Source organism: Bubalus bubalis, chromosome 23 (genome assembly GCF_019923935.1).
Source record: "Bubalus bubalis isolate 160015118507 breed Murrah chromosome 23, NDDB_SH_1, whole genome shotgun sequence".
Taxonomy (NCBI): Eukaryota; Metazoa; Chordata; class Mammalia; order Artiodactyla; family Bovidae; genus Bubalus; species Bubalus bubalis.
This window is the reverse complement of record NC_059179.1, coordinates 28289697-28433875: the sequence shown is the minus strand read 5'-3', so window position 1 is coordinate 28433875 and position 144179 is coordinate 28289697.

Below are 144179 nucleotides of genomic sequence, written 5' to 3'. Positions count from 1 at the left end.
TGAAGTGGCAAACATTTAATAGTCAATCAAATAAATCATGCAGTATCAAATTCTTTTTAAGAAAGAACTATAAGAACTATGGCACTATAAGTACTATGGTACTATAAGTACTATAGCACTATAAGTACTATGGTACTATAAGAACTCTCTCTCTCTCTCTCTATATATATATATATATATCTCATATAACTATGATACTATAAGTACTATGGTACTATAAGTACTATGGCACTATAAGTACTATGGTACTATAAGAACTATAAAGGAAAAAAACAAGAAGACTTAATTTATATTGGACTCTCAAGACACCCTGTCTGAAGATGTGAATTTACTTCTGAATATGGGAATAAATGAAGTGAGGTGGAAAGAAATGAATTCAAAATATTAGTTTAAACCCAGGAAAGACATGATATTGGTGCATTTAAAAACAGAATGCAGATGTATCATCCAGAGGAAGATAAATGTGATCAGATTTAAGAAGGTAGGCAGGGTTGTTATGGAAGAGATGAAGCTTCAGTCTTGATGGACTGCTACAGAAAGTGTTCTTCCTGTGATGGGGTAAAAAAGTGTGACCCTCTCTATTGAGCAATGGTCGTGGTCCCAACAAATTTCATCAGTTATCATCATCCATACAGAAGTTATTTCCAAAGCCCCTTGGAAAAGCAAAATATGAAGTACGGTAAATCAAAATTTGTCTTGAAGGTCAGCTATTTGCTTAAATTGTTTCCTTGGCTTCCCACATGAAATAATATGGTTTCTGAGCATTCTTCAGTGCAGTTTTCCAGACATATTTTGGCACCTGGCTAGTTCCTGGATGCTCAGTGATAAAATCGGATTATGGGAAAAGCTTTTTCATAAAAATTCCTCCATGTCTTCCCCATACTGCAATTCTATTTCTCCCCCAATCCCTGTCCCATCCACATCAATATATGTATACCATTCCCTAGAGAGACTGCAGGAATTTGAATGGTTAAAGCTCAGAGATTGTACCACATGAACTGAATGAGTCATGGCTTTTGTCTCTTTGTTCTCTTTATTGCCCATAAAGACTGAAAATATAGACAATATATTTGATTTCCTAGCCTACTTTGAGATTAGCTGGTACCTAAAGTAGGTAAATTGGAGAAGGAAATGGCAACCCACTGCAGTATTCTTGCCTGGAGTATCCCATGGACAGAGGAGCCTGGCAGGCTACAGTCCATGGGGTTGCAAGAATTGGACATGACTTAGCAACTAAACCGCCACCACCAAAGTAGGTCAATGGGAGCTAGAATAGGTTAAAGAGTAAACACTAGGAGAGCTCAAATGTGGCAGAAGGTAAGATGGGAGAGGTAAACAATCAATTTATGGAAGAAATGCATGAGAATATATTTCCCTTGCTCCCACTGAGCATAGACTTATGGAAGCATGACTATATCAGTATCAGTTAACTCAGATCCTGGAGGGCACAGACCTGGGGGTTGAAGCCAACAAGCTGAAGATGGCTAAGGAGAAAGATGGGAGCACTTGGTCATTGATGGTGCCAGTGTGATGCTTAATAAACAAACCCTGGGAAGACCCTCTATTTATTGCTTAGTGACAAAATAGATTTACATATTCTAATTTGATTTTAATTGGACTATTCCATTAATTACAGCTGAAATCTTTCTGATTTGAGTCCATTATATACTTTGTGGGTTTCTTCACCCTACTGCCTCTTATACCATGTTTAATTTCCAACAATGCTAGAAGGAAGGTGATACATCCTTCTTAATTTCTAAGAGATGGAGGAAATTTTAGGGGTAATAAATGAAGCTGATCTGTGAAAAGTACAAGGAATGACTAAGTTTTGAAGCATGTATGAATTATATTTATTCTGAACTTACATAAAACACACAATTTTGCTTAAGGTAGATTTAATATCAAGGAAAATGTGAGCACTAGAAAGGATTGGACAGCAAACTGCATGCCCTCTGAGATGTAAGCATGCTGCTGTTGCTAAGTTGTTGCATCCGACTCTTTGTCTTCCTATGGACTGCAGCATGCCAGGCTTCCCTGTCCATCACTATCTCCCAGAGTTTTCTCTATTTTTATGTCCATTGAGTCAGTGGTACTATTTCATCCTCTGCCACTCTCTTCTCCTCCTACCCTCAGTCTGTCCCAGCATCAGGGTGTTTTCCAATGAATCAGCTCTTCTCATACCAGGTAGCCAAAGTATTGGAGCTTCAGCTTCAGTATCAGTCCTCCCAATGAATATTCAGGCTTGATTTCCTTTAGAATTGACTGTTTTGATCTCCCTGCTGTCCAAGGGGCTCTCAAGAGTCTTCTCTAGTACTACAATTCAAAAGCATCAATTTTTTTAGTGCTCAGCCTTCTTTCTGGTCCAACTATTATATCCATATATGACTACTGATAAAACCATAGCTCTGACTACAGATATTTGTTGGCAAAGTGATATCTCTACTGTTCAATATGCTGTCTAGGTTTGTCATAGCTTTTCTTTCAAGGAGCAAGCATCTTTTAATTTCATAGCTGCAGTTGCCATCCACAGTAATTTTGGAGGCCAAGAAAATAATTCTGTCACTGTTTCCAATTTTCCCCCTTTTATTTGCCATGAAGTGATGGGATCAGATGCCATGATCTTAGTTTTTTGAATGTTGAGTTTAAACCAATCTTTTCACTCACCTCTTTCATCCTCATCAAGAGGCTCTTTAGTTCCTCTTCATGTTATGCCTTTAGCGTGGTATCATTTGCATATCTCAGGATATAAGGATACCCTATTACAAAATAATAGTCTAGAACAAACTCAAGGCTCTTTCAATTCTGACATTTGAGAAAGGTAGGCTCTAACACCTGTAATTGGTCCTCAAGGTGGGCTGCAGTTAATATAAACATGGCTAAATCGGGAAGAGCTATTCATTGTCTCCCGACTCTTGTCAGCAACACTCAGTGGTCTAGGGAGCAACATTAAAACAATAATAACCACATGACTAAATTGTGACTTTTGTGTTGGTTTAGTTACCTATTTGCCTCCAACTCATCTCCAGTACTCTTGCCTGGAAAATCCCATGGACGGAGGAGCCTGGTAGGCTGTAGTCCATGGGTTCGCTAAGAGTCAGACACAACTGAGCGACTTCACTTTCACTTTTCACTTTCCTGCATTGGAGAAGAAAATGGCAACCCACTCCAGTGTTCTTGCCTGGAGAATCCCAGGGACGGGGGAGCCTGGTGGGCTGCAGTCTATGGGGTCGCACAGAGTCGGACACGACTGAAGGGACTTAGCAGCAGCAGCAGCATCTCTTGTAAATAGTATTGAGATTAGCTGAAAGAAGGTAATTGCTTCTCCCAATACCCTGTAATAAACAGGTATCTTCCTCAGGGTAAATTCATGCACAGCTCCAGTAATACTTAAGAATTTGGAGAACTTAAAAATGACACATATGTTATCACTTGTTGATTTTTGTTCACTAGAGAACGTTTTTAATTTGTTTAATTATTTTTCAAGTTGGCTTTTGCTTCACACTTACTGACCTCTGGGAATCTTACTGTAATCTATCTATTGGCTGTGGCCGACCATGCTGAATAGAATGATCTAGATTATTAGTTTGATATTTTAAGAAATAGAGACAGCTTCATTATTGAAAAAAAATTACATGTGTATTTTATTTCCGAGAACATGGGCTGGTTACATGGAAATTACGGGAGTATAGTCAGTAAATTGGTCCCCACAAGAGCACTGTGTCCCCTGGGCTGGACTGCTGTTCTTAGTAGCAGGACTGGTTGCTTAATTGCTTTCCTCAGCATGTCAGGCTGAGGTTGAAAAACAAACAACATGTTTCAAAATGTCTTCTCTTCTAATTAAGTATGACAGAGTAATTTGCTTCAATCTTACACCAAGTCAGAGTTTGACAGTATTTTTTTCTTCTTATAATGTTAAGACGAGCAAGTTAATAAAAGCATGGAATAAAAATATGTGTCCTTGAACAGTATTTTTTAAATGAGATGTTCAAATGATTTTTACAATTTTGCTGAACTCACTGTTATAAATATTAATTTTTTAAACTGACATCATCCTTATATTATCATTAATGAACTAAGGAAAATGAGGTCTAGATGCTGAAATCATTAGGCAATTATTCAGAGTTAGAGTGTCTTCTCCTAGGAAGAATTATGAAAGGTGAAGTGTCAGTGTTGGATGGAAACATATTTTATACATTCCTCAGTAATTGGGTAATCAGTGGAGTTATTTCTGATATTGGGAGTGCTGAGAATTCTTTACATAGACTATTAAGTAAAAGACTTCAAATCAACAACTATTATTATATCTTGACTGTGTTTTTGGGAATCGGCCCTCCTGCCTTACACACATCAAGCCAATTATAAAATTGAGATTACAGATATTTGCTACTCATGTATAAAAACACCTACCATTTACTGAGGAGAATTAGGTTCAATGCTTGAAATTTGTGATACTCCAAATAATCCTGTAGGAAGTTGAAATACTACTCATTTTACAACTGTAGAGAATGAGGACCTAGGAATTTACAAATCATGTTCTGGAAGGGATTCAAATAGAGGCTTATTTTGTTATTTCACAACTAAGATTTTAACCCTCTGTGCAACTCAATGTGCACACCTCTGAGCGTGTATGCCTGCACACACACACACACACACACACATATACATACACTCACACGTATATATGCAATTCAAGAAAGGTTGCTATAGGGCTGATGCCAACTACTGTGAATGAATGGAGAAATAATTTACTAATTAAGTAAATTAATAAGAGGCAAAGCCAATTGTTCCATTAAACTTCTCCTACCTTATTATAAAAGGATTTGGTGTCTGTCACAAAGAACAACTATAAGACACGACTGTAGGCTCCAACTTGAAAGCCTGAAAGCAAAATTATGAGGCACCTCCTATGCCCAAATAGAGATGCACTAAAAACTATCTGAAGAAATCCAGTGCAGACATGATCAGAGCATAATCCTATTAATATTTGCTTTAAAATACTTACTTTATAAATGTAGAAAATCATTTTAGATACAAACTTTGTAGTATGCACTTATATACTCATTTCCTAATGAATTTTTAAAATGAATACGGTTCACAGGAAATATCATGCTTAATAATTTTTAACGCAAATATCTAAAATAATATAATCATATTTCATTTTAATGATATTATTAAAAGATACTATAAAGTTGGTTTGGGTAAGGAGTAAATTAAAAAGGACAATTGTAAAAGTAAATATGACAGTAAAAGTAAACACTTAACACGTGGGAGGTGCTAATTAAATATTTGACAGATGACTGAATAGCAATAGCAACGTAAAATGATAAGCTATTGCCGTTTAGTGTGTGAACATTTACTATGGTGAAAATTTCACTGGGCATTAGCAAAATGTCAATGTCTTGAGATTTTATTTAAGAAATAATATATGAAAAGATGTTTCTTTATGGGGAAAATAGAAAAACATCTTGCATTTGAATCACATATAAAATTAATAGTTATTGTAAATAAGATTACAAAATATCCCCAGTGGCTTGTTTTATTTTAGATTAGGATTTTGAACAAATAATCACTATGAAATTCTTCAAAAATAAGGAGTACCACCTATTCCTCAAAGATGATATACCCAAGGACAGAGAAATGCTTCCTTTTTTTTCCAAATGAGTTTTAGATTTTTCATTTCATGAAATTATCTTAGGAAAAATTCCTTTATTTTACTTCTATGTTCCAAAAATGAAAGATACCTTTTTGAGTCTAAGACTCTCCTGGTTAAAAGTAATATTAAATTGAACTTTGAAAGGCAGTGGGGTTTTTTTTTACACTGATTTTTTTTTTTTTTTTCAAAATATAAAAACAAGGAGGGGTTGATTGAGACATATTCAAAATCAATATTATCTTAGTGGTGACTGCTCAATGACTTGTATAAAATAATTAGTCTTATTTAGAACAACAGGAAGCACACAACAGAAAATATAGTTAAGATTTAATTTTAAAGTAAGACAGCATGATTGCCTCTCTGGCAGAATAACAGAAGACAATATTCAGCTCATCCTAGTTAAATTATTAAACTAATTTCCTTTTTACAAAATCATCAAAGTTTGAAGCAGAAAATGGAAGTGGATGTCCAAGTGTAACTTCTCTAGCCAGCAACCTGGTCAAAGAATTAAATTACTTTGGTTTAAATGCATTATATATGCATTGGGCTTATTATAGTCCAAATAAAAGATTTATTTTTTTTTCTGTTAAGAATAAAGTTTAGTATGAAATACAGAACAGAAATTTACTTAACTTTTGCTTAATTTTGTACTATTCTCAAATCTGCAGGATTTTTTTTTTAGATGATTCATAATAAGCTAATGAATCTAATTCCTTCCATTTGCATCAATGTTAACAACAGATGTTTGATGGAGTACTGGTTATATGCAAGGCACTGTGTGTGCTAGGAATTGGTGCTAGCGGCTGCTGACCTACCGAAAAAGACTAATTTGAAAGATGCAGTTATTTTCCAACTCCAGCAAAAGCAAAACTCTCTGACTTCTGCGCCAGGAAACTGAGGCTCATTCACTCTGACAGGATTGGCACTCTTCTTAGATCCACTTAGAAGCTTTTTACCCAAATTAATGTATTAGGGAAATTATTGCTGCCCTTGCCCAAGTATTTACTTTTCAAATTATTCTTGCAAGGTCATTTTGGTTTCTGTGTAGTAGGAAAGGACTGTTTCTAAGTAGTAGGAGTTCAATATTTTTTCCTGGGCTTTTCCCTCAGGAGCAGGTAAGTCAGGTTTAATGCTCACCTCATATTAGTTCATGTCCATTAGTGTGTACCCCATGTCAGCACACACCTGCTAATAGTCCGTGTTATCATATATCAGCCCACCTCATGGTAAGGTGTGTTCCATTTTAGTGTATGTCCTATGAAAGTGAGAATCCTTATTAGCGGATATTAGTGTACTTGTCATGTTATCCCTTACTAATGCATACCTCAGATTTGCATAAGTATCATTTCAGTGTGTGTCCATGTTAATGCATGCCCCATGTTAGTTTACATATCAAGTTAGCACACAACCCATATAAACACATACATGCATGCTCAGTCACTCAGTTGTGTCCAACTCTTTGTGACCCCATGGACTGGAATCCACCAGACTGCTCTATTCATGAAGTTTTTCAGGCAATAATACTGGAGTGGGTTGCCGGAGCCTGGTAGGCTACGGTCCATAGGATTGCAAAGAGTCATACACGACTGAGCAACTTCACTGGTTCACTAGGTTGCCGGTTCCTCCTCGAGGGCATCTTCCTTACCCGAGGAATGAACCCACTTCTCTTGTGTCTCATGCATTGGCAGGTGGATTCTTTACCACTCTGCCATTGGCAGGGGGCGGTGGCGGGGGGCCTTCAAAATTACTTTGGATGATGACTGCAGCCATAAAATGAAAAGACGCTTGCTCCTTGGAAGAAAGCTATGACAAACCTAGACAGTGTATTAAAAAGGAGTGACATTACTTTGCCAACAAAGGTCCATCTAGTCAAAGCTATGGTTTTTCCAGTAGTCAGGTACAGATGTGAGACTTGGACCATAAATAAAGTCTGAGCACTCAAGAACTGATACTTTCGAAATGTGGTGCTGGAGAAGACTCTTGAGAGTCCTTTGGACTTCAAGGAGATCAAACCAGTCAATCCTAAAGGAAATCAACACTGAATATTCATCTGGAAGGACTGATGCTGAAGCTGAAGCTCCAATACTTTGGCTACCTGATGGGAAGACCTGACTCATTGGAAAAGAACCTTATACTGGGAAAGACTGAAGGAAAAAGGAGAAGGGGTTGGGAGAGGATAAGATGGTTAGATAGCTTCACTGCCTCAATAGACAGGAATTTGAGCAAACTCTGGGAGATAGTGGAGGACAGAGGAACCTGGCCTGCTGCAGTTCATCAGGTTGCAAAGAGTCAGACACAAATAGCAACTGAACAGGAACATAGAAACACACATCCTATTTACCATGTTAGTGCAAATCCACTTTAGCACACATAGTTCTCCACATTTAAGAATTGAGGTACAGAGGATCCAGAACTGGGGTTACTTCTAAGTGATGGCATTTGAGATATCGATTTCTTCTGTCTTTTCTCCTGCTTCTTTTTTTTTTTTTTTTTTTTGGTAATTTCTATGATCTAAGTCTCAGATGGGCATTCTGGCAGGAAGGGAGATGATTGGAAAGGGGTGGAATCAGTAACCTTCTTTGTGTCCTTTTGGCCAGCATTGTATTTTTGGCCTTTCTCTACTTACAAGACAGTCGAGGAATCTAGGGTTTTACCTTTTATAGACTCCTCAATAGGAAGAGGTAAGGGGAAAAGTGGGTGAAAAATAGAAATGGTGTGACCAGTGTAGTGTCTGGTAGTGATGAGAATGTGTCAGTACAGTTGACCCTTGAGCACCGGGCATAGTGGGATGGTTAGTGGTGCCAGCACTCTGCAGAGTAGAAAAATTATATTTTAAAAATGTGGTCTCTATATATTCTCCGTAGCACCCCATCCTCAGATCTTCATCTGACTCAACTAATCATGGATCCTGTAGTCTTACTATTTACTATTTTAAAAAATTCATGAATAAGTGGACCCATGAAGTTCTAACCCATGTTCAAGAATCATCTGGACTCCCATATTTTATACAAAGAAGAGTTATATTAAGAGTTTATGTTAAGAGTTATCACTAAAAGCTCTGTGCAAGTTATTTACAACTTCTGGATTTTGGGTTTTTCCAGTAGTCATGTATGGATGTGAGAGTTGGATTATAAAGAAAGCTGAGCACCAAAAAATTGATGCTTTTGAACTGTGGTGTTGGAAAAGGCTCTTGAGAGTCCCTTGGACTGCAAGGAGATCCAACCAGTCCATCCTAAAGGAAATCAGTCCTCAATATTCATTGGAAGGACTGATGCTGAAGCTGAAACTCCAATACGTTGGCCACCTGATGAAAAGAGCTGACTCATTTGAAAAGACTCTGATGCTGGGAAAGATTGAAAGTGGGGGGAGAAGGGGACGACAGAGGATGAGATGGTTAGATGGCATCACTGACTCAATGGACATGAGTTTGAGTAAACTCCGGGATTTGGTGATGGACAGAGAAGCCTGGCATGTTGCAGTCCATGAGGTAGCAAAGAATCGGACATGACTAAGCAACTGAACTGAATTGAACTGAACATCTAATGTATTTCTTTTCAACTATGTGGGAGAGGTTTTTTAATTAAGAAACTCAAATTATCTGAAAATTATGTTGAGTTAGTAAAGCACCAGTAAACAATCACTACTTATGACATCTACAAAGTAAAGGGATTTGAGGGACCTAGGTTATATCCTTTATTTATTTAAGATTGATTTATTTCATTTTTCTAGGCCTAAAGTTTGATTTAGTCAATTTGGTAAATGTGATTACATTACAGATAACTTTTTGAGATATCCTGGGTTTTCTACATTTCTCCAATGAACTTCCTGAAATCTGTTTCCCTCTCTAATATTTATTCTGGCATCCCTAAGTGTCCTGTGTGGTTATAAAAGCCTGCCCTGGGCAGACGAGTATGTATTGATGTGAGGCTGACTCTAAGAACTATATCACTCAAGGGAGGTGATTCTTCCATATTTATTAAATCAGCTTCCTGACATAGTTCTATGTTAGCATGGTAGATGTAGGATATTTGTAGTCACCACCTACTTTAACTTGGAGAAGGAGATGGCTACCCACTCCAGGATTCTTGCCTGGAGAATTCAATGGACAGAGGAGCCTGGTGGGCTACAGTCCATGGGAATGCAAAGAGTTGGACAGGATTGAGCGACTAACTCTCTACTTTAACTTTCACTTTTCCAAACACCTCACCTTGTGGAGTTTCAGGGACAAATTCAACCCTTAGCACTTCTCATTCTGATGTCTTACCCAGCTCCAGCTTTTGTTTTGTGTTATGTGCTCGTATATATGACCTTTGATTAAAAGTGGATTCTTAATGCTCTCTCCTGTCATCAGTGTGAATATCCACAGGGATCTGAAGGTGTTGAGAAAGTAGCAGTATTAGGGAGTCTTTCACTGGCTTGGCCTTCTGGTATTTTAGACCTCCTTCGTATTGAAGATACTAACACAAAGGAGAAGCTCTTTTTACTCTTTAAAAACAGCATTAATAACGTGGAGAAGATTAATGGAAGATCAAAGAATGCCCTTAATATGCATCTAAAGATGTTAAAGTGAAATTGAAATTGTTAATCGCTCAGTCATGTCCGACTCTTTTCAACCCTGTGGACTGTAGCCCGTTAGGCTCCTCTGTCCATGGAAACAGTGACAGACTTTAATTTTCTTGCCATTTCCTTCTCCAATGCGTGAAAGTGAAAAGTGAAAGTGAAATCGCTCAGTCGTGTCTGACTCTTCGCGACCCCATGGACTGCAGCCCACCAGGCTCCTCCATCCATGGGATTTTCCAGGCAAAAGTACTGGAGTGGGGTGCCTTTGACTTCTCCGATTGCACACTTTAAACATATACAAATTTATTTGTCAATTAGACCTCAGTAAAGCTCCATCATGGAGTATTTTCAAGCTTTAGGAGATCATTTGATTTATTTCAGGACAGAGGATCGTTCTTACTCTTTTGGAAATGTTCTCTAACTCTAGAATCTTTAATGTCTTCTATTTCCAAATTAAAAAAATGTCTTTGAATTTTAAAGTTAAAATTCAAACATAAAAAAGCTTAACATCAACATTTCTGTGACATTTCTATAACACTCTCTCTCCTTTCCAGTTTTGCTCCCCAGAGGAAAGTTCTTTTAAATGATTTAGAGATATTTATGTTGGTACTTCTAAATAATTTATGTACATTGATATGTTTTAATTTTCTTGGTTTGTTGAGCTTCTACATTATCTACTTATGTAGAATTATCACTGTGAAACACACCACTATATCTCGTCTTCTCCCTTCTCCTAGTAGAGTTGTATCAAATGTTTTGTGTGTGTACTCAGTTGCTCAGTTGTGTCCAACTCTTTGTGACCCCATTGACTGTAGCCCACAAGGCTCCTCTGTCCATGAGACTTTCCAGGCAAGAATGCTTGAGTGGGTAACTATTCCCTTATCCCAGAGATCTTCCCAAACCTGGGATTGAACCTACATCTCCTGTGTTTCCTGCATTAGCAGGCAAATTATTTTATCACTGAGCCACCTGGGAAGCTCCATCAGATGTTTTAGTTAAATGTGCAATCACCATTTAAACTGTTTTATAAATGGCTTATATTATGTATCTGTTGCTCAGATATATAGAGATATATTATATATTTGTTGCTCAGATATATATCTGTTGCTTAGATATATAGATGTATAGAATGCCAGGGATGGGGGAGCCTGGTGGGCTGCTGTCTATGGGGTCACACAGAGTTGGACACGCCTGAAGCAACTTAGCAGCAGCAGTCGAAGTTGCTCATCTGAATTTTTACATGTCTGTTTTGTTGCATATCATCTGCTCACTAAATAGATGAATAATACCAAATAATCATGGGCTTCTTTGAGGGAATATTTGGGGTTTCCTAGAGTTAATAGTGATTGTTTTTTGCACGCATAGTCTATAGTGTGCTTAACATCGTTTACTTTTGTCACTATTAATATGTGGAAATAAGTAGTTTTACTATTGTTAGTTTCATTTTTGCTCCCATTTAACATGGTTAAATCTTTCAGAGAATCTATAAGTTCTTTTTTTTTTTTAATAATTTCCCTAGAACCTTCCCTCCTGGAGCTTACATTCACCAGCCATTGTATGTGTCACTCTTTTCCTTACCCCCAGAGTTATTGTTTCCTGAAACTTGTTTTTTCCTTTTATTGGATTTATTCCCCACATTTTGTTGGGAAACAACCTCATTAACTTTTTCAGAAAAAATTCTGGGAGAAAAAAAAATGAGTCATTGCATATCTTAAAAGGTTTTTGTTCTATCTTCATACTTGCTTGACATTTTGTCTGAACATATAATTCTAGTATACACTGATTTTCCCTCATAATATTACTGAAGCTATGGATCTGATGCCTTTGACACCTCCAGCTGTTGTTGTGAACCCTGATGATATTCTGGTCTTTGTACTATTTCAGCCACTGTGGAATATTTTACAGTCTGCTCTTTATATCCCTGGTGTTCTGAAATTCCAAAATATACTCCTAGCTTTGAATTTATTTTTATTCATTGTATTGAAATAATAGGTAACTCTTTCAATCTGGAAATTAGTGTCATTTCATTTTCAGGAATTTGGAAAGTATGGTAAAAGTATTGATTCCCACTATATTCACTGAAAACAAACACATTTGTTCACCTTCTTCTTGCTTCTTTGAGGCTCTGGGAACATTGTCTGACATAAACATGATGATTTCTAAACTCATGCCTCACTCCCCTCCACCTCATACCATGCTCAGTCCAAACTTCATGCGTTTTTCAGGCCCTTTCTTTTTCTTCCTTCCACTCATTCAAATTTTATTAATCAACAGTGCTGAGCCCAAGTCCCAGGAGCTGTAGCAAGACCTCTGACAATTCTAACTTTCATGTGTCTATCATTTTGAATTTTGTTATCAACATCTCACATTTTAGCACCAAATTAAATGCATGGCCATAGACATGAGGGACAGTAAAGTTATTAGTTTTCTGTTGTTGTTGTTATTGTTCAGTCACTGAGTTGTATCCAACTTTTTGTGACCCCATGGACTTCATCATAACAGGCGTCCCTGTCCTTCACTATCTCCCAGAGTTTGCTCAAATTTATGTCCTTTGAATCAATGATACCATCCAACCATTTTATCCCCTTCTCCTCCTGCCCTCAATCTTTCCCAGCCCCACTATCTTTTCTAATGAATCAGCTCTTCTCATCTGGTGGCCAAGTATTGGAGCTTCAGCATCTGTCCTTCCCATGAATATTCAGGGTTGATTTCCTTTAGGATTGACTGGTTTGATCTCCTTGCAGTCCAAGGGACTCTCAAAAGTCTCCAGAACCACAATTCAAGAGCATCGTTCTTTAGTGCTCAGCCTTCTTTATGGTCTAACTTTCATATCCATACATGACTACTGGAACAACCATACAGTATTCTATACAGACCTTTGTCAGTAAAATGATGTCTTTGATTTTTGATACTAGATTTCCTTTCAAAGAGTTTTTTACCAATCTCTTTCATTTAGTATCTCTCTTATTTTTTCCCTTTACTTTGAGGTCAAAATACTTTAGGTAACTTAAATAGCTTAGTAACTAATTATGATAATGTTGATAGTAATTATAATAGATTAGAACTTAAGTTTTTAGAGAGAATCTAATATTGTTTCAAACATTTTCCCTTGATATCTTCTTCCACCACTTCATCTGCCAAATAAACTATACAAATTCTTTTCAATTTCCCCAATGTTACACCATTGTAAATTACTAGGATATTTTCTTAGAGAAGGCAAAAAAGTTTTCTGAATGCTTTAAAAAAATAAATTTAGAAAGTGAACCCCTTCCTTTCTCACGGTGTCTGAAATAAAAGCAGGCTCCAATGAAAAGGAACATGAACCAGTTTCAGTGTTCTCAATGCACACTTTGTTATTTTCCATCTAGTACAGTATATTAGATGCCATTAGCCATATCTAAGTAGGCAGGAAAAAACTACTTCCATTAGATATTTTCACTCAGATGAGACCTTTTAGGTTTCTCTGTTCTACCTAACATGTGCATTTTAATTTATATATATTCTTAATAAGAGCTTTTCTTAGAAAACTCATCTCACAAAATTACCAATGTGCATTAATTTATATGTAATGACATTTTTTAAAAATTCATCCAAATATTTCTTAGTCAAGGTCTTAAATAATCTACTTGTATTATTTTTAAATGTATTCAGTTGCATTTGTAATTATATAGAACATTTTTAGTAGTGGAATACATGATGTGATTGTAAACTTTCCAACTTCCATTTCCAAGCACATTATCAGAAGAATCCATGACATACCAAAGAGTTTGCCTAAAACAGATACCACCTGGCTTCAAGAAGCCACCTGATGAAAACCTAGGAGAGGCAAAGTTCTGAAGGTTAAGGAAATCAAAGGCAAATATAACTAGATACCAGAAAGTGAGGTTGTGAGATGGGAAATAAAAGAAATTCTAATTTACATACAGTACTTTGGAGGACATATGTTCTGAGATAAAATGCCAACTGCCTAATTTTCATATTCATGGAAAATCTTCACTTTCAATGGTTTCATTTCAAAGGAATCTGCCAGGGATGAGGAAGGAGGTTAATTTTGACATATGAGTGGTAAAAATGAAATGTCAGATTTCTGGACATACCCTACTAAAAGTAAACTGATTGTTTCCCCCAAGACAGTGCTCACACTGTTTCACTGAGATGCCTACTCTCCGTTGAATCTAAGTAAACAAATACCTTGTATATAATCAATAAAGTGCAGCAGAAAGGACACTGCGTGACTCTTAGGTCAAGTGCAGCTTCTACCTGATTTGTTGGAACACCTATCTTTGTTGCTTGGCTACCATGTAAAGAGTTTACTTACCCCAAAGCATCCATACTTTGAAGAAGCCAAGCCAAATAGAATTATCACATGTAAATTTTAAGGTTGGCAGTACTAATCTTTGAATCATTCCTGTCATGTGAATGCATGTGAATTATCCCTTTGATGATTCTATCCTCCAACTGTAGCATCACCTCCAATTTCTGAGACTACCCACCATAGGCCCTAGACATCATGAAGAAGAGTAAGGTACCCAAACTGAATAATAATCAATTTCCCAACTTGTAGACTCTACCATAATAATAAAATGACTATTTTAAGCAAATGAGTTGAAGGGCTGTTAATTGGTTACAAATAAATTTAAACCAGAAAGAAATTTGTGACTTGCAGTTTAGAGCATATAAAAATTATATATGCACCGCCATTGGACAAAGAATACAATAATTGGAGTGAAACAGGTGTGATTTCTTACTTGCTTTGTACATTTATAAGTGAGTTTGTTGGAGATAGAGAATGTAAATAATAAACCAAAGAATGTTTGTTTGAACCAATGTGTACTTTGAGCAGAATTTCACTTTATGTACTATTTCAAAGGCACTTCCCAGGTAACTCAGTGGTGATGAATCAGTGCATGAGACACAAGAAATGTGAGTCCGACTTGTGGGTCAGGAAAATCCCATGGGGTAGGACGTGGCAACCCATTCCAGTACTCTTGCCTGGAAAATTCCATGGACAGAGGAGCCTGGCAGAATGCAGTCCATGGGGTCACATAGGGATGGACATGACTGAGCATGCATGAATTGCACTATTTCAAAAAAGGATATGCAAATACCTTCCTTGATGCCATTTCTCTTTATATTCATCCTGTTAGCATATTTTGCCATTTTGAATCTTAATCTAAAAGTCCAGTTCCCAAGATTTTGTTCCACTTTCCACAGTGTCACAAAGAATGCTAGGTTACAGAAATATTGCTAGACTCAGCATCACATGCTTACTGACAATGAATGCCACCCTTTGGAAATGTCCTTAGGAAGAATTAAGATTCCAAATTGTGCTGTTTATGAATTTTATATTGCCTTTTGTCAGGAGACAGGAACTTTAATTAAACCTTGAGCTTTTACAGCAATGTGTTCTGCACCAGCCTGAATCTTGATCTCCACTGATGTGCTCTATTCTGTTTTACTCCACGTCAGTGGACAGTTTATAGCTCACTTTTTTACAAGCATGTTTCATTTGAATTTGGAATGAATGCTTCAAAGTACATGTGACATGGACTGGCATTTTTCCTATTTTTCTAAAGCACCTAACCTTGGAGATAGCGCTGCTTTTCCAAGGTTTCACAGCTAGTTAGTATCTCATTTAGGACTAGAACCCACAGTAAAGAACTTAAGAGGTAATTTTACAAACTTAATGGAGAACCCCTCCAGCACCAAATATTAGGTTAATAAACCAATAAGACATTTTCTTGTTCAAAAAGACTGAAAGCATGCTCCAGAAAAGAGACTTTGCAGTCAGCATGGTAAAAAAAACTGAGGTCTGAACCAAGCACAATGAAATTACAGAGCAGGAAGAAAATAATTTTGAGTTAAAAGGAAAAGCTGGAGTGTTTTTTAAATATTTATTTATTTTTAATTGATTTATGATTGCTTTACAATATTGGTTTGATTTCTGTCACACATCAACATGAATTAACCTTAGGTGTACATATGTCCCCTCCCTCTTGAATCACCCTCCCACCTCTCACCCATTTCCACCCCTCTAAGTTATTACAGAGCCCCAGTTTGAGTCATATAGCAAATTCCTATTGGCTATTTATTTGCCTGTGTTAGTATATATGCTTCCATGCTACCTTCTCCATTCTAAGTCATTGAGGAGGAAAATTATGGTGTTGGCTATGAGCCAGAGGGGAGCCGTGCTCATGCTCAGTCATGCCCAACCTTTGAGACCACATGTTCTGCAGTCTCCCAGGCTTCTCTGTCCATGAAATTTCCCAGGCAAGAATACTGGAGTGAGTGGCCAATTCCTCCTCCAGGGAATCATCCTAACCCAGGAATCAAACCCATGTCTCCTGCATCTTCTGCATTACAGGCACATTCTTTAACACTAAGCCACCAGGAAAGCCCAGAGGGGAACAGAGGAGCATTTAAATGTGTTCCAGTCTCAGGGAAGAGAATGAGCAAGGACTCAAAGTGCCTAGCCTATTGAGGGGGCCAAAGGGCATTGCACATAACTCGAGTGGGGTCCAAAAAATGCCGGTAGGGATACAAGCAGGCTAATATGTTGGTGTCCCTCTAGATCATTATAAATAAATAGATGTCAGTGTAAGTATATGCCCATACACCTGCAAATATTCATTTACTTTTTAAAGGGTGGTTTACTGTCAATTGAGATAAAGATAAGGAAAAAGATTTATTGTGAAACTGTTTGGTTTCTACTATAGTGAAAAGGTCACCTCTACCCTAATTTTGGACTTCCCTGGTGGCTCAGATGGTAAAGCATCTGCTTACAATGCAGGAGACCTGGGTTCAATCTCTGGGTCGGGAAGATCCCCTGGAGAAGGAAATGGCCCTCTCCAGTATTCTTGCCTGGAGAATCCCATGGACGGAGGAACTTGGTAGGGTACAGTCCATGAGGTCGCAAAGAGTTGGACATGACTGAGCGACTTCACTTCACCCTAATTTCACCTCTCGCTCATCTTTTGTTCCCTGGTTAGTGTCTCAGATTGAATCGTAATGACCAGATGATGAAATTTAGGGCTTGCATTTCAAATGTCTCAATGTGTAACCCAAATTGTCCAGCAAAATGTTACTTAATAGCCAGTATAAAGTTTCCCCAAATGAAATGTAGTCAGTGAAATATTTTCCTTATTGTAACAATTTGTGTACTGGTTTAGTGTGCTGTTTAGTATAGATTAGTGTTCTGAGCAACTAGTTTCCCAGCATGTCCCAGCATGTCCCTTTGGGCTGAAGCATGGATGTGGAGGGGGGAGAATAGAAAGTGACAGAGGGGAAGGCTGAGGGCAGATGGTCTTGCGTGTCTGGTTACAACATTTGAGTAAATTCTTCAGCCCATTGAAAGGCTCAGGGAGGAGGGAGTTCTGTGTGTGTGTGTGTGTGTGTGTGTGTATGTGTGTGTGTGTGCACCCTTGGGCACATGCTGGACCTCCTCTGGGTCTGGCTCTGATTCCTCCTGTGGAATTAGTTTTTAATGCCAAGAAAACAATCTCACTGCTCTTATTTAGTCTATAACTTATGAGATAGTTTAAGCCAGGAAATAACCTAACAGACTGTTTAAAATCTTGATGCCACAAATTAATTGGTTTCCATTTTCTTTCAGCTTCATTATTAATTTTAGTTACCTTACTTTAGAACCTTAGTTCCTCCTTCCTAACTCACCCTCGGTATCCTGGTCTCTCTATACTAAGCCCAGGACTCTTTTCATAATACATACAGATTCTAACTTTATTTTGTAATATGGAGACAAAGTTGTCTTTCCCTCATTGTCAATGTGCGTGCATGCATGCGTGTGTGTGTGTGTGTGTGTGTGAGCTCAGTTCAGTTCAGTTGCTCAGTCATGTCCGACTCTTCGAGACCCCATGAACCACAGCACGCCAGGCCTCCCGGTCCATCACCAACTCCCAGAGTTTACTCAAACTCATCTCCATTGAGACGATGATGAAATTTAACCATCTCATCCTCTGTTGTCCCCTGTCCTCCTGCCTTCAATCTTTCCCAGCATCAGGGTCTTTTCCAAGGTGTCAGCTTTTCACATCAGGTGGCCAAAGTATTGGAGTTTCAGCTTCAACATCAGTCCTTCCAATTAACACTCAGGACTCATCTCCTTTAGGATGGAATGGTTGGATCTCCTTGCAGTCCAAGGGACTCTCAAGAGTCTTCTCCAACACCACAGTTCAAAAACATCAATTCTTCTGCACTCAGCTGTATAATTCAACTCTCACATCTGTACATGACTACTGGAAAAACCATAGCCTCAAGACATAGCCAACATAGCCATACATACAACAACAACCATAGCCAACAAGACAGACCTTTGTTGGCAAGGTAATGTTTCTGCTTTTTAATATGCTGTCTAGGTTGGTCATAACTTTCCTTCCAAGGAGTAAGTGTAGTCATGCCCTACTCTCTGTGAACCCCACAGACTATAGCCTCCCAGGCTCCTCTGTCCATAGAATTTTCCAGGCAAAAATACTGGAGTGGGTTGTCATTTCCTTCCTAGGGATCGTCCCTACCCAGGGATTGAACTCACATTTCTTACATCTCCTCCACTGACAAGCAGATTCTTTACCACATTAAGTCATTAACTTGGCCAAAGTACTGTACTGTCTCAAAACACTTCTTGCGAAATGACCTGAGTGACCTAAAGTGACCATACTTCAAGTTCTTGTTGATCTCAGGAGATAAGGTACACAGAGAACTAGCACAGTGCACGTGCAACAGATGTTCCATAATAGGTGCTAATAATAAGTTTCATTGGATGAGGTCAGGCAAAGGTGTGTCTCCATGTAGCTCTGTTCCTATTGTGACAAGCTAAAGGGATTTAAGGCCTTCAACAGCGTGAGACTTCATTGAACACTGTACCCCTATTAGATTTAATAATTTGCTTTCTTTTGAACTGTTTTTTTTTTTTTTTCCTGTAGAATACATAGTGTCATTTCATTCTACCAAAAACTTTGAGCACGTGATTCAGTATTCAGCTGTAAATCTGAGGACAGAGAGTAACTCATGAATTCTGACCCCAGTTGTTTTCTGAGTCTAGAACCCAACATGGAAGCCATAGTGCATTTCATGTGGGCTGCATTTCAAATGGCACAGCACATTTCAGTGGTACAAAGTGCATATAAGTACACTGCAGGCCGTGATTATGTAGAACGTGTTCCATAATTTTAACAAAGCCAGTTATTACCTTGGTGTCTACTTTCATGTATATCCATTCTATTTAAGTCAGCTAAAAGAGCAATCAAGTTTCAGTGAATAAAGCTACTGCCTTGGAGAATTGGAAAGTATTTTCTTCTCTGACTGTGCATTACTATATAATTTTCTGAGATATTGTTCATTCTAGGAACAAGATTGCACATTATACAAGGCTGCTTTCAAATCCAAATAGGTTACGCCTAAGATTTTATGTTAATCACTTCTGTCATGTCCGACTTTTTGTGACCTCATTGACTGTAGCCCACCAGGCTCCTCTGTCCATGGGATTTCCCAGGGAAGAATACTGGAGTGGGTAGCCATTCACTTCTTCAGGGGATCTTCCATACCCAGGGATCAAACATAGGTCTCTTGCATTACAGGTGGATTCTTTACCATAGAGACATAAGAGATGCTGGTTTAATATCCTGGGTGGGGAAGATCCCCCTGAGGAGGGCATGACAACCCACTCTAGTATTCTTGCCTGAGAAATCCCATGGACATAGGAGCCTGGCAGGCTATAGTCTAAGGTGTCACACAGAGATGGACACAACTAAAGTGATTTAGCATGCACATACATAGCAGACTTCATACATTACACAAGGCTGCTTTCAAATCTAAATAGGTTACACCTAAGACTACAGAAAACCTGGGAGGTGCCTCTATAGTCTCTCTAAGCCTTGACTGGAAAGGAACTTTGAAATAACTTATTTTCATGATTTCCAACCTTATTTTAGCTGCTGATATTTTTTTTCCTCTCTAAATCAATCTTGGACAATTAATTCAACACAAATAGTACATAAAACCCAAGTCTCTGATTAGAGATCCAGATTTTCAGCTTAGCATCTTCCGTTCCTAAATATATGAATTTTTTTAAATGTGAAAAGTCACTTAACTTTTCTGAGCCTTATTTTTAATCTTTGAATGGGAAAAATAGTACCTGCCTTAGTTCACAGAGTGGTTGTAAAAATCAAACAGGTAACTTATGTACAAATATCTTTAAATTATCATATGTGTCTAAAATATTATCAAGGCATGAAAATGGAAGCACAATAGTTAGCACATTTTAAAATTAATAAATTGCGGTATAATCCAGGAGTATTCTAAAAATGTAGAGAATGAAATATTCTTGGTAGTTTATATAATGACTCTTTTCTGGATATTCTTTGCTGAGCCCAAGAATTAGGATTTAGCATACTGGGGGCCTGGGGATAAGTATATGCTTTTTGCTGCGAGTAGAACAGAGTGCTGTGCATTTACTCTTTCCTAGATCATCTTCTTTGCATGCTCCTCTTTTGTCTAAGTTCTTCATTCTTTTTCCTTAGTGTTAGAACCCATATTGTTTCTCAGGATACATTGGGTACATTGCTCACAAGCCCAGTAAGGCTGGGAATCACACAGTTAGGATTTCATTAGCACGGTTTGTGTCTCAGGAGTCAGAACCTTGCTGTTGTGAGTTCTGACCCCTCTGGCAGCTGTTTTGTTTCTTCATAGAGCACTCTCTACATTACGGCTTCCCTTGTGGCTCAGATGGTAAAGAATACATTATGGCACACTAAGTGATCACCTGAAGTGATAAAATCTTACTGGGATCCATATCTCTGGAGACTGACAATTTACTAATAGAACACTGTAAATCTCTCTTCTCTCTTTCTTGCACATTTTGAATGGAAACCAAGTGTTCTGTGTAGGGAGAGGGAGAGAATCCTGAATGTGTTTAGTAGATACAGGAACATAGAAAGGGCTTATCTGTGAACAGTAGCTGTAACTCCCTGGGCTAAGATGTGTTTATCTGTTTTCAAACCTGGCGCACCTTCTTGGCCACTGTGAGGTGGGGCAGGAGGATAAGATATGCAAACACACAGGCTTCCTGTAAATGTGATGAGTAAGTAAACTCTGTGCTCTAGAGGCAGCCCTGGGTGCCTCCTGATGTCTCATGTCTCTGTACTGCCTCAAAAATCCAGAGTTTCTCACATGCATGCAGACATTCTGCTGCTCAGAGCAATAACCCGGTTATGCCAAAAGCGGTGGTGACAACAGCATTTCTGTGTCTTGGTCTTGCCCTTCTAAGTGTGATGGCTCGTGAAGATCCTGGCCTTCGGTCTATCTTTGGAATCAGCAGAAAACAACCGTTTCCCATTCTGAAACAGGCATGATGACTGATCAGAGTAGGTATAAAAATCACTCTCTGCTTTATGATGTGTGGATTAATGAAAGTATTAAACCATTCTAATGATAGATAAGGAAATTATTTCCACTGTAGTTGGAAGAAATAAAACTGTTCAATCTTAAATTAAAGAGGTCTAAAACTTTGCAAGCTCATCAAAAGTGCATGAGCAACAAAGAGGTACAAGTTTATAACCCATTCTGGAGTACCTTAAGTTCTTAACATCCATCATTTTTCTGCTTCATTACTGTTGGTGTGCTTCTCAAAAGCTTCTGGGAAAACTAATTTTTGCAGAAAAGAATAAATAAATGTAGGTCAGGCTAATATGTTTTTTTCATAGGGAATATAGGGATTTCCCCCCATTTTATTAACTTGATGCACAGTTAATTTTATTTCATTGACACTGTTGCCTGTGTAACAGCTGGGTCCTAGCTTGAGTGGCATAATCTACTACTCAAAGATTAAATCTGAATGTGGACAAAATCCAAACAATGTCATTCTTGAGAAGGTCACAATTTGTGTGCATACCCCTTAAATTGGTGAGACTGAGTTTTGTTTGTAGAGTCAGCATAGGCTTGCAGAAAATAGGAATATAAAAAGTGATGTCAGATATATGTATCAAGAATCTCCTGTGTAACACTTTTTCCTCTCAGTCCTTCATCTGATTTCAGAAAGAGTTACAGTCCCCAGTTTAACTCAGACTCTGACCAACTTTGCTCGAATTCCAGATCTGAGGGCACTTACCCTTTGCTTGATGATGCTGTGGCCTAGGAAACTGATAGGAACTTGTTTAGCATTCATGCATGCACAATGAGAAAGTTCAGTCCATTAAGGACCATGGAACTACCTTAGCCACTGGGCGAGGAGCTTAGAAATATACACTTCCCTTTTCATTCCCTGGGTAAGAAATTTAGAGAGCCATTTCACATCTTCTCAAAAGTCATCGTGGGGTCAATCACCCTAACTGTGGCCAAATCAATAACTTGTCCTTGTATTGGCTTCATTTCATTTCCCCTGTGTCTCATACCTGCTCTATGAAGTTACATTAAAAATAAACTACATTCTCAGAAAGTTTTATCTCATGCTCAGCTTTAAGGGAAACCCATACTAAGACAGGGCTTTCCTGATAGCTCAGCTGCTAAAGAATTCATGTGTAATGCAGGAGACCCTTGTTTGATCCCTGGGTTGGGAAGACCCCCTGGAGGAGGGCATGGCAACCCACTCCAGTATTCTTGCCTGGAGACTCCCCATGGACAGAGGAGCCTGGAGGGCTACCGTCCATGGGGTTGCAAAGAGTCGAACATGACTGAGTGACTATCCATAGCACACAACACACACTAAGACAACATTTCTATTCTTTAAAAGATGTTAATGGGTCACATGTGCTGTTCTCACTTCTCTCCTCACCACTAATGAATCACAGAATTCTTCTACATTCAGCCAAGGAATGGCCTTATAAACCCTCTCATTATAAAGTCCAGGTTTATCACTCATTTTTATTTGGCACATATTAACCTTCCTTGCCTTATGAGCCCTTCCTCTATTCCCGTGTTAACATGTCTTCTGCCTCTCTTTCTGGAATCAGTTGATTTCTATAAGTGCATGAAGAACTAAGTCCTCCATCTGTCTCTTGTGTGTTTCATTGTAGATAATGTGCAGCAGGCGAGGCTACTCTTTAGCCCATTTCTCTTTCTTACTCAATGTCACTCAGTGGAATTTAGGCTTCAATTTTCTGTCTCACAAAGTTTCAATCATTATTATATAGTCAGAGCTTTGATTGGGAGAAGGCAGCGACACCCCACTCCAGTACTCTTACCTGGAAAATCCCATGGATGGAGGAGCCTGGTGGGCTGCAGTCCATGGGGTCGCTAAGAGTCAGACACGACTGAGGCGACTTAGCAGGAGCAGCAGCAACAGCAGCAGCAGAGCTTTGATTACAGTAGAAACTTCAAATGTCACCTCTGAAAAGAACATGTTTCTACCATTTAAAACCATTGCCCAAGACCATCTGCCTCCAAACCTAAATTAGGTCCACCTCTACACTAACATTCTCCCAGAGACACTGCATGTTTTAGTTTAAGACATTTTTTTTTTTAATCTTTGACCTCATCATTTTTGTCTCCAACTTACTAGTATCCCAAAGTTTTCCATTTCTGTTTTGTCAAATCAGACTTCTGAGATGCTAAACATGTTTTGATTTCTTGACTCCAGATTATTTTCCTCTTTCATCTCTGAAACCCTGGAAGTTTGTCCTTTAAACTAAAATGTGTAAAAATTACTTGCAGAGCTAAGAATGAGAAAACAGTATGGACATTCTGATAACTATTTTTCTCCAGTTATTTCAAAGCAGTGTGAAGGTGGCTTGTATCTCTGGATAATTATTACGTCCTCAATATTATCACACATCAAATACTTACCATAAATAATTGTTGACAGAAATTATTAATGGATAAATCAACAATGGATAATATCCATTAATTAATTAATATCCATTAATCCAATAATGGATTAATATCCATTAATTATTAATGGATAAATTGAAAATGGCTGGAGGAAAGTCAATAATCTTGAAGAAATATCTTGACAAAATGAAATGAAGAATCTAGGCAGTAGAGATGAGAGTTGTTCCTTAATCTCATATCCTGTAGGTTATTGTAAGTTTCTGAACTAGACCTTGAGAATTTCAATTAAAAGGAACATAAAGGGAAAAGCACATGTCTGAATGCTCTACACATGGGCAGGGAGGAATGCTTTATGAGATATTACTCTTATCCAAACTTGCCATTTCTTGGTCCATGTTTTATTCTGGTTGTTCCTACACCTACAGGTACAGTCAGGTGTAAGCTGATAGCACTTACGCTGAGCTGCTTGTTTCTATCCCAGACATTGACACTGACTCTGAATTGGGTACCTGTAGAAATCCACTCAACCATTTTGATGCATGTGCAAACCTAAACATCAGTTCAGTTCAGTCGCTCAGTTGTGTCTGACTCTTTGTGACCCCATGAATTGCAGCACGCCAGGCCTCCCTGTCCATCACCAACTCCCAGAGTTCACTCAGACTCATGTCCATCGAGTCAGTGATGCCATCCAGCCATCTCATCCTCTGTCTTCCCCTTCTCGTCCTGCCCCCAATCTCTCCCAGCATCAGAGTCTTTTCCAATGAGTCAACTCTTCACATGAGGTGGCCAAAGTACTGGAGTACCTAAACATGGAAGGTATTTAATACCCCAGTGAAAATCCTGCCATCAATGATGAAGGAAACTAATACATAATAGTCCCTCTTTGTCCCTTTGTTGGGAAATCATGGTACTTCAGAAGATTCACAGTGAGGTTTGGTTAGTTACAATAAACTTAATAAGTCATACTTGAACTAGTTTTCTTTCCTTCTATTATTCACGCTTCAGTTCAGTTCAGGTCAGTCGCTCAGTCTTAGAAGACCCCATCTCAAATTCCCTGGGATTCCTTCTAAAAACAAACTAGACAATATGCAAGTCTTCATCTGAGGCTTTAGTGGAATCTAATTTAATATGGTTTGAATGAGAAGTGGCCTAGAAAACAGACCTTCAGGACAGGATTCTGAAACTGGACCATTCACAGTTCAGTGACAAAAGGCTCCCAAATGCTGATAATAGGTGGATTGATGACACCATCTGGGATGTGAAATCGTCATGATAAACCAGATTGTCACTAGTGCTACATTATAATTAGATGACATAAGAAGGTAAGATACAAGCAGAAGATATTAAGAAGAGGTGGCAAGAATACACAGAAGAACTATACAAAAAAGATCTTAATGAATCAGATAACTGTGATAGTGATCATTCACATGGAGCCAGACATCATGGAATGCAAAGCTAAGTTGGCCTTGGAAAGTATCACTATGAACAAAGCTAGTGGGGGTGATGGAATTCCAGTTTAGCTATTTCAAATCCTAAAAGATAATGCTGTGAAAGTGCTACATTCAATATGCCAGCAAATCTGGAACACTCAGCAGTGGCCACAGGATTGGAAAGGTCAGTTTTCATTCCAATCCCAAAGAAAGGCAATGCCAAAGAATGTTTTTACTACCACACAATTGCACTCATCTCATATGCTAGCAGAATAATGCTCATAATTCTCAAAGTCAGGCTTCAACAGTATGTGAACCATGAGCTTCCAGATGTTCAAGCTGGTTTTAGAAAAGGCAGAGGAACCAGAGATCAAATTGCTAACATCTGTTGGATCATCAGAAAAGCAACAGAGTCCCAGAAAAACATCTATTTCTGCTTTATTGACTATGCCAAAGCCTTTGACTATGTGGATCACAACAAACTGTGGAAAATTCTTGAAGAGACAGGCATACCAGACCACCTGACCTACCTCCTGAGAAAACTTTATGCAGGTCAAGAAACAGTTATAATTGGACATGGAACAACAAACTGGATCCAAATAGGGAAAGGAGTATGTCAAAGCTGTATATTGTCACCCTGTTAATTTATAGGCACAGTACATCATGTGAAATTCCAGGCTGAATTAAGCACAAGCTGGAATCAAGATTGCCGGGCAAAATATCAATAACCTCATATATGCTGATGACACCACCCTTATGGCAGAAAGCAAAGAAGAACTAAAGTGCCTCTTGATGAAGATGAAAAAGGAGAGTGAAAAAATTGGCTTAAAACATTCAGAAATTGAAGATGATGGCATCTGGTCCCATCACTTCATGGCAAATAGACAGGGAAATAATGGAAATAGTTTAGTTCAGTTCAGTCGCTCAGTCGTGGTCTGACTCTTTGTGACCCATGGACTGGAGCGCACCAGGCCTCCCTGTCCATCACCATCTCCCAGAGTTTACCCAAACTGATGTCCACTGAGTTGGTAATTCCATCCAACCATCTCATCCTCGGTGGTCCCTTTCTCCTCCCACCTTCAATCATTCCTAGCATTAAGGTCTTTTCAAATGAGTCAGTTCTTTGCATCACATGGCCAAAGTATTGGAGTTCAACTTCAGCATCAGTCATTCCAATGAATATTCAGAACTGATTTCCTTTCGGATTGACTGGTTGGATCTCCTTGCAATCCAAGGGATTCTCAAGAGTCTTCTCCAACACCACAGTTCAAAAGCATCAGTTCTTCGGCGCTCAGCTTTATTATAGTCTAAATCTCACATCCATACGTGCCTACTGTAAAAACCATAGCTTTGACTAGATACACATTTGTTGGCAAAGTAATGTCTCTGCTTTTATGCTGTCAAGGCTGGTCATAACTTTCCTTCCAAGAAGTAAGCATCTTTTAATTTCATGGCTGCAGTCACCATCTGCAGTGATTTTGGAGCTCAAAAAAATAAAGTCTGTCACTATTTACACTGTTTCCCCATCTATTTGCCATGAAGTGATGGAACTGGATGCCATGATCTTAGTTTTTTGAACATTGAGCTTTAAGCCAACTTTTTCACTCTCCTCTTTCACTTTCATCAAGAGGCTCTTTAGTTCTTCACTTTCTGCCATAAGGGTGGTGTCATCAGCATATCTGAGGTTAGTGATATTTCTTCCAATAATCTTGATTCCAGCTTGAGTTTCTTCCAGTCAAGCATTTCTCATGATGTATTTGGCATATAAGTTAAATAAGCAGGGTGACAATATATAGCCTTAACATACTACTTTTGCTATTTGGAACCAGTCTGTTGTTCCATGTCCAGTTCTAACTGTTCCTTCCTAACCTGCATACAGATTTCCCAAGAGGCACATCAAGTGGTCTGGTATTCCCATCTCTTCAGGAATTTTCCACAGTTTGTATTGTGATCCACATAGTCAAAGGCTTTGGCATAGTCAATAAAGCAGAAATAGATGTTTTTCTGGGACTCTGTTGCTTTTCTGGTGATCCAACAGATGTTAGCAATTTGATCTCTGGTTCCTCTGCCTTTTCTAAAACCAGCTTGAACATCTGGAAGCTCATGGTTCACATACTGTTGAAGCCTGACTGAGAATTTTGAGCATTATTCTGCTAGCATGTGAGATAAGTGCAACTGTGTGGTAGTAAGAGCATTCTTTGGCATTGCCTTTCTTTGGGATTGGAATGAAAACTGACCTTTCCAATCCTGTGGCCACTGCTGAGTGTTCCAAATTTGCTGGCATATTGAATGTAGCACTTTCACAGCATTATCTTTTAGGATTTGAAATAGCTCAACTGGAATTTCATCACCTCCAGTAGCTTTGTTTGTAGTGATTCTTCCTAAGGACCACTTGACTTTGCATTCCAAGATGTCTTGCTCTATGTGAGTGATCACACCATCACAGTTATCTGGATCATTAAGGTCATTTTTGTACAGTTCTTCTCTGTATTCTTGCCACCTCTTCTTAATATCTTATGCTTCTGTTAGGTCCATACCATTTCTGTCCTTTATCGAGCCCATCTTGCATGAAATGTTTCCTTGGTATCTCTAATTTTCTTAAAGAAATCTCTAGTCTTTCCTATTCTATTGTTTTCCTCTATTTTTTTGCACTGATCCCTGAGGAAGGCTTTCTTATCTCTCCTCGCTATTCTTTGGAACTCTGCATTCAAATGGGTGTATCTTTCCTTTTCTCCTTTGCTTTTTGCTTCTCTTCTTTTCACAGCTATTGTAAGGTCTCCTCAGACAGCCATTTTACTTTTTTGCATTTGTTTTTCTTGGGGATGGCCTTGAACCAATGTCATGAACCTCCGTCCATAGTTCATCAGGCACTCTGCCTATCAGATCTAGTCCTGTAAATCCATTTCTCACTTCTGCTGTATAATCATAAGGGATTTGATTTAGGTCATACCTGAATGCTCTAGTGGTTTTCCCTACTTTCTTCAATTTAAATCTTAATTTGGCAATAAGGAGTTCATGATCTGAGCAACAGTTAGCTCCTGGTCTTTTTTTTGCTGACTGTATGAAGTGAAGTGAAGTCGCTCAGTCGTGGCCAACTCTTTGCAACCCCACGGACGGTAGCCTACCAGGCTCCATGATCCATGGGATTTTCCAGGCAAGAATACTGGAGTAGGCTGCCATTTCCTTCTCCAGGGGATCTTCCCAACCCAGGGATCGAACCTGGTCTTCTGCGTTGCAGACAGACACTTTACCATCTGAGCCAGTATAGGGCTTCTCCATCTTTGGCTGCAAATAATGTAATCAATCTGGCTTCGGTGTTGACCATCTGGTGATGTCCATGTGTAGAGTCTTCTCTTGTGTTGTTGAAAGAGGGTGTTTGCTATGACCAGTGCATTCTCTTAGCAAAACTCTATTAGCCTTTGCCTTTCTTCATTCTGTATTCCAAGGCCAAATTTGTCTGTAACTCCAGGTGTTTCTTGACTTCCTACTGTTGTATTCCAGTCCCTTATAATGAAAAGGACATATCTTTTTGGATGTTAGTTCTAAATGGCCTTGTAGGTCTTCATAGAAGACAAGAAGGGGGCCCTGAAATCACTGCAGATGGTGACTGCAGCATGGAATTAAAAGATGCTTGCTCCTTGGAAGAAAGGCTATGACCAACCTATACAGCATATTAAAAAGTAGAGACATTGCTTTGCCAACAAAGGTCCATCTAGTCAAAGCTATGGTTTTTCCAGTAGTCTTGTATGGATGTGAGAGTTGTACTATAAAGAAAGCTGAGTGCTGAAGTATTGATGCTTTTGAACTGTGGTGTTGGAGAAGACTCTTGAGAGTCCCTTGGACTGCAAGGAGATCCAACCAGTCAAACCTAAAGGAAAACAGTCCTGAATATTCATTGGAAGGACTGATGTTGAAGCTGAAACTCCAATACTTTGGCCACTTTAAGCGCAGAACTGACTCATTGGAAAAGACCCTGATGCTGTGAAAGATTGAAGGCAGGAGGAGAAGGGAACAACAGAGGATGAGATGGTTGGATTTCATCACTCAGTGGACATGAGTTGGACTCAACGGACATGAGTTTGAGCAAGCTCCAGAAGTTGGTGCTGCAGGGGAGCCTGGCATGGTGCAGTCCTTAGGGTTGCAATGAGTCAGACACGACTGAGTGGACTGAACTGGACTGAACTAAACTGAAGAAGGTAAGGTATTATTATATTGAATGGTTATATTTAAACAACCATTAAAAGGTGAATCATTCATTTATAAATGTTTTAGAGTTGATCAACAGGTTTAAAAATCTTGAATAATGAATGTGACATGCTCAGAGTTACAATGCTATCAACTCATGGCATGCTATGACACTTAGAGTGGCTCTATGGTAGTATTTGGAGAAGGCAATGGCACCCCACTCCAGTACTTTTGCCTGGAAAATCCCATGGACGGAGGAGCCTGGTGGGCTGCAGTCCATGGGGTCGCTAGAGTCAGACACGACTGAGCGACTTCACTTTCACTTTTCACTTTCATGCATTGGAGAAGGAAATGGCAACCCACTCCATTGTTCTTGCCTGGAGAATCCCAGGGATGGGAAAGCCTGGTGGGCTGCCGTCTCTGGGGTTGCACAGAGTCAGACACAACTGAAGTGACTTAGCAGCAGCAGCAGCATGGTAGTATTTAAATAGATATAGGACTCTGGCGGTGTCAGGGTGAGTGTGCTAAATATTAAGCCCAGGATTTAGCTTTAAAGCTAAGAGAGCTAAAAAGGAGAGTGGGAAAGCCTCAGTAAGTTTGATACAATATAAACAAAATTATGGGAGGAAACTGAAGTCTTTGACAAGGGCATTTAATAGATCAGTATAAGACCCTGATGCTGGGAGGCATTGGGGGTAGGAGGAGAAGAGGATGACTGAGGATAAGATGGCTGGATGGCATCACCGACTCGATGGACATGAGTTTGAGTAAACTCCGGGAGTTGGTGATGGACAGGGAGTCCTGGCATGCTGTGATTCATGGGGTCGCAAAGAGTTGGACACAACTAAGTGACTGAAATGAACTGAACTGATAAGTAAAGTAATGCCTATATTTTCCCCTAAGTAACATGTCCAGAGGAAGCAGCAATATACTTCACTTAAGAAGTGGCCTTGAGATACAGCCAGTAGTTCCCCTGTGCCAGATGCATAAAAAAATTGACATCTGCTCTTTTCAGTATTGGCCTCACCTTCCCTTATCACAGTCACACTGATAATATGATTACATTTCAATTCAGCCCAAATAGAGAAATGTAGTGCATATATTAGGAAAACACAGTTTATATCCTCCTCCCCCCACCCATAATGCAATATCTACCTATTGTTTACTGGAAGAAAATAAGAGGAGCATGTGTTAGGATGAACCTTGAGGATGTTGGACCAATGAGGCTAAACAAAATGCTGGGCAGAAGATAGACATGAGAGCTGGTGAACAGAAGGCTCACTGCAGGTGTCAAAATGAAAAATTATGCTGTCACTGAGTTTTCAAAGGAAAACCAGTTTTCATGGATTGAAAGAAAGACTGTGTCCCCTTTAGGAAGAATTCCAATGTCATTACCTGTACATACGATATATAATGCATGCATGCTAAGTCACTTCAGTCATGACCAACTCTTTGTGATTGTATGGACCATAGCCCACCAAGCTCTTCCATCCATGGGATTCTCCAGGCAAGAATACTGGAGTGGGTTGCCATGCCCTCCTCCAGGGAATCTTCCCAACCCAGAGACTGAACCCATGTCTCATGTTTCCCTCATTGGCAGGCAGTTTCTTTACCCCTAGCTCCATCTGGGAATCCCATGATATATAGTAGTCTGTTGTTTTCTCTTAGGGATTTGTAGTCATTTACAGAAAACCTGTACTCTAGAGGAAGAATTATGCCCATCATTACTGATTGGCTTTTGGTAAGAAGTCTGAATTAATATTTAAATTAATGCTTTGGTACAACCAAAGTAGAATCCAATACAGTGTGGACTTACAGAAGTCAGATCACAACTGGAGTACTGGTAGGTTTACTGGATTTAAAAACATACCCTAGAACCCGACTACATAATTGGGATGTAGCCCTTGGCAAAACCCTACCATTGACTTCTTAGTGGAATACGAATAAGTCCTCCACACCTACTCAATGAGATGACTTCCCAAAGTAAAGTATCCACACAATAGCCCTCCTTTTAGGCTATGCTTTTTGAGGGGACTCTAGTCTGTGACCAATGCCTCAATGCATAAGACAGATCTCCTTTCTAGATCTTCTGTAAGAAACTGTTGAGAGGTGGGTCATAGAGGATCCTGCTGTGATGTATGTCAGAGAGTGTTTTGCCTATGTTCTCCTCTAGGAGTTTTATAGTTTCTGGTCTTACATTTAGATCTTTAATCCATTTTGAGTTTATTTTTGTGTATGGTGTTAGAAAGTGTTCTAGTTTCATTCTTTTACAAGTGGTTGACCAGATTTCCCAGCACCACTTGTTAAAGAGATTGTCTTTAATCCATTGTATATTCTTGCCTCCTTTGTCAAAGATAAGGTGTCCATATGTGCGTGGATTAATCTCTGGGCTTTCTATTTTGTTCCATTGATCTATATTTCTGTCTTTGTACAGCCACTATGGAGAACAGTGTGGAGATTCCTTAAAAAACTGGAAATAGAACTGCCTTATGATGCAGCAATCCCACTGCTGGGCATACACACTGAGGAAACCAGAAGGGAAAGAGACACGTGTACCCCAATGTTCATCGCAGCACTGTTTATAATAGCCAGGACATGGAAGCAACCTAGATGTCCATCAGCAGATGAATGGATAAGAAAGCTGTGGTACATATACACAATGGAGTATTACTCAGCCATTAAAAAGAATACATTTGAATCAGTTCTAATGAGGTGGATGAAACTGGAGCCTATTATACAGAGTGAAGTAAGCCAGAAAGAAAAACACCAATACAGTATACTAACGCATATACATGGAATTTAGAAAGATGGTAACAATAACCCTGTGTACGAGACAGCAAAAGAGACTCTGAGAGAGAGGGAGAGGGTGGGAAGATTTGGGAGAATGGCATTGAAACATGTAAAATATCATGTATGAAACGAGTTGCCAGTCCAGGTTCAATGCACGATACTGGATGCTTGGGGCTGGTGCACTGGGACGACCCAGAGGGATGGTGTGGGGAGGGAGGAGGGAGGAGGGAGGAGGGTTCAGGATGGGGAACACATGTATACCTGTGGCGGATTCATTTTGATATTTGGCAAAACTAATACAATTATGTAAAGTTTAAAAAATAAAATTAAATTAAAAAAATAAATAAATTAAAAATAAAAAAAAAAAAAAGAAACTGTTGAGAAAGAGAACATCACTTTCGGCTAACCTTGGCACTATTTGCTGCACACCTGTACCTGCTGCTCACCTTGCAGGGGATCTGCTCCAAAGCAAAGCCATCACAGCATAAAAGCAGAATGGAAATATGGAAAGAAACTGATTACTAATACAGCTATTTGACCATGGATTCAGACTTCTTTAGGTTTCACATATGGTTTGACCAAAATATTACATTGTGTTCTAAAGCCAATTTGAATTATACTTTTGTCACAAGCAACCCAGGTATTTATTTCTGAGTTGTCTGGGCTCATGGTGACATTCACTTATCAGGCCACAGTTGCTGAAATGTCCTATTTACAGTTAAACTTGGGCATGGAGGTAGAAATGTATATTTCAGCATATTAATGAGTGTCAAACACAGTCTTCTGTATCCACTAATTAAGAAGAGGTGGCAAGAATACACAGAAGAACTGTACAAAAAAGATCTTCATGACCAAGATAATCACGATGGTGTGATCACTCAACAAGAGCCAGACACCCTGGAATGTGAAGTCAAGTGGGCCTTAGAAAGCATCACTATGAACAAAGCTAGTGGAGGTGAAGGAATTTCAGCTGAGCTATTTCAAGTCCTGAAAGATGATGCTGTGAATGTGCTGCACTCAATATGCCAGCAAATTTGGAACACTCAGCAGTGGCCACAGGACTGGAAAAGGTCAGTTTTCATTCCAATCCCAAAGAAAGGCAATGCCAAAGAATGCTCAAACTACCACACAATTGCACTCATCTCACACGCTAGTAAAGTAATGCTCAAAATTCTCCAAGCCAGGCTTCAGGAATATGTGAAGCATGAACATCCAGATATTCAAGCTGGTTTTAGAAAAGGCAGAGGAACCAGAGATCAACTTGCCAACATCCACTGGATCATGGAAAAAGCAAGAGAGTTCCAGAAAAACATCTATTTCTGCTTTATTGACTATGCCAAAGCCTTTGACTGTGTGGATCACAATAAACTGGAAAATTCTGAAAGAGATGGGAATACCAAACCACCTGACCTGCCTATTGAGAAACCTATATGCAGGTCAGAAAGCAATATTTTGAACCGGACATGGAACAACAGACTGGTTCCAAATAGGAAAAGGAGTACATCAAGGCTGTATACTGTCACCCTGCTTATTTAACTTATATGCGGAGTACATCATGAGAAACACTGGGCTGGAAGAAGCACAAGCTGGAATCAAGATTGCCAGAAGAAATCTCAATAACCTCAGATATGCAGATGACACCACCCTTATGGCAGAAATTGAAGAGGAACTAAAAAGCCTCTTGAAAGTGAAAGAGGAGAGTGAAAAAGTTGGCTTAAAGCTCAACATTCTGAAAACGAAGATCATGGCATCTGGTCCCATCACTTCATATCAAATAGATGGGGAAACAGTGGAAACAGTGTCAGACTTTATTTTTGGGGGCTCCAATATGACTGCAGATGGTGATCACAGCCATGAAATTAAAAGACGCTTACTCTTTGGTGATATTTGGCAAAACTAATACAATTTTGTAAAGTTTAAAAATAAAATAAAATTTAAAAAAAAAAAGAAAGTTATCACCAACCTAGATAGCATATTGAAAAGCAGAGACATTACTTTGCCAACAAAGGTCCGTCTAGTCAATGCTATGGTTTTTCCAGTGGTCGTGTATGGATGTGAGAGTTGGACTGTGAAGAAAGCTGAGCACCGAAGAATTGATGCTTTTGAACTGTGGTGTTGGAGAAGACTCTTGAGAGTCCCTTGGACTGCAAGGAGATCCAACCAGTCCATTCTGAAGGACATCAGCCCTGGGATTTCTTTGGAAGGGATGATGCTAAAGCTGAAACTCCAGTACTTTTGCCACCACATGCGAAGAGTTGACTCACTGGAAAATACTCTGATGCTGGGAGGGATTGGGGGCAGGAGGAGAAGGGGATGACAGAGGATGAGATGGCTGGATGGCATCAGCGACTCGAGGGATGTGAGTTTGAGTGAACTCCAGGAGTTGGTGATGGACAGGGAGGCTTGGGGTGCTGCGATTCATGGGGTTGCAAGGAGTCAGACACGACTGAGCAACTGAAGTGAACTGAATGAAGTAGTACTTATCTTTTGATGATCAGAAAAAATTATCAACACATCCATGATTTTTTTTTTTTCTTTTCCTACTGAGGAGGCAGAAATGACCAAGTGCAACTTCAGGTTTTAAGGTTAGTGAAACTCATGTTACCTAGTTAGGGTGACCTACCATCCCAGTTTGTCTAGCGTTGATGACAATTCTGGGAAATAGGACTTTCTGTTTAAAACCTGGATGGACCCATGCAAACCAGGCAGGTTGGTCACCCTAGCCTTAGTAAAGGTATTTCCTGATCAGGATATAAAAGCCTCTATATCCATGGGAACACTATGCAAAAATGCCCCAAGTGGTTCACTGGGAGGGTTCGAATCAGGCCACTCTTATCTTTGCCCCATAAATCCCAGACCTGTATATTCTACTTATAGTAACAGTAATACCATGTGATGACTGTTGGTTTAAGTTTAAAAAATATTGCCTAATACTGAAAGTCAACACAATCTGGTGCCTCAGCTGTGCCTTCAGGAGGCAACTATTACTGTAGTTTGTTCCACTAACCTTGGTGTATTGTGTCTCTTGAAGAGATTAATGGTTTGTCATAGCTTGAAAGCCTTCTTATGAATTGGTCTTAATGTAAATGTTAGTGGATCTGAGCAGTCCAAGGGATGAAGTCTATTAGGAACTCCCTGTGCCTGTTTAATGGAACACCTGAAGGACCAACTTAGCCATTTCTAATACCTGTGCAAGTCTGAAAATGAAAAGAAGTTAAAACTCAACAAGGCAATCTGTGGCCCAAGGTAAATATTCTCCTTTCCTATTCTTTGCACATAAAGTATTGAAGCTCTTTCTACATGGAGTCTCACAAAATCCCTTATGGGATCCAGCCCCATTTGCTTCTAGCAGTGATAGACTTGACAACACACTGCTGAGTTTGTTCCTCTTTCATCCTTGTTTCACCTCTGTTCCTTGGGAACAATTACCAGAATAAACTAGCTGCATACAGCCTTGTTTCAGACTGTGATTTATAGGGTGTATGGGTGAGTTTCAGATATTATTAGCCTAAAACCAAAACCTTAATATTTTGTCTAAGGCAGAACTCTTCCTTGCAAGTGATAAAACTCTAATCAGAACTGGTTTAAACCCACAAGGTTACTCATTAGACAAATGACTTGTTAACTCAGTCAACCTATGAATCATGCTGTGTAGGGCCACCCAAGATAAATGGGTCATGGTGAAAAGTTCTAACAAAACATGGCTCACTAGAGAAGGGAATGGCAAACCACTTCAGCATTCTTGCCTTGAGAACCCCATGGACAGATGGACAGTATGAAAAGACAAAAATATATGACACTAAAAGATGAACTCCCTAGATCAGTATGTCCCCAATATGCTACTAGTGAAGAGTGAAGAAATAGCTCCAGAAGGAATGAGAAGCTTAGCCAGGAGAAACAACACCCAGTTGTGGATGTGTCTGGTGATGAAAGTAAAGTCCGATACTGTAAAGAACAGCATAGGAACCTGGAATGTTAGGTCCATGAATAAAGATAAATTGGAAGTGGTCGAACATGGCAAGAAGATGGCAAAAGTGAATATCCACATTTTAGGCATCAGTGAATTAAAATGGACCAGAATGGGTGAATTTACTTCAGATTACCATTATGTCTACTACATTATATCCCTTAGAAGAAATGGAGTAGCCCTCAGAGTCAAAAAAAGAGTCTGAAATGCAGTACTTGGGTGCAGTCTCAAAAATGACAGAAGGATCTCTGTTCATTTCCAAGGCAAACCATTTAATATCACAGTAATCCAAGTCTACGCCCCAACCAATAAAGCTGAAGAAGCTAAAGTTGAACAGTTCTATGAAGACCTATAAGACCTTCTAGAACTAATACCTAAAAAAGATGTCCTTTTAGTCATAGGGGACTGGAATGCAAAAGTAGGAAGTCAAGAGATACCTGGAGTAACAGGCAAATTTGAGCTTGGAGTACAAAATGAAGCAGGGAAAAGTCTAATAGAGTTTTGTGAAGAGAATGCACTGGTCATAGCAAACACCCTCTTCCAACAACACAAGAGACAACTCTAAACATGGACATCACCAGATTGTCAAAACTGAAATCAGATTATTATATTCTTTGAAGCTGAAGATGGGGAAGCTCTATACAGTCAGCAAAAACAAGACCAGGATCTTACTGTGGCTCAGATTATGAACCCCTTAATGCCAAATTCAGACTTAAACTGAAGAAAGTAGGGAAAACCACTAGGCCATTCAGGTATGACCTAAAGCAAATCCTTTATAATAATACAGTGAAAGTGACAAATAGATTCAAGGAATTAGATCTGATAGACAGAGTGCCAGAAGAACTATGCACAGAGATTCATAACAGGGTACAGGAGGCAGTGATCAAAACCATCCCTAAGAAAAAGAAATGCAAAAAGGCAAAATGGTGTTCTGAGGAGACCTTACAAAGAACTGAGAAAAGAAGGGCAGCAAAAGGCAAAGGAAAAAGGGGAATATATGTCCTACTGAAGGCAGAGATCCAAAGAATAGAAGGACAGATAAGAAAGCCTTCCTAAGTGAACAGTGCAAAGAAATAGAGAAAAACAGTAAAATAAGAAAGACTATAGATCTCTTCAAGAAAATCAGAGACACCTAGGGAACATTTAATGCAAAGATGGACATAATAAAGGACAGAAACAGTATGGGCCTAGCAGAAGCAGAAGATATTAAGAAGAGGTGGCAAGAATACACAGAACTATACAAAAAAGATCTTAATGACTCAGATAACTGTGATGGTGTGATCACTAACCTAGAGCCAAGCATCTTGGAGTGCAAAGCTACATGGGCCTTAGGAAGCATCACTATGAACAAATCTAGGGGAGGTGATGGAATTCCAGATGAGCTATTTCAAATCCTAAAAGATGATTCTGTGAAAGTGCTACACTCAATATGCCAGCAAGTTTGGAAAACTTAGCAGTGGCCACAGGATTAGAAAAGGTCAGTTTTCATTCCTATCCCAAAGAAAGGCAATGCCAAAGAGTGTTCAAACTACTACATAATTGCACTCATTTCACACACTAGCAATGTGATGCTCAACACTAAAGAGCCTCTTGAAGAAAGTGAAAGAGGAGAGTGAAAAAGTTGGCTTAAAATTCAACATTCAAAAAAATGAAGATCATGGCATCCGGTCCCGTCACTTGATGGCAAATAGATGGAGAAACAATGGAAACAGTGACAGGCTTTATTTTCTTGGCCTCCAAAATCACTGCAGATGGTGACAGCAGCCATGCAATTAAAAGACACTTGCTCCTTGGATGAAAAGCTATGACAAACAAAGACAGCATATTAAAAAGCAGAGGCGATACTTTGCCACCAAAAATCTGTATATTCAAAGCTATGGTTTTTCCACTAGTCATGTATGGATGTGAGAGTTTGACCATAAAGAAGGCTACGCACTGAAGAATTGTTGCTTTTGAACTGTGGTGTTGGAGAAGAATCTTGAGAGTCCTTTGGACTGCAAGGAGATCAAACCAGTCAATCCTAAAGGAAATCAACCCTGAATATTCATTGATGCTGAAGTTGAAGCTCCAATTCTTTGGCCACCAGATGCAAAGAGCTGAGTCATTGGAAAAGATCCTGATCTGGGAAAGATTGAAGGCAGGAGGAGAAGGGAAAACAGAGGACACAGTGGTTGGATGACATCCCCAATTCAATGGACATGAGCTTGAGCAAGCTCCCAGAGATTGTGAAGGACAGGGATGCCTGGTGCACTGTAGTCCTTGTGGTCTCAAGAAGTCAAACAGTACTGAGAGACTGAACAACAAGCAAGTCTGGACCCAGGGGCTCATATCATTTTATTACTGTGTGGTCCTCTTGCATCTTTCTGCTTTGCTTGTTTTCTCTGGTAGCTTCTTTTTAACCTGATTCCCTCTGTCCTCCACTGTCTCCCAGAGTTTGCTCAGATTTGCTTCCATTGAGTTGGTGGTGCTATCCAACCATCTTGTCCTCTGCTGCCCGCTTCTCCTTTTGCCTTCAGTCTTTCCCAGCATCAGGGTCTTTTCAATGAGTCGGCACTTTGCTTCTCTAACCTCTGTCCCTAAACAAAACACTCAGCCCTCCTGCTGGGACTCCAGGTTCTCTTCCACTGCTCTTTCTGGTGTACACACATTGTGCCTCTAAGGTCGGCTAACACACCTCCAGTGCCCTCTGTGAGATTCTGCATTTCTTTACACGACCATCATTCAGGGAAATTCACTCACTCCATCAGTACCATTTAACATTGTTTGCTTTTGTGTGTGAAAGAGCATTCAAGCAGCAAGGGACACCTACCAGGGTCATCAGAATTCGCTGATGCATTTTGTCAAGTACCAGGGAGTCTCCATAATAAAAGAGAAGCAGGCTGAGACATTTTGAGTGGCTCAATTCATCATGGAACTAACAGGACATATGAGGTGGGCTGATGGAAAAATACCAAGGCATCAGGGAGAAATCTATTGCTAAAAAATGCCTAACAGAGCTTCTTTTTTTATGTTTACTTCACAAGGTTAGGACTTGAAAATGAATCTGTTTTTCAGGAGCTCATGCAACAATTCTATCTTGAATCTCAAGGAAAGTTGCAGTCTCTGCTCTCCCTGCTGCTTGTCAGCTGTGTGGTGGGGAAACAGAGCCATCCTTGATTGGATCAGGGACTTCTCCACCTACTCATGTCAAAAGGACTAAAAAGTATTGCCTATTATAACTATTAAGTTGTCCATGGTTGGTGCTCAGTATAGTCTGTAGTGAAGGATTTGGTTCCTGGATGTCCTAGTTAACTTTAGTGCCTGTCCTTGGGCTGCACCTAAATCTTACTTGTCATTTCATCAAGTGGCATTATTTTATCACAATATGAATGAAGGAGAGAGCATATTAGGTCAGTGCGTGATGCCTTAATCTTACTGGAAAAGGGAATCATTGTGTATGATTTATTCATGATAAGGTCAGGAATGTCATTTTCATGATAAAGAACACCCAGCAATGAGAGCATGATTCATGCATTGTCAGGTGGACCAGTTGGCTCTGCTAGATACCCCCATCCCTTCTTATACCTACAGAAAGAAGATTAATTCCTAAAAGTCTCAGAGTAGTGTGTTTCTTGATTTCTTCTCTAGCTCAATTTAGGATCTTTATTAAGTAGCTCTATCAGAAAGATCATGCGCCATTTTTCAGAGGACACATTATTCCTAAACAAGATTATGTGCACAATGGCCTCACATTTAAATATCATACAGTAGATTTCTACCATAATTCAACATTTAATCTTGTCTTTCCATTGTCTATGGATTACATTCCAAATTTTTGGCTCGTCAAATTAAAACTCTCAGCATTCTGCCCCAACCTGATATTTCGACCATAGCTAAAATCACACATTGTCCATTTCAAAACTATACTATCTCCACTGATGCCATAATGATGTTACAAATGTTTTTCATTCAGTGTGAAATTACCTTCTCTTACTTGGGATATTCTATATCTAGTCAGATATCCAATATCCAAAGATTTATGAGAAATCTTTCTAAATTCAGCAAATGTTAATCCCTCCATCCCTTGTGCCTCTTAAGAAAAAGGGCCTATTTTTATTTTATTAGAATTGTTAGTCATATTTTGCTACCAGATTTAGCTTTTGCTAAATCACTGCTTCACATAATTGGTTTGTAATAAATTTGTTCCTCCCTCTTGACATTTTTTTCCTTTATTCCTTCCTTCTTCCTTTCTTATTTCATTCTTTTTGCCTCTTTATTTAATATATGTGTACTTATACTATTTATAGCTAACTACGTGTTCAACACTGAAAAAAAAAAAGACAAAATCCCTGGCCTCGTAGCATTTTCATTTTAGTGGTGTGACCCCTGTGCCCCATGGTGTATGCTGAGTAGTGATGTGTTGTTGTTGTTTAGCTGCTAGTTTTGTCTGACTCTTATGCGACCCCATGGACTGTAGCCCACCAGGCTCCTCTGTTCATGGGTATCCCAGGCAGGAATACTGAGGTGGGTTGCCATTTCCTTCTCCAGAATAGTGATATTGACCATGGTATTTATGACAAAAGGTAGTTTTACAACTTGGAGGAAGGCCCTCAGGAAAGTTAAGCTCTTACTCCTCTGCAGCTGCTGCTTGCGGAGAAGGCAATGGCACCCCACTCCAGTACTTTTGCCTGGAAAATCCCATGGACGGAGGAGCCTGGTGGGCTGCAGTCCATGGGGTCGCTAGAGTCGGACACGACTGAGCAACTTCACTTTCACTTTTCACTTTCATGCATTGAAGGAGGACATGGCAACCCACTCCAGTGTTCTTGCCTGGAGAATCCCAGGGACAGAGGAGCCTGGTGGGCTGCCGTCTCTGGGGTCGCATAGAGTGGGACACGACTGAAGCGACTTAGCAGCAGCAGCAGCAGCAGCACCAGCAGGGACATATGGAAATATGCAAGTCACTTTGGAAAATGCCATAGGCTGGAAAATTGGGGCATTTTGGCACCAAATTAATCAATCAAGTGATTCTCCTCACAGGACTGTAATTGCCAAAGGCAGAAATACATATATTATTTTGAATGTCTGAAAACCAACACTTACTTCTCTATAATCAGGAATACAGATTTTTTTTAAATAGCATCTTCTGAAACTTCCTCATAGATACTAGTGTAGAAAACACTTAGTAATCCATATATTTTAGAAGTCTTGTATTTATTTGGCAATAAGGATTTCATGATCTGAGCCACAGTCAGCTCCCAGTCTTGTTTTTGCTGACTATATAGAGCTTGTCCATCTTTGGCTGCAAAGAATATAATCAATCTGATTTCGGTGTTGACCATCTGGTGATGTCCCTGTGTAGAGTCTTCTCTTGTGTTGTTGGAAGAGGGTGTTTGCTATGACCAGTGCTTTCTCTTGGCAAAACTCTATTAGCCTTTGCCCTGCTTCATTCTGTATTCCAAGGCCAAATTTGCCTGTTACTCCAGGTGTTTCTTGACTTCCTACTTTTGCATTCCAGTCTGAGCCTGACTGTGGCTCAGATCATGAACTCCTTATTGCCAAATTCAGACTTAAATTGAAGAAAGTGGGGAAAACCACTAGACCATTCAGATATGACCTAAATCAAATCCCTTATGATTATACAGTGGAAGTGAGAAATAGAATTCAGGGACTAGATCTGATAGATAGAGTGCCTGATGAACTATGGACTGAAGTTCGTGACATTGTACAGGAAACAGGGATCAAGACCATCCCCATGGAAAAGAAATGCCAAAAAGCAAAAGGGCTGTCTGGGGAGGCCTTACACATAGCTGTGAAAAGAAGAGAAGTGAAAAGCAAAGGAGAAATGGAAAGATATAAGCATCTGAATGCAGAGTTCCAAAGAATAGCAAATAGGGATAAGAAAGCCTTCCTCAGCGATCAATGCAAAGAAATAGAGGAAAACAACAGAATGGGAAAGACTAGAGATCTCTTCAAGAAAATGAGGTATACCAAGGGGACATTTCATGCAAAGATGGGCTTGATAAAGGACAGAAATGCTATGGACCTAAGAGAAGCAGAAGATATTAAGAAGAGGTGGTAAGAATACACAAAAGAACTGTACAAAAAAGATCTTCACGACCCAGATAATCACGATGGTGTGATCACTGACCTAGAGCCAGACATCCTGGAATGTGAAGTCAAGTGGGCCTTAGAAAGCATCACTATGAACAAAGCTAGTGGAGGTGAGGGAATCCCAGTTGAGCTATTCCAAATCCTGAAAGATGATGCTGTGAAAGTGCTGCCCTCAATATGCCAGCAAATTTGGAAAACTCAGCAGTGGCCACAGGACTGGAAAAGGTCAGTTTTCATTCCAATCCCAAAGAAAGGCAATGCCAAAGAATGCTCAAACTACCACACAATTGCACTCATCTCACACACTAGTAAAGTAATGCTCAAAATTCTCCAAGCCAGGCTTCAGGAATATGTGAACTGTGAACTTCCAGATATTCAAGCTGGTTTTAGAAAAGGCAGAGGAACCAGAGATCAACTTGCCAACATCCACTGGATCATGGAAAAAGCAAGAGAGTTCCAGAAAAACATCTATTTCTGCTTTATTGACTATGCCAAAGCCTTTGACTGTGTGGATAACAATCAACTGTGGAAAATTCTGAAAGAGATGGAAATACCAGACCACCTGACCTGTCTCTTGAGTAACCTATATGCAGGTCAGGAAGCAACAGTTAGAACTGGACATGGAACAACAGACTGGTTCCAAATAGGAAAAGTAGTACGTCAAGGCTGTATATTGTCACCCTGCTTATTTAACTTATATGCAGAGTACATCATGAGAAATGCTGGGCTGGAAGAAGCACAAGCTGGAATCAGGATTGCCGGGAGAAATATCAATAACCTCAGATATGCAGATGACACCACCCTTATGGCAGAACGTGAAGAGGAACTAAAAAGCCTCTTGATGCAAGTGAAAGAGGAGAGTGAAAAAGTTGGCTTAAAGCTCAACATTCAGAAAACAAAGATCATGGCATCTGGTCCCATCACTTCATGGCAAATAGATGGGGAAACAATGGAAAGAGTGTCAGACTTTATTTTTGGGGACTCCAAAATCACTGCAGATGGTGACTGCAGCCATGAAATTAAAAGACGCTTACTCCTTGGAAGGAAAGTTGTGACCAACCTAGATAGCATATTCAAAAGCAGAGACATTAATTTGCCAACCAAGGTCCATCTAGTCAAGGTTATGGTTTTTCCTGTGGTCATGTATGGATGTGAGAGTTGGACTGTGAAGAAAGCTAAGTGCCGAAGAACTGATGCTTTTGAACTGTGGTGTTGGAGAAGACTCTTGAGAGTCCCTTGGTCTGCAAGGAGATCCAACCAGTGCATTCTAAAGTAAATCAGTCCTGGGTATTCTTTGAAAGGAATGATGCTAAAGCTGAAACTCCAGTACTTTGGCCACCTCATTCGAGGAGTTGACTCATTGTAAAAGACTCTGATGCTGGGAGGGATTGGGGGCAGGAGGAGAAGGGGAGGACAGAGGATGAGATGGCTGGATAGCGTCACTGACTCAATGGAGGTGATTCTGAGTGAACTCCGGGAGTTGGTGATGGACAGTGAGGCCTGGCGTGCTGCAATTCATGGGGTCGCAAAGAGTCGGACACGACTGAGCGACTAAACTGAACTGAACTGTATTCATTAACTTAAATTTCAAAAAAAAAAAAAAAAATGAATATATTCCCTCTGCTCGTAGCCAGCATGTGCAGCTGAGTATTCAACATACTTTTCACAGTGCAGAGAGCCTGCTAACTTGCATATTGCTCCTAAACTTCTATTTTCTCCCTGTGGTTTCTGTCTGTACTGTCTCTGCCTGTGGTATCACACGTTCACCCATATTGAATAGATCTCTTGGTTTGGGCTGAAGGTGGAAACTTGTGGGGATATTTAAAGTGACAGAATTCACAGGACTGATTGTCTAGAATCATGCATGCTGGTAACTAAGTCGTTCAGTCATGTCCGACTCTGTGCATCCCCATGGATTGCAGCACACCAGACTCACCTGTCCTTCACTCTCTCCCAGAGTTTATTCAAATTCATGTCCATTGAGTTGGTGATGCCATCCAACCATCTCATTCTCTGTCCAACCTTCTCCTCCAGCCCTCGTTCCTTCCCAGCGTCCGGGTCTTTTCCAATGAATCAGCTCTTCACATCAGGTGGCCTATGTATTGGGGCTTCAGCTTTAGCATCAGTCCTTCCAATGAATATTCAGGGTTGATTTCCCTTAGGTTTGACTGGTTTGCTCTCCTTGCTGTCCAAGGGACTCTCAAGAGTCTTCTCCAGCACCATAGTTCGAAAGCATAAATTCTTCGTTGCTCAGCTTTCTTTATAGTCCAACTCTCACATCCATACATGACTACTGAAAATAGCATAGCTTTGACTATATGGACCTTTGTGAGCAAAGTGATGTCTCTGCTTTTTAATACACTGTCTAGGTTTGTCTAGGTAACTAAGTTATTGATACTCAATTTGAACACCTGTAAGTAAAAATGTTGAATTTGGGTTTTTCCGGAGAAGGCGATGGCACCCCACTCCAGTACTCTTGCCTGGAAAATCCCATGGATGGAGGAGCCTGGTAGGCTGCAGTCCATAGGGTCACGAAGAGTCCGACATGACTGAGCAACTTCACTTTCACTTTTCACTTTCATGCACTGGAGAAGGAAATGGCAACCCACTCCAGTGTTCTTGCCTGGAGAATCCCAGGGACAGGGGAGCCTGATGGGCTGCCATCTATGGGGTTGCACAGAGTCGGACATGACTGAAATGACTTAGCAGCAGCAGCAGCAAGTAAAAATGTTGGATTTGGGTTTTTCCAGTTTTAGGTTTCTGCACTCCACCCCCTGGAATTTAGTACCTGTATGCAATTTGTCATGATACTTTTTGACAGAAACTTTCAGAGAACTTAATAAGCTCCTTTGAAAATCTTTGTGGTGTGTGATATTGCAAGTATGATGTCTAGAATTATTATTTTCATTATTGTTCTCTTTAATTGAGTGTTTTTGATATGTCAGGCATACATTACCTTATTTAGTACCCTCCTCAGAAAATCCCTTAAGAAATGTACTATTATCCTTATTTTACAACTGACATTAAAACTAAACAAAGCAAACAAAAAGCTCTGAAACTTGGAGGGAGCTTGCCCAAGTTCCCATAACTAGGAAATTATTAAATCTTTGTTAGGTTTGGGTCTGTGTGATTCAGGACTGCCCCGGTGACTTAGCAGTAAAGAATCTCGCTGCAAATCGGGAACCACAATACAGGTGGGTTCAATCCCCAGGTCAGGAAGATCCCTTGGAGGAGGGCATGGCAATCCACTCCAGTTTTCTTGCCTGGAGAATTCCATGGTCAGTAGAGCCTGGTGTAGGCTACAGTCCATAGGGTCACAAAGAGTCGAACACAACTGAAGCATCTTAGCACAGCGTGGCACAGCATGTGATTCAAAGATCATGTTCTCTTCTGCCAGCTCTGTTCCCCTCTACATGCAGAGTAAGAGCAAGCAACAATTGGGCCTTTTCAGGATTCTTTACAAGGTCCAAAAATATAAGGACAAGTTTTCCATTCTTGATCACTCTTACCCCAATCAATATATTCCCACTATGTTCTTTAAAACCACACTTCTATATCTAACCTTATCCAATAATAGTCTCAAAAACCTGATAATATTGTTTCCAATGTTTATAGTTTCAAAGTATTTCCCATACATATGTTTCAATTTTAAATCTTTTTCACCAAGAAACTACTGGGTGCGACCTTAATTTCTGTACTACAAATATGTATAAGTGTATTCTGAATATACCATATATTTACCCTGATTCTGGATTTTCAAAATATGAATACATTTAGTCACAGTAATCCATAAATTAAAAGCCAAAATTCAGAGTAACAGTGTACTGATATTGTCAACCTCTAAACAGACAGTGGAACAAGACCCACAAACATTTTTTTGCCTTGCACTGAACCTTTGAAAGTGGAAATCGGTCATACTTAGTCCTTTAGTTGCATTGTTTTACAAAAAAAAAAAAATGGAGCTGGTCATTTCCTTAGAGGCACCACTAAAAGATGAGGAAAGCAAAGAGTTCCACAAACAACTGTATAGGAATCTTAAATTAATCTCCAGAGACTGTGGAACCAGAGGGAAAACTGTTGGGAAGACAGCATATATTGCTTGCCTATGTTTATTTAATGTACATCCAAGTGTTTTCCTGTGACCTTGATTTATATATTGAAAATCCAATAAAATTTGGAAGCTTCTCTTTGTTTTGAGGAATGAAATTCAGAAGTATATTTATAGTGGCCCTCATTCTATATTATCACCGTGAGGAACATGGTAAAGGAGCAGAACCTACATGTCAAAATCAAGCACTCATATACATACACCGACTGCCAGTGGAGGCCACCTATTAAAAGCCCTGCTCTTGAGTAATTTGTCAAACAACTATGGATGCATATGTGTGTGTACAGTTTATTAGTTGTGTGCATACTAAATAGTAAGTGCTTTAGAGACGTCATCTCCCACAAGCCCTAACAGGTTAGTATTATCTCCATGTGGTGGCTAACTAAATGACTGATTCAAAATGTACAATCTTTGAACATATACTCAGGATATATGTTTGTATGTATACAGTGTGTTAGGCAGAGTGGATGATAAAAACAAAAGTTGTGGAATCATTGGCAAAATAAGTGTTATATGAAATATCAGTAAATAACACAAAATATACAATTTTATCCCCAGCAGTGAAAGAGTTTCTAGGCAAAGGGAGTTCTTTTAGGGGAGGGCTAGTGGAAATAGTATAAGGGAACAACTTTTCCAATGGCAACAACAGCGCAAGCAAAGACATTCAGGTGGAGAACTGTAATTTTCTCCCCCTGATTTTTTTTATTTATCAAAATAAATATAATTTTTATTAATTATATTTAATAAAATTAAAGTATTTTATTAAAATAAAATTATTAAATAAATTAAAATTTTGTTTAATAGAAATACATTTTTATTTATTTTTTAATTATTTTTAATAATACAAATTTCAGTGGTTTTTATTATTTATCAATACTAATATTAGGAAGGAGGGGCTAATATTAATTACAGGAAGGATGGATAATCTGGGAGAATTCTTCAGAAAACAATGTATTATAGACCGTTTGTCTCTTTGGAACTTTCCCTTCCCCTCCCTGTGATTCTGCTGTGGCTGCTAACCAAGGGATGGTCCACGTTTCTTTCCTAGGAAAAGTTTGCACCGGCTCAGCCAATAGCATCCGTTTTGAAGACTGAGGTGAATCGACAGCCTCTGTGGTCATCAGCAGCCTCTGTGGTCATCAGCGTTAAGGGCCACCTAGCAGTGCAGCTGCTGGAAGTCAGGACTACGACCCCAGAACAGGGTCCACCTAAGTCAGAACCCAAGTAGCAGCCACAGTGCTAAGCACCTGACAGAACTATGATGATATAAAGGCATCACCAAACACAGCCCTCCCCACAGGTATAATTTCAGCTCCTTCTTTATCTTTCCATGAAGGAGAATTTCATAGCTTTAACCACAAGGGACAGAAAGACTTTGGGATCTCTAAACAAACAGTAAATCAGGAGAACATTAATATTTATTATAAAACATTCACAATGCATATTCTACTTTGTCTTATTTAGACATATTAAAGTGTATCAGAAGCTGGGTAAAAATGCATTTTTCAATCACCAAATATCATTTATTTAACTTGTGCTGCTGGTTTATTATTTCTTTCATGGGAGTAATTTCATTTTTTTTTTGTAATTTCATATTCTGCTGCTTTCAAGAGAGCACTACCTCCCCTTTCTCCACCCCTCTCATCACTTCCATCCCTTTACCAGTAAGTTTACATGACCGTTGTTCTTTTTTCCCTTCACTTCCTCATCACTTTCCATCTCAGAAAGAGGATCTAACTCCAAACAGGGTGAGTATGCTTGGTCACTCAGTTGTGTCTGACTCTTTGTGACCCCCATGGAACTTGCCTGCCAAGTTCCTCTGCTCATGAAATTTTCCAGGCAGGAATGGAGTGGGTTTCCATTTCCTACTCCAGGAGATCTTCCCAACCCAGGGATCAAACCCAAGTCGCTTATGTCTTCTGCATTGGCAGAGGGATTATTTATCACTAGCATTGCCTGGGAAAATGATAAGAAACCTATAAAATTATCTTCTAAAGGGGTTGAGTTATTTTTATTTACCCCCAAATGACATTTTTTATTCCTGACCCACACCAAAACAAAAAGTGGTGACTTGCCTACCTTCACACCTTAAACATAGGTAAGCTTTAGTCATTATATGTGGTTTCTTATGGTCATGACTTATGCTAATAAAATTTGAAGTAATGGGTAGCATAGAGATATATTTGAGTTTATAAAGAGGATGAACCTTTATTTGTTCCCAATGGATCTTGTGCTCTGAGTAGGCAGGGATTAAATAAGCTTCTCATGATTCATAGAAACATAAATAAGTTTTCTAGTAACAGATTGCAGTTAGGTTCAGATTAAGCTTGTAATAACTATGTAGGCTTTGTTGACAAGGAGCTGTTTCAGACATCATAGGTGAGGAGGTATGTTGAGACTTCCAGCTCAATGGCCAGCTCTGTCTCAAGTGTCCTCAAAAATGTATACATGTAACTGATGAGGCTTATCACAGCTATTATAAAGCACAAAATAGATCTCTGAAAAAGGCTTCAGATTCAACATGAATTCCTCTTACGTAGAATAAAATGTTCAGTCACTAAACTTAAGAAACACTGATGTCTAAGCAAGAGGGGATGAGCTGGGTTTGCACCTGGAAGAAGTTAAGCTAGGCAATAGTAAAATTGTCTGACCAGGTAGATGGAAAGACTTCAGAATGGAGGCCAAAAGGTAGTAATGGAAGCTACATCTCTCCAGGTCTGGACTGGACAGATTCTCACTTGTGGTTTAAAAAAAAAAATAAAGTCCCACAGTGTCCTCACAAGATAACTTCTCATTACAAAACTAAATGTTAAGGCATGTGTTTGAGAAAAAGGCATAAGAAGAAATAGATTTATTCCTTCTCTTTCTGCCTCTAATTCATAGCATAGAGAAGAAAGAGAGAGCAGAGAATGAGACAGGTGGTGGGAAGAATGAGTGAATGAACATGGAAACATAAGAAGCAAGGAATAGGGAAGTCTGGAAGAAAGCTTAAGGCATATGTGTCAGTCATTTAGTGACCTGCAGGACAGGTGTAATCAGGTTGAAATGACAATCAATGGTATTCAGAGAATAAGAATAGGAAAGTTACTACAGTGGCGACTTTCAGCATGGGAGCTGGAATGCATGAAAACCAGAAAAGGGATGCTGCTGCAGACTCAGTCATCCTAGTTTTTTCTCGGTATCAGACCATGACTTAGACCTGGAGGGTTTCTTGTTAGTTGCATGAGTCCTTGGTTCTTTTTGTAATCTTTTGGTAGTAGCACCTTTCTCTTCCTCCCTCTCCCTCTATTCTATTTTCTGTTTCTCTAAATTAGTGCATTAAACACTCTGATCATGAGACAACCACATGGATGGTTCAAATGCCCCAGTTTGATACATGCTAATTATAGCTGAAAATAATGAAGGGAGGAAAGATCTGAAGTAAATGATGTAGATTCAGAAAGTGGAGAGATAAACCTGGGTGGGATATACTGCATTAAAATGTATAAATATCATAAATACTGCAGCTTTGCCAAGACTGTGAATCTTGTTGAGACTCAGTTTTCTCATCTTTTAAATGTGAGTAAACACATTTATTTTGTGATTGTGATGGAGAATGAAATACAGAAGTGCTTGACATGGTTCTTGCCACTGAATGTTAAAATATTTCATAAAAAAGAGGTATACAATCCAAGATTAAATTCTTGATACTAAGGAAGAACAAGAGACAGCATAGACTTCTAGAAAGAGCTTTGGCTTAGGACATAGTTATTCCAACCCTTTGATGTACCAACACTTTGCATTAGATATGCCATTTTGGTTTCTGAGCTTCAGTTTGTATATCTGCAAATGGAAATGATCTACTTTGTGGCTTTTTAAAAAGGATTATTTATAATGCCCAGGAAAGAACAACTCAGTCATAGAGAGGGATAATTTATGTGAAGAGGATATGGAAAGAGTATGTGTCCTTTTTATGCTGCCTCTTGAATTAGACTATGGAGATCAAATTAATAATGAGTAGTTCAGGTAAAGATTATCAATCCCTGAATAGAAGATGCAGAAATTGCTTTGACATATTACTTAAAGCTTGAGGAACACCTCTCATTAGCAATGGAATTAGTGTCTAAGTGTTGGAAATGGTGGGAAAAAACAGGGTAAACCGGTGAGCATGTTGACAACTACCAGCATGATTTTCCTGTTAAAAAAGGCAAAGAAAACATAAGAAAAAAACTATCAAATAATCACCTTAACAAGCAGTGTCTGCCCCTGTCAAATTCATTCTGATTTGTCTTCCTGACTAAACATGCAGCCAGATATCTAGGAGTTTTCAGATCCCAGAAAATTAACTTCTGGGAACCCAGGACATGGCTATTTTCCTTCTCTATATTCCACATTACTACTTCTCCTTGTTTCTTTCTCTCTCTCCTTCTCACTTTCCTCTTTGCAGGGCCCTTTTGTCTGCTATGGAAGCCATATGATTGAAGAAGATAGCTCCCCTCAACTCCGAAATGTGCATATTGTAATTCCACACAAAAGCAACGACTCACTGTGCAAATCATCCCTGAGTCTGCATTCAGAACACCTATTAGAGAGAAGGCAATGTTTGCTCAACCCATATCAAAGGCCAATGGGTGGTTCAATCTACTGTTCCAGAGGTTCAGGGTCATTCTGTGGTCAAGGAAAACAGTATGAGTTAGTACAGAATATAAATAAGCAAGTCTTGCCTAAAGAGATAGGGCCAGTTTCCCATGCTACCAAGAGCACTTAGTGAGAGACTGTTTTTCTCACTCATTGACTCTGTTCATGTGAAGTGATGGGAGGTGGACATATGGAAGAGAAGGAATGCTCAACTGAACCAAGTCAGAAGGGAGAAATTTGATGTCGTTTTCCCCTGCCAGCCAATCAGAACAATAGAGCAAACCAGACTTTTCCACTACCCTTGTCATGCTTCAGTTTCCCATCAGAATGTATTCATTGCTTAATTTAAGCTAAGAATTTTCTTGGGGAGTCAGGGTGAGAGAAGTTTATCCTGACTTCCTGTTCAAATAAAGGAGCATAGCTAGAATGAATGCACCAAATCCCATTAATATAAAAGGATTAGTCCAGTAATTATCAGTTAATCAACTTTCCTGTTAAGTGAAAGAATAAATTTCATGGTATTTTCCCACTCATTAAGGATACTGCCAGATGACAGTCTCTATATTTTCCCTTCTCTACACCCTAAGTTGCAGAGATAAATTCTACTGTCATTTTTATGGAAGGCTCTATATGAATCTGAAACTTTTATTATGTTAGCATTTGCATTGACAAATTTCCAAAACTAGGTAATTTTAAGGTCTTGTAAATCACCACACTTGTAAATCGTCATCATCACCACATTAATGAAGAGTGACAGGAGAAGGAGTTGATCAGAAGCTATAGGGGTGTCAGACAGTCTTTGTCCTCTTTCTGAGTCTCTTAGCCAGCCCCTACTCCTTCCTCCAGCTCAACTATCTGAGCAGCAGTTCAGAATAATTTCAGCATAGGATTGGAAAATTGGTTATATCTCAGTTTAATAATGGATTAATAATGCTCTTTAGAATATGTGTTGTAAAGAATTCTGTGTTGTTTCTATATTGGCATTAAATCACTTGGATTATGATTGACAATTGATTCATAGTTATGCGCAACCCGATCTCTTTCTGTTTCTCTCTCTCTCTCTCTCTCTGTCCACTAACTATTGCATGAAGTAGGTACTATTATCTTTACAGACCAGGCATCTGAGGGAGTAGTGAAATTGGAAATCTAGGCCAGGAAGTCTGAATTTAGTACTCTTAACCCCTGTGCTATATAGGCTCCAGATTGTAGGGAATTAATGCTGATGGTGGCGCTGGTGGTAAAGAACCCACCTGCCAATGCAGGAGACAATAAGATCCGGGGTTCGATTCCTGGGTTGGGAAGATCCCCTGGAGGAGGGCACGGCAACCCACTTCAGTATTCTTGCCTGGAGAATCCCCAGGGGCAAAGGAGCCTCGTGGGCTACAGTCCACAGGTTTACAAAGAGTCAGACACGACTGAAGTTACTTAACATGCACAGCATGCACGAGACACGGATGCAGGACAGTCAGGTAGAGACTTTCTTGAGCTCTGTTACGTGTGCCTTCACACCCGCCAGCCTCACTGCTAACTTAATTCAGATCCCTCCTTGTCTCTTTGACTTCCACAGTAACCCTGCTGCTGCTAAGTCACTTCAGTCGTGTCCGACTCTGTGTGACCCCATAGATGGCAGCCCACCAGGCTCCCCTGTCCCTGGGAGTCTCCAGGCAAGAACACTGGAGTGGGTTGCCATCTCCTTCTCCAATGCATGAAAGTGAAAAGTGAAAGTGAAGTCGCTCAGTCGTGTCGGACTCATAGCGACCCCATGGACTGCAGTCTACCAGGCTCCTCTGTCCATGGGATTGTCCAGGAAGGAGTACTGGAGTGGGGTGCCATTGCCTTCTTCGCCACAGTAACCCTAGGGGATAGTTGTAATTACTCTTAAATATGCACCTTTAGAATGGTTTGAAAACACTCAGGACAGTGACCACTATAACCCTAAATAAGGAGAGCTCCAAGAATATTTTGCTCTTTAGTTAAGATATTGGCGCTTGGAGAAGGGTTCCATAGAATCATAAATGCAGATGCATTTGCAAGTCCCTGTTACGTCTCAGCAATGGTATATTTCAATGAAGAAAAGTTAAAGGAACAAGTTAAAAAGAATTCTGGTTGTTGTGTTTATGTATATTTATTGTCAAATAGTATCAAATCTACTTTGTTGAAGGTAAATATTTTGTGAACTCATTTGTGTTTATAATTCTTATCTGTCAGTTATTTATGCTTTATTTTGAAAGGCAACAAATTCATAAAAATTATAGTATTAGCAAAAATTTCCATCAACCTATTTTCATTATTCTATGTAATTTGTGTCTAGAGAATTTGTTTCAGGTTAATTTATTTTTATCAAACCTTTGCTTGGAAACATCTCTTTTCCACTTATGACCAGTACAAATAAATCTTATTCTCCTCTTTCCCAATCCATTTCCTAGGCAACACACACAGATGGTCAATAGTTCACAAAAGTAGGCAACAGACCATGTAAATAGCCTGGAAATTATTACCAGTGCATCTTGGTAATAAAGCCAAAATTCTGCATAAGAGCTGATTGCATGTGCACACCTCCATATCATTTCCCCTGAGAAAGGCAACACCCAGTCTCCCCAGTACTGTGTGATTTCAGCCTATTATTAGCATGACTGCTTCTCCACATCAGAGAAACATCAGAGAGCATCAGAGAAAGAAGACTCAATTGGCAGGAAAGGGGCTCATTTCTGTAAATTTTTTTTCAGAATCAGAAAGGTTTATCTATGAGAAATGAGAGGAAAGGGGATCTGTCAATGTGACAAGTGGAAAGCCGGAATTGTGCCCACCTACCAGCTAGAAGAGAGGGAGCACTCCATGACATAGTGGAATAAGCAAGGGCTATTACACATACAGAGCCAGAATCAATCCTGTATGGATCATTCACCATCTGTGAGACCCTCAAGTAGGTTTCTTAATATTTTAAAGATTATTTCTTCATCTGTGAAGCAGAGATAATGATAGTCCAGATTGTTGTGCTGATTAAGTGAGATAATGTCCACAGTACTCTGGCTAAACATCTGAATCAACATAGTCGCTCAACAAAAGCCAGTTCACGACTGTCCAGTAGCTCCCAGCAGAAACTAAGAATTAATTTGAGTCCCAAATCCATCATTTCAGCAAAGGCCTGTGGTTAACTGCCAAATGAACCATTCTGTAGGAGAAATACGGCTTCTCTTTTGTTGAATACTAGGCCTTCCCTGGTGGCTCAGAGGTTAAAGCGTCCGCCTGCAATGTGGGAGACCCAGGTTCGATCCCTGGGTCAGGAAGATCCCCTGGAGAAGGAAATAGCAGCCCACTCCAGTATTCTTGCCTGGGAAATCCCATGGACACAGGAGCCTGGTGGCCTACAGTCCACAGGGTCGCAAAGAGTGGACAAGACTGAGTGACTTCGCTTTCACTTTCAGTGATATCAAGGCTGGTATTTCTCCTTCTTTTCATATGTACATGTATGTGCGTGTGTTGGGTGCTTGAGTAGGTTTGTCCAATAATTTCAAGGTCATTCTTCCTTCGATCCATTTAGCTCCCTCTAATTTTTTAACTTGCCCTTTCTGCATAATTTTACCCTCTGCTCCCCTCCAATGTACACTTGAGAAATCATCACTTTTCCATACTCCGTTCATTCAGTTTGGGTAAATAGTATATCCCAGTTCTAGGGGTAAGCATATAATTCGGTCTCTTGCCAGTTAATGCTTTTGTTGATCTTTTTTACTATAGCAAATTCAAGAAGACCACCTTTTCCTTCAGAGATGGTGGGTCAGAATCTAACATATAAAGAACTTTTTCCCAGAATGTGTCCAACACTGGGATAAGGAAAGGAGAACAGATTTTGTTGGCATGATTTGAGCCCTTAGATCCAGCTATTTTTGGAGAATGTGTAAGCACAGGATGCTAAAGGGTTAGAGACTTCTTTTCCAGACTGAGTTCAGGGAGCCAAAGATGTCTTCCCTGAGAGAAGTGTTTGTCTAGGGTTAGCCATGAAAGGGAGTAGGCAACGGCACCCCACTCCAATACTCTTGCCTGGCAAATCCCATGGACAGAGGAGCCTGGTAGGCTGCAGTCCATGGGGTTGCTAGGAGTTGGACACTACTGAGCGACTTCACTTTCACTTTTCACTTTCATGCATTGGAGAAGGAAATGGCAACCCACTCCAGTGTTCTTGCCTGGAGAATCCCAGGGACGGGGGAGCCTGGCGGGCTGCCGTCTATGGAGTCGCACCGAGCTGGACACGACTGAAGTGACTTAGCAGTAGCAGTAGCAGCCATAAAAAGAATGTAGGTAATGTGAGTCTTGAAAAAGAAGTATAAGTGCACCACTGCATTAATATAAAAGAGGAGAGAGGTCTTGGCAATGGGAAGAAATTAAGAAAGACTGGAGGTGATGGGGCAAGTATATGGTGAAACATTTTTGTCATTGGCTCTTTCATATTTTTCTTTTTAACTCATCTCCCCTTAACAGCAAAAGTGAATGATGAAAAAGGTTTTCAACAATTAGTGGAAATATTCGAGACTACATGTTTCTGAGGAAGGAACACTGAATTATCTGGATGATAAAACATTCAACAGTTCAAAGAAATGGGTAGAACCAAATATCAATGAGGAAACAAATGAAAATACTATTTAGTACCAGCAAAGTGGTTCTAAATTCCTAGCAGAGACAGAGAGGACTATTTTCTTCAAATATATCTGTGCTTAAAGTGGTTTCTCATGCATTATGTAAAATATTCTCTCCTTCTATGCCTTCTCTGTTCCTTCCTTTAATCTATTCCTTTCTACCTCTTCTGGAAGAGCCTAGCAAATTCTTTCCATATAAGCCCAGCCTGCAGTTTACACTGTCTTCCATAGCTATTATTTTGCCACTATATGTACTGAAGTTCAATAAATATGTGTTGAATGAATGAATGCATTAATATTAAATGGATGCATTGAATCATTTGTTCACTTATTCAGTAATTAACTATTGATCCCAGATTATTGGAAACTGAGGATTTGGAAGTAAAAGCTTCATTCCTTGACCTCAAGGAGCTCACACGTTTGTTTACCAGTGGAGAGTTTCCTGAGAGCAGGATTTGTTTTGTCTAAATATTTCCCAAGATGATATATTTACAGCATGAATACATTTTAATCGACTTGCCCTATTTTGTGCATTATGAAAAAGGGGTCAAGTAGTTTTCATTACTAGAGAGGTAGAGTTGCTCTGAAAGTGGGGTAAAGCTGTGTATTTGGTGAGAAAGGCAATGCCAAAGAATGCTCAAACTACCGCACAATTGCACTCATCTCACACACTAGTAAAGGAATGCTCAAAATTCTCCAAACCAGGCTTCAGCAATATGTGAACCATGAACTTCCTGATGTTCAAGCTAGTTTTAGAAAAGGCAGAGGAACCAGAGATCAAATTGCCAACATCCGCTGGATCATGGAAAAACAAGAGAGTTCCAGAAAAACATCTATTTCTGCTTTACTGACTATGCCAAAGCCTTTGACTGTGTGCATCACAATAAACTGTGGAAAATTCTGAAAGACATGGGAATACCAGACCACCTGATCTGCCTCTTGAGAAATTTGTATGCAGGTCAGGAGGCAACAGTTAGAACTGGACATGGAACAACAGACTGGTTCCAAATAGGAAAAGGAGTACATCAAGGCTGTATATTGTCACCCTGTTTATTTAACTTATATGCAGAGTACATCATGAGAAACGCTGGACTGGAAGAAACACAAGCTGGAATCAAGATTGCCAGGAGAAATATCAGTAACCTCAGATATGCAGGTGACACCACTCTTATAGCAGAAAGTGAAGAGGAACTCAAAAGCCTCTTGAGGAAAGTGAAAGTGGAAAGTGAAAAAGTTGGCTTAAAGCTCAACATTCAGAAAACGAAGATCATGGCATCTGGTCCCATCACTTCATGGGAAATAGAGGGGGAAACAGTGGAAACAGTGTCAGACTTTATTTTGGGGGCTCCAAAATCACTGCAGATGGTGACTGCAGCAATGAAATTAAAAGACGCTTACTCCTTGGAAGGAAAGCTATGACCAACCTAGACAGCATATTCAAAAGCAGAGACATTACTTTGCTAACAAAGGGTCGTCTAGTCAATGCTATGGTTTTTCCTGTGGTCATGTATGGATGTGAGAGTTGGACAGTGAAGAAGGCTGAGCGCCAAAGAATTGATGCTTTTGAACTGTGGTGTTGGAGAAGACTCTTGAGAGTCCCTTGGACTGCAAGGAGATCCAACCAGTCCATTCTGAAGGAGATCAGCTCTGGGATTCTTTGGAAGGAATGATGCTAAAGCTGAAACTCCAGTACTTTGGCCACTTCATGCGAAGAGTTGACTCATTGGAAAAGACTCTGATGCTGGGAGGGATTGGGGGCAGGAGGAGAAGGGGACGACAGAGGATGAGATGGCTGGATGGCATCACTGACTCGATGGACGTGAGTCTGAGTGAACTCCGGGAGTTGGTGATGGACAGGGAGGCCTGGTGTGCTGGGATTCATGGGGTCACAAAGAGTCGGACATGACTGAGCAACTGATCTGATCTGATCTGATCTGATCTATCTGCTTTGAAAGAGTCAAAAGCATTGTGGGGCTCCAGAGGCCCTGGATTGTTGAAAGCTGAGGACTTTGTATTTTCATACCACAGACCTGGGGAAACTCTCAGAACTGAAATCCTGAGGTGGGGTTAGGGTTTACAAGTGAGAGGATGCCTGGGATTGAGCTATATCATCTATAGTGTGAGCAAATATTGATATCCTCATAAGGTTAATTGTCCATTTTGGCTGCAATGAGGAATGATGTAAAAGCTGGGAAGAGGGAAGGAGTCTTGCTTTCAGTTAAATAAATTTTTAATGCTAAAGTTTCAAATTATCCCAGTGTTAATAGATTTGTTTGAGTCATAATTTCTGTCAGACTTGATCAACTTTGAATATTTATCCAGATATGAGCTACCATTATGTATTCATTGTTACATTATAAGATACTTGAACATTAGAATTTTTCTGTGTATGGTGGAATTTTTTGATTTTCTATGTTTTGATAAAGAATATGTAGCACAAAGTGGAAAGCAGATGAAGGAATTTTAGTCTTTTTTATCAACTTTCAATTGGGAAAACTTCCCTAGTTTCTCTGTGCCTCTGTCACCTCATCTAAAAAATGGGGATAATATTCCTGGCTGATTGAGCTGAAAGTTTATTCAGGATTCTGTGAGGACACTGTCATGATCACTCCCTGCTCTCAGCCTCCTTCTGAATCATTCTTTGTATGTTGAATCCTGAGACAGTCCTTCACACTGTATTTTCTCCCTAGATTGTACAATTATTGAGGCTAAAGATAAGGCCTTATTTGTTATAGTCAAACACAGCATAGGTACTAGTTAATGTACTTGGGAGAGAAGAAAGAGAAGGAGGAAAAATAATATTTATTCATTTACTCATTTAGTAAATATATACAGGAGAAAGTATCATATGAATCCAGGTATTAGTAGTGTTTACATCAGTAAGACAATGTGGTTTCAACCTCAGCTATCCTTGTGCTCCTCTCCTGGGAGAGCAGTTTATGGGTATTATATCCACTTTATCATCTCACAAAACTCTTAAAGACCTAAAGCAGCAGAGCATATCTAAACATCTACTGAATAGATTGGGGAAAGGGAAGATCAAGCTGGAAATAAAATGACTGACATAAACTTTTCCTAGTGCATTTCTCTGAGTACTAGTTTTCTCCAGCAAATGTGAGTAGGATTCCTTGATGTCTGCAAAAGAGCATTCCCTCTTAGATCAGTCTTCCTTTTGTTCTCTAGAACAAGTGTTTTATATAACACATATATTTTATATATTAGCAAGTAAACATTTATAAACATAGAGTGCAGTTGAAAGAATGTATGTTTTGGAAAGAGTAGATCCTAAGTTCTACCACCGCATCTCTACCACTGATAATCTAGGCCTTAAGAAAAGTTACTTCACTTCTCTGAACCTCCCATTTCTCCTCTTAAATATGATATAACAATACATACCTCATGGTGAGTCTTGAAATAATGACTGCTGTTGGCCTGATCTGTATGTAAGTTAAGGGATAAGAAATAAAAACTCTAAAATATTTAACATTCTAAGATGCCAAGATTCAGAAATCAAATTTGAATGAAATTCACTATTTAACAAAAATTAGTCTGTTCTGTCATAAACCTAAATATAAATGTATCTGTCTTTATTTAGTTCTTTGTTGGTGGGAGAGAACTGTACTCACTTTAGAATCAAAGTCAAGACCTGACAAACTCCCCAGCAACAGTCCAGTCTTGGTAGCCACCTTTGGTCTAGGAGCACCTGCTGCTCCCCACTGGCTCACACGTTTCTGATGGAAGTGTTCTCTATGGATAGATGACAGGATGTCTCAGGTCATACCCCAAGTCAGGGAGCTGTTTCTAGAGTTAGCCTGTTATGTCCTGAGATTCTGTAATCACTCAGCATCCTCTCTTCACAGATTTAATTTCCTTCCAAATGACCTAATGTTGCAGATAAATGCTTCCTGTGGTATGGGAATTTATAATAGGCAGTAATTAATTACAGGTTAAGAAAATAAAATAGTATATAAGGTAGTGGTTTTAAAGTTCTAAACAGAATCAAGGGTTGAATCTAAACAAATTGGCTTCCTGATGAAGCGTTCCTCCAGGGGCTCTGCACAACCTTCTATTTTAATGAGTATTTGCCAAGACCAGAGGCTTTTGTAGGCTACTGCTGCCCAGTTACCATGAAAAAAAAAAAAAAGCCTGAAGAGTCTAAACTCTGTAACAGATCCAAGATTGCTGGATTCAAAACGATATTATACCAAAAAATTACACTACAGTCTGGGATAATTAATTTTTCCTTTCTCCAAGTTGCCGCCTAAGGGATCTTATTAGAATGTTATGATTGTGTAGAGTTGAGACTTGGAGTGGATGGGATTTGCTCTGTCAAAAGTCTCTAAATTATAACTGAGGCTTCCTCATCTTCAAATCTGTTCTACTATAGCCCCACTCAGCCAGGGAATTAAGAGACTTCTGTGTTTTTATCAATTATGGAGTGACTTCTATTTTGATTATTGATATCATAAGTGACCCTTTGATATTCTGAATCATTGAATTAGCCATTCACAGATGGTCTTCTCTTTTAAGTGCTCATTATAAAGAACCTGCCAAACAGCAGGAGATGTGGGTTTGATTCCTATGTTGAGAAGATCCCCTGGAGAAGGAAATAACCACCCACTACTGGGCTGTATTTCTGGCCTGGGAAATCCCATGGACAGAGGAACCTGATGGGCTAACAGTTCATGGGGTTGCAAAAGAGTCAGACATGACTTAGCGACTAAACAACAACATATCTTTCTACTTAAAATAGGACATGCACATGCAAGACATTACCTTGCGCTGTATGCTTTTTAAATAATTGGATAAAGTAGTTCTCATATCACCAGTGGCTGCTGTGATAAGTGAAGATTTCCCAAAAGTGGCAGTTAACCAATATTAAAATAAATAGGACTTTAATGAGTGTCAAAAAATTATGTGGTCATGGTAAATAAAACCTCTATTAATGCAGAATAGAGCATTTATGAAATATTAATATCCTAATGTTCTATTAAATATTTTGAAAGCAAAAAAATGTTTGGTAGTATAACATTTTTGGTTTCCCTGGTGGCTCAGTCTATAAAGAATCCACCTGCAATGCAGGAGACCTGGGTTTGATCCCTGAGTTGGTAAGATCCCCTGGAGAAGGAAATGGAAACCCATTCCAGTATTCTTGCCTGGGAAATCCCATGGACAGAGGAGCCTGCCAGGCTACAGTGCATGGGATCGCAAGAGTTGAACATAACTTTAGCAACTAAACCACTTAAACTACATAACACATTTACATTTCTACAGGTAGGAGTTGGTGTCTAATTCTACATGCCTTGAATGTATCCTGACTTTGGTGACTTGCTTACAGCAAAGAGTGTGGCAAAATGATGCCTCACAACTTCTTTCAAGGCTAGATCATAAAAACATGTTAAAAGGCTTTGCCTAGCTTTCTCTTTTAGAACCCAAACTTCTATGTAGGAAATCTGTCTGCTCTGAAGTTGCTATGCTGGGGAGACCACATGGATAAACTACTAGAGAAAGATGAAAATCCCTTAGGAGATCCAGCTGATTCATCCCCCAGGTCTGGGTCTTCCCAGGTCATGTACCAGACTTGTGGATAAAGACGTTTTTGAGGCAGGTTCAGCCCCAGCTGATGCCTGTCTTTAACTGCAAAGGTGCCAAGGAAGGATTGCCTAGCTTAGTGCACACAGCACCAAGAGCTATGCGAGACAATGATGTTAAAGTCTTGATCTTACCTCCAAGTTTGGTGTATATTATTGCATAGCAATAAATAACTAAAATAGGAGAATAGTGACAGGACCAGCGTGGCTGGAGGAAAAAAAAAAGATATATATATATATATATATATATATATATATATATATATATATCATGCTGGGGGTAAAAATAAAATAAAACTGGAAAGTATGGTTAGACCAGACTAAAGGAACCTTGAATGTTAGGCTAAAGAGTTCAACATCTTCTCTTTAACAAAAATAAAATACTTGACATCTTCAGAAGATAATTATGGTAGGATGGTACAATCACTTGGAAAGAGGTGACCAAGTCTGGGCAAGATAATTATTGGAAAGCTCTAAGTAGCACCATGAATGCTCTAAAAGAGAGAAGTGCTAGAAATGAAGATAAAGAGATTGACTCTAAATTCTTTTTTTAAAATCCCATTTTAACTTGTGCCAGATCAAATACTCCTGACTTATTCTTGTTTTATTATCTGTATAGTGCCTTACACATGCTGAGCATGTGGTAGTCCCACTACATGTATTCATGGGCAAGAAAGTGATCATGGCTTAATAAAAATACTTTGGGATTGATAGAGGGGGAACTTGGTTCTGTAATTGGCTTCACAACTTACTGATCATGTAAAAATTAAATAAACTCCATGGGACTCATTTTCTTCTGTTGAAAATGCAATAATATTACATGCCTCAAAGGCTTGCTGCAAGCATCCAATCTTCATTTTAAACCTCTCCTTGGCCAATTATATATTACCTCTGCTATGTTGTATAGGCAGACCCTTCTAAACTCAAGTCTCTAACCCCAATCTGTCCCCTAATTCAGACAATATATACACCTGGCATGGTCTAGCGATAATTCAGAATAGACATCAAAAATAAAATTAGCAATTTCCTTGTTTCAAATCCTCCACTACCACACAGTCTAAAATATGCTCTTTCAAAGGGGCCATGACTTAACTGAAAACTAAATTCCAGTGACAAAATCTGGCCCCAGTGAGAGACTATTAGAAGAAAATTGTTTGATTTGGGAAATTCTATGACACTACTTACATTTTTTATCTCATACCCTGCTATCTCTTCTAATCAAATTTAGATGTACCCAAGTTACCTAGTGAAAGCAGTGACTGATTTTCTTTTCTTGGGCTCCAAAATCGCTGTCAATGGTGACTACAGCCATGAAATTCAAAGATGCTTGTCACTTGGAAGGAAAGCTATGACAAAATTAGACACTGTATTAAAATGCAGAATTTTCACTTTTCTGACAAAGGTCTGTATAGTCAAAGCTATGGCTTTTCCAGTTGTCATGTACGGATATGAGAGTTGGACTATAAAGAAGAATGAGTGCCGAAGAATTGATACTTTTGAACTTTGGTGCTAGATAAGATTCTTGGGAGTCCCTTGGGCTGAGGGGGATCAAACTAGTCAATCCAAAAGGAAATCAACCCTGAATATTCATTGAAAGAACTAATGCTGAAGCTGAAGCTCGAATACTTCGGCCACTTGATGCAAACAGCAGTCTCATTGGAAAAGCCCCTGATACTGGGAAAGATTGAAGGTGAAAGGAGAAGGGGATGGCAGAGGATGAGATGATTGGATGGCATGACTGACACAATGGACATGAATTTGAGCAAACTCCAGGAGGTAGTGGAGGGCAAAAGAGCCTGGTGTGCTATTGTCTGAAAGGTCACAAAGAGTCAGACACAACTTAGCACCTGAAAAATAAGTTACATCTTGTACTTTCATTTATTGTTTAAATATGAATGAATTAATGAATGGCAAGAGTAGCGTACAGTGTAAACCTGTGTAACTGATGGATTTAAAAGTCATATGCCCACGTTAACATACTTTAGCTCACCTACAGCTAACTCAGCTGCAGTTTGAAGGAAACAACAAAATGTTAAATAAAATATGTAACCAAGGACACCTGATGATGCCATAAACAGTGTAGGTATCTGTGATTATATACCCATTGCCTGTTGTCTCCAGAATATCTTGATTTTCTTTACTTAGAAAGCACAAAGTATCTATGGTGACTGTGGGCATTCTCTGAAATCATAGGATGAAAACTCAAATCATAGTCGATACATGGGATTCTGAACAATATTAATTTGGACTTCTGAATTTGAAGGAAATCAGGTGACACAGTTCAGTCCATATTTTGTAACCGAAGTGTTACAAAATGGATTATAAACAAACCATAAGGAAATAAAGCTGTAATAATTTCCCCTTGCTGATGAAACTTGGAATGGGATTCTAGACCAAGAATTTCTTTGTACCTCTGGACCTTACCAAGTTCTCTTTGTACCTCTGGACCTTACTCTGTGATACCTCTTGTCAAGGACAACTCTAAGCTAGATTTCAAATCACTCTTAATTAAGATTACAGCTGAGATAAGAACTTGCCTTCTAGTCTGAATAATTGAACTTTTGCTCAGTGTAGGCCTGATGCATCATTTTACATAATAAGGATGTGGAATAAATTGTAGCTCTTCATCCTAGAAGCTTCTTGTAAGTCAGTGGGATGGAGAGTTTTGAAGAGTTTCTTCTGCTCATTTTCTTAGTGCTTTTTTTTTTTTTTTTCCTTAATTTTTTTTAGCAGCCTGAACTGATTTACATTTTATATTTGGCAGGTTTGGAGGCAGCTGGGGCAGAGCCTAGGTTTACTGAGGGTGACTGAAGAAGCTTAGGCTGATGGAAAAGCACAAGCCAAACTCTAATCTGCATAAAAGGAGGCCTGGTTGACACCACCCACTATGTCACATGTTTTCTGGGCATCCAAACTGGCTTCTGTCTTTCTTTTCAGATGATCATCTACATGAAGTTTCAGCTGTTTCTGATTGCAAGGAATAAGTCATGACTAGCTGGTGGTGCTAGTGGTAAAGAACCCATCTACCAATGCAGGAGACATGAGAGACAGGTTTGATCACTGTTTTGGGATGATCTCCCAGAGGATGTCTTGGCAAGCCCCTTCAGTATTCTTGCCTGGAGAATCCCATGGACAGAGGAGTCTGGCGGGCTACAATCCATAGGGTTGCAAAGAGTCAGACACCACTGAAGCGACTTAGTATGGCATGCACAAGGTAATGTTACTTACTTCTGTACCCTAGATATAATAAAAGTGAAGTCATTACTCCTCTCAAAATTCTTAAGAAATCATTCTTTAGGAAATGGTTATAAGGACCTTGCTGCTACTGCTGCTAAGTCGCTTCAGTCATGTCCGACTCTGTGCGACCCCATAGACGGCAGCCCACCAGGCTCCCCTGTCCCTGGGATCCTTCAGGCAAGAACACTGGAGTGGGGTGCCATTTCCTTCTCCAACGCATGAAAGTGAAAAGTGAAAGTGAAGTCGCTCAGTAGTGTCCAACTCCTAGCGACCCCATGGACTGCAGCCGACCAGGCTCCTCCATCCATGGGATTTTCCAGGCAAGAGTACTGGAGTGGGGTGCAATTGCCTTCTCCATAAGGACCTTAGATCATAATAAAAATAAATTAATTTTTTTCAGTAGTCAAAAAAGCTGATACTTATATAAACTCATTAACACAAAAATATTTCAATGCAATTAGAGGCAATGTTTACCAAATAGAGCTATTTAATAACTATATTTGAAATGTGTTATTCATCTAAAATGCTAAGCATAAGCTATAGTCTCACTTACTCTCAATCTCAGAAATACAGAAGATAATATTTCTAAAAGCATAATGTTTCTTAAATACAATGAAGACAAAGCTAAGTAGATCAGTAACAAAGAAACTTCCTAGTAATAGTAGAAATTAAAAGGGAAAGGGCTGATTCCAGTTTTAGTATCACCAGAGTGCTTTGTATTATATTAAACTTCCTTAAGTAAAAATTTTAAATTCTAGAAAAAAAATCATAAAAATGCATTTACAAGTATTATAGAATGAGAAAGAGCAGGCAAAAATGTGAGATTAATTGAGCTTTGAATGAAGGAAAAAACATTGTGTGACATCTTTGTTTTATAGATTTTATCCTTGGGAGGCACTGCACATTATTATGACATACTTCTACTTTAGAAAACTATAGGATTATAGGTGTGATGTGGCAGATGACAGAAACTGCAGCTGCCATAGTAACTGGAAATTGAGAGAATAACTCAAAAAAGGAAAGAGCCACAGTTGGGGCAGCTCCAATATTTACATATGAACTAGTCTCAAATCCATAGCCAGCCCCTGAATTTCACATGTACAGGGAAAACTCCAGAAACTCAACAGAAAGCAATCATGGAAAAACTGAAAGTACTAAGTAGAAATTTTAGCTGCTCACTACAACAAGGGAGGGCTTCCCTGAAGGCTCAGATGGTAAAGAACCTCCTGCAATGAAGGAGACCCTAGCTGAACTCCTGGGTTGAGAATATCCCTGGAGAAGGGAATGGCTACCAACTCCAGTATTCTTGCCTGGAGAAATCCATGGATAGAGGAGCCTGGTGGGCTATAGTCTATGGGGTCACAAAGAGTCAGAAACGACTGAGGGACTTTCACTCAATCACTCACAACAGGGGAAGATGAATGAAGAGTTTGGAGTTTGAATCCTACAAATTAAACAGGTGTGGTAAAAACACTGAGGTTTTCATTGAAACATCAGAGAGGCTAAGCCTTATGAATAGAGGCTGGATCACAGGACTAATAATTCACCATAAGACTAAGGGCAAATCTGAAGAAAAAAAAAAAACTAACAAATATAAGCAATGCAAAATTTCAATATGATGAACTAATAATTTGTTTGCTAAGATAAAATGAACACTTCAAAGGAAGATAGCAGAGGCTAGAGTCTACAGTGTACCATTTAAAATGTCTAAAGTACCATCAAAACTTTTAAAAAATGTGAAAAAACAACTATTTTAGCTAGGAGTGAGAGAAAAAGCAGTCAATAGAAAAAGTGTCACTATGACAGAGTTGCCAAATTAGCAGAAAAGAAGTGACCTCTAGGTGAAAAATCAACAGATTAATTCTTGTAATTAATTCTTGTAAAAATTAATTCTTGTAAAACAAATTAATTCTTAGCAGAAAAGAAGTGACCTCAAGGTGAAAAGTCAACAGATTAATTCCTTAAATGGGAATTCTAGGATCTCAGAGTGAAATATTTGAATTAGAAAAATGGACCAATTGTCTTAACAGTCAATTGCAACAGCAAAAGAAAATAGGGTCTGGGATAATGATGAGTAGAAATTACTCAATCTGAGAAGAGTGAAAAATAGATGAACAAAGACTCAATTACCTGTGAGATGAGTACCAGTGACTTACCATGTATATAATAGAACCCCTAGAAGAAAGGAGGGAAAAGTAGTGGATTGCTTACTGAGACTTACAATAATTATCATGCATTAAGACTGTGAAAAGAAGAGAAGCGAAAAGCAAAGGAGAAAAGGAGAGATATAAGCATCTGAATACAGAGTTCCAAAGAATAGCAAATAGAGATAAGAAAGCCTTCCTCAGCGATCAATGCAAAGAAAGAGAGGAAAGCAACAGAATGGGAAAGACTAGAGATCTCTTCAAGAAAATTAGCGATACCAAGGGAACATTTCATGCAAAGATGGGCTCGATAAAGGACAGAAATGGTATGGACCTAACAGAAGCAGAAGATATTAAGAAGAGGTGGCAAGAATACACAGAACTGTACAAAAAAGATTTTCACAACCCAGATAATCATGATGGTGTGATCACTCACCTAGAGCCAGACATCCTGGAATGTGAAGTCAAGTGGGCCTTAGAAAGCATCACTACGAAAAAAGCTACTGGAGGTGATGGAATTCCAGTTGAGCTATTTCAAATCCTGAAAGATGATGCTCTAAAAGTGCTGCACTCAATATGCCAGCAAATTTGGAAAACTCAGCAGTGGCCACAGGACTGGAAAAGGTCAGTTTTCATTCCAATCCCAAAGAAAGGCAACGCCAAAGAATGCTCAAACTACCGCACAATTGCACTCATCTCACACACTAGTAAAGTAATGCTCAAAATTCTCCAAGCCAGGCTTAAGCAATATGTGAACCGTGAACTTCCAGATGTTCAAGGTGGTTTTAGAAAAGGCAGAGGAACCAGAGATCAAATTGCCAACATCTGCTGGATCATAGAAAAAGCAAGAGAGTTCCAGAAAAATGTCTATTTCTGCTTTATTGACTATGCCAACGCCTTTGACTGTGTGGATCACAATCAACTGTGGAAAATTTTTAAACAGGTGGGAATACCAGACCACCTGACCTGCCTCTTGAGAAACCTATATGCAGGTCAGGAAGTAGCAGTTAGAACTGGACATGGAACAACAGACTGATTCCAAATAGGAAAAGGAGTACGTCAAAGCTGTATATTGTCATCCTGCTTATTTAACTTCTATGCAGAGTACATCATGAGAAACGCTGGGCTGGAAGAAGCACAAGCTGGAATCAAGATTGCTGGGAGAAATATCAATAACCTCAGATATGCAGATGACACCACCCTTATGGAAGAAAGTGAAGAGGAACTAAAAAGCCTCTTGATGAGAGTGATAGAGGAGAGTGAAAAAGTTGGCTTAAAGCTCAACATTCAGAAAAATAAGATCATGGTATCCGGTCCCACCACTTCATGGGAAATACATGGGGAAACAGTGTCAGAATTTATTTTTCTGGGCTCCAAAATCACTGTAGATGATGATTGCAGCCATGAAATTAAAAGATACTTACTCCTTGGAAGGAAAGTTATGACCAACATAGATAGCATATGCAAAACCTGAGACATTACTTTGCCAACAAAGGTCCGTCTAGTCAAGGCTATGATTTTTCCAGTGGTCATGTATGGACGTGAGATTTGGACTGTGAAGAAGGCTGAGTGCTGAAGAATTGATTCTTTTGAACTGTGGTGTTGGAGAAGACTCTTGAGAGTCCCTTGGACTGCAAAGAGATCCAACCAGTCCATTCTAAAGAAGATCCATTCTGGGTGTTCATGGAAGGACTGATGCTAAAGCTGAAACTCCAATACTTTGGCCACCTCATATGAAGAGTGACTCATTGGAAAAGACTCTGATGCTGGGAGGGTTTGGTGGCAGGAGGAGAAGGGGACGACAGAGGATGAGATGATTGCATGGCATCACCGACTCGATGGACATGAGTTTGAGTGAACTCTGGGAGTTGGTGATGGACAGGGAGGCCTGGCATGCTGCAATTCATGGGGTCGCAAAGAGTAGGACACGACTGAGTGACTGAACTGAACAGAACTGAAGAACTTACCATGTTGTAGGCATTAGACTAAAGCCCTTTTATATAGAATGCCACTTTTATTTCTATCAACTCCATGTTTTAGGTATTAGTACACCCGAGTTCTATAGATGTGTAAAATGAGACTCAGAGAATTTAACTGACTTTCCCAGGTTCCTAGAGTGACAGAGAAATCTAAATGCCACACACAGTTTGAGTCTGACCAACCCCCATGCTTATGCATCTGACACATATTACCTTCCATTAATGTAAGTTTTGTGAATTATTTCAACTATTCTAAATCTACTGCCAGTGCAGTTTTAATGGAGATATTATTATTCATCCTCTCCTGACAAACTAAGAAGAAAGTGTTCCAGGTATCATCTTGTCATAGCAAGATTTTTCAGATTGGGGAAAAAAAAAAGTGTAACGTTTGAGAGCCAGTTCTTATGAGCTTGCAAGAGCCAATTATACATATCTTTTTCCAGGTCCATGTTTATTCACATCAGGCTGGTAGCTTGAAATTGGCATGGTACAACATTTACACTGTTCTACCATTGACAAGTATTATAAACTGGAGCTTTATTTCCACTCCCATACTAGTTCCCCTCCCTCTCTATAGAGCCAGCTATAAACATTTGCCAGCGTACCACTGACATTTAACAATATACCTCTGAATCCTATCCTAATTACTTGAAATAAAATCTATTTTTCCATAAACATACACACACACACACACACACACACAAATCAAATCAAAGATACCATGTATCTTCATGTGCCATATACATCAAGAGGCAAATATTATCAATTTAGATTTCTCCCTATATGTGGGTGCCACTTTCTTCTCTGTGTTGACCCCATTTCAAACAAACTCTTACTTTGTGATGAAAGATGGCTAGAGAATTTCCAAAAGAAACAAACAAATATCCCTCTCTTGCTCATTCCAAATACATCCTAAGATTAGTTTTATCAGTTCTAAGTTTGTTCCCTATCTGTGCATCTAATTTTGTGGCTAAGGGAGAGGCTTAATCCTAAATCGCATGCCTCTCTCTGGAGCTGGAAGTGGGGTCAGCCCCTCCCAGGGCATGGCACTTGAGATAATAGAAACTACAGTTCCTCCAAGGGAAATGACATTTTTATCAAAGGGGGATTCTAAGATGCATGGCTGAAATAATGATAGACATTCACTGCAGAACACAGCACATACATGAATATTCTCTCTTAAACCATGTGTGGAATAGGAATCAGTATCATTCCTAGGCCAAGGCATGAGAGAAGGCTGATAATAGTGTTCTAAGATTATGGAGACTTTTGACCACTCTACAACACACGAGTCTTTTATGCCCACTGGAAGCCTCTCTTACACATCTTTCTTGCCACAGAAGTATTCAAATAGGATCTCAACCAAATTAATTAAGAATCTGCCTTCAGTGTGGGAGACCTAGTTTCGATACCTGGGTTTGGAATATCCCCTGGAGGAAGGGAAGGCTACCCACTCCAGTATTCTTGCCTGGAGAATTCCATGGACTGTATAATCCATGGGGTCACAAAGAGTCGGACGTGACTGAGTGACTTTCACTTTCCTTTTCCTTTCAACCAAATTTCTTAGCAACCCAGTCTTGTCCACATTGTGCCTTAGTGCAGTCTGGCCACCTAGCACAGTCCCAGAGCAGGGTGGATGAATGACACTAACCTGGTTAAAGGATGGAGAAAAAAAAAAAAAAAACAAGAAAGAGCAAAAACTTTATTTTTCTAGTGTTACAAGAGTATAAGAAAAAACATGAGTTTAATCTTCTATGGGTTTTTCAACCACGATCTGGGATTTAGCATAAGAAATATTAAATGCAATCTGAAACCTTGAAACAGAATGTGAATCTATGTTTTAGTCTTATTTAAAATGAATGAGGCTGCCAGTTCCCATTTCAGCAACAATATTTTATAAAGCTCTGCTTTGTAGATTGATCCTGCTGCACACATGGATTACCAGAGAGGTACTGCTCGAGTTTCCAAAGCAGAGGAGTGGTCCTTTGAGACGCAGCTAAAGAATCAAGAAGAGGCAGGTAAATCTCTATCAACTTATTTTTCCCTTTTTCACATCCGCTTGCTTTTTCCATAGGGTCACATTGTCTCACAAATGCTTCCTCTGCCTTGGATATGTTTACTATCTCCTTTTGCTCAAAATGAAGCTAGTCCACATAATTCCAGACCAGGGTCGAGGTGAGGACAAGAGACTCTGTTGGTCAAATGTGTGGTCAGATTGCACTACTATAAAAAGATGCGTGTGTTCTCTATGTTGGATCAAGAGACCACCTTTTCTCAAAAACCAATGCTGTTTGAAATCACTGCATCTCAGATCCTGTGATTGTGACTTTTGGAAGCACTTACACAAATGTGTATGCTCTTCATCTTCAATTGTTGTTGTTTTTTGTCTCTAAGACATGTCCAACTCTTTTGAAACCCCATGGCCTGTAGCCCACCAGGTTCCTCTGTCCATGGAATTTCCCAGGCAAGAATACTAGAGTGCATTGCCATTTCCTTCTCATGGGGATCTTCCCAACCCAGAAACGGAACCTGCATCTCCTGCATGGCAGACAGATTCTTTTTCCCTGAGCCAAATACATCCTTTCAACTCTCCATTAATCTAAACTTAATTACAACTTCAGATTTATTCATACCATTCCTTTTCCTACAGCAATATCTCTTTCTCTTTCATCCATCCAATCTACATCCTGATCACATTTTAAGACCTGCCTCATATCATATCCCCTCCTTCTCAAACCTTAGCTTCTATGATAGCTAATGACTGATATCCTATAGGATTTGTGTTTACAGTGCTCAGTTGTGTCTGAATTCTTTGCAACCCCATGAACTGTAGTTCACCAGGCTCCTCTATCCATGGGATTTCCCAGGCAAGAATACTGGGGTAGGTTGCCATTTCCTCCTTCAGGGGAACTTCCTGACTATCAGTGTGATTCATCATGAATTTTTTTCTTGTGTATTTTTTTTGCCTTTTTTTTTAGTTTTTACATTTTTAGAGCCAAGGCCACCTCCACACACCTAATGAGCTGGCCCTACAATTTTGTATTCCTCATTATAATAACATTTGTTGCTATAGTGACCCCAATTGCTTCCCTATACATTATCACATTTCTCTAACTACTGATTTCTTAATTCTCAAATTTGATGTATTTCAGTATTATTCAGGGGGATCGAAAAAAGAGAAAATTACACATTCCTGAGATTTATTCCTGAGATTTCAGTTCAGAAGATCTTGGACAGATTCAGGTACTGTGCTTTCCTTTTTATAAAATTAACCAAAATTATTCTGAGGCTCATGACTCAAGACTGAACTCTGAAAAAATGTTCATATGAAACTTATAATTTATTCTTTCCAGTGTATTCCTGAGTCATTAGTAAATTGTTGTCCTAAAAAAAAGAGAGAGAGAGAGAGAGAACATCCTGCTATCTACACAGCCACACAACCCCCAAAATTTTGAGCATTAAAAAGAGCTAAGCCTGAAAATAGAAGAGATTTATCTTCTGAATGTGAAGTTTAAAGACACCTCTCTGCCTCTGGGCCTGTAGATGCTGAGTGACCCAAATTTCTCTCACAACTGAATTGTCCTGATGGAAGGGTTCACAGAGAAGAGTCATATACTTGGATGGCCAATCAGTTGTACAACACCATCAGCATTTTCAAAGAATATTAGCTGGAATCCCAGGCTATCATTTGCCAAAGAAATCATGTAATATGATTATGAATCAGATTGGATTACTTATCACCATTTAGAAACACAAATGGGGGTGGAGAGTGGGGTCATCTCACAGGTATAGGTTTCTTCATATTTATTTACCTTATAAGAAGCATTGGGGGTCAAGTAGGAAGTTGAGATGTTTCAGTGGCTCATCCAGTGCCCACTAACAGCTCCAGTGAGGTTTTCATTTGTGAAGCTCCAGAGAGTATGGACCAGGGAGGCTCAGGAGAATGGTAGCAGAATAGTTACAATATCAATGGGCCATGCTGATTCCAAGAGACATGAGTCCTGATGTCCAGTCTCTATAAATTAACAATAGCTATCTTTGTTAGACTCTTTGCTAAAAATTTTTATTCATTTTCTCATTTGAGTTTCCCAACACAATTACCATGGTCCATTTTGCAGCTTAAGAAACCATGTTACAGAAGATTAAATGATTTGCCTAATAGTGCAGAGCTTATAAGTGGTAAAATGGTGATGTAAAGCAGGCAGGTTGACTCAGAGACTACACCAAACTACTACAATATTGTGTAACTGCTTCACATTTTAGAGATCTCAGATAACTTAATCTATATACATCTATTATATATGGGGTACCTATATGCTATATTCTATATATATGCTATATTATATACAGGTACCTATATTCTGAGTACTGCATAGGACTAACCTATATTTCAAGTAAAACAAATCATGCAAGAAAAGCAAGGTAAAGTTAAATGCCTACAGTGCCCTGACACATGATATGGAGGATATAATTCCAGTTCAAAGGTAAGAAGCATTTACCTTCAACCCATTATGTGGAAATGCTGATCTAAAATTGCAAGATCTCTTAATGTTGTTTTCTGGAAAAGTATGTGAAATATTTGAATTTTAAATATTAACTAAAAAGACTGATAAATAAAAAAAAAATTTTTCTCTAGAATGCTAGCCTGACTTCTATGCATTATACAAATGTAGCCTTATTCATAGAAGTAGGCTTTGTACTAGAAGACAGGAGAAAATCTCTTAGCCAACCAGGATCTCTGAGGTCTTGTCCCTATAATAGATCTGAGTGTGAGGTATCTTCAATGTATATTTTCTTAACATCTTCAATTCTAGACCATTCTAAATCTTTATATTCTATAGAATATGAGAAATCATAACCTTGATCTTGAGCAACTTACTTTATTGATATGATTGAGGATATGGAGATCGCATAAATAAAATTGATAAAATTGATCCGGAATTTCTTTTGCCAAAGCTCACAGAAAGAACATACTCCTACCGGCTAGAAGCAATTGGAAATAAAATATTAAAAAAAAATTAAACCTACTCAGGCATAATTATAAGAGAACTATAAGAATAAGGTCACTAAAACTCTACCAGTAGAAATATGTTTGAGAAAATTGTTAAAAAAGAAGCTAGTATTCTAGGTAAACGATTTTGTCAGAATGCATAGCCATTTGGGAGAGGAGACTCGGGAAGTTAAGTGTTTTCAAATAGCTATAGGTTGTTTTAATGGAGAGAAGATTCAAAATTTTCCTTGATAGATCTAAGGGTTAGAGTTAGTATTGATTCAAAGTCAGCTTTTGCTTCTCAAAAGTATCACATGTAGATAAGTCTGTGCCAAGAAATAGTGAGTTCCTTGTCACTAAAAATATATAAAGCAAAGCTAGAGGAACACACTGGGACTGCTGAAGGAGGCATTTGAGCATTAAAAGGCAGGGTGAATGTAGTGCCAATTTACAAACCTGACTGCTCATCAGAATCAACAAGATCTGGAAACATGGAATTATAAGAGAGTCTGATTCACTAGGTCTAGAGGGAGCCTAGAACTTGTGTTTAAGAGAAGCAATGGCTTCCATGGTGGCTCAGATGGTAAGGAATCTGCCTGCAATGCAGGAAACTCAGGTTTGATCCCTTGGTTGGGAAGATTCCCTGGAGAAAGGAATGGCTACCCACTCCAGTATTCTTGCCTAGAGAATCTCATGGACAGAGGAGCCTGGTGGGCTACAGTTTATGGGGTCACAAAGAGGCGGACACTACTGAGCAGCACAACACAGCACGGTACAGTGATGGAGTAGGAAAATGACTACATATGCTGCCAAATGCATGTTGCATTGTATTTAAGAAGAAAGTTGCCCCTGGAATTAGGGATTCTGGAATAGCAGAAAGGAGGTGACTCCGGGAAGATAGTAACTTGGTAGCTTTGTGAGCCACGGCTCATGTAAAGTCTTCTGCCTCACCCAGAACAGTCATGATTACCTGTCTCCCAACCCACCCTAGAGCACCCAGAGCCTCCCATAGCCTATGAATGAAATTAATTCAAAGGACAAAAATTATGAAGAAGGAAGCTGCAAAAGAAGAACCTTTGGGGGGAAAAAAGATTTTCCAAATGCAATGATATTTATCTGATTAATGCCTTGGCTGCTTGCCTATATCTTCACTAAGAGGCACACAGAATTTTCTGAAAAGGAGCTGATTGAGCAGGAATGTGGTGAATACATAAAGCATGCTCAATAACAAACACAGTCATGGTGACTAGCTTCAGAGGAGGGGCAGTGCTCATGGCCTTACAAATTTCCATTTCTGATGCCTCCTCAGCTGTATAAAGTCAACAAGGGCAACTTATGATGATCAGATGGCTCTGTGAAACTCTTTAGTTTCATTTTCCCTCCAGGAGAGGACAATGGAAATAAGAAAGACTTTTTCTTTTCAGTCTAAAGCAGAACAAATTTTGCTAAATTAAAAATAATTCTGGATAAGTAAAGGTCAGTCAGATCTTACGGCTCTTTCTTCATTAACAACAAACACCAACATCCAGTATTGTTGCTTCAAGCTCTTTGTTTTTTTTCTTGTTTTTTGGAGTTTTTTTAATCAAATGGAGGTTCTGGCAGATGCCATCAGCAGGGCTCATGTTACATGACCAGAATCATAAATGGTCAGCTTTGAGTGCATGCTCACTCATGTCTGACTATTTGCAGTGCCACGAACTGTAGCCTACTAGGCTCCTCTGTCCATGAAATTTTCCTAGGCAAGAATACTGAAGTATTCTTTACTCTAAGGGGATCTTCCTGACCCAGGGATCAAACCTGCATCTCCTCCATTGGCAAACAGGTTCTTTACCACTGAGCCACCTGGAAAGCCAGCCAAGAAAAAAGCCAATTTTATATATGTATGTATGTACAATTTTATACATGTATGTGACCAACCTAGACAGCATATTAAAAAGCAGAGACATTACTTTGTCAACAAAGGTCTGTCTAGTCAAGGCTATGGTTTTTCCACTAGTCATGTATGGATATGAGAGTTGGACTATAAAGCAAGCTGAGGGCCGAAGGATTGACACTTTTGAACTGTGGTGTTGGAGAAGACTCTTGAGAGTCCCTTGGACTGCAAGGAGATCCAACCAGTCCATCCTAAAGGAGAACAGTCTTGGGTGTTCATTGGAAGGACTGATGTTGAAGCTGAAACTCCAGTACTTTGGCCACCTGATGCAAAGAGCTGACTCATTTGAAAAGACCCTGGTGCTGGGAAAGATTGAGAGCAGGAGGAGAAGGAGACGACAGAGAGTGAGATGGTTGGAAGGCATTACTGACTCAATGGACATGGGTTTTGGTAGACTCCAGGAGTTGGTGATGGACAGGGAGGCCTGGCGTGCTGTGGTTCTTGGGGTTGCAAAGAGTCGGACACGACTGAGCGACTGACTGAACTGATGTGTGTGTGTGTGTGTGTGTGTATGTATGTATGTATATATAGGCTTCCCTGGTGTCTCAGATGGTAAAGAATCTGCCTGCAATGTGAGAGACTCAGGTTCGATCCCTGGGTTGGGAAGATGAGCTGGAAAAGGGGAGTACTGATGGCAGTACTCTTGCCTGGAGAATCCACATGGGCAGAGGAGCGTGTCAGGCTACAGTCCATGGGGTCACAAAGAGCCAGACTCAGATGCAACTGAGTGACTTACACATACACACACACATATATATACACAGTCATATAATAATACTACAACTATATATATGTATATATACGTATATATACATGTATATATATATATACACTCACATAATAGCATATCATAGGGCTTCCCAGGTGGTACTAGTGGTAAAGAATCCGCCTGTTAATGCAGGAGATGTAAGAGACATGCATTTGATCCCCAGGTCGGGAAGAGCCCTGGAGAAGGGAATGGTAACCCATGCCAGTACTCTTGCCTGGAGAATTCCATGGTCAGAGGGGCCTGGTGGGCTATAGTCCTTGGGATCACGAAGAGTTGGACATGACTGAAGTAACAGCTCAAACACACACATATACTCATATAATAGCATTATAACTATAGTTCAATGTTTTGAATAATACTTTTACAGTAGAGATTGACCTTTCTGAAAATAGCAATGGGACAATTGTACAGTATAGTTTTGCTTACCCAGGTTCGATGTTCTTCAGAAATAAGACTGCAACAACAAAGGAAATCAGAAGGCCTCTGACACATGGTGACAGTTGTCTTTATGAACTGGACCATGTTGACATAATCTTTGAAGTGCAGAGTATCTGTGAAATATCAAGAGAAACTATCTTCAGATCTTGTTAATGAATGTAATCTGGATGGTATAGAAAAAGATTAGATAGAAAACCAAGTTGGAGACCTTTTATAATGATACAGTAAAAGTGTTGTTGAAAAATTAACTGAGGCATATTAAAAATTTTAAGATTTTATTTGAGCAAAAATCTATTTGGATTGGACAGTCCCAAATCAGAAGAGGTCGGAGGTGCTCCATTGACAGGAGCTAGGGGAGAGACTCTATACTCCCTAGAAAAGAGACAAAAGCAAATCAAGGAAATTATTTGATTGGTGGTAGCTTAAGCAGTTACTTTATTTGAGAAAGCCTTCTTGGCTGTGATTGGTTGTCTATAGATTTTCATTTCTTCACCTTGAGGTATTACAGACGGGTTTTGGTTCACTTATGTAAGGAAATTGCTGCCTAAAAAACTCAAGCAACCTCAGTCTGATGGTTTCCTTGTTTAAATAATATAACAGTGTATCAGTTCAGTTCAGTTCAGTTCAGTCTCTCAGTCGTGTCCGACTCTTTGCGACCCCATGAATCGCAGCATGCCAGGCCTCCCTGTCCATCACCAACTCCCAGAGTTCTCAGTAGATATTTGAAACTTGCTTCAGATAAGATGTGTGCCATGACATGTAAATAGCATGTACTCAATCAATGTTTGTTAAACTGATTTGAATTTGGAATGTGAGTAGACATAGAAGTTAGAAATGATTACCAGATATAGTGCGTGCATTAGGGGTAGACAAACTACTTCCCAGACGCCAGCTGCGTGTTTTTGTAAATAACATTTCTTTGGGACACAGGCATGCCCCTTTGTTTACATATGGTCTATTGCTGCTTTTGTGCTACAGGGGCAGAGTTTGAGTAGTCATAGCAGAGACCATATGACCTTCCAGTCTACAAGTCTAAAATAGTTACCCTATGGGTTTTCATGGGATGTTTGCTGACATTTATTCTGCATATTTGTAATTGTGATGGTAAGAAACACAAGAAGCGGTTTTAAAGTGGGTGAAATGTAATGAGTTTAATTGGATCTGTTGGCTCTGCAAAAACCTGCTATTGTTGCAATTAAGAAAAAAAATATAAAAGACATCATAACAAGTATGTGTTGCCAGTGTTATATCAACAGATGATCTTTATATTTAAGAAATATGACATTTTATATTTTTAACATACTGGACTCTTTAGTAAAGTGTGATCTGCAATGTGGTCTGGAAATACAATATAAATAATATCCAGACATTAGGAAGGAAATGAATAATTATTATTATCACTTTTCCCCACATCTCAATACTGTTTTATGAAGAATAAAAAAGAGATCTATCAGAATTGTGTGTTAGTCAGCATGCTATCAGGAATTAAAACTCCACTACTTATTTCAACAGTGTGAAATTACTACTAAAGGAGATCAGTCCTGGGTGTTCATTGGAAGGACTGATGTTGAAGCTGAAACTCCAATTCTTTGGCCACCTCATGAGAAGAGTTGACTCATTGGAAAAGACTCTGATGCTGGGAGGGATTGGGGGCAGGAGGAGAAGGAGACAACAGAGGATGAGATGGCTGGATGGCATCACTGACTCGATGAGTCTGAGTGAACTCCGGGAGTTGGTGATGGACAGGGAGGCCTGGCGTGCTGCGATTCATGGGGTCGCAAAGAGTTGGACACGACTGAGTGGCTGAACTAAACTGATTAAGGCAGAGAAAGGGGAGGTTAGCCTCCTTTGATACTGAAAGTCAGGATGCTTATGAAGAGACTCAGAGACTAAGGAAAAAGACTCAACGTTTCACAATTCTTAGCCTCACTCAAATCTATTCACTATTCTCACCAATTTTCATAACCCCTTTCATCTTTAGTAATGCCTTGATTATCACATAACAGACCCTTCAAATGTGTAAATTTAACTTACATTGTAATTCTGAAACTCAAACAAATGTATTTTCAATATAATTATCAGTAGGGTCATCCTTGCAGATAAAGAATTAGAGAATCTTTCAGGAACATCAAACATCCACTCGAATCCCTTGATAATCATTTAAACTAGAGGTTAAAAGTCAGAGCTTATGATTTTCTCTTTGCGATCTCTCCAGTACAGTCACAAATAGCCTTACTGCTCCTATAGTCCTTAAAGCTACTATTACATCCATAGTAGTGAAGGACTTCACTGACGAGGTCCTTCAAAGTACCTACTTGGTAAACATATCGCATTCAAGCTTACTCTGAACCTCAGTAGACTCAGTTACATTCTGACACAAATATTTTACTGTGTGTGCTTTACCATTTATCACTCTTTACTAATCAGAGTATTAAGTGGACGCATACTGCATTTTTACTCAAACCTGTATAAATATTTTGTTTCATTGTTTACATATATGCTATTTTATATATATATATGTATGTATGTGTATATATATATATATATATATAATACTTTGATTTTTAGGGGGCTTCCCAGGTGGTGCTAGTGGTAAAGAACCTGTCTTCCAATGCAGGAGATCCAAGAGACATGAGATGGATCCCTGGGGTTGGGAAGATCCCAACCTATGGCAACCTACTTCAGTATTCTTGCTGGAGAATCCCATGGACAGGGGAGCCAGTGGGGCTGCTGTCCATAGAATTGCAAAGAATCAGATAAGACTGATACGACTTAGCACGCATGCACATGCACTTTGATTGTTAGAGATTAATATTACCTTGTGATTTTGATAAATCAATTTGCCTCTTCTAGCAGTTGTTTTGCAAATTTTATAAAATTGTTGATGAAAATTTCAATTCATTTTATTTTTTATTTCTAATTTATTTTTTATATTATTGATTGTATTTCTGTATCAGTGATTTTATTTTTCATGTCAGTGATTGACCTCTAGTATAATGTTGCGGCAGCTGTGATGGACCGCGCACAACCACACACAAGCCCGGCCGAGAGGAGCTACCCCATGCCCAAGGTCACAGGCGACAACCGAGAGCGCCAGGCTGTGATGGCGCAGGAGCAGCTGGGAGGACCTACTCCACATTCAAGGTCAGCAGGGGCGACCTCGTCCAAGGTAAAGAGCAGCGGCTGCGCTTTGCTAGAGGAGCCAAGAAGAGATACCCCACGTCCAAGGTAACAGAAACCCAACTAAGATGGTACATGTTGCAAGAGGGTATCAGAGGGCAGACACACTGAAACCATAATCACAGAAAACTAGCCAATCTAATCACATGGACCACAGCCTTATCTAACTCAATGAAACCAAGCCATGCTGTGTGGGGACACCCAAGATGGACAGGTCATGGTGGAGAGGTCTGACAGAATGTGGCCCACTGGAGAAGGGAATGGAAAACCACTTCAGTATTCTTGCCTTGAGAACCCCAAGAACAATATGAAAAGGAAAAATGATAGGATACTGAAAGAGGAACTCCCCAGGTCGGTAAGTGCCCAGTATGCTACTGGAGATCAGCAGAGAAATAACTCCAGAAAGAATGAAGGGATGGAGCCAAAGCAAAAACAATACCCAGTTGTGGATGTGACTGGTGATACAAGCAAAGTCTGATGCTGTAAAGAGCAATATTGCACAGGAACCTGGAATGTCAGGTCCATGAATTAAGGCAAATTGGAAATGGTCAAACAGGAGATGGCAAGAGTAAACGTCAACATTCTACGAATCAGCGAACTAAAATGGACTGGAATGGGTGAATTTAACTCAGAAGACCATTATATCTACTACTGTGGGCAGGAATCCCTTAGAAGAAATGGAGTAGCCATCATGATCAACAAAAGAGTCCGAAATGCAGTACTTGGATGCAATCTCAAAAATAACAGAATGATCTCTGTTCGTTTCCAAGGCAAACCATTCAATATCACAGTGATCCAAGCCTATGCCCCAACCAGTAATGCTGAAGAAGCTGAAGCTGAATGGTTCTATGAAGACCTACAAGACCATTTAGAACTAACACCCAAAAGGAGTCCTTTTCATTATAGGGGAGTGGAATGAAAAATAGGAAGTCAAGAAACACCTGAAGTAACAGGCAAATTTGGCCTTGGAATATGAAATTAAGCAGGGCAAATGCTAATAGAGTTTTCCCAAGAGAACGCACTGGTCATAGCAAACACCCTCTTCCAACAACACAAGAGAAGACTCTACACATGGATCACCAGATTGTCAACACAGAAATCAGATTGCTTATATTCTTTGCAGCCAAAGATGGAGAAGCTCTATCCAGTCAGCAAAAACAAGACCAAGAGCTGACTGTGGCTCAGATCATGAACTCCTTATTGCCAAACTCAGACTTAAATTGAAGAAAGTAGGGAAAACCACTAGACCATTCAGGTATGACCTAAATCAAATCCCTTATGATTATACAGTGGAAGTGAGAAATAGATTTAAGGGACTAGATCTGATAGACAGAGTGCCTGATGAACTATGGATGGAGGTTTGTGACATTGTACAGGAGACAGGGATCAAGACTGTCCCCATGGAAAAGAAATGCAAAAAAGCAAAATGACTGTCTGAGGAGGCCATACAAATAGCTGTGAAAAGAAGAGAAGTGAAAAGCAAAGGAGAAAAGGAAAGATATAAACATCTGAATGCAGAATATTCCAAAGAATAGCAAGGAGAGATAAGAAAGCCTTCCTCAGTGATCAATGCAAGGAAATAGAGGTAAAAAAACAGAATGGGACAGCAAAAGAGACACGGATGTATAGAACAGTCTTATGGACTCTGTGGGAGAGGGAGAGGGTGGGAAGATTTGGGAGAATGGCATTGAAACATGTAAAATATCATGTATGAAATGAGTTGCCAGTCCAGGTTTGATGCATGATACTGGATGCTTGGGGCTGGTGCACTGGGACGACCCAGAGGGATGGAATGGGGAGGGAGGAGGGAGGAGGGTTCAGGATGGGGAACACATGTAAACCTGTGGCGGATTCATTTTGATATTTGGCAAATCTAATACAGTTATGTAAAGTTTAAAAATAAAATAAAATTTATAAAAAAAAAAAAAAAACAGAATGGGAAAGACTAGAGATCTTTTCAAGAAAATTAGAGATGCCAAGGGAACATTTCATGCCAAGATGGGCTCGATATAGGGCAGAAATGGTATGGACCTAACAGAAGCAGATGATATTAAGAAGAGGTGGCAAGAATATACAGAAGAACTGTACAAAAAAGTTCTTTATGACCAAGATAATCACTATGGTGTGATCACTCACCTAGGGCCAGACATCCTGGAATGTGAAGTCAAGTGGGCTTTAGAAGGCATCACTACAAACAAAGCTAGTGGACGTGATGGAATTCCAGTTGAGCTATTCCAAATCCTGAAAGATGATGCTGTGAAAGTGCTACCCTCAATATGCCAGCAAATTTGGAAAACTCAGCAGTGGCCACAGGACTGGAAAAGGTCAGTTTTCATTCCAATCCCAAAGAAAGGCAATGCCAAAGAATGCTCAAACTACCGCACAATTGCACTCATCTCGCACACTAGTAAAGTACTGCTCAAAAATCTCCAAGCCAGGCTTCAGCAATACATGAACCATGAACTTCCAGATGTTCAAGCTGGTTTTAGAAAAGGCAGAGGAACCAGAGATCAAATTGCCAACATCCTCTGGATCCTTGAAAAAGCAAGAGAGTTCTAGAAAAACATCTGTTTCTGCTTTATTGACTGTGCCAAAGCCTATGACTGTGTGGATCACAATAAACTGTGGAAAATTCTGAAAAAGATTGGAATACCAGACCACCTGACCTGCCTCTTGAGAAATCTGTATGTAGGTCAGGAAGCAACAGTTAAAACTGGACATGGAGCAACAGATTGGTTCCAAATAGAAAAAGGAGTACGTCAAGGCTGCATATTGTGACCCTGCTTATGTAACTTATATGCAGAATACATCATGAAAATCGTTGGGCTGGAAGAAGCACAAGCTGGAATCAAGATTGCTGGGAGAAATATCAATAACCTCAGATATGCAGATCATGAAGAGGAACTAAAAAGCCTCTTGATGAAAGTGAAAGAGGAGAGTGAAAATGTTGGCTTAAAGCTCAACATTCAGAAAACGAAGATCATGATCTCTTCACTTCATGGCAAATAAATGGGGAAACAGTGGAAACAGTGTCAGACTTTATTTCTTGGGGCTCCAATTTCACTGCAGATGGTGACTGCAGCCATGAAATTAAAAGTCGCTTACTCCTTGGAAGGAAAGTTATGACCATTCTAGATAGCATATTCAAAAGCAGAGACATTACTTTGCCAACAAAGGTCTGTCTAGTCAAGGCTATGGTTTTTCCAGTGGCCATGTATGGATGTGACATTTGGACTGTGAAGAAGGCTGAGCACCGAAGAATTGATGCTTTTGAACTGTGGTGTTGGAGAAGACTCTTGCGAGTCCCTTGGACTTCCAGGAGATCCAACCAGTCCATCCTAGGGGAGATCAGTCCTGGGTGTTCATGGAAGGACTGGTGCTGAAGCTGAAACTCCAATACTTTGGCCACCTCATGAGAAGAGCTGACTCATTGGAAAAGACCCTGATGCTGGGAGGGATTGGGGGCAGAAGGAGAAGAGGACTACAGAGGATGAGATGATTGGATTGCATCGCCAACTCAATGGCCGTGAGTTTGAGTGAACTTGGGGAGTTGGTGTTGGACAGGGAGGCCTGGCGTGCTGTGATTCACGGGGTCGCAAAGAGTAGGACATGACTAAGCAACTGAACTGACCTGAACTGATAATTTTGAACAGAAGAGGAAAGAGGAAGCATGTGTGTTTGCTTCTCTATCTTAAAGACAAAGCATTCACTACTTCACAATTTTGTATATGGTATTAGGTGGGAGTTAAGCCTTAGGAAGGCTTCCCAGGTGGCATTGGTGGTAAAGAAGCCTCTTCCCAATGCAGGAGAGGCAAGAGAAAGGGGTTCGATCCCTGGGTTTATAGAATCACAAGGGTCTACAGTGTCGCAAAGAGTCAGACATGCCTGAAGAGACTTAGCACACATGTGGATTTATATATATATCTGTATCTATTCTTTTTATTATATTGAGAAAATTCTTTTCTATTCTTAGCCTCTGAGAGTTTGTTTGTTTGTTTTATAATGTGTAAAAGTTGAGCTTTTCAAATGCTCTTGTACAAATATTGAAATGATCATATGGTTGAATAGATTCCTGCCGTATGTCTTATTGTTAAGTTATTCTGACAATTAGTTATCTTAGGTCTGCTTGTTTGAAAAAGTCTTTACTTGATTTATTTTTTAAAGAATTTTTTTATAAATTATAACTCTGACCAGATAGTTTTCTGTTCTTTGCTTTATCTCCCTTTCAGTATTTTGTAATATTAAAGATGTGGCTTCTTTGTTTTCTAGTTTGCCCACTTTCTGAAAAGAGAAGTATGGCAATCCATATATTTTTTTCCTTTTGTATTTCATGTTTATTTTCTCTGGCTACATTCAGGATTATTCCTTTATCTTTATATTTCAGAAGTTTCAGTATGACATGCTAATGTGGTGTGCGTCTGTTTTAATTTAGTCTTTTTTAAAATTCTGAATAGGATTTCTGAATTTCATGGTTCTATGATTTGTCATCATTTATTAATTTTAGAAAATTATTGACCATTATCACATCAAACAGTTCTTGAGCAAACATTTCTCCTTTCCTTCCATTTGGGACCCCAGTTACATAGGTTTGATGTAAGATATTGTCCCATGACAGTTTGCTACTTTCGTCACTTTTCTTTCTGCTTTTGTTTTATTTTAGATAATTTATATTAACTTATTTTCAAACGTGCTGATCCTTCCTGTGCTGTGATTTTATCATTTGAAAAGTATGGATGGAAATATGGAAAAATATTAATATCTATAATAACCTTATTTACACAGTTCAGTTCAGTTCAGTCACTCAGTTGTGTCTGACTCTTTGTGACCTCATGAATCCCAGCACACCAGGCCTCCCTGTCCATCACCAACTCCCAGAGTTCACTCAGACTCACGTCCATCGAGTCAGTGATGCCATCCAGCCATCTCATCCTCTGTCGTCCCCTTCTCCTCCTGCCCCCAATCCCTCCCAGAATCAGAGTCTTTTCCCATGAGTCAACTCTTTGCATGAGGTGGCCAAAGTACTGGAGTTTCAGCTTTAGCATCATTCCTTCCAAAGAAATCCCAGGGCTGATCTCCTTCAGAATGGACTGGATGGATCTCCTTGCAGTCCAAGGGACTCTCAACAGTCTTCTCCAACACCACAGTTCAAAAGCATCAATTCTTAAGTGCTCAGCTTTCTTCACAATCCAACTCTCACATCCATACATGACCACAGGAAAAACCATAGCCTTGACTAGACGAACCTTTGCTGGCAAAGTAATGTTTCTGCTTTTGAACATGCTATCTAGGTTGATCATAACTTTCCTTCCAAGGAGTATGCGTCTTTTAATTTCATGGCTGCAGTCACCGCAGTGATTTTGGAGCCCCCCAAAATAAAGTCTGACACTGTTTCCACTCTTTCCCCATCTATTTGCCATGAAGTGATGATAGGAAAAGGAGTTCGTCAAGGCTGTATATTGTCACCCTGTTTATTTAGCTTGTATACAGAGTACATCATGAGAAAGGCTGGGCTTGAAGAAGCACAAGCTGGAACCAAGATTGCCAGGAGAAATATCAATAACCTCAGATATGCAGATGACACCACCCTTAGGGCAGAAAGTGAAGAGGAACTCAAAAGCCTCTTGAGGAAAGTGAAAATGGAGAGTGAAAAAGTTGGCTTAAAGCTCAACATTCAGAAAACGAAGATCATGGCATCCGGTCCCATCACTTCATGGCAAATAGATGGGGAAACAGTGGAAATAGTGTCAGACTTTATTTTTCTGGGCTCCAAAATCACTGCAGATGGTGACTGCAGCCATGAAATTAAAAGACGCTTACTCCTTGGAAGGAGAGTTATGACCAACCTAGACAGCATATTCAAAAGCAGAGACATTACTTTGCCAACAAATGTTCGTCTAGTCAAGGCTATGGTTTTTCCTGTGGTCATGTATGGATGTGAGAGTTGGATTGTGAAGAAGGCTGAGCGCTGAAGAATTGATGGTTTTGAACTGTGGTGTTGGAGAAGACTGTTGAGAGTCCCTTGGACTGCAAGGAGATCCATCCAGTCCATTCTGAAGGAGATCAGCCCTGGGATTTCTTTGGAAGGAATGGTGCTAAAGCTGAAACTCCAATACTTTGGCCACCTCATGCAAAGAGTTGACTCATGGGAAAAGACTCTGATTCTGGGAGGGATTGGGGGCAGGAGGAGAAGGGGACGACAGAGGATGAGATGGCTGGATGGCATCACTGACTCGATGGACGTGAGTCTGAGTGAACTCTGGGAGTTGGTGATGGACAGGGAGGCCTGGCAGGCTGTGATTCATGGGGTCGCAAGGAGTCAGACACGACTGAGCGACTGATCTGATCTGATCTGATCGAACCAGATGGCATGATCTTAGTTTTTGGAATCCTGAGTTTTAAGCCAGTTTTTTCACTCTCCTCTTTCACCTTCATCAAGAGGCTTTTTAGTACCTCTTGTCTTTCAACATTAGGGTGATGTCATCTGCATATGTGGGGTAATTGACATTTCTCCTGGCAATCTTGATTCCAGTTTATGTTTCATCCAGGCTGACATTTCACATGATATTCATTGGGAAGATTGATGCTGAAGATGAAGCTCCAATACTTGGCCACCTGATATGAAGAGCTGACTCATTGGAAAAGGCCCTGATGTTGGGAAAGACTGAAGGCAGGAGGAGAAGGGGATGACCAAGGATGAGATGGTTCATGGCATCACTGACTCAATGGACATCAGTTTGAGTAAGCTCTGGGAGATGGTGAAAGACAGGGAAGCCTGATGTGCTACAGTCCATGGGGTCACAAAGAGTTGGACATGACCAAGCAACTAAACAGTGAGAACTTTGGGTGCAAGTTAAATAAGCAGGGTGACAATATACAGACTTGATGTACTCCTTTCCCAATTTGAAACCAGTGCATTGTTCCATATCTGGTTCTAACTCTTGCTTCCTTACCTGCATATAGGTTTCTCAGAAGGCAGGTAAAGTGGTCTGATATTCTGATCTTTTTAAGAGTTTTCCACACTTTGTTGTGATCCACACAGTCTAAAGTTTTAGTGTAGTCAATGAAGCAGAAGCAGATGTTTTTCTGGAACTCCTTTGCTATTCTATCATCCAACTGATGTTGGCTCTTTGATCTCTGGTTCCTCTGCCTTTTTAAATCCAGCTTATACAACTGGAAGTTCACAGTTCACATATTGTTGAGGCCTAGCTTGATTTTGAGCATTACCTTGCTAGCATATGAAATGAGTACAATTATATGGTAGTTTGAACATTCTTTGGCATTGCCTTTCTTTGGGATTGGAATGAAAACTGACCTTTCCCAATCCTGTGGCCAATGCTGAATTTTTCAAATTTGCTGGCATATTGAGTGCACAGTTTAACAGCATCTCCTTTAGGATTTGAAATAGCTCTGCTGGAATTCCATCACTTCCATTACTTTGTTCATAGTATTACTTCCTAAGGCCCACTTGACTTCACATTCCAGGATGTCTGGCTCTAGGTGAGTGATCACACCATTGTGGTTATCTGGGTCATCAAGACCTTTTTTGTGTAGTTCTTCCCTGGGTCGGGAAGATCCCCTGGAGAAGGAAATGGCAACCTATTCCAGTACTCTTGCCTGGAAAATCCCATGGATGGAGGAGGCTGGTAGGCTACATTCCATGGGGTCGCAAAGAGTCGGTCACGACTGAACGACTGCACTTTCTTTCTTTCTGTGTATTCTTGCCACCTCTTCTTAATATCTTCTGCTTATTTTAGGTCCATACCATTTCTGTCCTTTACTGTGCCCATCTTTGCGTGAAATGTCCCCTTGGTATCTCTAATTTTCTTCAAGAGATCTCTAGTCATTCCCATTCTATTGTTTTACTCTATTTTTCTGCATTGATCACTGAGGAAGTCTTTCTTATCTCTCCTTGCTATTCTATGGAATGCTGCATTCAGATGGGTATATCTTTCCTTTTCTCCTTTGCCTTCTGCTTCTCTTATTTTCTCAGCTATTTGTAAGGCCTCCTCAGACAACCATTTTACCTTTACATTTCTTTTTCTTTGGGATAGTTTTGATCATGTCTCCTGTACAATGTTATAAACCCTAGAGTACCAGAACTATGGACGGAGGTCCTTAAAGGCAAATATAGTTATATATTCTATTGGGTTAACCAAAAATATGGATAACCTTGAATAAACTTTTTGCCCAACCCAACAGTTACATACAGTATGAAGGTAAAATATGTGTCAGTATGGTTTTACTATTCTGTTACCTTAGTTAAGAAAACCTTTATTTGTATGTGTATGCAGAATAGTCCAGGTATATATGTGCATAAGTATTTTCATATTTTCTTCTATTTCATAGTGTTTGGGCTTAAATAGCAGGTTAATTTGTAAAGACATTACTCCAAATCAAATAAATTCTCATTCCATTTGTTATAAAATCATTTTGTTAAGTATTATTCAAATAATTCAATAAATAATTATGTGAGAAGACAAACATAAAACAAAAATATTATTTAACAAGAGGTTTTAGAAATTGCCATTTAAGAGGTCTTCTTTTTCTAAATGGCTTATCTTTCATAGTGGAAACAGTATATGGGAATTCAAATGCAATAGTCAAAAGAGTAGAACTATTTTGACTATCCAGTCAAAAAGAGTAGTACCACTCAAAATTCTCAATTCCTCAAGCTCTGTGGTATTATTCTTCCTGTATAGTCCACAAAAATATACTGGAGATGAGGAAATATTATTCCTTCTCGAGGAAAATAAAGGAGTCAGAAGTGTTTTTTCAATAGTTAAATGTTATATATAAACCATGTTCTTTGGAATAAAGACAAATAGAGAAAATGGGTTGCACTAGAAAGGTTTTAAGAGAGATAAATAAGAAGGAAAGGAAAGCACTAGATTTGGAAAATCAAACTATAAATTGGCAGACAGAAATTCTGGACTTGTCTCAAGTTTCTGTGTCTACAAATAATTATATAATTAATTGCCAGATAACCCAGAGCAAACAGGAGGAAAAGTCACAGAAATAATTTGGACTCAAAAGCAAGGATTTAGGAAAATGAAACTTATCAGGCTGAAAAATCCAGATAGAATGTTCGGAAGTGGAATGTATTGTTAAAATTCTAGCCCTCTTGTGCATTCCCTGATCAATGAGCAAGTTTAGGGGATTTGAATAAGAAACAAAATATATGGGAAAACAATCTCCTTTGCAAATTTTAAATATTGTCTCAAGGTCAAACAGCATATTCTTAATATGAAAAATGTTGATATTTCTAGAAAGAACAAAGTAGTCAAACTAATAAGGGCTGCTTTGAAAGCCCATGTGCTTAAAATAGGAAATGGGCCTCATTCCCATGCTTATTGCTCTTGGAAATTTAGAAAATTGGCAGATTTAACAAAATGTAGACATCATATTTCCATCAGATGTTGATGATGATAAATTCCCAACATCTTGATTTCTCAATTCTGATATTTTTCATCATAAATCAACCTATGCATGATTCTTTGACTGACTGTGGGTTTGAAATCAATTGAATGCTTTAGAATCAAAAAGTCAACTGTCTGTTTCTTGAGCCAAGGTTTTGCTGGATCACAATTGTTTTGATACAAGGTTCCTGAGGCAGGCCTGAGTTATCAGCTCTTTTGCTAGTCAGTACTCAGGTGCCAGAATATGATCTAGAAGCTGACTGAGTAAATAATTCCACTGAACTAAAAAATTTCAATCCTTTAGCAACTATGGATTCATGACTGCACATATTTATTCCAGGTAAAGCTGAACCCTGATATTCCTTAACTTCACAAGAAAAGCTCATATTCATTGAACTAGTCATTGGTACAAGGAACTCAAAGCTAAATGAGGCACAATCCCTCCCCTGTTTACTCTTACTTATAGCTGTCTGAGAGCTTTGAAAGTTCTATGTTGTCTAATACATATTATTATATAGGTATGCCTAGGGTTTGATGATATTACCCAGAAGTGTGATATTAGCCAAAAGAATGATATTAGCCAGAAGGTCAGATTTTCATTTAATTGAATTTATTCCAAGAAAATTGTGAATATTTGAATTAGAGACAGCTGAAAGAGATGGGAAAACCAGACCACCTGATCTGCCTCTTGAGAAACCTATATGCAGGTCAGGAAGCAACAGTTAGAACTGGACATGCAACAACAGACTAGTTCCAAATAGGAAAAGGAGTACATCAAGGCCGCATATTGTCACCCTGATTATTTAACTTATATGCAGAGTACATCATGAGAAACGTTGGGCTGGAAGAAGCACAAGCTGGAACCAAGATTGCCAGGAGAAATATCAATAACCTCAGATATGCAGATGACACCACCCTTATGGCAGAAAGTGAAGAGGAACTAAAAAGCCTCTTGATGAAAGTGAAAGAGGAGAGTGAAAAAGTTGGCTTAAAGCTCAACATTCAGAAAACGAAGATCATGGCATCCAGTCCCATCACTTCATGGCAATTAGACTGAGGAAACAGTGGAAACAGTGTCAGACTTTATTTCTGGGGCTCCAAAATCACTGTAGATGGTGATTGCAGCCATGAAATTAAAAGTCGCTTACTCCTTGGAAGGAAAGTTATGACCAACCTAGATAGCATATTAAAAAGCATTACTTTGCCAATAAAGGTCCATCTAGTCAAGGCTATGGTTTTTTCAGTGGTCATGTATGGATGTGAGAGTTGCAACGACTGTGAAGAAGGCTGAGTGCCAAAGAATTGCTGCTTTTGAACTGTGGTGTTGGAGAAAACTCTTGAGAGTCCCTTGGACTGCAAGGAGATCCAACCAGTCCATCCTAGGGGAGATCAGTCCTGGGTGTTCATAGAAGGATGGATGCAGAAGCTGAAACTCCAATACTTTGGCCACTTCATGTGAAGAGTTGATTCATTGGAAAAGACCCTGATGCTGGGAAGGATTGGGGGCAGGAGGAGAAAGGGATGACAGAGGATGAGATGGCTGGATGACATCGCTGACTTGATGGACATGATTTCCATCATGAAGCAGGAGTTGTGGAATGTAGAGATTAAACGAAAATTCAATTCAGTTCAGTCGTTCAGTCATGTCCTACTTTTGCGACCCCATGAACTGCAGCACGCCAGGCCTCCCTGTCCATCACCAACTCCCGGAGTTCACCCAAACCCATGTCCATTGAGTTGTTGATGCCATCCAACCATCTCATCCTCTGTCGTTCCCTTCTCCTCTTGCCCTCAATCTTTCCCAGCATCAGTGTCTTTTCAAACCAGTCAGCTCTTCGCATCAGGTGGCTAAAGTATTGGAGTTTCAGCTTCAACATCAGTCCTACCAATGAACACCCAGGAGTGATCTCCTTTAGTCACTTAAAGGTAGAGTTATAGGACTTGTGGAACAACTGTGGAGAGAGGTGAGTGGAAGTAGGGATTGTGGATGGTTCCATGGTGTTAGGTTTGGGCAACTGGATAATTGTGTCATTCATCAAAATATGGATTATAGAAAGAAGAGGGACAGCATTAGAAGGAAGTAATGTTTACATTTTTTCCAAGTCAAGAGGAATTTCTGGGTCATCCATGTAAAGATATTTGCAGGAATATATGGGTTTAGAATTCAATTGTGCAATGACCCAGGATGTATTGGGATTTTTTTACCTTAGGAAAGATTGCCTTAGTGCAGATGTAGGGAAGAAATTTAATCATAAGATGGGTATTTAGGTTAAATGCCACACATATTGACTGATATGTTATAAAGGTTAGGTTGTAGTACTGGAATATTTAGTAATATATCTGCTTACATTAGTACCTAATAATGATGATAATATCCACTTACCTAATAATGATGATAACATACACAGGATTTTTTTAAATGGCTCCTGTGGTCCTCTCCTCCTGGCATCCCCATCCTTTGATACATTTGTGTCCCTTTGTACCTCCTCCTATCATCATGAGCAGTAGTTCAGTTCAGTTCAGTCACTCAGTTGTGTCCAACTCTTTGTGACCCCATGAACCGCAGCATGCCAGGCCTCCCTGTTCATCACCAACTGCCAGAGTCTACCCAAACCCATGTCCATTGAGTCGGTGATGCCATCCAACCATCTTATCCTCTGTCGTCCCCTTCTCTTCCTGCCCTCAATCTTTCCCAGCATCAGGGTCTTTTCAAATAAGTCAGTTCTTTGCATCAGATGGACAAAGTATTGCAGTAGGAGTACCCAACCTTAAATCTGGGCTAACTGTTCCCTTACTTTGGATGATAGAAGTCATCACAAGTTCTGAGTTGAAGTTTCAAGATGTCTTGCATACTTCGACTCTCTGTCTCTTCAAACATCACCACTACCATGATAAGAAGTCCAGGCTAATCTGTTGGAGCATGAAAAGTGATGTGGATAAAAGTCCCTGCTGGCCCAGACAAGGCCATTCCAAAGCAACTAGCCAGCAGCTGACACACCAAGTGCAGCATAACCAAGCCCTGTGGCACTTCCCACTGACCTCTAGTCTCTTCAGCAATAGCAAATGCTTGTTGTTTCAACCCACTATTTTTTAAATATTTTGCTGACTGCTAAAACCTCTTTGAATGTTTAAATCATGGAGTTTTCTAAAGGAATTCTGAGAAAAATATTAATCAGAATATAAGGTCTAAAAAGATTTCAGTGATTAAATAGACATTCAATTACATGAAAAAGTGGCTTTTGTGTTCTGTGATGCATATATATATATGACATGTTCATATATTTAGGTTATGAATATTCATATTCATATATTTACATATTCATACATTAAGCACAGGAACTTTTTTCCTGGTATCTGAATCACTTGTCATTAAGAAATAGTCACTCAGATCCTTGGGATTCAGATCCAAGGCTAAATTCCATTGTGCACACTCATTATTATCATGGCCCAGAGCAGAGGCCCCTTTACTCTTCATTTTCCTCTATATTTTTCCTATTTTTTGTAAGCTCATGCAGTTATATCTTTTTATAATCATGGGCAACTTACACCTTGTGCGTGTGTGCTAAGTCGCTTCAGTCATATTGCACGGCCCTGTGGACTATAGCCTGCCAGACTCCTCTGTCCATGGGATTCTCCAGGCAAGAATACTGGAGTGGGTTGCCATTCCATCTTCCAGGGGATCCTCCCAACCCAGGGATCGAACCTGCGTCTCTTAAGTCTCCTGCACTTGCAGGTGGGTTCTTTACCACTAAGTACCACCTAAATAAGAACAAATATATTCAGGAGAATTTTCATCAAAATAGTTATAAAAGGATACTGCTCTGCCCCCTCAATCTCCAATACTTTCAGCATTTCTTTAAAAGATGACTTCTAATTAAAAAGAGATTCTGATAAAACTTGTTCCATTGACCACATGCTACCACTGACCAGGAGCCCCTGAGAGAAGGACTATGGCTTGTCCTTGTACAGCTTCCACATGCTCTGTTTTAGATCCATTTGGGCACATCTCATTGACTGGATAAAAGATATTTTTCAGTAAATGATTTTCAGTCTACCAGCCCATTCACTCTTAGCCCAGTCTTCTACTATGGATTTAAGCTGGACTGGTTCCTATATATCACAGCCTTCCCACAAAACTGCACTCTTCTAAGGTCCCAGGCAGCCTGAGGTTCAGAGAATGGACCAGTTTCTTAAAATCATATAAGGCCTTCTTGCCTAAGGCTGGCTCTGATGAGCCCAGCTTTCAGGGCTGGTCAAGGCTCTTTACTGAGGACATAGGACTTGCTCTACTCCGAAATGACCATGTTTCTCTTGGGGTCCCAGGTTCCACTGTCTCTTTTGACTTTACTATTTTGTCCCTTTTCCAGTCTGCCTTAACAGTCCCAGTTCTGTCTGATGAATTCATAAAGATAAATAAAATAGGCAAGGTTCCTGCATGCATGTGTCTTGTTCTTGTTTTTAAAGTGGGATCGATTTTCAACTGGGCTTCCCAGATGAATCCACCTGCCAATGCAAGAAACACAAGAGATCGCCTAGGACATGGCAGCCTGCTCCAGTATTCTTGCCTGGAAAATTCCATGGACAGAGGAGCCTGGCAGAGCTACAGTCCATGGGGTCACAGAGAGTCCCCACGACTGAGCCACTGAGCACACATGCACATAATTTTCAGTTGTGAGTTTCTGTATCCTACAGGGGAGTGGAGGCCTTCCATTAATGCTAACTTAAGGGATGACATTTCTGCAAGTAAATTGAAACTATTACTTATCATCCAACCCCCACCCTGTAAATGAGCACAACTGATCTGGTAGTAAGGTCAGGAGGCACTCTGACTTCAGTGTGAAAATCTAAACTTGTACAACTAAATCCAAATATTAATGCCATTCCTCTTCAGAATACAAAAGTACTAAAAATACAAGTAAAAAGTGTTGACAAGAATGTGGAAAAATTGGTAACCTCATACAATGCTGGTAGGAATGTTGAGTGGCATCGCTGCTTTGAAAAATAATTTGTAACTTCCCTAAATAGTTAAGCATATAATCATCATATAAATCAGAAATTCCTCAACAGAGTGTACTCCCAAGAGAAGTAAGATCATGTATCCACCCCAAAATTTGTACATAAATGTCCATAGCAGCATTGTTTATGATAACCAAAATCTTTATACAATTTAAATGTCCATCAATTGATGAATGAATAAGTAAGATGTGGTATAACCACTGATGGAATATTGTTTGGTAATTAAAAAAAAATGTGAAGTACTGATAGATTCTACAGCATGGATGAACCTTGAAAACATAAAAAGCAAAAGAGGCCAAACACAAAAAAAGCATATATTTTAAATTCTGTTTATGTAAAATATCCACAACAGACAAATCTATAGAGACTGAAATAGATTACTAAGAAGGGCTGAGGAGGTTTGGTTGAAGGCCAAGTAGTGTAGCATTTATTTTGGGGACAATGAAAATGTTCTAAAATTAGTTGTGGTGATGGATGCTTGTTTGTGTGGATATATATTGAAAGCCATTGAAATGATGTATGGTGTGTGAATTATATCTCAGTAAACTGCTTTAAAAATGAAACAAAATAAGCCTTTAAATGTTCAGAATATTCATCGCAATTTTCCCTCAAATATTGAATTGTGCTAGTGAATTGCCATGATGGGTAAAATGAGATTCAGGTTTTAAAGCCTATTCCTGTAGTATAAAATAAGGCCCTGAGGTATGAGAATTGAGTAGATTATATTGCCACCTGTGTCCCAGTGAAGTCTCTTTTCAAAGTGGAGAAGTCCCACAAATCTATCAGCCTGATTTTTCCCTATAGGACTTACTGGCATGAATCACAGCCTTTTTAGTTGCTAATCCAACTTTAATTGCTCTTGACATAGATGAAATTAGGGAACACAACAAATATAATCTAGGATGATCCCTCAGTCTAGGAAGGTTCACCATCAACAAGATTTTACCATCTGAGTAAATTATATATATATATATATAAGTGTTTTATATGTATGCATATGTATATGTAGTACATAGACATAATATATATATATATATATTTATTTATATATTCTTAACCATTTATATTATTGTTCAGTCTCTCAATCACTGCTGACTCTTTGCGACCTCATGGACTGCAGCACACCAGGTTTCCCTGCCTTTCACCAACTTCCGAAGCTTTCTAAAACTCATGTCCATTAAGTCAGTGATGCCATCCAACCATCTTGTCCTCTAGCATCCCTTTCTCCTCCTGCCTTCAGTCTTTCCCAGCATGAGTGTCTTTTCTAATGAAGCAGGTTTTTGCATCAGGTGGCCAAAGTATTGGAGCTTCAGTGTCAGCATCAGTCCTTAACAATGAATATTCAGGGTTGATTTCCTTTAGGATTGACTGGTTTGGTATCTTTGCAGTCCAAGGGACTCTCAGGAGTCTTCTCCAACACCACAGTTCAAAAGCATCAATTCTTCAGTGCTCAGCCATGGTAAACAGTTGGGTGGTCCTAGTGGTAAAGAACCTACCTGCCAAGGCAAGAGACACAGGAGACTTGGGTTTGATCCCTGGGTCAGGAAGATCCCCTGGAGGAGGGAATGGCAATACACTCCAGTATTCTTGCCTGGAGAATCCCACTGACAGAGGAGCCTTGAAAGCTATGGTCCATAGGGTCACAAAGAGTTGGACACAACTGAAGCAACTTAGCACTCACATGTGTGCATGCACACACACACACATATACATACTTGGTTGGTGTACCCTAAAGGATGGTGACCCTCCTTTATAAAAAATTGTGCAACTTTAAAGTCAAGCAATTGTTCTTAGTAAAGACAGTTTGTGATACTCTTGGGGGAGCTAGAGTGAGACCAGAGGATGGGGATAAGAGAGGTGCTGTAACGATCCAGTGTGCCCTTCTTATGGAGGATTAAACCTGTACAGCTACAACCCATTATTCTTATTTCAATTACAGTGAATAGATCTTTATTTTGTGTTTTCAAGAAAAGTTTGGCTTCAGTTAATATTGGGTTTTAAATAGCAAATCTTGGCTTTAGTGCTTTGTTGGTAATCTCTCTGATTTCTTCAGTACCATCTTCATTGGGGGCTGCCATGTCCTGGGGATATAGAACCCTTAGTGTTCCAGGAGACAATCTTCATCCAAGATTTAGTTAAATATGTGGACCCAAATCTATCTCATCAGCCTTGAGTGAGTGAGTGAGTTAGTGAAGTCGCTCAGTCGTGTCCAACTCTTGCGACCCCATGGACTGTAGCCTACAAGGCCCCTCTGCCCATGGAATTTTCCAGGTAAGAGTACTGGAGTGGGTTGCCATTTCCTTCTCCAGGGGATCTTCCCTACCCAGGGATTGAACCCAAGTCTCCCGCATTGCAGGCAGACGCTTTAACGTCTGAGCCACCATCAGCCTTGAAGTCAGAGATAACTAGAGCTTCTGTCTGTTGATGTCTCCTCTCTGATATTAGTCACTTGTCCCAGTTTTAAAGTTTTTATTTCTCTAATCTAAGACCACCAGCCTTGTACTAGCATCTTATCTGACATGGGGTCATTGGGTGCTATTCTTGTACCTTGAAAGATTATAGTCTGTGTAGAGTGTGTGGTGATGTGTGTGTGTGTGTGTGTGTGTGTGTGTGTGTGTGTGAGGGGGGGGGAATATATTGAGTTAAGAAAAGCAAAGTTATTAAGCAGTGTAGTAATATAACTCACTCAGTTTATAGTCACAAAAGCTGACCTTATAATCATCTTAGTGGGATGATACAGAATAAGCCACGGGTTTCTCTAAATCTCATTTTTCTAATCTGAAAAATCATCAAAAATAGTGAATCAGTTACAGACTTGTCCTGAAGATAAAATATGGTAAGATACATTAAATTACTGTAAATATAAGGCAACACTAATTTATGTGACCCCTGGTTCAGATGGTATGTGTATTAAAGGTTCAGAAGAGGGAAGAGTAGCCTTTCACACTCTTTGGGTCCTAACCAGTGCTCTGCTTCCATCCTCATGAATGTGGTGTCCTATATTTTGATTATTTTCCTTCACAAAACTAAAGTCTCTCTTCGAGCTGTTTCAAACCATGGAGCAGCCAGGGCAGGCTCTGAGCATCCCACAGTGTGAATCAGCCAAGTACTTCCTCTTCTCTCTGCATTTTCAATAGGATGCAGGCAGCTGACCCTCTCAGAACAGGCTCCAACTATAAGCTCAATTATGTGAAATATGCACCCTGGGGCACTTGCAGCTGCCAATGGAGGGAATTTGGGAAATTAGATTGAGAAATTGGATTGAAGTTGTAAGGACTGCCAATTTGCATTTTCCAAAGCTTCTAGAGATTGAGACTACCACTTAAAGGATTAAAGGGTAAATGTGTTGACTCCCTTGCAAGATTTTTGCTGCTATTAAATAAATTTCTTAACTAAGGACCAGTCCCTTTCATGAAAGTAGCATTGTACTGGCCTGAATGCATGCAAACAACCCACAAACTTGTTCCATTGAGGCAGCCAAAATATGACCTTCAGTGAAGCAGGACAGAAACCTATTACATGTTGCTTCAAGATATTACTGCTGCTGCTGCTGCATCACTTCAGTCGTGTCTGACTCTGTGCCACCCCATAGACAGCAGCCCACTAGGCTCCTCTGTCCCTGGGATTCTCCAGGCAAGAATACTGGAGTGGGTTGCCATTTCCTTCTCCAATGCATGAAAGTGAAAAGTGAAAGGGAAGTCGCTCAGTTGTGCCCGACTCTTAGTGACCACATGGACTGCAGCCTACCAGGATCCTCTGTCCATGGGATTTTCCAGGCAGGAGTACTGGAGTGGGGGTGCCATTGCCTTCTCCGTAAGATTTGACTACTTGAGCAAAATATCTGCCTTTTGCCTGAGGCTAGATTATGCTGCAAAAATGTGCCCTAATCCAAGATGGCTAATTCTAAACTGGATCTTAAGACGTGAATGGAGATTTCTACTGCAGAAACCCTAATATATTATAAAACCAGCAGATGATTTTGGGGGGATTTTGAGGCATGTTTCTCAGATTTCCTATTCCTGACCATCAGTGATGGTCTTTACATCAATCAAAAAACAATCCCTCCAGGCTCCTCTGTCCATGGGATTCTCCAAGCAAGAATACTGGTGTGGGTTGCCATGCCCTCTCTAGGGAATCTTCCTAACCCAGGTGTCTTTTACATCTCCTGCATTAGACTAGTGCCACCAGGGAAACCCATCCTCACTCCTACTTCTAATTGAAAAAACACACCAAGAAAGGATCTAGTATAAGCCATTTACCCCATATGTGTGCTGTGTGCTCAGTGGTTTCAGTTGTGTCCAGCAATTTGCAACTCCACAGACTGTAGGCTCCCAGGCTCCTCTGTCCATGGGATTCTCTAGGCAAGAATTCTTGAGTGGGTTGCCATGCCCTCCTCCAGGGGATCTTCCCAACCCAGGGGTTGAACCCACACTTCCTGAATCTTCTGCATTTCAGGTGGATTCATTACCCACTGAGTCAGTCACCTGGGAAACCCTTATCCTATATCGTCACTTTCAGTTAGGAAGGTGGAGTCATTGTGAAAGCATGAGTTTTACTACGAGTGTCAACTGAAATCAGTGGTGATGGTCTAGGGTACTTCATTAAGAGAGATTCTGAGGTGATTTCTACACTCAAAGTGGGGTTCTTGGTAGAGAGTAAAGTGCTTTGAAGGAGGTGCAAAGATCAATTATCAAGGACTACTCTAAGTTTAGTCATCCCTTATTCTCAAAACAATCTCTAATCTCTTAGAACTCTAAGCCAAACTTTAAAGGAACATTAGTCTTTTTTCATGATTCATTAGTGGAAAATAGGAGAATCCTGTGTTGACACAGCTCCATCAGTGGCACGAGATAAGGGCTTTTTCACATGCATTCACACCAACATAATTCTACTTGAAGGGAAAAGACTGGCCTTTAGTTACTGAAATTTATTATATTTAATTATAGCTCACATCTTACTTTCAAAGTAGAGAATTTTATTTCTTCAATTTTTGTCACCCCTATAAGAAATACTACTCTAAAATTTTTGGTATGGGGTCTTTCCATTTCAGTATGAATTAGAGTGGGTGATATCTGATCTTTAAAATGAGAAATAGGTTTCAACCTGGATGCCTCCACTGATCAATAAAGGCTGCCTGGGGTAATGTACTGAGGAAGATAGGAAACTATGTCCCAGGTGGGGCAGGGATGAAGGAAACCATCAATTGACTATCAATGTCTACCATAGGCATAAGAATGGAGGAGTGGAAGCCGATGTCTTATATCATTGGCTAATCAGTCAGTCAGTTCAGTTGCTCAGTGGTGTCCAACTCTTTGCAACCCCTAATCGCAGCATGCCAAGCCTCCCTGTCCATCACTATCTCCCAGAGTTCACTCAAACTCATGTCCATCAAGTTGGTGATGCCACCCAACCATCTTATCCTATAACATCCCCTTCTCCTGCCTTCAATCTTTCGCAGCATCCAGGTCTTTTCCAATGAGTCAGTTCTTCCCATTAGGTGGCCAAAGTATTGTAGCTTCAGCTTCAGCATCAGTCCTTCCAATGAATATTCAGGACTGATCTCCTTTAGGATGGACTGGTAGGATCTCCTTGCAGTCCAAGGGACTCTCAAGAGTCTTCTCCAATACTACAGTTCAAAAACATCAATTCTTCAGTGCTCAGCTTTCTTCACAGTCCAACTCTGACATCCATCCATGACCACTGGAAAAACCATAGCTTTGACTAGATGGACCTTTGTTGGCAAAGTAATGTCTCTGCTTTTCAATATGCTATCTAGGTTGGTCATAACCTTCCTTCCAAGGAGTAAGCGTATTTTAATTTCATGGCTGCAATCACCATCTGCAGTGATTTTGGAGCCCAAAATTATAAAATCTGACACTGTTTCCACTGTTTCCCCATCTATTTCCCATGAAGTGATGGGACCAGATGCCATGTATTACTGAATGTGAAGAACACCCAAGACTTGTCTCTACACTAACCTCTGTTTCTAACAAATTGTCTGATAATGGTGAAGTGATATTCCCAGTGATCAAGATCATCTCCAAAACAAAGAAATGCAAAAAGGCAAAATGGTTGTCTGAGGAGGCCTTACAAATATCTATGAAAAGAAGAGAAGTGAAAGGCAAAGGAGAAAAGGAAAGATATACCCATTTGAATGCAGAGTTCCAAAGAACAGCAAGGAGAAATAAGAAAGCCTTCCTCAGTGATCAATTCAAACAAATAGAGGAAAACAATAGAATGGGAAAGACTAGAGATCTCTTCAAGAGAGATATCATTAGAGATACCATGGGAATATTTCATGCAAAGATGGGCACAATAAAGGACAGAAATGGTATGGACCTAAAATAATCAGAAGATATTAAGAAAAGGTGTCAAGAACACAGAAGAACTACATGAAAGAGATCTTCATGACCCAGATAATCACAATGGTGTGATCTCTCCCCTAGAGCCAGACATCCTGGAATGTGAAGTCAAGTGGGCCTTAGAAAGCATCACTATGAACAAAGCTAGTGGAGGTGATGGAATTCCAGTTGAGCTATTTCAAATCCTGAAAGATGATGCTGTGAAAGTGCTGCATTCAATATGCCAACAAATTTGGAACAGTGGCCACAGGACTGGAAAAGGTCAGTTTTCATTCCAATCCCAAAGAAAGCCGATGCCAAAGAATGCTCAGACTACAGCACAACTGCACTCATCTCACACACTAGCAAAGTAATGCTCAAAATTCTCCAAGCGAGGCTTCAACAGTATGTGAACTATGAACTTCCAGATGTTCAAGCTGGTTTTAGAAAAGGCAGAGGAACCAGAGATCAAATTGCCAACATCCATTGCATCATCAAAAAAGCACGAGAGTTCCAAAAAACATCTACTTCTGATTTATTGAGTATGCCAAAGCCTTTGACTGTGTAGATCACAATAAACTGTGCAAAATTCTTGAAGAGATGGGAATACCATGCCACCTGACCTGCCTCCTGAGAAATCTTGTATGCAGGTCAACAAGCAACAGTTAGAGTTGGACGTGGAACAACAGACTGGTTCCAAATTGGGAAAGGAGTACATCAAGGCTGTATATTGTCACCCTGCTTTTTTAACTTATATGCACAGTACATCATGAGGAATGCTGGACTGGATGAAGCACAAGCTGGAATTAAGATTTCCAGGAGAAATATCAACAACCTCAGATATACAGACAACACCATACTTTGGCAGAAAGTGAAGAACTAAGGAGCCCCTTGATGAAAGTGAAAGAGGAGAGTGAAAAAGTTGGCTTAAAGCTCAACATTCAGAAAACTAAGATATGGCATCTGGTCCTATCACTTCATGGCAAATAGATGGGGAAACAATGGAAACAGTGACAGACTTTATTTTGGGGGGCTCCAAAATCACTGCAGATGGTGACTACAGCCACGAAATTAAAATATGCTTGCTCCTTGGAAGAAAAGTTTTGACCAACCTAGACAGCATATTAAAAAGCAGAGACATTACTTTGCCAACAAAGATCTGTCTAGTCAAAGCTGTGGTTTTTCCAGTAGTCATGTTATGGATGTGAGATTTGGACTATAAGATAGCTGAGCTCTGAAGGATTGATGCTTTTGAACTGTGGTGTTGGAGAAGACTCTTAAGAGTCCCTTGGACTGCAAGGAGATCCAACCAATCCATCCTAAAGGAAATCAGTGCTGAATATTCCATTGGAAGGACTGATGCTGAAGCTGAAACTCCAATACTTTGGCCACCTGATATGCAGAACTGATTCATTTGAAAAGACCCTGATGCTGGGAAAGATTGAAGGTAAGAAGAGAAGGGGATGACAGAGGATTAGATGGTTGGATGGCATCACTGACTCAATGGACATGAGTTTGAGTAAACTCTGGGAGTTGGTGATGGACCAGGAGGCCTGGCATGCTGCAGTCAATGGGGTCGCAAAGAGTCGGGCATGAATGAGCAACTGAGCTGAACTCAACTGATACTACCATTTGAGCTTTAATCAGTATTAGAAGGCTGTTTCCTAATACATAATATCATAGGATATTTTTATGCTCTTTTAAATTTTATTCTAATATAATTTCAGGCTTGTAAAAGTTATAAGAATTGTACGAAGAAGGTGTATATATCATTCCCAAATATTAATATGGTCTCTCTTGTTTTCCCTTTCTCTGTGCATACACATACAACTGTGTTGCCACTGTTACTTGCTTCCTCTTCATGCCTCCCCCCGCCTTACCTTCTCTCTCTTCTCTTTCTCTTTCACGTGTTTATATATCTGCCTATAATCTATCTCTACACATGCTTATGCTGGTGCTGCTGCTGCTGCTAAGTTGCTTCAGTCGTGTCCAACTCTCTGCCACCCCATAGACAGCAGCCCACCAGGCCCTGTCCGTGGGATTCTCCAGGCAAGAATACTGGAGTGGGTTGCCATTTCCTTCTCCAGTGCATGAAAGTGAAAGTGAAGTCTCTCAGTCGTGTCCAACACTTAGCAACCCCATGGACTGCAGCCCGCCAGGCTCCTCCATCCATGGGATTTTCCAGGCAAGAGTACTGGAGTGGGGTGCCATTGCCTTCTCCAACACATGCTTATACATGTGTGTATTTTTTTAAACTTTTAAATAATTAAAAACAGAACTACCATATGATCTGGTGGTCCCACTTCTGGGTATATAACCAAAAGACATGAAATCAGTGTCTGCACTCCCATGTTTTTTGCATCATTGTTCACAATACCAAGATATGGAAACAGCCTAAGTGTCCCTTGATGGAAGGATGCATGTGGTATAGATCTATCTATATCTGTATCTATGATGGGACATTATTCAATCTTAGAAAGGGACAAAATTCTTCCATTTGCAACAACATGAATGAATTGGAAGACATTACACTAAGTGTAATGTCAGAGACAGAAATACAAATACTGTGTTAACTCACTTGTATGTGAAATCTAAGAAAGTCTGTCTCACAGACACATCTTATTCACCACTATTTTACACACTAATTTTAACATCTATTAATGAATTTTGCTTGAAAAAATATTTATAATGATTATTGCCAGTTAACAATTTTCTATACTTACTACTTAGGTTTTTACTGTATAATAAGAAAGAACTTTTCATTTATTTATATAGAAGTGGACTCATTAATTATTTTAGCATATGGGTTAGCAATTCTTTACTATCATTATATTTTTAAATATACTCAAATGGTCTCAGATTTAGCAAATGGTGCCCATGAAGCTGGTACTCTTTGAACACTTCTTTACTTTATGGCACAAAATAATATTATAGGCATATCTTGTTCTGTTCTACTCTATCTCTGAAATCAACCACTTCTCCAAAGTTTCCTAGATTATTTTTTAAATAAATTTTTTTGAAGTATAGTTGCCTTACAATATTGCATTAGTTTGTAATCCTAGATCCTTTAAATAGTAAATGATATAAGAAATCAAGATGAGTGCTCAGTGTTACTTGGGGATCACTGCTTTTAAGCTCTCTTAATGCACAGCATTAGCAACTATACGTACATACAAATATGTATACACAGGTACATTAACACTCATGCATTTATACCTCTATGTATTTCTCAATGTATCTATATTTATTGATGTATCTATATACATACAAGCCTACATACACACAAGCACACACATATATATGAATATGCATACTGAACCAAAACATCTATAATTATTTCTTTGTTTATATTAAAATCATAATTTCATACTGATACTACCAATTCCAATGAAATACTAGAGTTCATAATGTTTTTCTCCCTTTCAATCACTTCTTATGACAATGAGAAACCTGCCTCCAATTTGCTACAATATAGTTGTTTAATTTGCTTAGTCTTAGAAAACACAGAAAGTTGTTTTCAGAATTGTTAACATATCATTTTGTAAAAAAGAAACCTAACCAAAGTCCAACATATTTTAGAACTAATTTCGTCTTTCGCCTGAGGCATATAATCTAAATACTGAAAAGTTACCTGATTTAGTTTATTTTTTTTTCCCTCTCTGCAATGTGGTTACATTATTTCTCCAGATATAGCCTGTAAAATGCTTCTAGTTGTACTGTGTTTCAGAAATCCCCTCATACACATTATTTTTTGTTTTTGAGAATTTGAAACATTCACCATTCTGTGATATTGTGAAATATCACCATATTTATTATTCTTGCCAATCTTATATATAAGAAATGGTAACCCAGCACAGTTTTATTTTCTGTTTTGCCAGTATGAGAGAGATTAAATATAGTTTCATATCTTTATACATTTCCTGAGAATTATTTGAAAATGTGTATTGCCTCTTCTTTGTCATACTTTGGGCAATTTGTCACACATATTCAGAGTTCTTTACATCAAGAATATTAATTCATTTGAGATATACATTGCAAATTTGGTTTCACCTGTGTTTTTAATTTGAATATAAGAAAATGTTGCCATTCAATTATTATTTTGCTGTTAAATTAATATTCTATTCTACTGAATCTAGACATGAAAAGACCTCAAAGATAATGACTAATGCCACTAAATAAATGGGAAAATTGAGCTTCAAAGAGACCAAATTGTCCAAAATCAATATATAATGTGTGTGTGTATAAACAGCTGTGTTAGTCACTCAGTCTTTTCCCATTCTTTGCCACTCCACAGACTGTAGCCCGCCAGGCTCTGTCCATGGGATCCTCCAGGCAAGAATACTGGAGTGGGTTGCCATGCCCTATTCCAGGGGATAAAAACAGATAAATACACACATATATATACACATTTTACATATACATGTATAAAATAAAATAAACCATATACATTTAAACTTTTATTTTTTAACACAGGGCCCAATCCCCAGCGGTGCCTAGACCTTTAAGTACAAAGAGGTTGGGACTGGACCCCTTTCCCTTCCCTCCTCCTCCTCCCTCCACCCCCAGGCTCTGCAGGCACCCACAGGTGCCCACAGATACCAAGGATTGGCCTCATCAACCAGTTCTTCCCCTGGCTGAGGAGCTTCTGGGACCATGAGGCGTTGCACGGCAGGTGGACAGCCACGAGTTGGTAGGCGGGGTTGTCGAGGGAGGGCGAGTCTCGGGCACATGAACCGCCAGGTGCTGGTGGGCGGGGTCATCCAGGAGGGCGTGAGGAGTCGGGCTGTGTGCAGCTGACAATTTCCTTTCTCTCCTGTGGAGCTGCGGGGGGTTGGTAGCTACCTGTCCACGCTGGCCTGTTTCAGGCTGCCCAGCGAGGTCTTGTCGCGGGCCACTGGCCAGGGCACGCCCTCCAGCCACTGGGATGGCCCATCTTGTTCCTGTTCACAGGTTTGTTCTGCTGAGCCACCAGGTCATGGTCCGATGGCCAGTGTCCGCAGTGCGTCCTTGACAGCGCTGGGCAGAAGCCCCTCTGCAGGCAGAGCCTGGAAGTGGCCCACCACGTGGCAAGACAGGTAAGCGGCAATTATATATTAGATAAATGTAACCATAAATGTTTATATTTAAACTTATTAAACTGGTTGTTCCTGAGGATACGGTGATGAGGATAATCATGTCAGCAAAGTTATTGTGACTATTTCTAATGGAATAAGAAAGGGGCTACCACTTACAGTATGTGTTAAATAGGAGATGATTGAAAGAGAGTAGAACTGTAGACCAAAAAGAAGACACTGTGTCTGTGGAGGACAGTGATTGTAAGGAGCAGAGGCAGACATACTAGTCGGCTGTCACCTGAGAGAAAGGGCAGAAGGGGTATGTGAGGGGCCTGTAGAGAGAGAGAGTGGCTAATTGATGTGGTTCTTGAAGCAAAAATTAAATCATTTAAAGTGAAGAAAGGGAGATGACATGATCTTGTTTTGCTTTGTAAGCAACCAGATTATTTGTCAAATGAAGAACTGATAGAGTGGGACTAGCTTAAAAATACATATATTGAAGTCTAGTTGATTTATAATGTGTTGATTTCTGCTGTATGACAAAGTGATTCAGTTATGCATGTGTATACATTATTTTTCATATCCTTTTCCATTATGGTTTGTCACAGGGTATTGAATGTAGTTCCCTGTGCTATACTGTAGGACCTTTTTAAAAATCCATCTTATGTATGTAATAGTTTGCATGTGCTACTTCCAAACTCCAAGTCCAGCTCTCCCCTACTCCCTTCCCAGTTGTCAATAAGAAGTCTGTTCTCTATGTCTGTGAACCTGTTTCTATTCCATAGATACATTCATTTGTGGCATATTTTAGATTCTACATACTAGTGATATCTTATGGTATTTGTCTTTCTCTTTCTTCACTTAGTATGATAATCTCTAGGTCTATCCCCGTTGCTGGAAATGGCATTATTTCATTCTTCTTTATGGCTGAGTAGTAGTCCATTGTATATATGTGCCACATCTTTATCCATTCCTCTGTCAGTGGATGTTTAGGCTGTTTCCATGTTTTGGCTGCCTTGAACAGTACTGTTATGAACATAGGGGAACATGTATCTTTTTGAAATACGGTTTTGTCTGGATATATGCCCAGGAGGGGTTTGCTGGATTACATGGCCAATCTGTTTTTAGTTTTTTCTGGAAACTCCATACTGTTTTCCATACTAGTGGCACAAATTTATATTCATAGTGGGGCATACTTGAATTGAGGTAGTTGATTCAGAAACTCTTAATCCAAGCAAAGTTTGTACTGGTGTGTTTATGATATAGATTAGTTAATTCAAAATTTAACTTTAAGTTCTTTCTCTGTGTCATGCCCTGGATTCTGGGCTAGAAGTAGAAAGATGTAGATAGCTATAAACAATATTTAAGTGCTATAATGTACAGTACCTCTTTATAAATTGTATGTGAAGTGTAAGGAGGCTATTTTTAGGATGATACACAAGTTTCTGGCTTGTGAAAACAAAACATACTTCCCTTGTAGCTCAGCTGATAAAGAATCCTCCTGCAATGCAGAAGCCTTGGTTCAATCCCTGGGTTGGGAAGATCCCCTGGAGAAGGGAAAGAATACTCCAGTATTCTGACTTAGAGAATTCCATGAACTATGTAGTCCATGTGGTTGCAAAGAGTTGGACATGACTGAGCGAATTTCACTTCACTGCACTATGTTTGGGGAGGAAATTCAAGTATTTGGACTGGACATTTTGAGAATTTATAAAGTTATTGAGACAGCGTTTGGAAGATGTCAAAGATACACCTAGTCAAATGAATCCAGAGTGCAAGAGATGTGTGTGTCAGAGATGCAGGCCAGCTTATGAGTTGCCTGCAAATAGTTGGTATTCAAAGGCGTTGGTAGGTAAGATCCTCTAGGGAGAGTGAGTATAATAGGAGGAAAAGAGCAGAGCTGGTATTTAGCCTTGACGGGCAGCAGCATGAAATGACTGGGTGGAGGCGAGTAAGCCTGGCAAGAGCTTTAAGAGGGAAGTTAGAATAGCATAATGCCATGGAAACTAATTGGCTGTAGTTTTGAAAGAAGCAGGAATGAATGTACAGATAGTGTTGAGTAATTCTAATAAAACAAGTAAAGAAGAACCAAAACTATTCGTTTGATTTAGTTAAACAGATCCCATTCTTGAACTCCATAAAAGCTAGGGAGTGAGGGAGAGGTGAGGAAGTGGAGGCAAATGGGGGAAGTTTGGCTGAAAGGAGGAAAATGGGAGATTAAAAGTTGGATAATTTTTCAATGAAAACATGTAAGTTTTCTTTGGGTCTGAGATTCTAATTTTTTTTTTTTCTCCATTTAGTTTAGTTCCCTGCTTTAATCACACCTCCCAGATGTGGATTTTTGGTTTTCATAGGTGGTACCCACAACGATCAGTTAAGAGAACCCACCCAGGTTCCACAGTACACGGGAAGATCTCACAATAAGCAAATCATCTCAGAGAATAAATGCCCAGCTTGCTGTTGGAAGGGTTCCCAGGATGGGAAGATAACATTTAACAACCACCATAAGGGTTTTATCCTTATTAACCGAAGCGCAGCTCTGGGGAACATCTCAATATGAATAAATGATGCATTTGCTAATGCAGCCAGCATTCAAAAATAACAAATTTATTGCTTTACGTGACAAGTAATAGTGACAGTTCTCTTTTCCTAAATAATATATCTCATTAACTGAAGCTGTGTGTTTTCTTAACACTAACTCACTCTGCTGTCACTTCTCTAAACACAAACTGCTTGAAACTGATAGATATTCTTTATGATCCCTGAAACTCTGCATCTCTACGACTCCTTTTGTTTTTGAGTGAGTTTTATTGCGGCAAAGAGGTTGCAAACTAAGACTAGTCACTTTCTGGTGGCAGTAATTTAGCATCTAATGAGCAAAATTCATAAGCCCCCCAAAAAGCTCAGTAGCTCAGGAGCTGATGCTGGGGGCACAAATGGAATTGACTTTAAAAGGAAGTGAATGTGACTCAGAAATGGAAATCAAGCTGAGAAAGAATTCTCCAGTGTGTATGTGAGAAGAAACAAAAAGGAAATATTGAATTCTGATAATTAAAAGAAGTTAAACCAACTAAAGATGGGCAGCTGATGTCTTAGTAGTAATGTTAATAAAATAATAATCATGATATTAACAATAGCCCTCATTTATCAAGTGCCAGAGACTGTTTGAAAGCTCAACTTGTTTCATCATTCCCTTGTGAATTTTGCAAATGTTTTAATTTCTTGAAACTCCAATTATAAATCTAAAAAATAGAAATAAACATAATGACTGAAGTCACAAAGCAAGCTTCAAGTCATTGATTTTAAATCTGGGTTCATTGTTCAAACTCTTAACCATTATGTGCATCATTAAACTTGTAATAAGGATCTTTCCACACGTGGCTACAAATCAGCTATGTGATTCAGTAAGGGAGAGGCTAAGTGAAAGGTTTAGGTATGAATTTTGCCCCATATGTGAAGTAAGGAGATTGAACTAGACAAATTATCCGATCTTATTCAGAGTGAATCATTTATCCTTTCTGTTGCGAGAAATTTCTGCAGAATGGCCGCATCTTAGATCCCTACTGTCACCACTGGAGAAAACAAAACTTTAACAGTCCTTCACAGCCAAGGCTCCAGATGTATAAGCAAAGAATTAAAAAGGTGAATGCATGAATGATCAAAGGTCTATGTTGGTGGCACTATTTTAAGTGCTGTGGAAATATAATACTATGTAAGAATCAGAGTCAAGACAGAGATAACAGTTTCCTCTGACATCCCTGACCTGAGATATTTTCCTGTATAAGAATTCTTAGTCTGCATGGAATACTTAGATGTCATCAAAAGGATCTGTCCCTCATTGCTGGTGCAATGAATCTCTCTAATGTTTTTTTCTTCCATTTTAGTTTCCCAGTATGCAGTGTTCCTGAAGTGCATAATGTATTTTCCTATAGATTGGCTGTTACTGGTAAAATGCAATTAGGTGGCTATCCTTAAGTACAGATATGTTCATAAGTTTAAACTTATTTTAATATCAGGATCTCTGGAACCAAAGAGTGCATTTGAACATCAAATCCAACTTCATAATGCATATCATATATTGGAAAACTTTATATTCAAATCAATTTTCTCTGATGTCAGTACTAATATATTGAATTTTTGCTTAATATTTATTTGGCTTATTTTTTGTGTTATTTCTGTTTGGTATATCTCTTATAATCTGTATATGAAATGATTATTTAAAAATCTGAAACACATTTTTAAATTTATTAACTTACCATTGCATTTATATTTCAATTTTATTATTTTGTTTCATCATTTATCTCACTTTCCCCTCCTTCCCTTCTTCCTACATTCTGTTGTCTTTACCATCTTTTTCTTCCTGAATTGTACTATTAAAGATTTCTCTACAATTCTTTCAACTACTTTATTTTTTCTATAGATAGTTGCCATTTTGTCTTCTTATTCATTTGAAAATTGTAATAGTTATTTTGTAGTCTCTTTTACTCTGTTTTCTTTTGATTTATTAGAAAGGATGATTGATTTTATTCTATAAATTCTATTTAATATTTATATTTTAATCTCATCTCATTTTTAACATATTTTTATTTTTAAAGATAATAATAAGGTTGTGAAAGCAACCCAGGTGTTCATCAGTGAATGACTGTATAAATAAAATTTTGTATATACACACAGTAGAATATTGTGCAGTCTTAAAAGGAAAAGAAATTCGATGTATGCTCCAACATGGATAAACCTTGAAGACATTACATTAAGTGAAATAAGCCAGTCACAAAAAGGTTATTATATGATTCCACTTACATGAAGTACTTAGATAAGTGGAATCATGGAGACAGAAAATAGAACAGTAGTTGTCAGGAGCTGAGGGGACGGGAAGACTGATGTGTTCTTGTTTAACTAGTATAAAGTTGAAATTTCACAAGATGAGAGTTGTGGAGATGGATGGTGGTAATGTTAGAATAATTTTTATGTATTTAATGTCACTGAACTAAACACTTAAAGGTGGTTCATATGGTAAATTTTTTGTTTGTGCATTTTACAAAAATAGAAAATTTGGGAAACAACCCTATGGTGATCCATTTTGTTTTGTTTTCCTGTGGCTGGTCCATGCACTCATGGATTTCTACTGAGTTTTAAAATCTCTTCTGCCAGGAATCTAGGAATTCATTGATTCTAGATGAGTTTTGTGTTAATACCTCAAACAGAAATTTCAAATTCCTGCAGCTCTTTAAAATGTCAGTCACAAGCTATCTGTGGTCCAGAGTTAAGTAGTGATTTCTCAAAGTTTTGTTTGTTTGTTTTTTAAATCTCCTTTTGTCCAAATACTATCACAAATACTGCTTATTTCAGCAGCTAGTAGGAAAGGGATTATCTCATCAATTTAGCAAAGAGAGATGAATGTCAGAAGTAAATTAACCAAGATTATTCATAATTTGAAAACAGAAATTAAATGTTTAGTCTTATATTTATAGTTTTCAGTTACTTCATGTTTTTACATATCTATGCATGAACTCATGCCATGAGTTAAAAATACAGAATTAACATATGGTAAAAAAAGAAAATAAAAAGTATTAAAGTATTAGTTAACTGAAATTTTAATTAAATATATGTTTTATACTTTCTAATCCAATAATTCGACCTAGGAATTTACCCTAAGGATATAACTGGAGAAGTGTGTAAAGAAATACATATATATATATATGACTATGTATATGAATGTTCATCACAGCATTGTTGATTATATTAGAAAATCTGCACCAAAGTACAGTCCAGTGATAACTAATTAGTTAAATTATGACATCTATACAATAGAATATGATAAAGCTATTAAAATTATGTTATGTAAATATATTTATGGAGGTAGAAATATGTTTATATTTAATTGCTTTTATAAGTTACAAGATGTTATTTTATAAGTCCACTTTTTAAAGAAAAATTACAGAGAGAAAAATATGTAGAAGCTTACACATCAAAATTAACAGATTATTTTTATATTGTGTGTTTAATAATAATTTTTATTTTCGGCTTTATCATTATTTTTAAATTTCATTCAATGCATACGTAATTTTATGCAAAGTACATATCAATGAATATTTTGAGTATTTAAGATATTTTTCTTTAGTTAGGTTTTGCTGGAATTACTACTTGCAATTGGCTAACAAATAATGAAATCTAGAACCTTAAAAATTTTTTTTCCAACTGAGAGCCAATTAGTTAAGCTAATATCTAGCTTTTAGAATTAAAATGTGATCATCTGAATAATTCATGATTTGTTTTTTTCCAGCTTTCTGCTGGGGTCATGGTACCCACCCATGGGCTGTCCAGAATTGGAGAGAAAACAAAGCTTCTCTTGCATGGGAGCTACAATAGAAATGTCATATTCATTTTCATCGTGAGTCATTCTACACCCACTCACATCTCTTTCCTGAAAAAGAGCAAACACTTAAGGATTCCTTCTGTGACATTCTGACTTCAAAATTTATCCTCCTTTAAGTCTATTCTTCTGTCATATAAGACCTGGTCAAATGGAAGAAATATGACTCTCTGAGCATCTTGTCTCCCAGAGAAAATTTCCCTGCCAGAATGGAGGCAGTGTGGTCTCAGGGCCCCTTGTAGATAGCTCTCCTTCATTTTGTGTCACTACGAAAAAAGACCTAAGTGAGAGTCATAGCTCAGCTTATACTAACTGGCCTGAGAATGCTAACTGCTAATTGCTAAGTAGGTAATATAAAACATGCATTATAACAACATTATTTTTTAAAAATATTGCATTTGATCAAATTGTACTAAATTGTTTATATTAGGTTGTGTTGAATTGAACTGATCTGAAAATATTCAGTGCCGTGAATGCCAGTAAATTAACTGTAGAGTGAATTATTCTATAATGATGAAAAGACTGGGATCTTAACATTCTTTCTTCTTACTCTGAAACTCCCTTTGTTATTTTTTGTTTTATAATTATCCCACATTCAAATTAAACAACATATGTATCAAGGCACTTACTTTCTTCTGTCTCTGCAGGTTTACATATGTCGTTTATTCTACTTTGAATGCCTTCTCTTTTCATATTGCTTATGTAGCTACTATCCTACCAAATATTGCCTCCCAGAACCTTGATTGCCTCCAGAAGCAAGAGTCCTTTCTTTTCAGATGAATAGTATGTCTTAGTGCCTAGCACATATATCCGATGTAACTTGAAACATAATGAAAGCTAGTTGCATTAACAAATCAATGGATAGACTCTAATATATAGCACATAAGGTATATCTATATATTTACATATAGCTATTTAGTTACAGCCAAAGATGGAGAAGCTCTATACAGTCAGAAAAAACAAGACCAGGAGCTGACTGTGGCTCACATCATGAACTCCTCATTGCCAAATTCAGACTTAAATTGAAGAATGTAGGGAAAACCACTAGACCATTCAAGTATGACCTAAATCAAATCCCTTATGATTATACAGTGGAAGTGAGAAATAGATTTAAGGGACTAGATCTGATACATAGAGTGCCTGATGAACTATGGATGGAGGTTCGTGACATTGTACAGGAGACAGGGATCAAGATCATCCCCATGGAGAAGAAATGAAAAAAAGCAAAATGGCTGCCTGGGGAGGCCTTACAAATAGCTGTGAAAAGAAGAGAAGCGAAAAGCAAAGGAGAAAAGGAAAGATATAAACATTTGAATGCAGAGTTCCAAAGAATAGCAAGAGGAGATAAGAAAGCCTTCTTCAGCGATCAATGCAAAGAAATAGAGGAAAACAACGGAATGAGAAAGACTAAGATCTCTTCAAGAAAATCAGAGATACCAAAAGAACATTTCATACAAAGATGGGCTCGATAAAGGACAGAAATGCTATGGACCTAACAGAAGCGGAAGATATTAAGAAGAGATGGCAAGAATACACAGAGGAACTGTACAAAAAAGATCTTCACAACCCAGACAATCACAATGGTGTTATCACTGACCTAGAGCCAGACATCCTGGAATGTGAAGTCAAGTGGGCCTTAGAAAGCATCACTATGAACAAAGCTAGTGGAGGTGATAGAATTCCAGTTGAGCTATTCCAAATCCAGAAAGATGATCCTGTGAAAGTGCTACTTTCACTATGCCAGCAAATTTGGAAAACTCAGCAGTGGCCACAGGACTGGAAAAGGTCAGTTTTCATTCCAATCCCAAAGAAAGGCAATGCCAAAGAATGCTCAAACTACTGCACAATTGCCCTCATCTCACACGCTGGTAAAGTAATGCTCAAAATTCTCCAAGCCAGGCTTCAGCAATATGTGAACCGTGAACTTCCTGATGTTCAAGCTGGTTTTGGAAAAGGCAAGGAACCAGAGATCAAATTGCCAACATCCGCTGGATCATGGAAAAAGCAAGAGAGTTCCAGAAAAACATCTATTTCTGCTTTATTGACTATGCCAAAGCCTTTGACTGTGTGGATCACAATAAACTGTGGAAAATTCTGAAAGAGATGGGAATACCAGACCACCTGATCTGCCTCTTGAGAAATTTGTATGCAGGTCAGGAAGCAACAGTTAGAACTGGACATGGAACAACAGACTGGTTCCAAATAGGAAAAGGAGTACGTCAAGGCTGTATATTGTCACCCTGCTTATTTAACTTCTATGCAGAGTACATCATGAGAAACGCTGGACTGGAAGAAACACAAGCTGGAATCAAGATTGCTGGGAGAAATCTCAATAACCTCAGATATGCAGATGACACCACCCTCATGGCAGAAAGTGAAGAGGAACTAAAAAGCCTCTTGATGAAAGTGAAAGTGGAGAGTGAAAAAGTTGGCTTAAAGCTCAACATTCAGAAAACGAAGATCATGGCATCCAGTCCCATCACTTCATGGGAAATAGATGGGGAAACAGTGGAAACAGTGTCAGACTTTATTTTTGGGGGCTCCAAAATCACTGCAGATGGTGACTGCAGCCAGGAAATTAAAAGACGCTTACTCCTTGGAAGGAAAGTTATGACCAACCTAGATAGCATATTCAAAAGCAGAGACATTACTTTGCCAACAAAGATTCGCCTAGTCAAGGCTATGGTTTTTCCTGTGGTCATGTGTGGATGTGAGAGTTGGACTGTGAAGAAGGCTGAGCACCGAAGAATTGATGCTTTTGAACTGTGGTGTTGGAGAAGACTCTTGAGAGTCCCTTGGACTGCAAGGAGATCCAACCAGTCCATTCTGAAGGAGATCAGCCCTGGGATTTCTTTGGAAGGAATGATGCTAAAGCTGAAACTCCAATAGTTTGGCCACCTCATGTGAAGAGTTGACTCATTGGAAAAGACTCTGATGCTGAGAGGGATTGGGGACAAGAGGAGAAGGGGACGACAGAGGATGAGATGGCTGGATGGCATCACTGACTCGATGGACGTGAGTCTGAGTGAACTCCTGGAGTTTGTGATGGACAGGGAGGCCTGACCTGCTGCGATTCATGGGGTATCAAAGAGTCGGACACGACTGAGCGACTGATCTGATCTGATCCTATATAGTTACAGCACATATAAGTATATAGATATAGCACATTTTTTTATGCCTTACGTTTCTTGGGAGCACACATTTTCTTCCTGTTTTGATGCTAAGTCATTTTAGGCCAGGGATTAAGTCATTGATATTTCTATACTCTTTTATTGCAACAGTGATAGTCACAGTTTTTCACATACGTTAGGAATTCAATCAAATTGATTAAATACAAGACATATAAATGAATATACTTATTGCCATCATGCATGTTTTATACGATTCATATTGCAATATTCTCATGTTACTATGTATCATATGTAAGTCTTTTCCTTTTTTATTGAATAATAAATCAATCGAAGAAAAAACTTGCATCTTGTACATATTTATACATACTTTACCTTTTTCCACTTTCTGTGTCTGAAGCTGAGCTCTCATCATGCACTCATATTGTGTTTGTTGAATAAATGAATAAATGTTTGCACAAAAAGATACCTTCATATCCTTCCAGTCAGGCTTTTATTTACTCTTTTTTTCTTTTATTTGAGGTATCTCATCTATTCCAGACATTAGCTTTACTCACTGTATATTCCAAGGACTTAGCACAGCCCTGCTCACAATCACTTCCGCGTGTTTGTCTGTACACTCATAGAAGAACTCATAACTTAGAGTAGATGGAGGAGGTACAATTCATGCTTAGCTTTAAGAGAAAAGAGTGCTCACAGTCTGCCTCTCTATCATGATGATAATGATTGGATTGTACTTACTTTTGGGCATGGCTAAAAACTGAGTTTATAGCAGAAAGGGCTAGGCTGCTCTGAACACAGATCCATACTTTGGGTTCTGAGGACACATCCAGATGAAAGAATTGAGAGATCAGTCTTGAGATAGCTAGAGAACTTGAAGACTATGGCCCAGGCAAGATGGGAATTTGGGAAGTTTGGCAGCAGAGAGGAATCTAGGACTGACACCATTTAGAAGTGAAAGGAGTCAGGCATTTGGTAAATAGAAATCTTTGTAGAAATGACCTTGATTAATGCTTTCATTTTAAGAGTAAAGGAATAGCAAAATCACACTTAAAGAATATAAGAAGGAAACAGAGCTATTGTGGCATGAAAAGGACAAATCACAAAATAAAATACTAGTAATGTAGACATAGTAATTAAGAACTTTTATTCATCCAACAGCATTATTAATAGTGAAAAAGAAAATCACAGACAAGGAGAAAATTTTTTTCAATATATTTAATAAATGGCTTCCTACCAGAATACATAAATAACTCCTTCAAAGTTATCATTTAGAGGTTAATACCAATAGAAAATAGATAAAATAATTGAAGCACTTCTTCACAGAATGAGATACGGCAAATAATTGCATAAAAAAAGGGTGTTCAAATTCCTAAGTCATTGTGATATGTGAATTAAAACTTGTGAAATACCTGTACATGTACTAAACAAAATTAGTAAAATAATAAAGACAGACAATAGTAAGCATAGATGATAATGAATCTAGAAACTCTCTTACTGCTGGTTTCAGTGTAAATCGGTTAAAACACCATTTAAAACACTTTGCAGCAAGCAAAACTGAATCTGTGCATATTTTATAAAGTAATGATCGTATTCCTAGGTATCTATCCAAAAGAAATTCTGAAACTTCAAAAGATCTGTGCAAGAATTTCCAATAATAGTTAAATAAATCATGATATATTTTTACCTTGAGCTGAACATCAGTAAGAATGAGTGAACTATAATTGTACACAACCATATGAGTGCATCTCATAGTAAATACTGAGCAAAGTACATACTATTTGATTACAGACAATGGTAATCTATAATACTGGAAGTTAATGTAACAATTACTCTAGGTTGTAGGGATGGGGCAGGCAGTGGATAGACAAAATAAGACTTTTCATTATGAGAATATTATAAATTTTATTTTGGTGCTAGATTCATACATTTATTTCATAAAAATTAGCTTTGCTGTATTATAATTTTTCATTTTTTGTGTGTGAATTCAAAAATAAACATCTGAAGCATCTAAAAGGTTATTTGTCACTTTCTCTACCCATGTCTTTTTCTTTTATTCCTTTCTCCCTCACTCTCTCTACCTTAATTTCTTATTCTTCTTTTCTATTTTGCTTTATCTCATCTGTTTTCTCAATCTGCTCCATCAAATACTTCCGTTAATTGAAGCTCGTGGACTATGGGTTTCCTGACTGAGCCCAGACTTTCTGTGTCTCTACACTGCTCTACCTGTTAAGAGTGTCCTCTGCCCTTGTCTCTGTTTCTCTGATGATGCCCAGACTTCATGAATCAACGATCCCCATTTCTACCATGAATCCTTTTCTTAGTTCTCCAGCTGGCATAGACAGCTCCCTCTTCAGAGATTCTGTCTTACACACTTGCCACTTACCTACCATTGCACAGATGGCATAAGTACCTCAAAACATACATTTGTGGAGACATATATGCCCAGCAAATAGTAAGTTCTCAGGCAATGCTTGTTGACCAATTCATGGTGGCTGGTAAGAAAGAGAAAATGGGAAAACAGAGACATGTACTTTCACAGGCTTCTTATTTGATCCATCTTTTAATTCTTTCAATAATCTGTTCTCTGTACATTTTCTGTTATGACTTGTCCTTCACTGTTTCTTCGTTCTCTATTTTATTTTCCTCCTGTTTAATTCTCTTACTTCCCTTATCCTTTGCCAGGAGGTCGTACCCTTTTTCTCCTGTTCCTTCTTTGAAAGATTTCCAAGCTATGAAACCCCTGCTTCTCCTTTCTCACCCTCCTCTTCAGTTCACCCACCCACACACTCTAAGTAATTCAAGTTTTATTTAGAATGAGTAAAAATAAAATTGCTCCAGGGCACAGACCATGTAGGCCAAGCTTTGCCTGGAGACCATATTTACAGCTTAGTGATAAATTGGGATTGTTATCAAGGGGTTGACAGCCTGTAAACTAAAGCAAGTCTAGAAATTTTGTCATAAGAATTGCTGAACATGGGAGAGTAAATACTTAATGGCTCCTGCAGTAAAAAATAAGTGTGTAAATAGCAACCAACATAATAAGAATTACTGTGGTCAGTTTGGGGACAGAATTGTAATAAGGGTAAGCCTATGACGACAGACTCACCCTGGCTTGAAGACATGACCTCCAGAATAAGACAAGGATCGGTTGGAAGTCTAGGCTGGCAGATTTTGCAATATGTGGGTCTAAGAGCTAGTCCCTAGACAAATAGTAGCTGAGTAACTCTTTCTAAAGCTACAGACTTTCCTGTCTCAAAGTACTAAAAGTATAATAAAGACTGGGATTCAAATAAAGAGAACAAGGCAAGAAGCTAGTTTTGCAGACTGGATCACAGATTCCCCCCAACCACCCCCAGGAACCCAGAAGAACTAACTTATTCGATTCAGTGAATGAAATCCAAGTTCCTTCTGTGTTCAGGGATGAGCTACATTTCCCCTTGCACTTAGATTTAGCTATGTTCCTAAGTTGTGACCAATAAAATGTAGGGGAGAGGAAGTCGTATATGACCCCCAGGCTTGCCTGTTAATACTGTCTCATGCACACTCCCATCCTCCATACCTTTCCCTAGCTGTGGGTGATTGGATAAAAATTTGAAATGGTGAGTCTCAAAATAGAAGCCTAGAATGTTGAGTTACTCCTTAAGGAGAGTCATTCAGGAAAAGAAAAAAAAAGGAAAAAAAATTAGAAACAGACACGTCTAGTCGCTTGCATTCAGAAAACCTTTCTCAGCTTGTAGATTGTGTAGATTGCATAAGAAATCAGCTTTCATTTTGTTAAGAAATTTAAAATAGACAGAAATTAGTCTACCATGACAAATATATGATTATAGAATAGTCAATAGTAAACCTGACCTGGAAAAGGCAATGGCAACCCACTCCAGTACTCTTGTCTGGAAAATCCCATGGACAGAGGAGCCTGGTGGGCTGCAGTCCATGGGGTCCCTAAGAGTCAGACACGACTGAGCGACTTCACTTTCACTTTTCACTTTCATGCATTGGAGAAGGAAATGGCAACCCACTCCAGTGTTCTTGCCCGGAGAATCCCAGGGACGGGGGAGCCTGTTGGACTGCCGACTATGGGGTTACACAGAGTCGGACACGACTGAAGTGACTTAGCAGTAGCAAGCCTGACCAGCATGGTTCATGGGTTGATTATGATCTTCCAGTTTTTGCCATTCTTCTTTTTTGTTTTGTTTGTTTTTTGTTTGCTGGTTGGTTTAAAAGTCCTCTTTATTCCTAGAAAACAATCCCAAACCTCATTCGATGTGATTTGGATCGATGGACCCCCACATCCTCCATATTCAGGGATGATACATGATTCAGACCCGTATAGTCAGCATATTCAGTCTCTCAGCCTCTTAGTTATATAGGGATTCATGATCAAAAAATGGGTTCAGTCAAAATGAATCTTTCCAATGGCTAAGTAGTTACAAGAATGTCAAGCTGGATCTTCAGGGGGTCTCTATGAGGAAAAAAGGCTTCTTGAGAATAAAGCTAACATTGCTGTTCAGTCGCCCAGTTGTGTACAGCTCTTTGTGAACCCTATGGACTGCAGTACACCAAGCCTCCCTGTCCTTCCCCAGCTCCCAGAGTTGCCCAAGTTCATGTTCATTGCAATGGTGATGCCATCCAGCCATTTCATCCTTTGATGCCCTCTCTTCTTCTGCCCTTGGATCTTCCCAGAATCAGGGAATTTTCCAATGAGTCATCTGTTTGCATCAGATGGCCAAAATACTGGAGCTTCAGCTTCAGCATCATTCCTGCCTGTGAGTATTCAGGGTTGATCTCCCTTAAGATTGACTGGTTTGATCTCCTTGCTGTCCAGGGGACTCTCTGGAGTCTTCCTCAGCAACACAGTTTGAAGGCATCATTTCTTTAGTGTTCTGCCTTTTTTACAGTCCAGTTCTCACAACCATATGTGGCCAGTGGGAAGACCACAGCCTTGACTATACAAACCTTTGTGAGCAGAGTGATGTCTTTGCTTTTCAACACACTGTCTAGGTTTGTCATCGCTTTCCTGTCAAGAGGAATCGTCTTCTGATTTCATGGTTGTAGTCACTGTCCACAGTAATTTTGGAGCCCAAGCAGAGGAAATCTGTCACTACTTCTACCTTTTCCCCTTTTATTCACCATGCGGTAATGGGACAGGGCCAGATGCCATGATCTTAGTTTTTTGTTTTTTGGGTTTTTTTTTTTTTAATATTTAGTCTTAAGCAAGCTCTTTCACTCTCCTCCTTCACCCTCATCAAGAGGCTCTTTAGTTCGCTTTCTTCCATTAGAGTGGTATCATCCACAAACTGGAAGTTGTTTATATTTCTCCCACCTATCTTGATTCCAGCTTGTAACTCATCCAGCCCGGTATTTCTCATGATGTGCTTAGTTTACAAGTTAAACAAACAAGGTGACATCAGACAGCCCTGTTGTATTCCTTTCTCAATCTTGAACCAATCAGTTATTCCATACATTCTAACTGTTGCTTCTTGACCTGCCTACAAGTTCATCAGGAGACAGGTCAGATGGTCTGGTATTTCCATCTCTCTAAGAGCTTATTAAAAAGTAGAGACATTACTTTGTCAACAAAGGTCCCTCTAGTCAAGGCTATGGTTTTTCCACTAGTCATGTATGGATATGAGAGTTGAACTATAAAGAAAGCTGAGCGCAGAACTGATGCTTTTGAACTTTGGTGTTGGAGAAGACTCTTGAGAGTCCCTTGGACTGCAAGGAGATCCAACCAGTCCATTCTGAAGGAGACCAGTCCTGGGTGTTCATTGGAAGGACTGATGTTGAAACTGAAACTCCAATACTTTAGCCACCTGATGTGAAGAGCTGACTCATTTGAAAAGACCCTGATGCTGGGAAAGATTGAGGGCAGGAGGAGAAGGGGACAACAGAGGATGAGATGGTTGGATGGCATCACCGACTCAATGGACATGAGTTTGGGTAAACCCCGGGAGATGCTGATGGACAGGGAGGCCTGGCGTGCTGCAGTTCATGGGGTTGCAAAGAGTCGGACACGACTGAGCGACTGAACTGTTTTCCACAGTTTGTCTTGATCCACACGGTTAAAGGCTTTAGCATAGTTGATGAAACCAAGATAGATGTTTTTATGAAATTCCCTTGCTTTTTCTATCACTCAGCAAACGTTGGCGGTTTAATCTCTAGTTGCTCTGCCTTTTCTAAACCCAGCTTGGACATCTGGAAGTCCTTTGTTTGCATAATGCAAAGTGTAGCATGCAAGACTTTTAAGCTTGACCTTACTAGCATGGGAGATGAGTGCAGTTGTCGGATTGTTAGCACGTTCTTTGGTGCTAACATAGTAGAAAGCAAAACTGAGACATATAGATAGCTTCTCGATAACATTATTTGAACACACAAAGCCAACTATTCCTGATTGAAGCAGCTTTGAACATTTTATTGATGTAGGCAATATGTCCACTTTTCTTTCAAGAAAGTGCAAGTGGACTTTTCTGAGAATCAGAATAAAAATAAATGATTTGAACCTTTTTACCTAACTTTTTGGTCTTCCCAGGTGGCTCAGGGGTAAAAAATATACTTGCCAATGCAGGAGACACAAGAGACTTGGGTTTGATCCCTGGGTCACGAACGTTCCTTGGAGCAGAAAATGGCAACCCACTCCAATGTTCTTGCCTAGAAAATTCCAGGGACAGAGGAACCTGGTGGGCTGCAATCCACAGGGTTGCAGACACAAGTGAGTGTACACACACACACACACACACACCTAACTTTTTATCCAGGTTGGATAAAGTAGTTCCAGATAAAGTTAAAGATGAGAAGAGAAAATGTGTGGAGCAAGATATATTCCTATCCAGTCATCATTCAAAGGGACATATAATACTCAGTTATTACATAGAGAAAACTCAATAAATGTTTTTGATGGATCAGGTATATATCTCACACCATGCAAATAATATCTGACTATAATTTTCTATTTCTTATACAATCTTAATCATAAATCTTCCTTATGATTAGTATAAGAGTATGGTTTATTATTCAAGTGACATACTTTTGAGAGTGAAATAACTGTTAATAATTACACTGAATAACATGCATAAACCATGACTTTCCTGGACAAAGCTGAGCATATTTTCTCCTATATGTAAATACAAAATTTTGATGTGAACTTATACAGAAACTATTTGTTCAAATCCTAGTGATAATACCCAGTTCTCATTTTGTCTCTTTAGAATACAGACAACAATAAAGTGAAGTATGAGTATGAAAATTATAAGTATGATAATACTTACGAAGAACTTAAGTATTATCCAGTGAGGTTTTTATTCCTCCTAATATAAAATATTTTGTGAATACATGTGCGTGTATATATGTATCAGTGAATTTTTATGAGGACAGTGACCATAAGAAACTCTGAAGTCATTGTGATCTTCTAGAAAATAATTCTTGCTCTATTTACAAATTCTTAACAGGCTGTTCTAAAGTTCTTTCTTTTTTATCCACCTATTAATTAAGGATCTATTTATTAAATTTTTAGTGTTTTGTTCACTGTGCTGAGACACAGACCAATAATAGGTTGTTAAAGACAAAGGGGAAAAAATGCTCAGAAAAACACTAAGGGGTTCATATAAAGGAAACAAATGTGTTACTTTTGAAGATATATTAAATGTTGCATGAGGGTAGAAGGATTTAATGAAAAGAAGAATGAATCCAAACACTGAAAGGCCAAAAATCTGTAGTCAAGTCAGCAGGAAGGCTTTTAAGTATGTGAGTGATCTGGTTCTGAGGACTATATGGTGGCTAGGATACCATACGGCAGCAATTCATGATGAAAATAAGAATAATGATCAAGAACATTTACTGTACTTCTGCTATTATCTGGCTGTTGTTACAGTGTTTTACATGTTTTAACTCATGTAATCATCATACAATCCAGTAAATCAGTTATTTCTACTCACCCCATTTTATATCAGAGGAAAACAAGACATTAAAATGTCAAAGCACTGTTCAGTGTCATAAGGATTGCAAATAATGTTACTGAGATTCAAATCCAGACTCTTTTTCTTCAGATCCTACATGGAATCACTAAATTAGAAGAGCTTCTGAAATGAACAGGCCTCAGCTAAGGAGAATAAACCTAGGAACAATGTGAAGAATCAAGGTACAAAGTGTAACTTCAGAGTTGCAAGATTTTGATTTTCTAATTATATGGCAGTGTGGTGGCAAGTTCCAGGAAGAGGGAAGAACTGGGGATCATTTTGTGTTTAGAACTAGAACTGTTTAATGATGGTATCAGAGAAGAACCCCAACTTCATAAAGCCAGAAAGAATAAGAACATGGATAAGCTAGCAAGCAGGCTGCCCTACATTAGCTGCATGGGTGCAAAAAGTAGACAGGGAGACTCAATGGACCTGAGTAAGACAGGATTTTAATCAATGCACAGCAAGGAAATAGCCAGGCTATGAACACAGTAGCACTGATCTCCTACCCCCAAGGTTCGCAGCATGATGTGATGGGCTTGATGGCACTTACACATTGAGTGGATTGTACTGCAGCTGGACCAAGGGCAGGTAAACAGGACAGTCCCCAGTCTCCAGGGAGTAAATGGTAGAACTAAGGTCATGCTACCTCAGGCTTGGCCAAACTAATTGCCTACACAACTAGCAGCAGAAATGGCTCAGGATCAGAGGATAATTAGGCCTTGAGGTTTGGCATACCCAAGAATGGGTAAGAACGTCAGGGCCATGACAGGCAGCCTCTCCTAACAGATAGTGATGACTTAGTCAAGATAAGAACTCCATAGTGCTCATTTTTTAAGAAAAGGTAATAATCTCAGTATATATGAGAATGTATTGAATTTGAGATACTATTAGGATATCCAGAAAGAGCTACACTCCTAAAACCAGTGAGAAGAATTGGGAGTGAAGGCAAACATACCAGTAGGTAGTTTAAGCCACGGCTAAGGAAAAAATAAATGGAATTCTTTTGTTGCTTTACTTGCCTAAAAACATGAAGAAATGAATCCCGATTTCTCTTTCCTCTCTGTATTTCCCACTTAGTCCAACTCAAGCACGACCCCTGGCACAGTTTTTAGGACAGTATTGCCATTCACTAATATTAGGGATTGGCAGACTAACTGGCAGATAAATGAACCATGTTTTTGTGTATGTGTGTGTGAAATGTTATCTAAGAACATTCATTTTCCTCATATGAGTTCCTATAGCATGTACTATCTTGATCATTTCTTAGTTCCCATGTGTATAAAACCTTAAAACCTTTTGCAACTCATTTTTTTCCTACTTATGTTCCACTGGCTTGGAAAATATTTAAGGACAAGGGCTACTATTAAGTGAACATCTTTATATTCCCCACAGCTTCCAGCAAACTGCCTTGTCTGAGATTAGTACTAAACAAAGGCCTTCATTTTGACACAAGCAAGCAGAAGCACAGTACATATTTTGTGTTTGTATCTATGTTCCCCAAAGAGGAAAATGTCAAAGAAATAGCTTTCATATTTGACCATTAAGTATGTGTCCATCACAGTACTCCTCTCATTATCTACATTTTCTCATTTAATAACATTTAATCACAGCAAACCAGAAAGGCTAGCATTATTATCCCCTTTAAACAGATGATGCAACTGGGACTCAGAAAGAATAGATCATTTGTCTAGAAATATAAAGACAGTGAACAGGAACTGGGTTTTATGCCTAATATATCCAGATCCAAACCCCATGTTAAACACAAGTGTAAGTTGTTTACACCTTTTATTTATTTATTTATTTATTTATTGCATTTTAACTTTTTATTTTTTTATTTATTATTTTTTTAATTTTATTTTATTTTTAAACTTTACAAAATTGTATTAGTTTTGCCAAATATCAAAATGAATCCGCCACAGATATACATACACCTTTTATATTGCTTCTTTCTTTGAGAAAGCCATAGCTGTTAACCAAAGTCATTATTTCTAGAATCTAAATTTTAGGATTAAGACTGTCCCTTTTCAGACTACAGCCAACGAGTGAGCCTTAAGTGCAGCCAAAAATGAAGGAACTGGACACCACAGGTGTTAGGGAAGTTCCAAATTCTTGGTCTGCCCAGCTCACCCTACACAGCAAGACACTGCTACATCTACTCCCCCAAGGGTTAAGAGGCTGAGGATGATGGAAGCAGATCCGCTGTGCTCCCTCCTCTTGACAACAGGAACAGCAGGGCCCTGCCCAACTCGTTTGCCTGTCAAGGTGACATTATTAGTAGTAGTCAAGGGTTTTTCATCCACCAAGTCTTTCTAAACCCCATTACTGAATGGAAGTTTTCATCTCAGACAGTTGACCTTTTGGTAGCCTGCTCAGACTGTGGAGCAGTCTAATCATCTAGGCCAGGTTACTCCATGTTTATACAGGCTGCCGTGGCAGCTTCCAAAAGACTCCCAGCAGCCTGAAGTCCTTTCAGCAAATCTTACTCATCTCTAATCTTTGTGTATATTTACTTGCATTTTATACTTTATTTCCTGCCAACTGCCAATTATGGTAAATATTAGAATGATTTATGAACAACTAATTTCTAAGCAAACACCCTAATTAATCTTCACAGAAATCCCATGAGAAACCTTGTGCCCCCATTTTTCAGATTAGAAAGCTGACCCTTAGGCACTTGAAGTGACATGCACAAGCTTACTCTGACAATCAGTGGCATCACTTCAGAGGTGAATTCAGCTCCTGTTAATCTAATTGCTTCTCTATAGCAAAGCTGCCTGTCAAATAACACTTTCCATTTGTTTAGTGCTTTACAGTTTAAAACTTCTCACCATATAGATGATCTGACCTCAACCTTACAGTGGCCCTGATGAATAAGGAAGGCAGGAAATGTTCTCTTCTTTTATAGATGAAGAAACTGAGGCCCAAAGAGTTTAAAATATCTGTTTGAAGGAACTTAGCAAGTGAGTACCTGAGCCAAAGCTGAAAGCTGCTCTCAGAAGAGTCCCATCATTGCTCTTTCGAGCGCCATCCTACAAGGCCACTTATTCCAGAAAGTTCCATTTTCTGTGTCTTTCCTGTCAATGAGAAGAGCACATGATCATGTTAAGTTTTCAAAGGAACATGCAGTTGACTGAGAAAGTAATATTTAGGTGGCACAAAGATGACACAGATAGAAGGAAGATAGCACAGTGGAGAGCTCTGAGTACCCTGATGCCAAGGAGTACCCTGCTGCTCAAGGAGCAGCATGTGAGAATCAGGCCTCTGGCTGCAAGGGCTTTGTGGTGTAGCCATACAAGCCCTATAGCAAAACTTTGTAGCCAGACTTTTGCATCCAGTAGATTCAAGGCCATGTCATCAATGACCTTGGGCTGTTTACATGTCTTACCTCAGTACCATTTTCTTCATCCGAGAACTGAGGTAAAAATAATGCCTACTTCATGGGAAATTTGGAAGGAGGAGGAGGTAAATAAACATGTCACAAATACACAGTATTCTGTGACTGAAGAGAAGGAGAATGAAATGAGGGCGCACATGTGACCGGAGGCGATGACGTGTGTGAGCTGGGACGGAGAGGAAGTAGGCAGGAGACTGAAGTCTGGCTGTATCCGCTGCCTTATGTCCAGAGCTTATTGTGAGTTTAAAATATCAAGTTTATTCTGCTTCTCTCAATCTTGCATTGACCTTCTCCATGACAATTTGCAAGGCAGTTTCATAGAAATGCCTAGAAACTAATCTTCACAGCCATCAAAGTGAGAGAGACACTAGGGGGAAAATTTGCCCACATTATCCATATTGTCTGTTCTGTCTATGCCCACTAGACAGGGAAAGGAACATAGCCATGGAACGATGAGAGGGAGAGCTCAGAAACAGATTTTTTAGACCAATATACCCATTTCTGTGGGACTTACATAGCACAGCCACAGAACTTGGGCTTGATAAAAATGTTAGAAGTCATTCATCCCTCTTCTAGCCAAGTCTGGACATCCCTGTTATGATTTTGGTGTTGAGTTCTCTTCACAATCTCAAATTTTTTCCTTTGGAAAAATTCTTCACCTTTGCTCAAACATTCCTCTAGGCCCAAATTCCAGTATTTACCTTATTCTCTCTTCTATTCATCTAAACAAGAAGAATCTGTTCCACCCAATAGGATTTACATTTCCAAATGCTATATCCTGCATATTTTATTACTAGGTTTGGAATATCTTATCTCTCCTTTCATCTAAGCTAGATGTATTCATCCTGTAAGGAATAATTTATATTTTTCCCCACATATGATCCATCCTTAGCTCACACCAATCTCTCCTCTGAATTTTAAGCTCAAGTTTTTATTCAGATTGTTTGGCAGTTGATCATTCCTAGAGTTGCTTGTGATTCATTAACATGTACTCATGCCTTACTCTCCTACCCATATTGCCTCCTCCCTAAGAAAAGGAAAGGTCATTTTAATTTTTTGTCACCTACATTGTATAGGCTGCCACCTAGCAAGTATTAAGATTTAGAAAAATATATTTTGAACAATACTTTTAAATTAAAAAGAATAATCTTTCTTGGCATTGTGATTGATTCAGCACAGCATAATTCATAGTGTCTTGTGTGATAAATAATGATAGTGCCCATTTATTGGGCCTCCATTATTTGACAATCCCTTTTGTACATGCTCTGCATGGATAATCTAGTCTTATAGTTGTAATAACTCAACCTATGACAAAATAGAGGAAGAGAGAAGTTGCCAAAAGTACACATCTAATAAAATGGTGGGGTTGAGTGTTGATCCCAGGCTGTCTAATCTCAGAGCCCACATTTTAAAACTGCTTCTTTCCCTGGTGGCTCAATTGGTAAAGAATCTGGCTATAATACAGGAGACTCCCGGCAATGCAGGAGACCTGGGTTCAGTTCCCTGGAGAAAGGAATGGCAACCCACTCCAATATTCTTGTCTGGGAAATCCCATGGACAGAGGAGCGTGGCAGGCTACAGTCCATGGGGTTGAAAGAGTTGGACATGACTTAGCGACTTAACTACTACTTATATTTCTCCTTAGTACTTGGTTGACCCTGGAATTCCTTTACATGCAGTAGATACTTGTAAAAGAGTTTTGTTGCTGGTCATAGTGTTGAATAACAAGATGCCATGGAGGAAAGCTATTCTCATCTCAGATTTCTGGAAAATAATTGTTCCTGAATAGAGATTTCTAGTCCAGTTTTATTCTGTCATATCTACAGTGAAATAAGAAATGACATTAAATGCATGTACTTTTATACCTGCTCCCAGCATTTTGCCCTGGATTCCCCTTTCCATAATTATCCTTATGTCTTCCTTGTAAAATGTATAATACCCAAATAACAGAAAGGCCTCCTGTGTTACCATTCCCATTTCCTGGGTGATTGTCCCTCACTCTATTTAATATACTCAACTCAGTCATTCACTCAGCCTAGCTCTTGATACTTCTTTGAGTCAGTTACTATCCTAGACAGAGTGAATAGAGTAGGCAACAGGACCAAGTGTCATCTCATGGAGCTTACATTTTATTCTATGAGAAGGAAGTCAATGTTCATATATGAGGGGAAATAGTACAGATGTAGAGTTTATGAACAAGTGAGACAGTGAAATAAGTGATAGCAGGGGCCCATGATAAGGCAGGAGAAGATGGGATGCAGAGCACGGGCTGGATTAGCCTTGGGCAGGAGGGTCTTTGGCTCCAGTATCACTAGAGGGAAAGAGAATGGTAGCCAGTGTGCGAGGACTAGTTGTCTTCTCTGAACAGGTTGAGATGGACTTTCAAGACAAGTAGATAAAGTTCAAAATAACCACCACAGGAGAGGGGTGTTCTGCGAAAAGAAACATTGAAACAGGAGGGGAGTGATGTTGGGAGCCTGTTTATGTTTTATAACCACAAAATTTATGGACGTGCCAAATTTTATGGGTTGAGTAGTGATGTAGTCCCAGAAGTATTCCAGGCATATGAGGTAGGTAGAGTCACATCAACTCTCCTGCCATATTTTCAACTACCCTTGTTTTTTTAAAGATTTATTAATACACGTATACACCCGTGGCAGATTCATGTTGATGTATGGCAAAACCAATACAATATTATAAAGTAATTAGCCTCCAATTAAAATAAATTTATATTAAAAAAAGATTTGTTAACATGTCTGATGATCACCTGAGTTTGGGAACCATTAATTTGCATCACTTGCATTTCATCACAGTCCAGCCTCCTGAAGCAATATTTCCAACGAATAAACAATGAGGTATAGGGGAGGAGGTTGGGACCTCCTCTGCCAGCAAGCTGAGGCTTTAGGCAAATCACCTCTCCACTTTGTTTCTTCATCTATAGAAGAATGGAGAGTAGGTTAGAAGATCCCCCAAGTACCTTCCCCTCTGATAATCTGTGATCCAGGTAAAAGAAAGTAGTGTGAAATGAAAAGATAGAAGCATCTTGGCCAATTACCCTTCCTCTCTCCCTCCCCCAGCCTCCTTGAAATCCAGAAAGCAAAGCCTATACTCTCTCCCCCTTTATCTGTCTTTGCACTTGAGGGATGTCTGAGCTAAGGCGTGCTGCAAGATCAAGAGAAGCGAGGACTGCCTTTAACAAATTTCCTCTGTACATTAATGTCACAAGTGACAAGACAATTTTACAGGGAAAAGAGGAAATGTACTTCTTTTGTGGGAATGAAAGTGAGAGATTAAAACTTGAAGATTCACATGGTGTTTTGGGGAACTTTAAAGACAATTCTACCCTAAGAAAACTCTTAGATTTCCAGGGGGAGCTGTTTAACCTATTTTCTGTCTGTAATCTTTTATGTCCTTTATGAGAAAAATGGTTGCATGTTACTCATGGTAACCAAGATGAAAAAAAGAAATGAAAGTTGGTAGCTCTGTGATAGATTTAAGAGATCTTGATACCAAGCCTTTTCCTTAACAGGAGTTATAGAGGAGTTGACTGGGTCTGTGTCCTCCAGTCACTAAAGGTATACATCAGGACTAATAAAAATGAGGACATGTATTGCGTGTATTAAAGCCCTATTATTAGGTTGGTACAGACATAATTGTATTTTTTGCATTGTTGAAATTTGCCACTTGATATTGGAATACATTCTTAAATGTGGTTTGTTATGCATCATTTTAACACACATTTCTTACTTTATTTTTCTTGCTAATTTATTACCTGCTGTTTATTTTGTATTTATTTTAGGCTATGAAAATGATGTTAGACAAAAAGCAAATCTGAGCAATTTTCTTATTTGAGTTCAAAATGGGTGGCAAAACCCCGAAGGCAACTTGTAGCATCAACAACGCATTTGGCCCAGGAACTGCTAACAAACGTACGGTGCAGTGGTGGTTAAGAAGTTTTGTATATGTACCACAGCTTTCTTATCCATTCACCTGCTGATGGACATCTAGGTTGCTTCCATGTCCTGGCTATTATAAACAGTGCTGCGATGAACACTGGGGTACACGTGTCTCTTTCGATTCTGGTTTCCTCAGTGTGTATGCCCAGCAGTGGGATTGCTGTGTCATATAGCAGTTCTATTTCCAGTTTTTTAAGGAATCTCCATAGTGTTCTCCATAGTAGCTGTACTAGTTTGCATTCCCACTAACAGTGTAAGAGGGTTCCTTTTTCTCCATACCCTCTCCAGCATTTATTGCTTGTAGACTTTTGGATCGCAACCATTCTGACTGGCGTGAAATGGTAGCTCATTGTGGTTTTGATTTGCATTTCTCTGATAATGAGTGATGTTGAGCATCTTTTCATGTGTTTGTTAGCCATCTGTATGTCTTCTTTGGAGACTGGAACCTATTCTACAGAGTGAAGTAAGCCAGAAATAAAAACACCAATACAGTATACTAGTGCATATATATGGAATTTAGAAAGATGGTAACGATAACCCTATATGCAAGACAGCAAAAGAGACACAGAGGTATAGAACAGTCTTTTGGACTCTGTGGGAGAGGGCGAGGGTGGGATGATTTGGGGGAATGGCATTGAAACATGTATATTACCACATGTGAAATGAATCGCCAGTCCAGGTTCGATGCATGAGACAGGGTGCTCGGGGCTGGTGCACTGGGATGACCCAGAGGGATGGGATGGGGAGGGAGGTGGGAGGAAGGCTCAGGATGGAGAACACATGTACACCAGAGGCAGATTCATGACAATATATGGCAAAACCACTACAGTATTGTAAAGTAATTAGCCTCCAATTAAAATAGATAAATTTATATTAACAACAACAACAAAAAATTTTGCAAAGGAGACAAGAGCCTTGAAGATGAGGAGCATAGTTGGCAGCCATCAGAAGTTGCTAACCACCAACTGAGAGCAACACTGAAGCTGAACTTCTTACAACTGCACAAGAAGTTGCCCAAATAACTCAACTTTGACCATATTGCAGTCATTCAGCATTTGAAGCAAATTGGAAAGGTGAAAAGCTCGATAAGTGGGTACCTCATGAGCTGATGGCAAATCAAAAAAATCTTGGTTTTGAAGCATCATCTTCTCTTATTCTGGACAACAACAAACCATTTCTTGATTGGATTGTGACTTGTGATGTAAAGTAGATTTCACATGACAGCTGGTGATGACCAGCTCAGTGGCTGGACTCAGAAGAAGCTCCAAAGCACTTCCCAATGCCAAATTTGCACACAAAAAATAGGTCAGGGTCCCTTGTGGGCTGCTGCCCTTCTGATCCACTATAGATTTCTGATCCTGGTGAAACTATTCCATCTGAGAAGTATGCTCAGCAGATTGATGAGATGCACTGAAAACTGCAACGCCTGAAGCCGACACTGGCCAACAGAAAGGGCCGATTCTTTTCAAGTACAGTGCCTGACCACACGCACCACAACCAGTGCCTCAAAAGTTGAACGAGTTGGGCTATAAAGTTTTGCCTCATCTGCTATATTCTTCTGACCTCTTGCCAACCAACTACCACTTCTTCAAACATCTTGACAACTTTTTGCAGAGAAAATAATTCTGTAACCAGCAGGACAGAGAAAATGCTTCCCAAGAGTTTGTCAAATCCCAAAGCATGGATTTTTATGCTACAGCAATAAACAAGCATTTCTCTTTGGCATTTGTTTGAACCTGGTTATAATGATTTAAAATGCACTCTCTGAAACTGCAGTTACTTTTGCACCAACCTTATTAATAGAACGGATAGTCAATACTTAATATGAAGGCCAGTTCTCTTAAAAGTCTATAATTGAGAAAAGTACCTTTTTCTCTATTTATTCTCTCCATTTACTCCTCTCTCTTTTTTCTATCTCAAATTCTTCTTGTCTCCAAGCAAATGTCAGTATCCTCAATCTTTAAACACTGTCTCTTGGATTAAGTTTTGTTACTAATTCATTTCTCTATTATTCTTAATAGAGTTTTCAAGTCTTTTAAACATGATACCATCTCAAAATCCTCACCTGTTATTAACCATTAGACCTGTTATAAAATGGGAACTCTCTATTTCCATGAAAACTACTTTCATTAAGTAAATCAACAACCTCCATGTTGCTTGATCCAGTTCAGACTTCAGTTTCCATCTTAATCTTTTGACCACATTCAACACACATAATTGACCATTACTACTTCTAACTTCTGTGATACCATACTCATTCAATTTTTTTATAACTTATGGACCATTCCATTAGTCCATGGGTGTGCACACACACACGCATGCACGTATGTATGCCCACAAATGTGTATATGGAGTAGCGACAATATGCATAAAATTAAATACTTAGCACTTCCATTCAGTGATTTATTTCCATATGCACACATTTGTGTAATGACCATCCAAAGATATAGAATATTTTCAGAAGTCTCTCTTGTGCCACTTCCCAGTCAATACACTTCTGCTCAAAGAGGTAAGTACTATTCTGACTTCTGTAGACATATATTACAAGGCTCCCAGTAGCAGCAGGAGATGGCAAGGCACATTAGTCCACACGTCTCTGTGTGAGAACCATTCTTCTAATATCCCACTGACCAAATCAAGTAACACGGGCAAGCCCAGAGTAACAGTGGAGTAAGAGATGCCCCTTTTTATTAAAAGGAACTGCAAAGGCATATTACAAAGGAATGTTTCCACTTTTGCTAAATATACAGAGAGAAGGAGGATAGAGAGGTGTGTCTGTGTATTTTCTCCCTGTTTACCACCACTTTTGATGTGGGTAACATTACACCATGACAGGGACCAAGCCTACAGTGTTTTCCTATTGGTCTTTAGTGCCTATTCCATTGACTGTTACATAGATATTAATAAATATTAACAAATATTTTGTTGAAAGGGGACAGATGACTAATGGTTGGTATGTATTTAGGTTCAGATTTCATAACTCTCATTTGGTGCTTAGAGAAAGGCCTTTCAACAGAGTTTTGTAGATTTGCAGAACAAGGAACGCAAGGTAGTATGCAGATTATAAACATGGGTGAATATTACAAACAGATGAAGCTGAGGTGACAGTCTTCTCCCAGATTTTTACATTCCAACACAAGAAAAGATTTGTATTCCTTTGCTTTCTTAAAAGAACCATGCTTCTGTTTTGTTTACTTCTTTGTTTTCTGGAGAAATTTTTATTGTCCCTTTAGTTTTTCATTACATTTGATAAAACTGGCAGTTATAATAAGAGCTAGTATTTGTTGAGTGCTTTCAATATGGTCCACCTGCAGTGCAGGCAACCCCAGTTCGACTCCTGGGTCCCCTATTCTTGGGTTTCCCTAGTGGCTCAGCTGGTAAAGAATACAACTGCAATGCAGGAGACATGGGTTCGATCCCTGGGTTGGTAATATCCCCTGAAAAAGGGAAAGGCTACTCACTCCAGTATTCTGGCCTGGAGAATTCCATGGACTATGTAATCCATGGGGTCACAAAGAGTCTGACACAACTGAGGGAATTCCACTTTCAATATGGCAAGCACTGGGCAATTATTACATTTAATAATTACATGTAATTATTAAAATTACAATTTAATTTTACAATTAATAAATTATAATTTAATTATTACATTTAATTCTCAAAACTTTTCTATGTAGTAATATTGTTATTGTCCCCATCTCATAGGCTAGGATACTGAGACTAAGAGAAATGGAGTAACTTTCTTATGGTATCAGAGAAAATATGTGGTGGAACTAGGACCCAAACACAAGACTATCTGTTTCCAAGCTCATTCTCTTAAGTGCATCCTGACTCTCGTGATTATATTTATTCGGAACTTTTAGAGTTAAAATTTAGTGGAATTTATCTGCAAAAACAGGTTTTTAGAATTATGTACAACTTTTAATGTTCCCCAGTTCAACATCCAAAATTCGGAATGTCTCTGCAGTGTACTTGACAAGCACTTGCCCCTATTTTTGTAATCTCTTCAGTGATAAGGGAGCTACCAACTTTACTAGAAAGCCTATGACATTTCTAGGATAGAAAATGTATTTTATAACCAGAGTGAGGTTGAAACCCAGCAGATCCTCTTGAGTTTCTAGGTGGGCTGATCTTACAGTCACCCACCTTAGTGTCAGTGAATGAGTAACTGGAAACCAAAAATAGACATCTAGTGGAAATTAAGGTGAGATGCATTCATTTTATTACTGGAAAATCATTTATGGCTTCCCACCTCAGAACTTAATATTTGAATTTACCTGTCAGGTCATAAGTGAATGAACAGACTTGGAATGGTAGGTTGACTGCATGTTGGGGAGGAGGACAAAAGAGTGAAAGGGTCTGGTCACAAGGCTCTGTAACTGGGGCAGGTACTCAACACTCAAAGACAAAGAAACAAAGAAGGCGGACCCCTACTCCCAAGATTCCTGTTCAGTACACATTCCTTTCTGTTTAACATAACCCTGTTGATGTTAGAGTCTCCCCAGCATCTCTTTCTAAATTAGATTTTTTAGAAGGATCAGAAACTGAGAGAATTGGCAAATGAAATAAAATATTCTCTCAGTAATGCCAATTTTGGAGTGTATTGTGTTTGGGAGTGTGCAAATGTGTGCGGATTCAGGAAGATGAAACAAAATTCTCCAGAAATCATGAAGCATGAGACGTTTCCCACCCGTGTCTCAACAAGAACTCACACATCATCACTTGGGAAGGAGTGAGGTTCCTCTCGTAGCAAAACTGAAGTAAAGGATAGTAAATATCAGGGGAGAGGAGGGTGTTATTTCTTTAGATAACTGCTGTTCCAGATCTGTTTCACAGAACATTTTCCCTGGAATTAGTCCCTGAGGAAAAGATTTTATCCTCCCCTGCCCCCTCACATTTGGTCCTGGAAAACTGAGGAATACGATTGTCCTCTTGTTTGGACATCTATAAAAGCCATTAGCTTATTAAAGGATGTGGCAAGTACAAAAATGGAAACAAAGCACACTCGTTAAACATAACTATATATCACTGATTTCCCCATATAAAACTTTTTAGTAGGCTATGGGACTACTGTCAGGAAACACAAGCTACTGTTGCTCAAGTTGTACACTGCAAGTTGAGGATGACTGTTGCCTTTCTCTTCTCCTAAATTTGTGTAGCTATTACAACAATTTTCCGGCAGATGGCAATAAAATTTCTTAAGGTAGGGATGCCTCCCCCCTGCAACTCACCTAAATTCATCCTTTACAGATGCAATGAAAATATTACCACTCATTTTAGAGTGGTAATGGTCTTCACTGGCAGTGGAAGAAATTCTGCAAACCAGGACATGGTTCTTTTAAGGTAATAAGCTGAGTTGTATTCCTTGAGGGTTTTTTAAAGACATAAAACTGGTGTTCCAGGAATCATTAAACTCAATTGCCCTCACATACCTCAATACCTTCAACCAGAGACAATTTTTTTTTCTTTCTCTTCTTTAGAATCATAATAAAACCAGTCAGCAAACAGATGGGTTTCATCTCTGACCTGAGACAGTGAGCCATGCCAAACACCAGAGTTCTTTGCCCCAGGGCAGTGGGATTCATGGGCTTCATTAATTCTAGGAGTCCAGTTACCTGTGAATTTATAGAAGTCACCTGCTGCAGGGATTGGACATTGAGCTGGTAGACAGGGTGTCTTGTTTTTGATTCTGACTTTGTGACACATATGATTATGATATATCAGTGGCCCTCTATTTACCTCAATTTTCTCATGAGGCAAATCGAGATGATCATATCCACCATTTCTGTCTGTCTTAATTGTGGAGTTGGGATACATTAAATTGACCCCAAAAAATGTGGAAGTAAATTATAGACCATAATTTACTATATAAAACATAAAGGTTTTTAAAATACCATTTTGATTTTGTCTTTAAGGCAAAGATCACGAGGTCTAGTCTTTAAAGGACCAGTTAGGTAGTTGTGCCAGCTATTATGCTATTGATTCTTAACTTCCAACCCACCTTTCTTTACACTGTTTTGTAACCTTCGATTATGAAAACAGTATTTTAGCTTAAAAGCCACTGCAAACTCTGTCTACAGAAGCAACAAAAGGAAACTGGGAGGCTAGAGGAGGATCAAATAATTTACTCTTTTTATTTTGCTTCCTTTTCCTATTTTACTGCAATTCCTGTTTTTGTTCTGTTCCTACTTCTGCATTTCCGATTTTATCACTACCAGCATAGCATTTCTCCACCTCAGTAACCACAGTACATTCCAGAACTAGCAGTTAATTCCAGTTTGCAAATTGTCAAACTTTTGCAGATTGTCTCATCATACCTCCTCCAGACACCCACACAAGGCAATGCCCTTTTCTGCAAAAGTCCAGGTTGCAGCCTCAGAGGTTGATTTCATCTCTGCAGGGGCCCTCCCACAGAGTTTCAGGTTTAACAAGTACAGTCTCTTTCCTGATTTTCTCCCAGCCCCAGGGGTGGCAACTGCTTATAGCTATATAATTTCCAGTTTCTCAACTGGCTCCTGATTAATACAGAAATATAAATTACTGAAGTAAGCTTGGTCTAATTGTTATTCTTGCATACTTACACTTGATTTGCATAGTAAACACACAGTGGTCTTTTCTTTCCATAGATTTACATGATCTTCCTCTATTTATTGTCCAGTCTTTCTTTCTGCTTTTAAATGAAATGTGTAATGCACTCACACTAGCTCAATTTATCCATGCCTGCTAAGCATATGTCCAACGAATATTTCACTTAACATTACTGGAAAAATTAAGCACAGCTGTAACAAAAAAGGACAACTATCACTGGAACTCAGGATTTCAGGGAAATTGGGCAAGATGGAGAAAGTGACAGACTAGAGATTGCACACCAAAGGTGATGACTGACTCAGTTCCTGACAACTGTTACCAGGGAGGCATGAGCTCATGTCCCTGTTTCTCCACATTTTTCATAAGAAGCCAGAAATACAGAGCTTTGTATCGTAAATTTAAATGCACTTAAAGTTACTGGAAAATAATTTTAAATATCGTGCTGCGCAGAATCATGTAAACCAAACAGTAGCCATCTGTGGTCAGATCTTGCCCAGTACCTGCCAGAGTTGCTTTGTAACAGCATTTGATCTTATTTCTATAAACCAAGCTTTCATGCACACACTCATACTTGCAGATAATCACATTACAAAAGAAGAATGAACACCTTGTATCTGAGAAGAAAAGCACAGTTATTAATGGAAAGCATTGATCTCATAATCATGATTTCAGAAAGACCTATTAAGAAGTAAGTTATCTTTATAAATGAATCCATTCAAGGGAAAGTTGCTGTTGAAAGGTTTTGAGGAATAGAAGCTAGATTAGAAACAAAATGTTTTAAATTCACTTTTTAAAATCACTTGAATATAATTCGCATTTTCTTCTATAATATAAACCTCAGAATAGTAATAGCAAGTTCCAACCCATGAACAGTACAGCAGTTACTTGTACAGAGAAACTGCTATTCACTAGGGTACTTATGATAAGTTTTGGAAAATGTTGATGGCAGGTTATTACCTTTCCAATATTGTATGATTTTAGAACTTTTTAATTGTATGGAACTGAAACAGATTTGGAGTAAAAGATATTATTGCATGTGATGGTGGGTGGTAAGCATAGTGTTTACAATAATGGGAAGATGCCTGTTTTAGTTTCAGTTCAGTTCAGTTCAATTCAGTCGCTCAGTCGTGTCCAACTCTTTGCGACCCCATGAATCGTAGCACGCCAGGCCTCCCTGTCCATCACCAACTCCTGGAGTTCACTCAAACTCATGTCCATCAAATCAGTGATGCCATCCAGCCATCTCATCCTCTGTTGTCCCCTTCTCCTCCTGCCCTCAATCCCTCCCAGCATCAGAGTCTTTTCCAATGAGTCAACTCTTCGCATGAGGTGGCCAAAGTACTGGAGTTTCAGCTTTAGCATCATTCCTTCCAAAGAAATCTGTTTTAGTTTAGAGTCAATTAATTTGTCAACAAATTATTCATTCAATAGGACTGCCTACTAGTCAGCTGAGAAACTGCGAAGGGTGCTTTTCTCTTTTCCTCTTCACTTCTGTTCAACCTATTTCAATTACCTGGATTCCCTCCCTATCTTATTCCATTTCCATCTGTCAGAGCAGTACTGAATTTTCACTGCTCACCTCTTTTCTAAAAAGACCATTTTTTAAGCAGTTTTAGGTTCACAGCAACATTGAAAAGAAGGTTTTGAGATTTCCTAGAAATTGATGAAATGACACATTGTAATTATCTAAAGTCCATAATTTACATTATGGTCCATTTTTGGTGTTGTACATTTTGTGGGTTTAATGTGAATGACATGTGTCCATCATTATAGTGTCATACAGAGTGTTTTCACAGTCCTAAAAATCCTCTGGGCTCTGCCTATTAGTATTTTCTCTTGTCTCCAACATCTGACAATCTTTTGTCTTTTTCAGAATTCCGTTTAGTTGGAATAGTACAGTAAATAGTCTTTTTAGATTGGTTTTTTTAAACTGTTAATATGCATTTAGGTTTTCTGCATATCTTTCATGGCCTGATGGTTTCTTTTTAGTACCAAATAATGTTTATTGTTATTATATTTCATAGTTTATTTATCCACTCATCTACTGTAGGACATCCTGGTTGCTTCTAAGTTTGGACAATTATGTTTAAGGCTGCTGTAACCATATATTTGTTGGTTTTTAAGTGGATATACGTTATCAGCTTCTTTAAATAGATACAAAAGGGTGTAATTGCTGGATCATATGGTAAGAATATGTTTTTGCTGGTTCACATCCTTACCATTTTTTGGTGATGTCAGTGTACTGGATTTAGGTCATTCTAGTAGCTATGTAATGGTATCCCATTGTTGCTTTAATTTGCATTTCCCTGATGACACATGATGTAGAGCATCTTTAAATATGCTAATTTGCAATTTTATATGTTCTTGGAACAAGTGCCTGTTGAGATTTTTGGTCCATTTTTTATTAAATTGTTTTCTTGTTGTTGACTTTAGAGTTTTCTGTATAATTTGAATACCAGTCTTTATCACATATCTTTTGCAAATATTTTCTCTCAATGTGTAGCTTATCATCTTTTGATACTGTCACAGAGCAGAAGTCCAGCTTATTGGTTAATTGTTTTATGGATTTTGATTTTGGCATTGCATTGAAAAAGCCACCCCTATACCCACCATCATCTAGGTCTTTATCTGTCTATCTTCTAAAAGGTTTATGATTGTATGTTTTACATTCATGTGTATGATTCGCTTACAGTTAGTTTTGGTGAAGAATATAAGATCTGTGTCTAAATTCTTTTTTTTTTTCTTTTTGCATAGGGATATCCAGATTTTCTAGCACCATTTCTTGTAAAGACTATATTTGCCCTGCTTTGCTTTGGCTTGTTTGTCAAAACTAGTTGGCTGTATTTTTGTGGGTTTATCTCTGACCTCTGTACCATTAATCTACGTGTATTTTTTCACCAACACCACATAGTCTTGGTTACTGTATCTTTATTGTGATTCTTGATGTCAGGTAGTTTCAAGCCTCCACCATGTTCTCCTTCAATACTGTGTCAGCTATTTTGCATTTTTATCTTTCCATATAATATACAAACTTTTAAATATCCTTCATTGATTTCTCTAAATTGTTTTGTTTTTCTTGTGGTCTCTTGGTAAACTCTGTGTAGTTGGCTTATATGATTTCGTACTCTGTCTTCCTTCTAAGAATCCTTTCAGTGAGACTGTCCACTGCCTCTGCTTAAATATTTTATTTTGGGGGTCTAATTTCCAGTTCCTTTTCTTCTTTCTCAATATCCCTATGCTGAGCAATTTTATTAAACTTTTCACTTTAATTAAAATATATGTTCTGATAGATCCTAAAATTATAGATTGAGTTCTATCCTCTTTACTTGATTTCAGACAAATCACTCTACTTCGTTGTTGGGCAACTCCAAATGGCCATCAATTAGGCATCTTCACTTCCAAATCAACACAACGGCCCTTGCTTTTTTCCAACAAGCTTCCCCTTTCACCACTGATTTCTACCATCTCTCTTGGAGTTGAAGCCATTAAACCTGAGCATTTATCTTGACTTTCCCATCTCTCTTGTTTTTCACAGCTAATCAGTCACTAGACTCACTCGTTTCCTCCCTCATAGTATTTATCAAGTCTTTCTAACTTATCCCCATTCCCACAACTGTTTTCATCTCAACTGAGGCCATAACGCCTCTCTTACCTGTATTCCTGCTACAAACTGTGAACAAGTCTTGCGGGCTCAAATCCTGCCATAAACCAACCAATTCTCCACATCATGGCCAAAAAGTTTTACCAAAGCTCAATTATGAGCCACTCTCCAGCTTACAAAACATGCATTGACTTGGTTTATAAATATTATTGTCATCTAACCTGTGATTGACTTTACAGCCTTCTTTATATATTTCCTTTTGCACCTTTTACTCTTGTGTTAATACAGGCAATTGCCATTTCATTGAACTTGCCTTAATCTTCAATTTAATATGTCAACTGATTGGAAAGCCATTTCCAACCTCTTTTCCATTCTTCTATTAAGTATTCTTAATAGAAGGCCATCTAAGATATGGGAAAAAACCTTGATTCAAAGTCATCCAGGTACAGTTACAAATTCTTGTTGTACACTCAATAACTTTATAATTTTGTGTAATAGAGTATTCTCTCTGCATCATCCATAAAATGAGGATTATACTATCTGCTTCCCAGAACTTTTGTGAAGATTAAATGAAATAATGCATGCAAAGTGATGGACATGAAGTAGGTGCTCTTGAAATGGAAAGAGCCTTTATGGTGGAAGCAATGATAATGATGGTGCTGAGGGATGACAATGACAAAGGAATAACGATGGTGTTATAAACGACTTTGGTCAGGATGCAGACTCGGGGCCTTCTAGCTTTGTATTCCAAATATAGCACTGAGGCCTGGCCAGTCTCTCCAGGCTTCTTTGGCCTCCATTATCTCTGACCCTCTTCAGCATGAAAATGTGTACCACCACAAAATTCATTTCAGAAACACATTCACCTTGAAGGGTTAGCTTCTGCTTGACATATGTTCTTACTCAGGGATAGTAATCACATTTTGAATTTTACTATAGTATTTGGAAGTTCACAGATATTTTTCTTATTAAGTCAATCAATATGCACAATATACTTGAATTAAACCATGCCACATAGCAAGTCCTATATAAATTTTAGCTGCTATTAGTATTTGTATTAACCTTTTATCAGTATTACATGTTAGTTCATGTAATTCTTGCAACAACATACTATGAAGTAAGTAGAGTGGATTTTTAAATTCCCAATGAACAGAATAAGATACTCAACCTCAGAAAAACCTAGTGATTGCTAGCATTTAGCTTTCTGCTCAAAGACAGAGAATTTTTTTTTTTTTAAAGATGACTTTTCCCAGCACCTGGTGCTTGGCTCCTCACAGAGCAGGTGCTCTCTGTTGCTATTGTTAAATGCTTATATAGCTGATTTGGAAAGACCATGGGAAAACATTGGCTCAGAAGCCCAGTTAGGTATAAGTCAAGTATAACATCCATATTATATTCAAAAATCAGAATGAATAACTTGATTCAAACATGTATATACAAATAAATGACAACTAAAACTAGATGCTGTATAAACTGTATGAAAGCTTTGCTTGAAAGCACAAGGTCTTGAATATGCTCTGACCCTTCAGATATCCTCAAATGACTTTACTTTAACTGCTTTTGTTACTTTTAAGAAAAGCCTGAAAACGGCTGGTGATCAATACAGTACTTAGGGAACTGGACAACAGAAGTAAATGTCCAGGCTCTTGACTGGGACAAAAATGAGATGATCTCAATGATTATCTCTTCAGATAAGGTTCACTTATGAGTAGACCTTGGTGTTCCCCTTTATAGAATGTGGTAAAAGAGGCAGAGACGTGTAAACTGCTTAACTCACAACAATAACTTGTTAAAAAAAAAACATATTTAACTGAGGTCAAGAAAAACAAATGTTCTAAAGTAATTCTGATGCTGGGAAAGATTGAGGGCAAGAGGAGAAGCAGGAGACAGAGGATGAGATGGTTGGGTGGCATCACTGACTCAATGGACATGAGTCTGAGTAAACTCAGGGAGATGGTGAAGGACAGGAAAGGCTGGTGTGCTGCAGCCCACACGGTCACAAAGAGTAGGACATGACTTAGTGACTGAACAACAACAAAAGTGACTCGACCCCAGTGGTGGGGGAGCATTTGCATTCTCAAGGGCCACCAACCTCAGGCACACTTTGCACTAGAGGGGTGTGGGTGGGTGTGGGAGGTGGGGGGACATGGGGTGGTGTCTGTGCTACATCAATAATTCATAGAACTCCAACCATTTTTTTAAGTGTTCATCACTCAACGTCTAGTATTATTTTTATAAATGCACCAGGATAATTTAAGATGATAACTGGTGAAGGAGTACACGGGCTTTTCTCTGTATGATTTTTAAAACTTTTCTATAAATCTAAAATTATTCAAAAATAAAATTTTTATTCTAAATTATACATTATGTTTTCTATTAGTGTGGCAAGGGTACAAAGGATGACTTGGATAATTAGGGAATGTTTCCAAGAGAAAGTGATTGTTAAAGTCTTTTTAAAAAATGAGTAGTGGTAAGTAAGTTGGGGCAGGGATAGGGAAGTAAATATTTAATGGCCTAATGTTTTTCCCAAATAACATTTCACATCTTGCTGTGTCAGTTACTGAATTTCATCAGTTTTATTCGGTACAAGTAGTTTCTGGAATAGATATACACTAAATTATTTTGTTATGAATATTTAGGGTATTAATATTTTTCCCTTTTTTGTAACCAAATCTGTAGGAAACATTATTTCCACTTACATTTTAAGTACTTGTTTAATTTTCTCCCAGTAAACTGTAATCTTTCTGAGAACAACAGCTGTGCTTATCTTGTTTACTCATTAGTCCCAAAAATATGGTATAATACTTAATAAAACTTTATTGAATAAATGAAGATGTAGTGTATGCAAAGCCATGAAGGGGGAAAAAACAGTAAGGCATGTAAGAAGCTTACAAGTAGTATTTTTATCGCTGGAATGAAGGATGCCCATTGTGAAATTAGAGGAGACAGGAAATAAATTGAAGGCTTGACATTCACTCTCTAATACAGTCAACAAAATGTTTATTTCAGACACAGTCTGTGTCATGCTTTGTAACTAAAAAGTAAGGAATACATTTGCTCACCCAGGGAGTTTATAAGATTGCAGGGACTACAGTATGAAGGACTTTTCTTTCTCTTTGTCTTAAAAACTGTAAGAAGCTTTTGAAATATTTTAAAATAGGAATCTTAGATCTTTGCATCAGCTGTAGTTCTGCAGAAAGAAACAGAAAAAGGCAATATTAGGAAACAAAAGCTCAGTTAGAAGTTTGTTGCAGTAGTCTGGGTAGAAATGATGAGTGCTTCCACT